Genomic DNA, 144,179 nt, shown 5'->3' with positions numbered 1-144,179 from the left:
CTTCTAGCTTGTTCCATCTTCTATGTAATAGGCTTAAATTCTTCGTTATTCAACTGTTTAAGTCTAGGCTTCAATGACTTCAACTTACTCCACACTTTTTGCATGCCCAAATAGTTAGTTCTATACTTCCACGTCTGCTGAATAATGTAGGCAAACTTCCTGTGCTCAGCCCAAGTATTAAAAAATCTAAATGGTACCTTCACTGTTGTTGTCCATTGTTAACTTGTAATACCATAGGTGAATGATCTGAAATATTTGGTAACTCATATTCCAAAGTCATATGTCCCCACTTCATCATCCACTCATTGTTACCCAATGCCCTATCAATCCAACTGATTACCCTATCTATCCCATATTATTTGTTATTCCAAGTGGAATAATCTCCTTTCCATGGCAACTCACTAAGTAATAGATCATGTATACAATCTGACAAGTCCTTAATATCTGCATATTGTACAGGATTTTTTGAAATTCTATCTTGTGGATATAACATTGGATTAAAATCTCCACTTAAGAGCCAAGGATTGTGTATTCCTTGAGATAAGGCTCTTAGTTTCTCCCACAAAGATCTTCTTGCTTTTATAGTATTATAGCCATATATAATAGTTAAATTGCACTCCATCTGGTTCCTTAGCCCTTTCACATAACAATGTATTAATTGTCCTTCTTCTTCAAGTTTTATAACATCATATATATCCTTATCCCATATAATTCATATTCTTCCATTTGCATCAATATGATAATTATGTAGATGCTCCTATCTAGGTGCTATGTTGTTTAAGACCTTCCCTGCATTATGTATTTTCACCCTTGTTTCAATCAGTCCAGCCAGCTTAACACTTTTATTATGGAGGTATTTCTTTACTTCTTTCTACTTATACCTCTTATTAATCCCTCTAATATTCCAAAATAACCAAGTTATAAGGATTGTGTGATTCTCCCTTTATCAGGTGGGAGATTACTTTTAGATTCACCTGTTTCTCTTAGGCTCACATACTTATTCCTGATGGGTACTAAACCAAGCAATGGAAAGTTATCAATATTGAAATCAGGACTACTAACCTGTGCCTTGCCTTTACTATTATGTTTCTTTGTGATAAGATCAGTATCATTTGCAATAATCACTTTTTAGAGCAGGAGTCTCTACCGGTACATTAGGAGGATCTTTCTCTTGCATTGTCTTGTCTAAAGCCTTACGAACCCATTGTTGTTTCACCTTCTTCTGACCTTCAAACTCTTCCCTTCTCCTGGCTTTCTGAGGAACAGGTTGAGGAGCATATTTATGCCCTATAATTTGGCATATTTCACAAAACATGGATCTCCATTCATACGTGATAGCTTGATCAAATATCCTACCACTGGAATTCATAACATTATCTCATCTGGCAGCTTTTTAGTGACATCCACCTCTATCAACATTCTAGCATAAGATACTCTGATTTATTTGGTGGTACACTCATCTGCATACATTGGAGTACCTATCGAACTAGCAATTCTACTCAGTGAATTATAACCCCAACAGTTCATAGGTAAATTTAAAAATTTCACCCAAATTGATATCTGTGTTAGGAACTTCTTACTAAAATCAAACTCAACAGTCCAAGGCTTAAGGATTAGAGGTCGATAGTTAAGAGTATAAGGGCCACGCATAAGTATTGCTTTCATATCCTCCAAAGTGTTAAATCTAACAATAAAACAACCCTCCCCATGCATGAATATGCTTGTCTTTACCTCATTCTAATTTTGAGTAATAAATCTAGTCATAGCATTATATCCCGGGCACTCCTCTATGGCATACACACTTAGAGATCTTCTCCATTTCTGGGCTTCACATTCCACTTCCTCCTTTTCTAACTGAATAATAACTTGCCCTTCTATTATCTGAGGAGGAATGTTATTTAGAGCCATACCATTCCCAGCAGTTCTATTTTGTTTGTATAAGTTCACTCATGATTTATTAGTAGCATCTTCCTTTTTGCCGCTGTTACTGTTCCATTGGGTTCTACAACTTCAGTGGCCGGTAGATATGACCTAGGGATCTTTTAAACCTCTATACCACCTCTTGGTGGTGTGCTCATTTGCAATTTCCGAATAGCCTCATGCGAATTTCCCGTAGTTCCTCCTACAACTGGATCTATCATTGGTGGGGTTTGTGCTACTTCAGGCACTTGGTTCTCTTCTACAGCTGATACCCATGCTCCTACTGAGCTTCTAAATGTAACAATCACTTCCTTCCTCGATCGTCCCCTGCCGCGAGCTTGTCCCCGTCCTTTACTTCTTCCCCTGACCATGGTAGTCACACCGGCGTTGGTTGTTATCTTACGCCGAGAGCATCAGAGAGAGCGCACTAAATATATATATTTTAGTGCTCCCTTTTGATGATTTGAACTCACAACTTTAAGGTTGGACGTAAGGGGTGTTTACCATCCCGAGCAATTTTTTTATTATTTAACATTCTAAAATCTCTCAAAGATTAAACTTTTTGCGTTATGCAAAATGCAAAATCCATATATTGTTGCCTGTTTTCAAAAAGATCAAATTTGCTTTTTAATGTCTTCTTTAAATTTCAAGCATTGCAACAAGTTATTATTATATTAAAGCAACACAATACTATTTCGATATCATTATATCAATTTATCAGATTTAGCGCAATTCTATTTAGATATGGCTATATCAATTTATTAAATTCTTAAGCCAGATTTTATTGTTCTAATTTTATATTATATTTTTTTCATTGAAAATTTGCATTGTTTATCTTTTTACTTCATAAATCTGTGTACACCCTACCTTCCGCAGAAATACTTGTAGGATATGTTCTTATCATTCAATTTATATATGTCACCTAGAAAAAATATTAGAGTTTCTTAATGAAGTTTGGCTTTAGGCCCCAATCTTGTTGAGACAACCCTGTATATGTGTGATAGATAGCGTGTATATGTATGTATATGTGCATCATGTTTGTATTGAATGAATGCATTGCATGCATGCATGTGTGATTATGTATGTATACCCACTAGTATATTTGTGTATATGTGATATGTTTTGAAAAATTAATAATATAGTCATAATTTGTTATTAGGAGTATAAATAGTATAAGGAGAGATTATACAAATCTCATAGTGTTAAGAGTTAATTACATTTTATCTTTACTCTTTTTTAAATAACAAAAATTCTTTAAATTTATTGAAATTTGGATACATCCCAAAAATGCCCCGATACATTGCATCTCGGTTTCGGATACATCCCTCAACGTCTCCATACATCACATCTTGATTTTGGATACATCACTCAATGTCCCGATACATCACATAAAATAATGTATCGTACGTCCCGATACATCACGTAAAGTAATGTATCCGATCGATACATTGCGTAAAGTGATGTATCCGATCGATACATTGCGTAAAGTTATGTGTCCGAGAATAAGAGAGAATGAAGATTTTTGTAATTTTTAAAAATGGTAGAAATTTTTTTAAAATATGGTAAAATAAGTTGTGTATTTAGGTAATTTTTCTATAGTACAACGCCCCAACACACACCACTTGTTTTTGAAAATTTTCAGATATGACAAACCTTTTAAGTATAATTACTCCATATGGTATAGTTTCTCTAATTACTTATAATGGCAAACATAAATTTTGTTATTATATAAATATTGTAGCGAATTATACAAAAGGTGTAGAGAATTATATAATCGATATACCCACAAATTATTTGTATTTCGAAATATACAAATACTGGTATATATATGTATTTGTATATATGGAAAGCAAGATTGAGATAGAAGAGGAGAGAGGCGAGCGAGAGGCGAATTGTATATGTATATTTGTCGAATTGTATATGTATATTTATCAAAAAATTATACATATATAACTAGTATACATATATATTTGTATATCTGGCAAGCGATATTAAGAGAGAGGAGGAGAGAGGCAAGATAGATCGAGAGAGGGAGGAGAGAGGCAAATTGTATATGTATATCTATCGAATTGTATATGTATATTTATCAGAAAAAATTGTATAATGATAACTGATATACATATATATTGTATATCTGGCAACGAGATTTTCCATACTGAGTAAATATATTTGTTGCGAGCCGTAATTATTTTAAATTATACTCATACTGCATAATATAGTAGAAAAGTTTGTCATACCGCATAATTTTCCCCTTTTTTTGAAGTAATACACGAAAATTGAGAAATCATTTTTCATTTGGGCTTCAAACAATGTCACATCGACTCTCTCTTCAAGACCCAATTCTTTAATTGGGTTTGGCAGCAGCCATACGCAAAACCCATTAGTGTTTTAACCGATCATAAAATTATAGAAAAATTACCTAAATACACATCTTATTTTATCATAATTTTAAAAAATTGCTATCATTTTTTTTAAAAAAATTACATGAAATGGCAGACATTACTAGTTTATTATTCCATATGGGTATAGTTCTATTTTATTACCATTCGTGGATATATTTTGCTGATATTTGCTATAATTCATTTGTATATTTCGCTATACAATTTGTGTACAACGTTTGTATAATTCGCTATACAATAGCGTTTGTATAATTCGCTATACAATTCACAATTTTTGTATAGCGTTTGTATAATTCGTTATACAATTCGCAATTTTTGTATAGCGTTTGTATATTTCGCTATACAATTCGTCTACAACATTTATATAATTTGCTATATAATTTGCAGTGTTTGTATATTTTGGTATACAAATAATTCGTGGTTGTAGCATTTGTATAATTCACTACAGCGTTTGTATAATGGCAAATTTATGTTTGTCATTATAAGTAATTAGGGAAACTATACCCATATGGAGTTATTATGCTTAAAAGGTTTGCCATATATGAAATTTTTCCGTTAAATTTTTTTTAAAAATTTCCTCTCGGATACATCACTCCCCTCTCTCTGATACATCCCTATCCCTCTCTCGGATAAATTCCTCCTATCTCTAATACATCCATCTCCTCTCAGATATATCCCTCCCTTATGTATTTGGGTGTCTTATCCCCTCTCGGATACATCCCTCCCTTTGTGTATCCGGATGTCTGCTGATGTATCCGAAAGTCCAGTGATGTATTCGAAATTCATAAATTTTAAGGAATTGTTGTAATTTGAAAAAGTGTATGAAAATAATATAATTAACTCTTAACACTATGTGATTTATGTAAATTACATTAAAATAATTTTAGTGTACTAACAACGTAAAAGCTATATATATATGATCTACAAATATACATGATATGCGCAGGTGATATACATTGTCGAGGTGATGTTTTCCAGATCAATTTTATGTCTGAATTTTGACTCCAAACTAGTCTAAATCTCCTCCAATTTTCCTTAAATCTTCTTTTAGCTTTTGAGAATTTTACATTTGTACACTATTTATGGATGAGGTGTGATTTCCCTATTTCATGTTTGTTTTTGCCATTAATGAATTGAGGGTGATTTCCTTATTACGTATTCTTTTCTCTTTTTGCTATTGATGAATATGGTGTGATTCGATGAATAAGAGTTGTGGTGGAGTGGTAAGTACTACTTCATTCTTAATCAAAAGTCTTGGGTTCGAACCCTTTGATATGTAGTCACCTTTGTTAGGAAGCGTTTATCTCTTAATGTGAAATTTTCCTACGTGAATCCAAATTTAATCAGATTTCAATATAGGTACCGAACAGCTGGTGAAAAACAAAAAAATATATGGTGTGATTCTCCTATTATGTGTTTTTTTTCTATTGATGGGAGGGGTATGATTCCCCTATTATATATCCTTTTTTTCGCTATTTATGGATGAGGTCACTATTTGAAAAACATGATTTAGCAATGAACAAATTTTATAGCTATTTATAGATGAGGTCACTATTCTAGATGAGCTCTAAAATTTAATAAAATTCTTATTTAAATGTTTTATAGAAAGTTGTCGTTCTTATGAATTAAGATGAACACATTATAATGATGAAGTACATCAAAGATGAATTACATAGAAGTACTAGTGATACAATTTAAAATAATTATTTAGTTTGTACGTTGAGAAGGAAGTATTTATAACTATAAGCAATGATGCTATTATCGACCATTTTCAAAATTTGAAAATGCATCGAGTTCAAATATGAGTGGATAATGTAAACTTGTTATATTTGTACCATTGCAAATTATGGTATTCGAAAATACTGAAGTTTGTACTTTGCTATCATAATCATTATGTTTTTTAAAAATTACGCGACGAATTTTGTTGGTAACCGAAATTGACATACTAAAGCTAGTGGTGCACGCCTTCATCGTGCTCAAATTTTGAGTCTGCCTCTGAGTATAATTATAAAATAAAGAAACTTTTTCAAATAGCTCCAAGTTCATGAATCTTAAACATACCTCGTGATTCCCCCCCAAAAAAATCCTTGCAGATTCATAGTAAACAAGAAAAAGAAATAATCCCCCCCAAAAATCTTAGTACTTCCCGTTTAATTTTTATTAATTTCCCTACCTATATATTCCACTTCATTACACAATATACAATTCCTCCACTCACTAAGTCCAATATTGTTCTATATTACAAACAAAATAAAATTCAAGAACAACATTATGAGTTCCATTTCTTCTCATGATTCACAAATTCACACTAATTGTTATCGTGTTTATGTCTCGTTCTGTGGTAAAAATTGTAGTATTCCTAATGTTAACATATCAAATTGGATATCGTGTTACTATTCTTCAACGAATTCATGGAATACTACATTATTTGTGTCATTACTTTTTTTCTCTGAATGCTTTGTATTGCTCCCCTTATTAATTGACATGTTTTTCCCTTTGTCGTATTTTTTAAAAAATAAATATTTTGATTTACTACACATGAACTGAGAATCTTTTAGAAACAATGTTTCTACCTTTTTGAGATAGAGATAAAATTGATATACACTCTATCATTATTAGATTTCACTTATAAAATTTTATTAAATATATTATTATTGATGTTCGTATTAAATCAAAATCACAAATATGTGTGAAATTGAACATGTGTTTTCGTATATTTTTGTAATTGGAGGACGAGACTAATAACGTTCACGAAATCGACATAGAAGTTCTTCCTTCGATGCCTAAGTACAATGTTGGTACTGATTCTTGGACTAAGTGTGCACCTTTAGGAACTCCAAGGTTTAATTTTGCATGTATGGCTTCTAAAGATGGCAAAATTTATGTAGCTGGTGGACAAACAACATTTGATGGTGATAAGGGTACCGCTTTGGCTGAGGTTTATGATCCTGTCCTAAATGAATGGAAACAACTCCTTAACATGAGTACCATGAGGTACGGACGTTGAAGTGTATGATTATCTCATCAAATAATTTAAGTTATTATGAAGAGTATATTTTTAGTTATCTATGTTATATTTTGCCTCAAAATGAATTCTTCACGTGTAGATCCCTGGTTTTTTTTTCATGGACCAAATACGTGAAATACTTTTGGAATTTCACTACACAACAATCCAACAAAGGCCACAACAAAGAATTATTATTATCATCATTTTATTTTATTTTACAGATTTTAGCATGTATAATCATTGCATAATCTATGTATGTGTATATATATTATACAATTACTTATATACTTGTTATACATTGAGTATACACCATGATGGTTACAAATGGTACTTATGGCGTCAGGAGAGTGAAAATCTTAGGTACAGGGCTAAAAAAATTAAGAACCCTAAGTTTTTGCTTTTTTTATGGTAATGACTAACGAGATTTGATTGAAAATCTCTTTCGGATACTGATATCATGTATGTTGAGTCATGTAATCATCTTAACTAAAGATTATTAGTAAGAAAATTACTTGATTATATTATGTCTCAACAGATACAAATGTGTTGGTGTGTCTTGGCCAGGAAAATTTTATGTGGTTGGGGGATTCGCCAGAAGAGAAAATATTGATTATAATCAAGGACCCTATACTATGGAAAGAAGTTCGGCTGAGGTGTACGATCCAGAACACGACACGTGGGATTACGTGGCGAGGATGTGGAACCCAGATGTTCCACCTAATCAAATAGTGAATATTAATGGGAAGCTTTTTAGCTCAGGTGATTGCTTAAATACATGGAAGGGACAAATTGAGTCCTATGATGGGAAACACAATATATGGTACATTGTGGATGGTTCAAGTTCACCAATTTCTACATTAGATGACACACAAAATAATTGGCCAAATTTGGAAAGAATGTTTTGCACTATGGCTCCTATAGGGACAAAGTTGTACTTTTTGGCTGGTTATAGGATTATGTTGGGTGATAATTATATATCAAGAACAAGAAGTGAAGTACATGTTTTTGAAACAACAACAAATGGGAATGGATGGAGAAGTTTAATTGAACCGCTAGAGGAACAAGGGAAAAAAGAGCTTTGTAGCCATTCTTGTGTTATGAAATTGAATACTTGATTATTCATCTTGGCTTGTTCGCATTATAAACGATATAAAAATAATGGCCTAAATTGTGAGCTCAATTGTCTATGGCCCTTATTAGAAATAAGATTGACTATCGATACATTGAAGACATAGGTTGCACCGACTTTTCTTTCAAAGCTACACAATTACTTATTAAAATTGTTTAATTATATTATGTCCTTCATTTACTAGAGAATCAACATACTGATTTTCCTCCCTCCCGTTATGTGTAATCATGACTTTTTTGATCGTTAGTAAATAGCTATTAATATATGTGAATGATGTTATACGTCTACTTCATAAGAGTCTTATCACTGAAACACTCAAACATATCATAGTGATACGAGTAGATTCAGAATAAATATGACTTTATTATAAATATATTTCTCTTTTTTTCTCTCCTCATGTGTGTGTGTATTTACATAAAAAAAATTCAATTCAATAGCAAATTCGAGTTGAATTAAACCAATTGTCTTCTAATTTGACGTCATTTTTAAATTTATATTTGAGTATTTTTTTTTATCTCACACTCAATGTGGCACATGATATTCATATTCCGCATCAATCGCCGCACAAAATTTATAAACAAAATATAAAATATATCATATCAAAATATTTTTCATACTTAAAACTTCAAAATTTTTAAGTTTATAATTAAGAATGAATGAATTTGATTCATTCTGCCATAATCTTCTATGATAATTCGGATATCAAGAGTGAGGGTTTTGGCTTATAGTAAATTGTCAAAGCATGAAAAGAAGAGAAAGCAAATCAGAGAAATTATAAATTTGGATCCGATCACGTGACCCGACTTGCACGGGTCTCTCGTCTTTTTCTTGGTGGTCCAGTACTGCATGTGACCACCTTTTCTTCAACCCACGCTCACTCTATTTTCCTTGTTTTTTTTTTTTGTCAGAATTCGATATTTATATTTTAATTTGATTAATTTAAATTTATGTATTATAAAATTTGTTTCTAAAAGTAAAACTCTTAATAAGGTTTTTTAAAATATTTAAAACTTGAACTCGAAACCTCTAGTTAATAATTAAGAGATTTCAACCATCCAACATGATCTATGTTTATTTCTTTGTTTTTTAAATTAATTTTGTCTACTTTTCCATTTTTCAAATGTTTAAAATAAATATTTTTTAAAATATGACGTCTTTGTTCACACTGTTCATTTCTTTCATTAAGTGAAGCAGAGAGACCCACGACTTTTATAAACTTATCATTTAAATAGTTTTAAAATCACCATTACCATAGGTTTAAAATAAAATATTTCTGAAGGATGTTTATCATAATAAACTTTTTTTTATGGGAGAGAGATAAAGAGTAAAGCAATAAAAAAGATTTTTTATTTATATATTTTTTAAAACGTATAAAATGAAAATATAACAATTAATATAGGAGAAAGAGTATTACTATTGAAGGGACTTGACTACTTTTTATATATAAACAAACAAGATTGTTTTATATTATTTGTATGATATTTTTTTCAAGGTACGCTATTTAATTGAGTCTTTTCCATTACATGTTGTTATGCCCAAATAACCAAAAGCATAGTTGAGAACAATTTCTGATTTGATATTCAAGTACTACCTGATACGAAAAATCAGATTGAATAACCTGTTTCATGCTTAGGTATTTTACAAATTTCAAATCAAGAATTTTTGTATTAGAATTGTAATCAAGCTATAACTATTTCAATTTTCTTAGAAGTAATTGTTTAGAGATATACAATAAAAAATTAAGTTTCAAATTAAAAATAATTCGGAGGAGCATAACAATTTGTGTAGGTTATCATAAAGGAGATTAATTATCAAGATGTGCATAATTTCACATATAAGATAATGTATTTCATAAATATCAATCACAAAAAAAACAAGTAATACCAATAAAATATTTAAAATGTGCGCAAATTAGCCCAACATTATTACAAAGAAAACACCACCAACCAACAAAAGGTCAGGATGGACTTTACAGCAGATTAAAAATGTTAATTCAATTATATCAGTTTTCACAGAAAATTGAATATAAAATAACATAAATATTGTTCAATAAATATACACATATTTTATAAAATTATTTCTGTTCTTTCCATATTACAATTGGTTACATAATACTCTCCATTCTAATTTATGTTACATTTTTGTTGTTTGTCCTAAAAAAATTATATTTTTATTTAATAATAACTTAATTTAACTTCTTATTTTCACTTTAATGAATACTTTATAACACATAAATATTTATAATTTATTTTATATCACTCATTATGAAAATCTTTTTGTCAAACAGACAAAATTAGTATAGACGGACCAATAATAACATGCCACGTGTCCACCAAATTAGCGTAACTTTAGCAGTTGTTTCAGTTATCCTATCTTTATCTAAGGGAACCAAATACTCCCTTGGAAGAATTAATCTTGCTATATGGAAGACCACCCATTTTTAATTAATTTTTTTCCTTTTAAATTATGCTTTTTGAAAAGGTGAACTATTCCCTCTATTTTTAATTTACATAAATTTATCAACTGGTTGGGGAGTTAAAAATAATAATTTAGAACTACAATTATTTTTATGAGTTCAATAGAATTGAATAGCTTTAGTTCAGATTTTGTACTTGTGCGCTTAACTCAGTAAGCTATTTTTTAAAAAAAATATAGAAAATAGTACTTCGTTCTATTTTGAAAACACTTAATTCAAATTTTGGACAATTATGAACGAGATAAATTTCTTAAAAAATACAATTTTTCTATTATAAGTTACAAACTTATATATTCCAAAACATTTTTTTTCTATTTTCATCATATATTTTTTAACACACCAATAACATGCAATACTATGATGTCAATTTATCTACAGAGATCACATCTAACAAGGATTGTGATTGACTAATAAGTATTTCTTTATTTTTAATCAAAATTTTGAAATTTGAATTACTTTCGATGTGAAATTTTTTATTAAAAAATATTTTATTCTCGAATATAAAATATTTTAATATAAATTTAAATTTAATTGAATTTAAACAAATATCGAATACGAAAAAAAAGGGAAAGTCCAAATGGGGAAATAATGTCAAAGGTGATGAATTTTTTTTTTTTTGAAATGTGTGTCATAAGAAGACAATTTTAGAGACGACAAAGAGATATGAGAGATGATGATAACAATAACAATAACAATAACAATAACAACAATAACAATAACAATAATAATAATAATAATAATAATAATAATAATAATAATAATAATAATAATAATAATAATAATAATAATAATGCATCTGTCACCATAACCTTAAACAGTTCTTGATTAGGATTCTCATTTGTTATTTAATTAACACATAGTTTTGTATTTGTCTCTTAATATATGCCAAATTCTATTTTATTTTTATTTTCTAGATATCTTTCACACCGTAGACCTAGGCATCCAGTGGAGCAAAAGTGATGTGTATTAAATATATTTTTGAAAAGATTTGGTGTGTAAAATGGTTTACCTGATCAAGGGATATGTAAAGGATATTTGAGTATAACTTCAAGGGGTAAAGTGGTAAAACTATGTATAAAATTTTATTATAGGTATGAATCTAAATACATATTTAAATATCAAAAGTTATATTAAGATATGAAGATTAAATAACTGAGAAACAATAACTAAATGCATAACATTTTATCGTTACTGATAATCAATAAATATAAAATTTAATGAAAAATATCAATTAATCTACATCTATATCAACAAGATATTAAAAAATAAATAAATTATATGATAGTCGATGATGTTAATGTCAAATATTGGTGATGGTTACTGGTGTTGATTATCAGTGGTAGTTCGTGATAGTACTGGTGATTATCGTGGATAGTGATAATGATGGTTGACAATAATGGTTAGAGGTGATGATAATTGTGATAGATGATAGTGATTGATAATGATTGTGAAGATTAATAGTGGTGGTTGATAGTAGTGATTGTTGATAGTTGTGATAGCGTTAGTTGGTGATGATAACTATAAATGATACATAGTTAATGTTAGTGACGACAACATGTGATGACTAGTGGCTGACAACGATAGTGATTGTGGTTATAAATAGTGGTTGGGGAATAAAAATGGATGGATTAGTTGTGAAATGTCTTTTTTTGCAAATTTTTTGAATAGATAATGTATTAATTATATTGCAATAATATTTTGTTAGAATTTTTACGAATTCAGATCAATTAAATGATTGTAAAATATAAAAATAAATGTACTTTATAATTGAAAAAATGAATGATTAAGAATCAAATTTAAAAACAAACACATTTAACAGTTAAGATTAAAATTCAAATCTTTATTAAGATTCGTAATTTGTGTACTCGTAGGATTCACAGTCTGTGGCTTGTGTTGTATTAGCCATTAGGTTACCTATTTCCTTTAGCAAATGGTTGTGGTGGACTTGGAGGATAAGATCATTGGTATAATATAGAGATAAATATTTTAATTTGATCTTAATTAAGAATTAAACAATCCAATTTTAAAGATGCATATCTAAACACTTGAACTTGTCTTTTATTATGCCAGTTAAATATTTCAACTTATAAAATGATCATTTAGACGACTTCAAAATTTATGTATCACTATCAACGAGAGACAATAAAAAAGAGTTAAAATGTTTAAATATATATTCTCGAAGAAAGATGTCTATATATGTATTATGTCCTTTTTTCAACTAACCATAGTTACAGTAAAACCTCTATAAATGCATATGTTTGGGATCAGAAAAAAATATCCATTTATCGAAATTATTAGTTTATCGATAAATGCATAAAATATTTATTTATCGATAAATAAATATTTATTATTTTAGAGAGTATTTTGCACTATGTATCATAAGAAAGAAAAAAATATGACTCGTAGAAAAAAATTTAGAGAGTATTTTGCAGGATGTGCCATAAGGATGAGATTAATTTTGATTTTGGTGGAAAGAAAAAACAATCAACTATAGAATCATATTTTAAAAAGAAATAGTTATTGATCTAATATTATTGACGGATTAAATATATATAAATTCTTGATGTGTTCTAGTAATAATTACTTTATATTTTTTATTGCATTTAATTCTTTATTTTTAATTATTATCTAATACATTTAGCGAGAATATTACTTTAATATAACTGGCTCAAGTTAAGAACAAAAAACAATATTCATTTAGCAAAATTATTAGTTTATCGAATATTACTTTATCGAGATTTTACTTTACCTTCTAATTAAATAGCATTATTCTTAAACAAACTATTTAGTATACCTTGATTATCTAATATCTACTATAGTCTTCCCCCTTAACCTCCTCCATTTGCCCATCCCAAAGCTCAAAGCTTTTTCTTCTCCCTCACTCTGTTTTTGTCCACTTCTACAAGAACCCAAGTTAATTAAACTAACCAATTTTTCTCCTTGAAAGTTACCCACCTTGAATACATCATCACTACCCCCACCCCAACTCTCTCCATTTTCATCAACCAAGTAAAGGGTACTAGGTCTTTCTCTGTTTCTTGAACTGTAGCTTCAGACCCTTTGTTCAGTTCCTTCAGGCAAAATATCAAACACATAGAGTGCAACAACTTTTCTCATTGAAAATTACCCACCTAAAATTCATCATCACCTAAACCCACCCCTACCCTCCTCTCCACTTTCATCAACCAAGTAAAGGGTAGAGTCTTGTTAGAGGAAAGAAAAACTGGGTCTTTCTCTATTTCTTGAATTATAGCTTCAATCCCTTTGTTGAGCTCTTTCAGGAAAAATATCAAACAGATAGAGTGCAACAATAAGCTGGTCAATTGGTGATGATACAGAAATGGGAAGACGACAAATTAATGGTGGTGGTGGTGATTTTTGGGGAATTGTGCCACCGCCGAGTATGTCTCCGGCAGAAGCAAATGGTGGTGGTGGTGGACTAGAAGGTGGAGATCATTGGAGAAGCTTTGATAACTCTGTAAATGCTGTATCGTTTGGTTTTGTTGCAACAGCAATTCTTATTTCTATGTTCTTAGTAATGGCGATTTTCGAAAGGTTTCTCCGGCGAACACCTTCGCCGTCCGGCGGTGGCCGGAATAGTACTGATCTTGTAGCTCAAATGAGAGTACAGAGGAAACTTGATTACCCATCTCCCGAGGTATACTCTTTTTTTTCTCATTATTATATACATGCATGTATAAAGTGTATGTGTGATTCATTTAGTTTTAAAACGTAAAATTCATCAAAATAAAATTAAAATTCACTATGGAAATTTTAGTAGCTTAATTAGTTAGTTAGCTAAATTTTTATTTTATTATTGAGTGTTCGATTATTCACCTGCTAATTCTCTTTCTCAATTCCCATCCCCTATTCCCAATTTGGATTTAAAGTTTGTCTTCTTATTATAAATAAATGTTAATTAAATATTTATTATATTAAATTATTTTTATCACAAAATATTATTTTTTTCGTTTCAATTTGTTTTATATTTTTTAAAAAAATAGTATTTTTAGATAGAATGATTTTTCCTTCTATTTAATAATTTTTTAATTTCAACTTTTTACTTGATAAAGAACAGAAGTTTAGAGGACGTTTTGGTATATTTTATATATCTTTTATTTTGACTATAAATTTAAAAGTTTCTTTACCCTTTTAAATTCAATATCAAGTCAAAATGGTCAAACATATTGAACGGCGGTATTTATTTATTTCCTAAGATAATCGAAATATTTATTAATCTCTTCATCTAATTTGACACATGTCCATTATGTAAATAGATGTTCGTATTTTATTTGTTCAATTTTAAAAATTAGGAGATAATATATCACTTAGTTCCTAATTTATCTTTATTATTAATTATAATTATTTTTCAAAATCTTGAATTTTTTATACTTCGAAGGATGATATAATAAACTTATCATTTTACTAATTACATTCTCTGTTTCAATTTATTTGCATCTTTTGACTTGATACAATGTTTAACGAGGTAAAAATAAACTTTTGAATATTGTGGTATTGTATTAAAAATATGTTAAATGTATTAAAATATCTTTCAATCTTACCGCCTAAAACATATCATGTGGAAGTTGAAATTAAGAAATTATTAATTTTTTTTTTTGAATGAACTAAAAAGTAAAATAGGACAAACAAATTGAAACGAAAAAAATAAAAACTTATTAAGGAGTGTTAAATCAAATATAAAAAAGTAAGAATAAGCGGAGAAAATATTAATTTATTTTGACTTTTTAGTATTAAATTTCGTGATCAATTAAAACAAGACACTTAAATTAAAACCAAAATACTTTGCTTTTAAGGACCACACTGAGTAGGCTAACTAACTTTTTTGTGACAGTTAATTACTTTTTTCCTTGATGACATTATTGCTGCTCACATAATTATGGCTATTAGTAGCTTATAGCTGGATTATTTGAATGGGATCTTGTTCATGATTATCATTTGGTAGACCGTAGTGAATATGAATCATTTTTTTATCATCATGTCTTTGGAAAATTTATGCTAGAATTTTTGATTCGATTAATCTAACTTTAGCCCTCAGACAAAAAGAAAAAGTTAATATAGTTGTACGATTTGACCTTCAAATGGATTGATTTTAATTTTTTATCTTTTTAATAAGTTAATTTTTTATTTTTATTCCTAGAAATCGAACATATGTCTAGTACAACATCAATTCTTTAAGGTGCGGAATATATTTTGTGGAATGTTATGATGCAAAAATATAAATTTATGTCCTAGGAAAAAGGGTATGTTTTCTGTGAAGATGTTTTTCGATTTTTCTCATGTTCGATTGGGTTAAAAAATTTAAAAAATATTTTCTTTAGGAAAATAACAACAACATACTCGGTGTAGTCCCATACAATCGGGTCTGGGAGGATATATTATATGCAGACTTTATCTTTACTTCAGAGATGAGGAAGAGAGGATGTTGTCAATAGACCCGCAACTTAAGGCAAAAAAATATAGGAAAAGACATAATGAAAGTACAATATACAATAGATAGTAACAAGACAACATATAGGAATTGAATAGTACTACAGCAAAATACTACTACAAACAAACTACACGAAATAATAAGTGCAACAAGACAAAACACTCTTACCTACTAGTATGGACACACTCCTACCTACTAACCTTCTACCATAATTCGTGTTCTCCATACCTTTCTATCTAAGGTCCTGTCTTCGGTAAGTTGCAATTGCACCATATTCTATCTAATCATCTCTCTCTAGTATTTCTTAGCCTCTACCTCTTCTGAATCCATCCATAATCAACCTCTCACACTTCCGCACTGAGGAATCCGTACATCTTCTTATCACATGTCCGAACCATTTCAACCTTGCTTTCCACATCTTGTCTTCCACCGAAGTCACCCCTAACTTGTCTCGTATATTCTCATTTTTAATTTTATCTGTCTTAGTATACCTACACATCTATCGCAATGCCCGATATAGTCATTTGCTTAAAGATGAAGAAAATAACTTTTCTTAGTAAAGGGAAGGAAAACAAGCTCCACAAGTGGTTCCACATTGATTCCTCCCCACCCTCCAACCCACCTTATCTCCATTTCATCCACTTCCCTACATCCCCGCCCGTCATAGTATTTATCTAAATTATATATAAATATTTTTTATATATATATCGAACACAAAAAAATAAATTAACAATTCTCTAATTTTTCTAAAAAAAAAATAAAAAAAATCTTTGTACCTAGCATACCCAAAATAGAGGCAAAAGTGCGAAGGTTAAAAGATAGTTTTTCATTCAATATTTTCTGTGCAAGTAATAGCAGGAGGTTTAAGTAATATCAGGAGTGGTTTAATCCCTAAACCCTTGGTAGGCCTATCTAAGCGGGAATTTGAATTAGTCGAGTCCACAAGCTTCAGATAGCAAATGCTTAGATTGAAAAAATGTGTCCCATAAAATGCTCTCTCAGTATTTGAAATACAGGGTATTGAGATTAACTAGACTTATAAGCTGGTCAAACTAATTTATAAGTACTTTTTAAACTTATATTTATGTGTTTGGTAAACTCTAATGGTGTTTGTAGAGTTATGATTTTAAAGCTTATAAGCATTTTTAATTTGACCGAGTCTTTTATAATTTTATTCGGTAATATCTTTTTTAATCTCCTAAATATTCTGCCTAATACGTATTTTTTAATTAAATCTCTATTTTATTTTCATTATTCGTCCGCTTCTTAATAATCTTTTTTGTAAATAGTTCTAAAAATATTGCAGTCATTTCAATAGAAAATGTGATTCACATCTTTTTACCAAACACACTGATAACCTATGTTGTTCGGATTTTTCAAAAATGTTGACAGATGCATGTCAAATTCTCCAAAAGTAGTGCAATCTTTTGAGGGTTTGATTTGGGTGCAACGACATTTTTGGAGAGCCCGGGCTACATAACCGACCATTTATTATCAGATTCATCACTTTTATCCAAACACATAACTGTTTATTTATAAATTCAACTCCAATATCTTGATATTTATCGGCTATTTTTAATCAGCTAACCCAAACATGCTCATAATTTCCAATGGACTTAATTTATTGGAAACATCTCATTCCTATGTATTCATGTGATTCTTTTGTCTAAAGCCAAAAATTTATTAGACAAGAGGTTGATATGATGCCCCCCCCCCCCTGTGTTTCTGCATGGTACACTACCAAGTATGAAAGACTTTATGGGAAAAGACTTTTCTGGTTGAAATCCATGTTGTGTGTGTCCCAGTTTTATGCATATTAGAAGACATTAAAGCCCCATGATATGCTATTTTATACAAAGAGCTATTCATAACAATGTTTTTTTAATTGTCAAATTTTCAATTTATTGGTATTCTTGTCCCAGCATCTTGCCAAAAGAGAAACTATAGCTTCCAATGACATCCCACCACATTTTGTCTTTGGAGACCATGATGACATATGAGTTAATGCTGGGATTCAACATTCTTTTTATAATCGTGGTGTTCGGTTTAACTTGTATGTATTTCTAATAATTCTACGAGGTACCTGCTATCTCCCCCTAGCAGCCAACATGTATCGAATAATTTTGTCTATTAAGATCTGGACGGATGAGGAGAAATCACCTAGCATTTTTGCATTTGTTGAATTTGAACTTGTGACATCACGGTTTTCAATCCACTTCATTGACCACTAGGGCACGTACGCGGGTCATGTACGTGGTGTCATGTAACACCCCACGGGCAATGGCCGAGCTAGGATTTTCACTATTTTCACTAAATAGGTTCAAAAGATGAAGAGTAGCACACGAAGAAATCAAAGGGGATTCAATATTTACTATATATACATAAAAAAATAATTTTAACCATGTATAAACAATCTAATTTTCACAAAGGATGTTCGGATGAACCCCCTCGACCTTACCTGGCTCTGCTTTTGCCTTCGGGGCAAGGTGTATCCACTGGGCCCACACCCTTGGGAGCTAATGCTGGGATTCAATATTGTCTTGGAATGTTACCTTTTTTGGAAATTAGGATTCAATGAATTAGGATTTAAAATTTCACTATTTTGAAAGATTTATGAGTGGGAGTATCAGAATTTTCTCTAGTGGGCTACATTATGACATCCTTGTTAACTGTTCCTCTTTTCAGTTAACACTTGTCTAGTATTTTTCCCAAAATTATTGCTAAAGCTAAGATTCTCTTGCTTTAAATGTTCTAATTGATTGCTAGAATCATGTTTATACCAATGCTTAATGGTGGAAAGAATTGCTTTATTAAAAACATGCTTCATTTATTAAAACAGAATCTTGTTTTTAGTGTCGCAATATGTTCTTACTTGAGCTGAGGGTCTATCGGAAATAACTTCTTTACCTTCACAAGATAGGGATAAGGCTGCGGACACTCCACCCTCCTCAAGCGACCCCACGTATGAGATTATAGTGAATATATTATTGTTGTTGTTGCCCTTTTCAGCATCGCAATTTTCACCATGAGAAATCTAAAACATAAGTATTGGCTGCTTAGAATAAGTGAGATTAGTAACCTACTACAAGTCTACAACAAGAAGTTAAATCACATAGCTAATGTAGAAATTTTCTTTACTGACAATGTATATGTAAGTTCAATTTTTTTTTATGATTCTTACCTATGTGGAGCTGCCTGTATAATGTTCTTCTGTTAATACTAACAGATGACTTTCTACGCGAACGGAGTGTCAGTATTGATGCCTGGGGAAGAAGTTCCTACCTTCATCGCACATCCTGTACCCGCGCCTTCTCCTCCAGAATGTACATCTCAAGTACCCCTTCATCATCAACACGGCTTGTCTCCTTCAAGTCCATCCTCAACTTCTACTAGCCATAGCTCCAGTTGAAAGCAATACAGACATGAAATTGAAATTTATGGTTGTCACTATCAGAAAGTCTCCATGTGAAAGTAGATATTTGTTAGGAAATGTCCACTCATCGATGAAAACTTAAGGGCTTTTTGTGACCTTGAGGAACTTGTCATTGTATTTACATATAGTGTAATGTGATTTGACTATTGCCTTTATTCACTACTCCAGGATATGTTCCAACTCCTGCCCCTTCTTTACAAGGAATCAAGATTTCACTGAGGAAGTCTAAATATAAAGAAGTAAACACACGAAAAAATTAAAAGGATAAACATCTATGTTTTATATATGTATAAAAAGTAATTTTGATCTTGTATACATATTCAGAGTCAATTTAATATAGCTCAGACTCAACTTAGTAAGTGTTTTTCAAGAAGAAATCGCCACTACCAATGAAAGTTGAAAGAGATTCAGATAAACCCAAATTTCCAAATGAAGAATCACACTAACTTTAACTATTGGATTATATGGGTTAATATCCCTTAAGTTAGCCTTTATTGTGGAAAAGTATTTTCAACAAGTACTGTGATTTGTTTCTCCTGAATAAAAAATTAATTTGTATTCAATCCAAAAATACTGTGATTTGTTGCAATGATTCTAGTAACCGATAGTAGAATTCTTGACTTCTTGTAGTCTTTTCAACTATAGTTCTTAATTTGCCTATCATTTAATTTGGTGCACTGTCAGTATATTATTTTCTTACACCATTATCAGATAATATTGACTTGCTATTACAAGTTACAAAAAAAAAAACATAATTTTTATTATTTATTTATTTATTTTGTAAAAAAGTTAAATACTAATATTTTTTTTTTCTTTTTCATCTTTCTGCTTCACCCTCTGTCTTTCTCAGAATTAAATATCAAAGATTTGTTCGTATTTTCTCATGAAATTTAAGTGTTTTTTGAAGTGTCAATTTCATTTTTTCAATGATATATTTTTCATAAAACACAATTTTTTTTTGAATAATTCCCTTCGGCTTCCATCTCCTTCAAATCATGTTCCTGATTACACATTATATTATAATCATTATAAATGTAAACCTCATGAATTGAGGTTTTTTGAAATAAAAAAATGAAAGAAGAAAGGAATAATTTAAGAAAAACAGAGGAAATAAAAAAGAGAAAAGAGAAGAATTGCAACATTGTGCTTCACACTGCTATGACAATAAAGAGAGAAAGCCCTGGACTAGAAAAGGAAAGTGTGTAAAAATTAGGAAGGAATTTGGATTACAGTATAATTAGGATTCAAATTACCTTTAATGTTTTTCTAAACTTATAATTATAATTTTTTTTAAAAGGTGCAAATATTAGTTGAAAAAATTATGGTAATTATCTTTTAAGTTACCTGATGGTGCAACAATATCTTGTACAAACCAAAGTTAAACTTCTATATTTAGTAAATTCACAATTCAAATATCTTATTTGACATGTTTAAAACCACAACATCCAAAAAAAAATCATTTTAATACATTACACACATCTTTATTATAGGATCACAACAATCAAAAATACTTTTATTCCTTAAACTTCACGTTTAGTCAAATTAAGACACTTTTTTAATCCTTCCGTAGGACCTCCCACCTTTTTACTCTTTCTTGTCAAACTAAGACACTGACATTGAGACCAAAGGGGTAATAAAAATCCTTCAAATTTTTTTTTACCTAAACACATAACTTATTTTACAATATTTTCTAAAATTCCCTACCATTTGAAAAAATTACAAAAATCTTTACTCTTTCCTATTCTCTGATACATCACTGTTAGGGGGGTACATGGACCGGATTGGTTCGGATTTTTTACAAACCAAATCAAACCATTTGTGTCGGGTTATTAAATCTATAAACCAAACCAAACCAATAAAAGTTGGGTTTTTCGATATCAATTTTTCTCGGGTTTCTCGAGTTTTTTGGATTTTTTGGATTTTTTTAGATTTTTCGAGTTTTTCATAGTATCTAATAAAAAGCACAGAGTAGTGCTTCTTAAAAAGAATTCTAGTACAAAATATCAACATATAAGATGGATGCAGAACACTGTTTGAAGTTTTAACTTTATAATATAACTTTATAAGATGGTTTTTTTTGTATATTATTTAGATGAGCTTCTCAAGTCCAAATCTAAATGTAAGAAAGAAAACAAAATTATGAAAAAATTTTAAAAAATATTTATAAATTATATTTTAATAAATATTTTTATGTATAACATAATTTAAAAGTAGTATATCTATAATCGGGTCGGTTTGGGTTTGGTTTGACTTTTTTTAGTTAAAACCAACCAACCCTATAATGGTCGGGTTTTTTTATTCAAACACCAAACCAAATCACTAGTCGGATTTTTTTCGATTTGGTTCGATTTGTCGGTTTGGTGCGGTCTATCGGTTTGCCCTGTACAATCCTAATCACTGTACGCGATGTATCAGTCGAATACATCACTTCAGGATATCAAATACATCATTTTATGCGATGTATCAATCGAATACGTAATGTATCAGGATTCCATCAAAAAGAAAAGATTTCGGGTAATTTATAAAAGAATAAGTATAAAGTATAATTGAAAAGAATCACCCTAAAATTTAGGTAAAAGTGACTTTAGTATTAGGTAGGTCTCACACTCCTCAACTAATAAAACTAATTGTTTTTCCAATGAACACCCGCAAATATCTTCTTACATTTTTTCTCCTACATAAATTCCAACAATTTCTTATGCGATAAAACAGGCAAAAAAAAAGACCAAATGAATGATAAGCAAAAAATACATAACAGAAAATTACAAAGAAATAAAAAAAATTAACTAGTGATGCTTAATTTAATTCAATAATAATTGTTGCATTGTGTGATCAATGCACATTTTCCACTCTCCCAATTAGTGCTACAGATTTTTATTTTTTTTGCATGTATTTGTATATTTCTGTTGCATTTTTTGGGTTTGCTTTTGGGAGCATAGAGTTTTTGATTATTGAAAAAAAAAATGGCTGGCCGTTATAATGAAAATCCTTTTGCAGAAGAAGCTAACGTGAATCCATTCGCGGTACATATATAGTTTTTTATCTTTGATTTTTTAATTTTTCCTCATAATTTGATCGATACATTGTTGTGTATTTGTTGTACATACTTATTGTTTGTTATATTTTGCTTGAGCCGATGGTGTATCAGAAACAATCTCTCTACCTTCACCAGATATGTGTAAGGTTGCGTACACACCATCCTCGCCAAACATTACTTGTGGGATTATATTGGGTTCGTTATTGATGTTGTTGTAGAATTTGATACATTGTTGTGGTTTTGATTTCTAGTTTAGAGAAAAAATGTGGTTTTATTTGGAGGGGGTGGCTAAATTATTTTTTTTTTGGTTGGTTGGTTTGCCTTTTGTCATGTTGAGAATATTGGGTTTGAATTTTTGTTTGAAAATCTCTAGGGTTTGAGCACAGACCATCGAAAACATCCAGGTAAGAAGAGCTTTTTAATGGGTCTTACACGGCGAGAATTGGGACTAGTCGGTCCCCAAAAGGGGGGGGGGGGGGGAACCAAGTCTTTTTAATTTTAATTTAAAATGTCTAGAGGAGGACAGTAGATAGGGATGACAACATTCCAAAACGTTACATTTTTCACCCAAAAAAAGGCAACACCAAACTGCGCTACATGACTGCATTCCTTTTATGTTTTAAGAAGAAACTAATCTAAAAAGAAGCCCTTCCATATGAATGTCAAATTTCTCACAGACAGCTAGTGCGACCTTCCGGTTGGTCTAGTGGGCCAATGTTTTATTTTTATTTTTGAGATTGCGAGCTCCTTTAGGTAAAGGGGAACCTTGGTTGTTTTGGTATGACTTATAAGTTACGAATTCGAGTGGTAGAATCAATCACTGATACTTGCATCAAGACAGCTCCCTAATGGCCCATGCTTGGGTCCTATGTGAAATCGGAGATACTTTGTGCATCAGACTTTCATTTATTAAGCGCTCCTTTAACTCATTGAATAGCTTCCTCATGATTGTCCCTGAGCTTAATTAATTTACTTTCCACATCTTTTTTACATATTAATTGTTCAACTGTCTATTTTAAACCAACTAATACTAATATAAATACCTTGCTTATGCATTATTTTACTTACTAAAATGTTCAGAATGGAAGTTCCGCTCGTGGTTCGACAGTCGATATTCCTCTTGATAGTGAAAAGGTGAGACACATTAATTGAGTGTTGCACAGACTCTTCAAAAATATTGTCGCATTTGTGTCAGATCCTCCAAAAATACACTACTTTTGGAAGATTCGACACGGACATTGTTGAAGAGTCGGAGCAACATAGAATTTGACAATTTAAACTTGGTATATTTTGCTTGCATTTAATGATCCTTTTTAACTTGCATAAAATTCAGGATTTGAAGAAGAAAGAGAAGGAACTACAAGCTAAAGAGGCTGATCTGAGAAGAAGAGAACAGGTAGGCTTGCATAACACTTTATGTGGCTGTGTTGCTCGGACTCTTTAATAATGATGACAGGTGCGTGTCGGATTCTTCAAAAGTTTTACATTTTTGGAGGATCAGCTTAACTAGCAGTCTCGGATCTTTGAATAGACAGAGAGATGCTCTTCCTGCGGCCCAAGAGCGTATTCGAGCATTTCGTCGAAATACATCCTGTCTTTTCACCTTAGTAGTCGTAGTACTAGCTTGAAACTGAAACTCCCAGGCAACAAGTCTTTGATTCGATTTATTTTCACTCTTTCGTCCAAAAACTATAACTAATCCATCAGCCAAGCCCTTCTGACTCTCCTATTCGTCCAGTTAAGAAAGGCAGCTTCGGGTGCCTTTGTTATCTTTTTTGCGTCTGGGCTGGTGCCCTATACTTTTCTTTACAAAACAAATAAACCGGAAAAGGATGGATTATTTTGTGAAAGAATTTTTGGTCAGTCTCAAATAGGATGCAAATTGAGGTGAACAGACTTGACCGAACCTCCCTACGTCAAGAGCTTTTGGCTCTTCACAAGAGAGCACCAGGTCGTAACACCGAAAGACTGCATCGTTATTAGTTATTATTAAAATGATAGAATTTATTTGTATGGTTAGTCACCAGTGGCAATATCCTTCAGTGCGAATGTCCCATCTGTCTGTCGAACTAATCACCGACAACTTTGAACTTATTTATCTTCATTCTTTATGTCGGGTATTCTTGAATTAAATCTGAGCCTCATCACTCTTTCCTGCATGGGTTCATAGCTTCTCATCTTGTTTGGCAAGCACTTGCATTTTGGTGTATTCTTCTTTCTTTCTGGTGTATTCTTCTTTCTTTCGTTGGTCTTTCGTTCCGTCATACTCCTAATAACTTATCCAATTACAACGTATCTGACACTGGTATGACAACATCTATCAAGCGTCCAAACAACATAGTGTATGATGATTTCATCACAAACATTTGTCACAAAGTTATTGTTTTATCACAAAACTATTTAAGACTAGCAAATTTCTGATGGCCAATATTGACACAAATCCGTCCTTAAGTTGAAGCTGTGACGCAATTGTAATGGACTCTTCTCTGTTTTCTTGGTTTCTTATAGGAAGTGAGAAGGAGAGAAGAAGCTTTAGCAGGAGGTATATTTTCTCCCTTGTACATTAACACGTTTTGCGCGCTCTTGAACTAATAATCAAAGTTTTATTCCGGGAAAAATTTAATTTCTTTTATTACTGATCTCCCCTTCTTCTTTTGGCAGCTAGTGTTGTTTTAGAGCAACGTAATTGGCCGCCATTCCTCCCAATCATTCATCATGATATTGCCAATGAAATTCCAATCCATCTTCAAAAGATGCAGTATGTTGCATTCACTACATTGTTGGGTACGTTGATTTAATCAGTGATATTCTCAATACACCCCTTCAAGTGTTGACTTGATTGAATCAAGCACGTGAAACTATTTTTGGATAAAAGGTGGTTGGTGAGACTCGAACTCAAGACCTCTGTCTGCTTTGATATCATGTTAAAAAGATATTTGAATCAAGAGTGTCTATAGTCTTAGGAAATTGTTTTGTTAGAATGATTTTCGTACGGGCTTTGGTGCTTCTTCGATTGTTGAATCAGACAATCATCTTTAACTTCGGACTTTGTGAATTGCAGGTTTGGCGGGTTGTACTGTATGGAACTGTATGGCAACCACCTGTGTTTGGATCAAAGGAGGAGGTTGCTACTAAACTAAATCTTACAATCTTTTCAATCCTTCAGAGTTGATTTCTCAAATAGTCACTCAACTAATAGTTATTATCTTAGAAAGTTGTTGTTATTCTCGATTCCAATTTTCTTCAATAAAGAAAGTAACTTTCTGAGATAATAACTATTAACTATTAGTTGAGTGACCATATGAGAAATCAACTCTAACCCATCGGTATAAATTAACTGTCTAACTTATCCTTTTTGTATCATTATAGATTTTGGCCCTTGGTTTTTCTCTCTTGCCTACTTGTTAGGCGTTCCATCAGCCTACTTTTTGTGGTATCGTCCTCTTTATCGCGCAATGAGGTACTATGTTGTTGTTTGCTTATAATTTGAAGTGTTCATTGACCTGTTAAAGACTATTTTCTGATATCCACTCTGTTTGCAGGACTGATAGCGCGCTGAATTTTGGATGGTTTTTCGTTTGTTATGCGGTAAACACACATTCTTCGTCTTTTTCATTTCTTTTTTTCCACTCGACAGTTGCTTATTGAAGACAACTCTGAGTTGAGGTGTCTAGAGTGTTTACTTGTCATTTGAAGCCAAGTTTGAATGTCTGTTTATGTATTATGCCTTTGTTTAATTCAATATGTATTGTAGATTCACGTTGTATTCTGCGTCTTAGCCGCGGTGGCACCTCCATTCGTCTTCAGGCAGAATTCCATGACGTAAGTTTTTCTTGCTTTTTTTTTTGGTTTTCAATGAGTTTCTTGGCTGTAAAACCGATGCTAGTTTGAGTGTTTTTCTCGTCTTTTTTTCTATAAACCATAGTGTCGGGGTCAGCTTGCCAACTTTTTTGTTTTTTTTTCAATTTCATATAATATGACTAACTCGTTTTTACATTTTTTGGTTCAACAGTGGTTTCTTGAATGCAATTACTCTTATAGGGTGGAATTCGATAGTTGGGGTAAGGTTATATCGGATTTTCTAAACTTTCATTAGGTGCTCTTAACCTTTGCGCGTTCAGATTAATGTCAAATCGCGGAAATTTAGTAACTCTAACCATGTTAGACTAAATTATACCTTGCTTTTACTTGCAGATATTATACTTCATTGGTGCTGGATTCTTTACTCTTGAATCAGTGATCAGCATATGTGTTATTCAGGTTTAGTTTATTTGCCCCTTTGTCATTTCTTCTAGTATCGCTCTTTACCAACAGGCCGATTCAGGATTTAAACTTTGATAGATTCATCACGTAAAGTTCTTAGTACTGAACACATTGTAGTTTTGAAATTATACGTCCAAAATTTAATGTTGGCTAAATGCGTACATAGGTAGACACTTAAATAGATATCAACGGTTAGAAAAAGCAAAAAGGTTATTTTTCCTATTCAAGTGGTTTTTCACATATAAGTACTATGTTCTATGTAGAAAATAGTGAAGTTAGTTGAACGCATAGCATGTAGGGTGAAAACCGCCTCTGCTCTTACCTAACGTCTTTCATGATCTACAATATGCAGCAAGTGTTCTCGTATTTCCGAGGTAGTGGTCAAGCCGCGGAGATGAAGAAACAGGCTGCAAGATCAGTGGTTACCGCAGCAATGTGAACAAACATTCAGAGAGCGAATTCGTTGAGTTTTGAACTTTTTGTCGATTGTATTCTTTCATTGTTTCTTCTCACACCTTTAGCCTTAGATAAGTTTTTTTCTTAATGTGACTTCTCAAGTACATACATAGTGGTGTCCTGGCCTTTGGCTATACTAGTGTTGTGTGTTTGGTATGTTATGCAACTCAGGTACAATTTGGTGTCAATCGACAAGATGGACGGAGCCAGTGAGGTTTGAATTCACACCTGTTGTGTTTAAAACTTACTAGTACCACCAGAATATAAGCATTGTTGTTGTGACTTCTCACAAGTACATACATTGCAAGGTCTTGGACTCTGGCTATACTAGTGTTGTGTTAATTCTTTAAAACCAAGAAATGTTTCCATAAAACTAATGGTTAATTGGTTACATTTCGCATCCTGAGAGTTTTCTACACGAGTAGAGTTGTACGAATATATAGAAAATCATCAAAACACATGATTTTTAGTCTCTACTATGTGTAAATTAAATAGTTATATGCAAGAAGTTGAAAGGAAACACACATTGTATCATAACGTGGAAGAGTTAAATTGTTACTGTATGATTACCACTTCATCGGTATGATTTTTTTGACACGTTTGGAATATTTATATACAAATATCCATAATTATAAGCATGATTCTAGCACTATGATTTGCACAATATCAAGGGTGTGACTCTGCATAGTTAAACCAGAATATTCTTCTGGATCTTTTAGAATCAAATCTAATAGTTTGGAATCATATCTAATATGGTCAACAATATGATTAGTTTAGTGTTTATAACTCAAAAGTTACAATATTCCTCAAGTGTGGAGTCTTGTCACTCTAATAAAAGCATAGGTAGCATTATATTAAGGGTTCGTCGTCCCCCATTGATAACAAATGAAAAGCAGAGAGTTGGGAGGCAGTATAAAACTTGAGGTCCGTGGGCAAAGTAAAGCATACCTTTCTCGGCCTTTTGGCTAAGATCAAGTGTAGTATCTGTTCTTATCAGTTCAATATTTGATATGTGGTTCATTGATCCACATGATATTAACTCAATTTTTTAGGGAGAAAGGTTCATCAAAGTAGCTTGCTACTTGGGCGTTTGCTTGTTGCCCTGGTCTTGCACTATTGCTTGGGCCTGGCGCATCCCACCAATTCAAGTTCAAATGTTTTCTGTTTTGGCCTATAATTCAAGGGTAGCTCACATAGTCAAAACTCTAAACATAAAAGTGCCTTTAGCTATGCACTTCTATCTGTTTTTCGCTTAGATGTGCTCGGCAGATGCTAAAGACAGTGTGTGACAAACGTTGAGTTACACATAGATAAGCTTTTGCTGCTGTAACTTCTCAAGTACACACATAACAAGGTCCTGGACTCTTGCTACACTAGTGTTGTTAATTCCTTAAAACCAGGAAATGTTTCCATAAAACTGATGGTTAATGTCAAAAATTAGAGAGCAAGACCAGAACTGTGGAAAGTTTCTTCGTATAATATTTTCTTGTTCTTGAACGTACAAAGAGTATCTAAATTTATACAATAAGGACTAAAAACTAAATTATTATAACTATGTAACAGAATTTGTACTCCTGTGTAATTATTATGTGTTCACTGGTACCTCTATACTATAAGCGTTGAGAGTATGCTAGGAGGTCAAAAAAATGATATTGAACTAGCTAAATCATGTTGAAGGCTATGTTGTACAATAAATTGTTTGTAGGCAGGGTGTTCATGGTTCGGTTTGGATCAATTATTGGTTAAAACCTAAACCAAATCAATTTAATCGGTTTTTAAATTTCTAAAACCAAACCAAATCAAAACGATAACCATCAGTTTGGTTCGATTCTTTTAATTTTTTCGGTTTGAAAATAATAAGTTTGTTGAGGGTATATGCATCTCGATAGACACAAACACCTAGTACTTGAATAATCCACAGAAAAGCTAATATGGATTCAATTAAGCAATATTAGAGATATTATTACACGAACAAAGTGATTTAATTAAGCAATACTAAGTCATTATACACCAAAGATCAAATGATCAATTTTCATAACAAAAAAATAACTCAAGCTCAAAAATTGAGGAACTATCCAGGAGGGATACAAAAAAACTATATACCAAAATTTAAGTGTTGGTTTGAGAAAATGGTAAAGTTAAAGACTTAAGTTAATTAAAATTTAACAAAATATTAATATTTTATTTATGAATAATATATAAATAATTATAAAATTTATATATATAATTTTTCGGTTCGATTTGGTTATTTTTGTGTTTTTTTAAGTAAAACCAAAGTCAAACCAAAATAGTATCAATTTTCAAAATTTAAAACCAAACCTAACCAAATCAAACCAAACATCAATTTTTTTAATTGATTTGATTTGAAGTGAATTGCGGTTCAGTTTGATTTTTTAACCATAACCATGAACAACCCTATTTGTGTTAGCCTTTCAGTTGGCAAATGCTATTAAAAATAACTTCTGTTCTATCAAATCTTTGTTTATACTTGCACTAGTTGGCCAAATAGTTTATTTTATGGCATGTTATATAAAACAGGGATTTCACTAAGCTTTATATTGTCATTAGTTCCTATTCTTATCTTTCGCATCTTTTTTCTCTCTTGTGTTTTTAAATTTTATAAAATATGAACATAAAACTCTCCAAACATGTAGATGTTTAGTTCTGAGAAGAATACGTAGCAGAAAGGGTTCGTCAGTCCCACATCGATGGAAAATGAGAAGTAGAACGTTGAGAAGCAGTATACAAGAGGAGGTCCGTGCATGATTAGAAGCATACCTTTCTCGGCCTTTTGGCTAAGATCAAGTGTAGTATCTGTTCTTATCAGGTTAATATCTGATATGTGGATCATTGATCCACACGATATTAACTCAATTTTTTAAGGGGGAAGGTCCATCAGAGTAGCTTGCTACTTGGGCCTTCATGCGTCGCCTAGGCTTTGCACTACAGCTCTGGCCTGGCGCATCCCACCTAATCAAGTCTGAACTGTTTTCTGTTTGTGCTTTGGCTACACAAGATTAGTATAATTATAGTTTAGAATGGAATTAAGAAATTCAAATCTTTTGTTGCTTTGACTTCTCACAAGAACATACATAGCAGGGTTCTAGTGACCTCTGCTACACTATAGTGTTGTATTAATTCTTTAAATCTAAGGAAATGTTTCCATAAAATCCTACAGAGTTGTGTATACTAAAAAAATCGAACAAATAATGAGAAAGAGAACCAGCAACATCATACATTCAGGATCAAGAAAGGGGAAAATGAGACGGTGTGAAATGAACTCATAATTATTGTGTGTAAAATTCACTGACACCATTAAGACTATAAGCATTGCGGTATCCCAGGAGGTCAAAAAAATGATATTGAACTAGCTAAAATAATAAACTGTTTGTAGGTAGCTTGATATGATATAATGTATATATTACTCAAAAGGTAAATATATTTGTCGTTGAGTAAAAACACAAAATAATGAAGAACAGGCAAATTTGTGACGAATGAGTTCTTTATAATTTTGTGATGGATTTATTAGAATTTGTGGCGGACATAATGATCTGTTTAAATACCGTTTGATCTCTTGTTTAGCTCATGATTATGATTGATTGAAGGAAACATTTAATTCTTATAATATAGACTCATATTTTCTTAACTCTCAAGTTCCAGATGAATTAGTAAGGGTGACAAAATAACATTTACTAATTTTTCACTAAAAAGAAACCAAACGAGTGTCAGAAAGATTGGAAATCATCGAAATTTTCATAGTTTGAGGCGTGCCTATGGATCAGACATCAAGGATATTTCATCCAGAACAAACTAAGAGTGGAAACAACAAAGAATCACGATATTAAAATTGGAAAACCTGCAGAGATTTGGAGAGAAAGATTAAGGTGTTTCAAATTTGATATATCTGTAATCATTTACAATTTATTAAATATAAATTTGTAGAATGGTTCAATTTATATTAAATTCAAGATATATTAGTCCAAATAAATATTTTGGATTAATAAAATTGGGTCGATTATTTAAGCCCAATAAATGTGGATTTAATTAAAAACCTAAATCCATTGATTTGGGCTATAAAGATGACTCCACTTTGTTAAGCCCAATATCATCTCATCCTAGAGGCCCAAAATCATGCCACATGTCAAAGTTAGGTGGCAATCCAAGTCAAATTAAATAAGCCACTAGAATTATGTCATGTGCCAAAGTTAGGTGGCAATCCAAGTCAAATTAAATAAGCCACTAAAATCATGCCACATGTCAAAGTTAGGTGGCAATCCAGGTCAAATTAAATAAGCCACTAAAATCATGCCACATGTCAGAGTTATGTGGCAATCTAAGTCAAATTAAATGAGCCACTAAAATAATGCCACGTGTCCATGTGACATGTTCTGACCAATCAAATTAAAACTCTTCAACAAAGAAATCTGGTTGGTCAGTTCAAACCAACCAATCAAATCACACCCTCATACCACTTCCTACAACTATAAATAGGGGTCCTCATTATTCTGAAAAGGGGTTTTTTGGAAGAACAAGAAGCAAGAAGGGAGCTCGTGGATCAAAGACCGCAAATTCTCTACAAAGCTACAAAGTTCAAGCAATCAAATTCAAGTTCAAGATTAAGAACGAAGAAGAAGATCAAGATCAAGTTACTTGTTCATCTTTACTGTTCGTCATAACCATACAAGTGTTCGTGACGAATATTTCAAATCCAAATTCGAAGACGAAGATTCAAGATCAAGCTATTCAAGCCCTTGACTCTAAATCAAAATCAAATTCAAGTTCAACGTGTTTCATATTATTTGAAGAATCAGAGGATTATTATAGAGATTGTAACCGCATCATATTTTGAAATCAAATATTACACTTTGTTACTCCAATTTTCCGGTCTTGATTATTTATTTTTCTCGGCTCGAAAATTTGTTGTTTACAAATTTTGGCACGCCCAGTGGGACCATCTCTACCTCTCATCTCTTCACATCGATCATCAAACTTCAAGAACACTTAAATGGCATCTAAGAAGTTTGACTCCAGGACTATTATTGCTAAGGCTACTGATTCCAAGTTTTCCTCTGAGGTGGAGAACATACTAGATGCTACTATGGGAAGTTTGGGACCCATCACTAAGAACAGAGCAAACTTGCTAGGACAACAAGCACTTCAAGTGTCGTCCGCATCAGTTCCTATTTTTGATCTTCCATCTTCAAAGGGGGCAAGATTCTTTCCGAATGAATTGGAAGAAGGAGAGAATATAGCTGATATTGTTGAAAAGACGTTGGCTCGACTTAGTCCTTTTAACACGAGGAATTGCACTATTCAAGATGAAGATGATGTCTTGATCACTAGATCTGCCTCAGTCACTCCACGTAACTTGTTTCAGACAGATTTCAGTTTGAGGGAAAATCCATGCTTTGCTCCATCATCCATAACAGTCATCCAAGCGATGATGACTAACACCTCAACTGTTGAAGAACAACTGGCGAGTTTGACGAAGGCAATTGCAGGTCTAACAAAATATGTGCAAGATCAGGATAATCGAATTGTCAAGTTGACGGACAGAGTTGAGAATGTCATGGAGGGAGACTCAAGTCATGCACCTGGAAAACGTCCGATGATACAAGAAAAGGGAGATTCAGTTACAAAGCAAATAAATTTGGGGGATGAGCTGCAAGTATCTCCTGAAGGAGGAATTCCCATTCATCAACTGAAGGACTTTATTATGGGAACTATCAAAGATAAGTATGACGTGTCTTCAAAGTCATCATTCACATATGCAAAGCCATACACTTCAAGAATCGATGTTTTGAAGATGCCTGCAGGTTATCAACCTCCAAAATTTCAACAATTTGATGGAAAGGGAAATCCAAAACAACACATTGCCCATTTTGTTGAAACCTGCAATAACGCTGGAACATATGGAGATTATCTGGTCAAGCAGTTTGTGCGCTCCTTACAAGAAAATGCTTTTGACTGGTATACGGATCTCGAGGCAGGCTCTATTGATAGTTGGGAACAACTTGAGCATGAATTTCTTAATCGCTTCTATAGCACAAGGCGTACTGTGAGCATGGTTAAACTCACAAATACACGTCAATGGGAAGATGAACCCGTCATTGAGTTCATCAACCGATGGAGAAATGCAAGCCTCAATTGTAAGGATAGGCTTAGTGAAACTTCCGGAATAGAAATGTGTATTCAAGGAATGCGTTGGGGACTTCGTTATATCCTACAAGGTATTAAACCCAAATGGTTTGAGGAACTAGCTACACGTGCTCATGATATGGAGTTGAGCATGTCTGCAAGTGGGATTGATGGACCAATTATTTATGGGCCTCGCAAGGAAAAAGACAAAATGGAGGTAAAGAAAGGGGGAAAATCAGCACCTAAGTTTGGAAACAAGGAGTCGATGAGTGTTAATGCCGTACCTTTGAAAGTGGCTACAAATCTAAGCAAGAATCAAAGGGTGAAGACCACAACTTTTCAGAATAACGCTGGTAGAAAGCTGACTTTGAAGGAAATGCAGGCAAAAGAGTATCCTTTCTTGGACTCAGATGTTCCAGCAATTTTCGAAGAGCTTCTGGCATTAAAACTCTTTGAGCTACCTGAAATGAAGCGTCCAGATGAGGCTGGGAGGACTAATGATCCAAATTACTGCAAATATCACCGTTTGATGGGCCATCCTATTGAAAAGTGTTTTATCTTTAAGGAAAAGATTATGGACTTGGCCCGTGAAGGAAAGATATTGCTTGAAGATGAGAAGGAGAGTTCAAATCAAGTCTCTGTCACTTTTGGTTCACTTGACCCCATAGTTCTTTACAACTTTGTCGAAATACATGATAGTGGTGATGACCTAGCCATATCACCATCAAAGATGATTAAATTTGGTGACTTCAAACCAATAAATGTTGACGTATCATCGCTTGTTCCTTTGATGAATAAAGTAATATGGGAAGATAAATCTCTAGAGAAAAACCAATCTTGCGGTGCTTATACTGATGATGAAGGATGGATTTTAGTGACACGACGAAGACGCCGTAAAATGAGCTTGCAAAGAGAACCAAATAAGCAAGTGACTAGAGCAAAGATAAGAACAAAGTGGTGCCATCCACCTACCCCTAAAACTCAAAGGGTAAAGAAGAATGTGAAGAAGTCAAGAGTCGAGGGAAATTACTATCAAAAGCAACGCCCTCCGGTGACATTAGAGGAATTCTTGCCAAGTTGGTTTCGTGAAAAGATTTCTCATCGTGACACCAAGGCCTCGTGTTGTAACATTGATAGAGAAGAGATGATGGTAGAAAGCTCATCACCATCATTACCTCCATCACATGAAGTCCCTATAAAGCCTCACTCTGAAGAAGTGGACACTTGTGATGCGAAGTTTACATTCACTAATGATGATCTTTTATTGGGTGAAGTGTTGCATAATCGTCCTTTATATATGGTAGGTTTTGTGCGTGGACATAAAGTGAATAGGATCATGGTGGATGATGGATCTGGGGTCAATATTCTCCCTATTCGTACTGTGAAAGAACTTGGAATACCGATAAATGAACTGTCTGAAAGTCGTCTGATGATTCAAGGTTTTAACCAAGGGGGGCAGAGAGCCATTGGTGCTGTCAAATTAGATATAACGATGGGGGATATGCGTTCGAGTGCATGGATGCATGTTATTGACTCAAAGACCTCGTATAACATCTTGTTAGGAAGACCATGGATACATGAGAACAAAGTAGTACCGTCCACCTACCATCAATGTTTCAAATACTTTGAAGATGGGGTTCAAAAGAAGGTAGTTGCTGATGATGAACCTTTCACCGAGATGGAAGCGCACTTCGCTGATGCAAAATTCTACTTAAAGAATTCAAAAGAAGTTACAGTTGATAACGTGATACCTGCTGATATCACAAAAAGGGTTGATGTAGCACCTGCTAATGCGAGGGTCATGATTAAAAAGGATAAAACGCTTTCAAATATGAGTAAAGTACCTAAGATAAGTGAGGCATCTTCAAGTAAGAAAATGATTCCTGTTTCTCACTATGTCCCAAAGACAAACAAAGTCAAGATCCCACCCTCTGAGTTGTAGAGTAGTAAGTTGACATTCCCTATCAACCAAATTGATGCGATCAAATCACCTTCAAAAATGATACAGGGATTTGTCAGACCATCGAATCATGATTCACATGAATCACTCCCTAAAAATCGTACAAATGAGGGTTTTGACTCGAATGCATATAAGTTATTGGTGAAAGCAGGATACAATCCCAATGAAGCTTCTAAAGTAGGGAAGCTTCCAAATGAAGTTATTGAAAGGGCAAATCATGGCCTAAATCCAACTCAAAGGATGATGATAGAGAAAGGGTATGATGTCAAGCAATCGCGCGAAGGCCTGGGTTACAAACAACCGTCACCAATCCGAATCTCTATAAAAAAGATGAGCATCAACTATATTACCCCTGTGGAAGAATCTGTGATGTTCAACAAAAAGCCTTCTGTGTTTGATCGACTTAGTGGCATGACTCCTAAGGTTTCTGCATCTGATCGACTAATAGAATCAACTCCAAAAATTTCAGTATTCGATCGATTGGGACCAATGAAGAAGAAATACAAGCGCCAAGGAGATTATAGAATAGTGGAAGAACGGGTATATGCCCGGGAGCATAATTCACCCAAGAATTGGCCCAGTTTGATCCCTTCTAGAATGAGGCGAGAAATAAAACTTGTAGTTTCATGTGGAGATGTCCTGAGAGCAAAAACTCATACCATAGTTCACACTAGGGAGCGAGATGAAGATGAAGAAAGTGTGGGATCATCAAATCACATCACAATTTGTGACGAAGAAAGTACTCCACTATATGCAAAAATTGATGATGGATTTGTTAATATTCATGCATGCCATCACATATCTTTTAATGATGGTGATCCTGAAGAAGATGAGGATGCTGAAGATGCGCCACCTGAACTCGAGGAAGGGATAAAGAATACTGTTGATGCATTGAAGGAAGTAAATCTTGGAGTTGATGATGATATAAGGCCTACATATGTAAGTGCTTCGCTGGATGACGATGAAGAGAAGAAATATATTGAGCTGCTTATGGAATTTAGGGATGTATTTGCTTGGAGTTACAAAGAGATGCCAGGGTTAGACCCTAAAGTTGCAGTTCATCGTCTTGCTGTAAAACGAGGTACTCGTCCTATTAAACAAGCACAACGTCGCTTTAGACCTGAATTGGTTCCTTTGATCGAAACTGAAGTTAACAAGCTCATTGAAGCAGGTTTTATTCGTGAAGTCAAATATCCTACATGGATTTCAAGCATTGTACCTGTAAGAAAGAAGAATGGCCAAATACGAATTTGTGTTGACTTTAGAGATCTTAATAATGCATGCCCCAAGGATGAATTTCCTCTTCCAATCCCTAAGCTTATGATTGATGCTACAACTGGATACGAGGCAATGTCCTTCATGGATGGTTCATTTGGATACAATCAAATTCGCATGGCACCAAAGGATGAAGAACTTACTGCATTTCGCTCTCCTAAAGGTATATATTGCTACAAAGTGATGCATTTTGGTTTAAAAAATGCTGGAGCCACTTATCAACGAGCCATGCAGAATATTTTTGATGACATGCTTCATAAAAATATTGAGTGTTATGTCGATGACTTAGTAGTAAAATCAAAGAAGAGTGATGACCACTTGAAAGATCTGAGAATGGTGTTTGAACGGCTTCGAAGATACCAACTCAAAATGAATCCTTTAAAATGTGCCTTTGGAGTTACTTCGGGAAAGTTTCTCGGTTTTATTGTTCGACATCGAGGAATCGAGATTGATCAAGATAAGGTAGATGCTATTTTGAAGATGCCTGAGCCAAAAAATATTCATGAGTTGAAAAGCTTACAAGGAAAATTAGCATATCTTAGGAGGTTTATCTCAAATCTGGCTGGGACATGTCAACCATTCAGTCGCCTTATGAAGAAAGATGTTCCTTTTGAATGGGACCAAGCTTGTACCAATGCTTTTGAGAACATAAAGTCTTATCTAATGAAACCTCCAGTACTTGTAGCTCCTATACCTGGAAAACCATTGATTTTATACATTGCAGCACAAGAAAGGTCAGTAGGAGCACTTCTCGCACAAGAAAATGATGAAGGGAAAGAAAATGCCCTATATTACTTGAGTAGGATGATGACACAAAACGAGATCAAGTATTCACCTATTGAGAAGTTATGTCTGGCACTCGTGTTCTCAATTCAGAAGATGAAGCATTACTTTCAGGCTCATATTATACAACTTGTCTCTAAAGCGAATCCTATCAAGTTTGTCATGTCCAAGCCTGTCTTAAGTGATAGGCTAGCAAGGTGGTACCTCCAGTTTCAACAATTTGAGATTGTGTATATATCTCAGAAGGCAGTGAAAGGACAAGTGCTAGCAGATTTCTTGGCCAATCATCCAATTCCGAATGATTGGGAGTTATCTGATGAATTACCTGATGAAGACGCAATGCTAGTAGAAATTCAGCCACCTTGGAAGATGTATTTTGATGGTGCTGCACATCGTGAAGGAGCCGGTGCTGGAGTGGTATTTGTCACTTCCCATGGAGAAGTTTTGCCATACTCCTTCACTCTAACATAAAACTGCTCCAATAATATTGCTGAATATCAAGCACTCTTACTTGGGCTTGAGATGACCATTGATATGAAACAATTGCAACTACAAGTTTTTGGGGATTCCAAGTTGGTGATCAATCAAGTCTTGGGTAATTATGAAGTAAAGAAGCCTGAGTTAATCCCATACTGCAATTACGCTCAAAAGATGATAGGATGGCTTGGAGAGGTGACTATTCAACATGTCCCAAGAAAGGAAAATAAAAAGGCTGATGCATTGGCAGCTTTAGCTTCTGCATTAGTATCTCCTGATGAAATACAAGTTGTGGTTTGCCAAAGATGGATAACTCCACCTCCAATTGAGCATGAAGAAGAATTTCAACAAGTTATCGCCACTTCGGAAGCTGAAATTGACGATTGGCGACAACCAATAATAGATTACTTGTGTTATGGAATATTGCCAGAAAACCTTCGAAGAAGAACAGAAATCCGACGACGAGCCCCTCGTTTTCTTTATTATAAAAATACACTTTACAGGCGATCGTTCGATGGAGTTCTCTTACGATGTTTGGGGGCAGATGAATCTACTCAAGCTATGCAAGAAGCGCATTCTGGAGTATGTGGAGCGCATCAGTCTGGACCAAAACTTCATTTTCACATAAAAAGGATGGGATATTACTGGCAAACCATGGTGAAAGATTGCTTGGATTACGTCCGAAGATGTAAAGCTTGCCAATTCCATGCGAATTTTATACATCAACCCCCAGAAGTATTGCACCCAACTATTGCCTCATGGCCATTTGAAGCTTGGGGTTTGGATGTTGTTGGACCATTGCCTAAGTCCTCTGGTGGACATCTGTACATCCTGGCTGCAACTGACTACTTCTCAAAATGGGCAGAAGTTGTTTCTCTTAGAGAAGTAAAGAAAGAGAATGTCGCCAACTTCATTCGAGTTAATATTATCTACCGTTTTGATATTCCTCGATACATATTGACAGATAATGGCAAGCCATTTGATAACAAGTTAATGACGAAGATATGTGATCTTTTTGGCTTCAAGCAACGCAATTCCTCTATGTATTATGCAGCTGCTAATGGTCTCGCTGAAGCATTTAACAAGACACTTTGCAACTTGTTGAAAAAAGTTGTTTCCAAGTCTAAGAGAGATTGGCATGAAAGAATGGAAGAGGCTCTTTGGGCATATAGGACTACGTATCGCACGCCAACACAAGCGACTCACTACTCTCTTGTTTATGGAGTTGAAGCAGTTCTTCCACTTGAACGTCAAATACCATCATTACGCCTCGCCATTCAAGAAGGGCTCACTGATGAAGAAAATGCTCGGTTGCGCCTTGAAGAATTGGAGGCTCTTGATGAAAAAAGACTAGAGGCCCAACAAAGTCTGCAATGCTATCAAGCTCGTCTAGCTCGATCTTTTAATAAGAAGGTTCGTCTTAGATGCTTCCAAGTGGGTGATCAAGTTCTTGTTGTAAGAAGGCCCATTATTACTTCTCGTCGGTCTGGAAGCAAGTTCTCCGCCAAATGAGATGGACCATATGTGGTACAAGAAGTATACTCAAGTGGTGCTTACAGACTGGTTGACTTAGAAGGATTGCGCATTGGCCCCATTAACGGAAAGTTCATAAAGAGATACTATCCTTGAAGAAAAGAAACCCACTCCTTAAGGTACGAGTATAAACTGCATGTTACTCCTGGCCCGCAAGAGTATAAACTGTGCACGACACCCCATAAAAACAAATGTCCGCTAGGTTGAAAATCTCGAAAGAGGCGGCCTAGGCAAAAGTTAGGACCAAAAAAAAAAAAAAAAAAAAAAAATCATTCTCTCAGAACTACGTTGTGACTTGATCCTCTTCACTGAGGTACGTAGGCGCTTAGAATTACATTCTAAGTTCAGTCGCATGAGTATCCAAAAAATTCATAGTCTCTCTTGACCCTTTCCACCATAGTCCATGAGTTACATCCTAATTTTAGTATCATAAGCTCAAAAGAAATGGTGCACACTATTATTTGAGCATCATAATATTCTTGTATATTTTCATATATGACGTGTGAATTAAAGAGGGCCAATCAAGACAGAATTTGAATTGACTTCAAAGAAATATTCGTACAAATCCATAAAGCTCTTAGCTGTGATTATTGTACATGTTGTAGTTTTTTGAATTCTCTACGCTAAGATATGAATATTTTCTTCATGCGAATGTGAATCTATCAGCTTTTCTGTATGTGAAATTCATTTTTGAAGTTTGCTTAGAATTATCCTGCCAGACTTAAACTATAAATTTTGGATATGATAAGAAGTTTGGTTTCTGATAAATTGAACCTCTCCTAGATTTGGTGCTCTCATACAATGATATATCTCTTGTACTATCGAAACACAAAAGGTATCGCAACTCTGAAGAAGAGAGAGTCAAATCTCTAGGGTAAACCATGATTCAATCTGTAAAAAGAAAAAAAGAAGTGTTAGCGCTTAAATTAGTAATTCAATAATCATGGTAATGAATCTCAATAATGAACTATTATATTCTTTGAGCAAAACCTATGTCTGACTCAGACGGTGTAAAGTTTTTGCCACAAATCATGTAAAGTCTTTGCCTTAGACGGTGTAAAGTCTTTAGCTTGGACTATGAAATGCCTCTGACTCAGACGGTGTAAAGTCTTTGCCACAAATCATGTAAAGTCTTTGCCTTAGACGGTGTAAAGTCTTTAGCTTGGACTATGGAATGCCTCTGACTCAGACGGTGTAAAGTCTTTGCCTTAGACGGTGTAAAGTCTTTAGCTCAGACTATGGAATGCCTTTTCTTTGCCACAAATCATGTAAAGTCTTTGCCTCAGATGGTGTAAAGTCTTTAGCTTGGACTATGGGATGCCTCTGACTCAGACGGTGTAAAGTCTTTGCCATAAATCATGTAAAGTCTTTGCCTTAGACGGTGTAAAGTCTTTAGCTCGGACTATGGAATGCCTCTGACTCAGACGATGTAAAGTCTTTGCCACAAATCATGTAAAGTCTTTGCCTTAGACGGTGTAAAGTCTTTAGCTCAGACTATGGAATGCCTTTTCTTTGCCACAAATCATGTAAAGTCTTTGCCTTAGACGGTGTAAAGTCTTTAGCTCGGACTATGGAATGCCTTTTCTTTGCCACAAATCATGTAAAGTCTTTGCCTTAGACGGTGTAAAGTCTTTAGCTTGGACTATGAAATGCCTCTGACTCAGACGGTGTAAAGTCTTTGCCATAAATCATGTAAAGTCTTTGCCTTAGACGGTGTAAAGTCTTTAGCTCGGACTATGGAATGCCTCTGACTCAGACGGTGTAAAGTCTTTGCCATAAATCATGTAAAGTCTTTGCCTTAGACGGTGTAAAGTCTTTAGCTCAGACTATGGAATGCCTCTGACTCAGACGTTGTAAAGTCTTTGCCACAAATCATGTAAAGTCTTTGCCTTAGACGGTGTAAAGTCTTTAGCTCAGACTATGAAATGTCTTTTCTTTGCCACAAATCATGTAAAGTCTTTGCCTCAGACGGTGTAAAGTCTTTAGCTTGGACTATGAAATGCCTCTGACTCAGACGGTGTAAAGTCTTTGCCATAAATCATGTAAAGTCTTTGCTTTAGACGGTGTAAAGTCTTTAGCTCGGACTATGGAATGCCTCTGACTCAGACGGTGTAAAGTCTTTGCCACAAATCATGTAAAGTCTTTGCCTTAGACGGTGTAAAGTCTTTAGCTCGGACTATGGAATGCTTTTTCTTTCCCACAAATCATGTAAAGTCTTTGCCTTAGACGGTGTAAAGTCTTTAGCTCGGACTATGGAATGCCTTTTCTTTCCCACAAATCATGTAAAGTCTTTGCCTTAGACGGTGTAAAGTCTTTAGCTCGGACTATGGAATGCCTTTTCTTTCTCACAAATCATGTAAAGTCTTTGTCTCAGACGGTGTAAAGTCTTTGACTTGGACCAATAGAATAAAAGTTTATTGCATATGAAGTAATATTTTCATTTGCAAAAAAAAAAAAAAAAAAAAGAAATAATAAAAATAATATATATATATATATATATATATATATATATATATAAATGTACCTCATATGTTGATGAACTCAAGAGGATATGCAAAAAGGAGTATCAAAACCATCAATACCAATGATGAAAATAAATAGAAGGAGAGAGTCTATTTATAGACAAGTAGTGATGGTGAGAGAGTCCTTTTTCTAAAGTAATTGTAATTACTTTTTGGGTAGAACTCTAGTAAAATGATACAAATTTATTCTCTTCAAATCCTAATTAGATGTGAAATTGTAAAAATTTGGGCTATCCATATTCTAAAAGGAGTGTGTCCTTTCAGAATTCTAATTGGATTTGGAAAACAGACTAAAGGGTAGGCATTTGCAAAAAAAAAAAAAAAAACGTGAAAAAAAAAACGTGAAAAAAATAAATAAATAAATTATCTAGAACGGTCATGAAAGTATTAAATTCTCAATTTTGGATATGTTGTAAATTGAGAAGTCTAGTTTCTAGAAAATCACACCGTTCATGATTCTTACGTATCTACGATAAGATATGAATTTTCTACAACAAACATGTCAAGATGAGGAAAAGGTTGTTGAAAATCAAAGAAAAGAAAGAAGAAAGTACCACGGCGCTGATCATCAAGCCACATTGCTGCAAAACAATGAAGATCAGACATCTATTTATAGAGGTTTATTAGCACCTATTATAATTAGATTCAAACTTGAATTAGGCTTCTACAAAATTGACTCCTAATCGGATTCCAATTAGTGGTGGAATCTTGCATGACAAGTAAACACCAAAAAAAAAAAAAAAAACGTGAAAAAAAAAGTGAAAAAAAAATCAATTTTTTTTTCTTCTCTTTCCTAATCCTCATTGGATATAACTATTTTTCTACATTCCTACTCCAACAATGATGAAGATGTGCATCAATATAGTATGAATTCACGGTACATCTCAAAATAAATGGCATGTCATTATCCTACAAGTAATACTTCAAGCCTAGTCTTCAAAAGATAAAATATCTCGACAAGACTTGAAGCAGGGGGCATTTGTAATCATTTACAATTTATTAAATATAAATTTATAGAATGGTTCAATTTATATTAAATTCAAGATATATTAGTCCAAATAAATATTTTGGATTAATAAAATTGGGTCGATTATTTAAGCCCAATAAATGTGGATTTAATTAAAAACCTAAATCCATTGATTTGGGCTATAAAGATGACTCCACTTTGTTAAGCCCAATATCATCTCATCCTAGAGGCCCAAAATCATGCCACATGTCAAAGTTAGGTGGCAATCCAAGTCAAATTAAATAAGCCACTAGAATTATGTCATGTGCCAAAGTTAGGTGGCAATCCAAGTCAAATTAAATAAGCCACTAAAATCATGCCACATGTCAAAGTTAGGTGGCAATCCAGGTCAAATTAAATAAGCCACTAAAATCATGCCACATGTCAGAGTTATGTGGCAATCTAAGTCAAATTAAATGAGCCACTAAAATAATGTCACGTGTCCATGTGACATGTTCTGACCAATCAAATTAAAACTCTTCAACAAAGAAATCTGATTGGTCAATTCAAACCAACCAATCAAATCACACCCTCATACCACTTCCTACAACTATAAATAGGGGTCCTCATTATTCTGAAAAGGGGTTTTTTGGAAGAACAAGAAGCAAGAAGGGAGCTCGTGGATCAAAGACCGCAAATTCTCTACAAAGCTACAAAGTTCAAGCAATCAAATTCAAGTTCAAGATTAAGAACGAAGAAGAAGATCAAGATCAAGTTACTTGTTCATCTTTACTGTTCGTCATAACCATACAAGTGTTCGTGACGAATATTTCAAATCCAAATTCGAAGACGAAGATTCAAGATCAAGCTATTCAAGCCCTTGACTCTAAATCAAAATCAAATTCAAGTTCAACGTGTTTCATATTATTTGAAGAATCAGAGGATTATTATAGAGATTGTAACCGCATCATATTTTGAAATCAAATATTATACTTTGTTACTCCAATTTTCCGGTCTTGATTATTTATTTTTCTCGGCTCGAAAATTTGTTGTTTACAATATCCATCTCAAAATTAAGAAAGAATGATCTTATATATATACTTATGAAAATTCAGCATGTTATAGGGTGTGTTCGTTATGAAAGAATATTTTTCAAAAAAATAAATGTGTTTCTTACTTATTTTTTTGTATTCAGTATATAATCAAAAAGTATTATCCTAAGCACTTGTCTATAATCTAGAGAAATATTATGAGAGGTGGAGGTGACAAGTAAGGAGCTATGGAGGTGGGGGTGAAGGGACACAATCAAGTGGACTGTTACTTATGGAACTTGTTTTTTCTATTTTCATCTAGAAAAATCATTATTAAAGAATTTGTTTTTCTTAAAAAAATATTTTCCAAAAATTTTGATAATGGTTATCAATGGAACAACGGATCGTAATGGCTGCAAAGAAATACTCATTAATATGGTATTATGTCATTGTAATTTTCTATAGGATAAATTTGGACACTTACACCATAGCAAATATCAAAAGAATAAATCTTACCTTTTGAGATATTACAATTTTCCCAAGAAGTAATTCTGTTTCACAATTGGAAAAAAGTATTAACTTATGGAGAAATTAATACGTGAAGAAATAACCTCTTTACTATTTATTAAGGTTCGTCATCCCACATTGATAGAAAATGGAAAACAGAGAGTTGAGAGGCAGTATAAAAGACGAGGTCCATAAACCATGAAAAGCATACCTTTCTCGGCCTTTTGGCTAAGATCAAGTGTAGTATCTGTTCTTATCAGTTTAATATCTGATATGTGGGTCATTGATCCACACGATATTAACTCAATTTTTTAAGGGGGAAGGTCCATCAGAGTAGCTTGCTACTTGGGCCTTTATGCGTCGCCTAGGCTCTGCACTACAGCCTTGGCCTGGCACAGCCCCACCAAATCAGAGTTTAAATATTTTATTACAGGAAAATCATCTGAGCACATTGATTTGAGTCTCTCTTACAGTCTAATTCATTTATGGAATACAGATAGGAGGTTGTTTTCAATTGTTGATGAAAAATATGCTACTCCTTTATTTGGATTTTGGCACCTACAATGTTGACAAACTCACGAAGAGGATGGAAAATTGTTAAATGGTAAAAGAGAGTGGGATCGTTTCTCTTGTTGATTGACAGTTGCAATAATTTAGTTTAGCCAGCGGCCTCAACTCAAAGGCGCAGGTTGCTCTCTCTGATTGAGGCTGCATTCATTTATTCATATTCAGGAAGGACTTACTCTACTAGTAGCTCGGCTGAGATTACTTAAGACTTGTTATGGTAACAGGTGCAAGAATTAAACTCACGGTTGGAGGTTGTTTAATCAAGGACAGGGAAGAGGAAAATGAAACAATGAGAATTGAACTCATAATTTAACCCGCCCCATGGCCATCCCTATATGTTATTGTGTAATGCACAAAAAGTATGAATCAAAACATATAATTCCTAAAGTCTCGGGTTCAAAATTCAGTGGAGACCAAAAAACACTAGATGATTCTTCCCATCTATTCTAGCCTTGGTGGACAAAGTTACTTGGTACTGTTGCTTAGTGGGAGGTGGCAGATATCTCATAAAATTAGTCGAGGTATGCGAAAGCTGACTCGGACACCACGGTCATAAAAAAAAAAAAATATCCTATCCTTTGGCTATAATGAAAAGTCCAAATTAGTTCACCTCTCAATGTGGAATCTCAACCAAGACAAAAATATCATCAGATAAGGAAGATAAAGTTATACCAATAATAAAAAGTACCATTTCTCTCATGTTTGCTTATTCTTTCCATGATTGAAGAGTAAAATGGTAGAGAAGGAAAAAAACACCAGATGGAGATATAACATTACAGTAGCCAAATAAATATGAAAAACAGGAAACTGGGGGTAGTAGAGTATCTTAACGGCAAGCAAACCCCTTTCCACTTAAAAAAAAAAAAAAAAAAAACTTGTATGCATTACAAAAGAGTATTAAGCTGAAAATTTATATGTAAGAAAGAAGAAAATATCAGAAAAAAGATTTTGGTGGAATAAACAAGTATAATGAAATCTTTCGCAAAGTGCACTTTCTTTCTTACGCTAATCGCTAGCTAGCTGCTGATATACAGGTAAACTGTCATGCTACAAAATAGAAAGCACAGGTAGCAAATTGCGTCCACACAGAACGTCTGGATAAACATCTGGTAATTACTTCAAATCTCTGACCTCATTTGCCGCCATGTAGCAAATTCCACTAGATGCACAAATGTTTTGCAATGCCATCAGAGGCCATGCAAAACAATTGTGTCAATAAATAAGTTCCAACAGGTACATATCTTATTTGACCATTTCACAAAGCCGAGCTCGTCCAGGATTAAGTAGTGATTCCGACATCACCCAACCCTGCAAGATGTAGAATGATTACTAACCTACGTAATTAAATAAAAGGAGCAGCCTCTTGCAAGTTTACCATAATCAAATAGGTAAGGCAAACAAACAACGAACTCACAATCGCCATTCCCGCTGTGTAAATTCCATCAATATTTTGCAATGTGAATATTAAAAAGTCTCAGCTCCTAAAAGATAGTTACAACTCAGTGGGGATAATTTATTTGAAACCAACAGACCTCATTAAAAGAGTGATTATGAGTTGGACAGCGGACAGTTTGTCCTATCATTCCTTCATGTAAGATAATTACCCCATATGACCTCTTTAGAAGTAATTCAGACAGCTGAAAAATACATGCAGCTCTGAAACCAACTGTATGTCTGTTCCAGTTAGCTAGATAACCATACATAACCCATCCACCCAACCCTCAAGAAACCAGTTAGGGGAAGTTGATCTAGGGTTCAGCCCTAACATTGTCAAGACACTAACAACTTTATACAAAGGAAAAACATTGTCATCTAGCTTTCTTAAGAGAAACATTCACTTGCCGCAATACCAAAGAAACAAATCCTAATTTCCACTTGTGATGAACATGATTTTAACACCCTGGAGACACAATCATGGGTGTGTTTGGTATGAAGGAAATTGGTTTCCCAGAAAAATAAGTGATTATCTTACTTATTTACTGGTGTTTAAAAATAAAAGATATTATCCCAAGAGAATTTAAATGTACTTTAGACAAAGACTATAAGGGTGGAGGTGAGGTGTGTGGAGTGGAGGATTTGGGGGATGGGTCTGAGGGATGTGGGAGCAAAGTTTGGAGTTGGGAGTGAGACAATCATCATGGAATGCCACTTATTGAACTAGTTTCCCCTACTTGCAGTAGTGAAGTCACTTTTCTGATTTTTTATTTTTAAGGGACTTGTTTTCCTAGAGAAAATGTTCTCCAAAACATTTTGACCAACCAAACATAGAAAATTGGAAAACATTTTCCTCCATGCAAAACACACCCTATATTCCAGCTCTTATTTCCCAACTCCGTTTTCCTTTCTTACTGGGGAGAGGTGGAGGAGCAGGAACAAAATGAATGAGATTGAAAACTCAGAAATCCTGGTTTATTAATCTTAGCCTTCCTGATACTTTTTTCTCAGTTTGTATGTGATTTTTAAGTGTAATCATATGTGGTTATAAGTAATAACAAACAGAAGGTTCAGCACTGCAGCTGCACTCAGAAGTAACATATCATCTCTATGTTTCAATTTGTTTAAAATTTAGAAAGAAAAAGGATATATCAGAAATAGTCTCATCAAGTGGCGAATTTCGCTTCACCTGTTCTTTAGCTTTGCTCTTGAAAGGCATATATAAAGCAGAGACCATTTTATAAGATTCTGCAACATGAGCTTGAAGATCAGCAGTTGATAGCAAGGATACTGAAAGCTCATCTTCCTGTTGTTTCCTGGAGGAAGATTGTTTGTTGGTGGATGAAAGAATGATGTGCAGAAGCACATGGCCCTGTATTTTAAAGTTAATTAGATATCGTAAATTAAGCGTTCCACATTCATCACATGGGCAAATCGGATGCCTTACATGAAATGCTGCTTTCAGTACATCATCAGACTTAGCTTGATCCTTGAGCAACACATATATATTTCCTTTGGAAGGATTGTATGTCACTATATAATGCTCCTTCTGTTAATCAAGATTGACATTCAATTAAAAAGCATGAATACAAGAAAATGGTTGAAGAAATATTTGGCCACAAAACAAGCAAGGGGATGCAAGTGTGCTATGTGCACGAGAGCTCCTCTTGACATTCATCCTTCCTAGAAAACATACCTCAAAGATGGGCTTGACAGCAAGATATGAGTTTGGATCTTGGAAAGCTTCTCTAAATCTGGGTCCTGTAAGCATTTAGTTTAAATATACAATGAATACGTCTGATGAATTTATGATTAGGTGAAAAAGGAAAGAGTATATTTTCCCTGTAATTACCAAGAACAATAGGCCTGTGCTTTTTCCATGGAAAATTAAATATGTTTTCCCTTGAATTTCCATCCTGCAGTGTTGGAACTCTCCCTGATAGCAAGTAGCACGATAAGACATCAACTCGGAGAAAAAAGATATATGACTATGAATTTATCTCCCCTTTCCTGCTTTGCTTCACTCATAATAAGTTCTTCACATTTTTGGACAACTCCAAATAAATCTATGGGAAATCAAAATGGAGAAGAAAAGGAAAATGAGGACAAAAACACATAATTTCGCTAGATTTGAGTTAATAAAATGTTGAAATGTCCTATTTTCACCACAAATTTGTAAGATGAAAAATCCAGTCATGATGACAGTCTGTAAACAGCAAACAAAATCATGGTATGAAAGAAGGTTCAATCATGATAGAAAAAGAGGAGTGGAGGAGGGAGAGGAAGACTGCTCCTAACCTGTCCTTAGGAAAGATTCTACTGCTACTGTGAATCTTGCACGGTTCAGGGTATGCAGCACAACAGATTTCACCTAAGACATAAGCAATAAGATGATTTAGTCAAATGGAAAAAATAAAAAGGAAAGAAATCGGACAAGTATGTTAAAAAGGTGCAGAACTATAAATTAATGTAAACTATTTAACCTCTCGGTAAGAGCTGAAGACATATCCAAATGAGAGGAAGGCAAATGTCTTGACCAAGGATGGATTCCTTTTGGAAATCAAGATGCTTAATCCTGTCCCGAGCTTCATAAGAAACAGTTCACATAAGTTATTCGAGCTCAAACACATTAGTAATAAGATGCATAATAGAAACAACTAAACACATAAATTTAAATTCCTATTCAAGTAGAAATTAAGCCCTTCAATTCGCCTGAAAGGAAAAAGGAAACATTTTACGGATCATCAAACTTGCCTTTGTTATTCTTTTGTTTCTTTAATAGTCTTCTGCTTTTCTCCTCATAATAATTCTTGTTTCACTCTTGTAGATTCTTTTACTTTCTTTTTTTTTTTTAAATCATAGAGAACTCTTGGAGCCATTTGGATTGGCTTTAAAAAAAGTAGCTTTTAAGTCAAAAATAAAAAAGTCATACTTAAATGACTTTTAAGTCAAAAAATAAGAAGTAGGGGAGACCTACTTTTGGTTTTTCACTTATTTTAAGTCATTTTAAACTTATTTTAAGTTATTTTTATATTTGCCAAACACTTCCAGAAGTCAAAAACTGACTTAAAAGTAGATTTGACCAACTTTTAAGCCAATCCAAATGGGCTCTTACTTATGCTTATTACCATAAACTGATATGTTTGGAGAGGAGTGCAACTTATGAACAATAGACCCTTTGAAATGAAAAGATTGTAAAATTGGTGTTTCAATGTGAATAATACTTTAGCTTCTGAAGTGTGAAAAATCAAGGCCCGGACGTTGAAATTTTATTGAACACATTGAGAAAGAAGTCTAATATTACAAAACAACACACAATATGCCATGTAGGATTGGTATGTTTAAAAGACATATAGGACGAGTTGAGGTGTCGATCTGGTCACTAGCTAAGTTTGAGTATCTTTAACTTATAAATCATGCCGAGTTTAAGGGGCTACCTTGGTATTTAGCCTATTTCCAATGAAAAGATTAATTTAAGGGATAAAAGGGGAAATACCTGTAATCTAATTAGAAAATCATAAGCCATCAAAATCAGCTTGAAAATACTTCTCTAATAGAAAAAAGTAGTTGATTTTATTATGGTAAATATTACCATATTATTGTACAAAGTTATACACATGTAAAATGTTTCACAATTTTGATTCATGTCCTTTGACCAAATACTTCAATTTCCAATGATAAGGTGGAATGGAAGTACAGTAGCCCAACAATTAGTTTCAAAAAGAGAAGTACAGTAGCCCAACAAATAGTAATTCACAGTAAAGATCTTCACCGTACTTAACATCTCCGATACTCCCTAGTTCAATGATTTCTTTATTTCCGCAATTCTTGCATTAAATATTGGTTTGATTCGAACCCAACCCATTTTTTTGCCGCATAAATATGGGTGGATTGGGTTATGACACCATTTTCTATTCAACCCCTTTTTAACCCGCTCAAATTTAACCCAACCCACCAGTTTGCCACCATTATGTGTAATAATGAGGCCGGATTTCACATTGCATCAAATCCAATGTTTCATGAGAGGACCAAACACATAAAAAATGATTGTCATTTTGTCAAAGAAAAGATACCCTCAAGAGACACTGTCACAAAGTTCATATGGTCAAATGATCAGCTTCCAGATATATTTACTAAGTCATTCATCGGTCCCAGAACAAGTTATATATGTAGCAAGCTGGATGCATATAAAATATATGCACCAGCTTAAGGGAAAGTGCTAGGATTTATATGAATTTTAAATATCATTGACATACTATATATCTTAATTTACCCTGTTGTAATTATATTGCATTTATGTATTGATTTTCTTTCCTTTCTAGGATTTGTAATAATTTAAACTTCAATAAGCAGTGTTTCTCTTCCTTCTCGTCTTTCTCACAAATGTTCACCAATAATCAAGTGAACAGTTTCAGTGAAATTCTTTGACACAATATGAAGATACAACATAACAGTGGATCACAGAGTCAATTGCAGCTACCCAACTGCATAAAACTGAACAGACCATCATAGAATAAGGCCTTCATTTTAGTTCGTTTTCCACCAAAGCCCTCGGACGGGAAAAATTGAGTGAAACGTTAGTGAGAAAATGAGTAGGTACACGACACCATCACTTTGAAAAAACGGCAACAATGTCCATAAAGAATAGTGATTACCTCTTCTGCCACTTTGCCCTTTCAAAAGAAGGAAACAATAGAACTGCTGCTACTTCTTGGCAATGACATTTGAACCATTAATGCAATCTATAGTATATTACACTACTGTGGCCGGACCTTGAGAAGTGGTCTCAAGAGGACATGCAATTGAAATCAGAATACTCATATTGCCTATTCAGTATACTCTCAGAATACTCATATTGCCAATTCAGTATACTCGTTAAACATTGATTTGATGCAATGTGAAGTTTGGGATGCTTTGTTTGCCCTTTTAATGTTAAGATCAAACCAATATCATCACCAGAAAAGAGAGAAAAGAAGGAAAGAATGATTAGAAAAGCTTACTAAATCAGCAAGATTGCCAACACATTCCCCCTTAGCTGTTACATCCCCAATATTTTCCCCTTTAGCGAAGGCCTTATATATAGGAGTACGAGTTGAAGTAGAAGTGACAGCACCTACATTCTGCAAGCAATTCAAAATAAACCTTGAGGGCTTAGCTAACTGTATGTGTATGCAACAGAAAAAATATAGAAAAAAGGACAGGGACAAACCTTTGCGACATTCGCAGCACAGGCTAAAGGAAGAAAAAACTGTGGCACAACAGCAGTTATCAGCTCAACACCAGCTCCCAACTCCATCAAAAGATCACCCGCGAACCTTAGCTGAAGGGCATCATAAGGAAACAAGAATTATAAGGAAAAATGAACTAGTTCAACAAAATTACAAATTGAAGCTCAACCCTTACCCATCCAATTGCTCAAACCAAGAAAACAAAATATAAACAACAGAAAAACACAAAACAAACCAAAACAAAGTTAGAGACGAAACAATGGAGAATACCTGTTTTAGATCATAATCAAATTTCTTTCCCTGCCGTGCATAAAGCATCTTGCCGACCCGACCAGCACCATCCTGAAAATTGCATATACCCTCCAGTTTGTATTCATGGAACATGAAAGGAGCTGTTTCTAAAATCCATTTTGAGCTCTCAGAATATCATAAAATACACATAACAGATCAAAAATGAGCGCATATCTGACTTGGGTTTATTCAAGGCTGAGAGAATCAGAAGCAACAGAACAGTCTCAAAATTAGATCTTGAACATTCTCGACTTCTTTAGATACATGAAGACCCCCACCCACCCTCAAGCCAGAAAGAATCAAAAGTAAGTTTTTCTCCTAGTCCATTGTCTTATCACAATTTCCAAGATGGATTTGGTTCAGGTTATGAAGCTTTCCTGGAAAATAATTCCACATGATTGAATGGGCGTTCCTGCTTTTCAGTCGGAAGAAAAAAAAGAAAGCATCTGCTTTTTGGGTGACAGGGATTCTAGGATAATGTTTCATCTCATATGGTGACCAAGGGCAGAGTGAACAACCTAATCTAGAGATATTGGAAAAACTTATGAAATTATAGGACCGTAAAAAGGATTAGTAAAATAGAGTGCTGACTGCTGGGAGAAACAAAAAGAAAACTGTTGAATTGTGTGAACCACTTCATCTAAAAGTAAAGTTTAAACCGCTAGAGAAGGGACACATTTATTCCTCTGAGTATGCAACACACTCCGGCACATGTAGGCCCATTGTTTTAGGCCAAGCATGTGAAAATATTTTTGGAGATGGATAACGATAAAGACTCGAACACAAAACCTTTGTCAGGTCATGCAACATTGTCAAATTGTGTGAACCACCACATCTAAAAGATCAAGCTCAAGAAGGAACACATTTGTTTATTTTAAGTCTGTAACAAAAATAATGCATGTTATTAGGATCTTTGGAAAACATTGAAATTTGTTAGCATATACCAGACTCAAATGCCAAACCAACAACCTAATCTCACAAAACCTGTTCTAATTTTTTGTATAATATTTTCCACATTCTTATATCAAGTCCCAACTCTAGGTAAAATGTTAAGAGAGAGCACGCAGACAATGTTGAAGACTCCATCTGTACCTTGAGAATCCAGTTAATGGCTACAGCACCAGGGGTAGTTCTATGTTTGGAGACTCCTACTGAATTTAAGAGTGTTTGTGTCGTGAAAACACCCATCGCACCACCAAAGAAGTGCTACAAGTGAAAATCAAGAGGTAGTTGGTTAATAACCACAGCAACATGTTATGAAACATTAGCCAAAAGAGCAATCAAGACAGAGCATTTATTTTGTAGGTGTATACCTTTAGTGCCCTCCATGTCATGTATGGTACATAAGAAGGCGTAACGCTGTCAGGAAAACCTTCTGGAACCACATAGGATCTTATGAACGCCATGAACTCCTGCACCACATGTACGATAGGAACATAGAAAATTACATTTTGAATAGAGAATTCCTTGTCTATTAAGATTCATGCACAATGTCTTACTCACACAACCAAAAATTTTAACCATAAAAATTTGTGCACAATGTGTTACTCAAACAGCCATCTTACAATATACTAACAGGCATTCCTCATAGACACGTACCTTAGTAGCTTATAGAAATTATAAAACAAGAGACAGGGTTCTGTTGATTCACATTATAAAAAACCATTTCCACTTCACAAAAAAGTATGCTTTGAATGTTGGAATTTCAGCATCCTACACTTAGAATATTAACAAAATGCTCATGAAACAATTTAGAGAATTTCTGCTGTAGCAATTTAATTTTTAGCTCACTCACTAGTTCTCCACTTGATTCCTTTAAGGTCAATTGAGAATTCTTTTCAACTTATCTCTCCGATTATTTGAATTGTTATAGATAAAGAGTATATTCTTCACCAGAAATTTGAAACAAATAGCAACCTATGCAGTAAACACCGACAAATACATATCACTGTAAAATAGTTCTTGGTCATTGATGTGAAAGCCAGATACTGTAATCTCCCTCATTTAAGAATGTTAAACAAAGTCTCGTTTTCCTTTTTACTTCTGAAAAAATTTCAGATGCCATGATGAGGCAGAGCTGTTTCTACCTTGGTGAATAGGTATACCAGAAACCTGCTATTGTGGATTGTCGTACAGAAGCAGGCTCTCTCATTTATTAGTCAAGGTGCCGCAAGCTAGCCCAGACACCACCATCATTTTTAAAAATAAAGTAATATTGTTTATGCAACTAATCCCTCTGTTTCAATTTGTTCATCCTACTCTCCAAAAAAATGTCTTTTTTCCTACTCTTTTCATGGCAACTCTTTAATTTCAACTTTCAATGAGGCATGTCCGTAAATTAAAATACATTTTGGTACATTTTACACATATTTAGCTTAAAACCACAAAATTCAAAACTGTTACTTTCTTAAACTCTATATCAAAGTCAAAATATTGTTTATGCAGCTAGTACTAGTAATTTCGAGAAACATACTTTAAAAAAACAATAAGAATTGCTAATTTAAACAGCTATAGAAAGCATAGAGTCTCTCCAATTTTACTACAGATATTAAAGAAATCGATCACATCATTATAGAAAAAAAAAATTAAAACTCGCCCATGAAATTTTAGTTTCACAAGCAAAATCAACAAACCTCGGCAGGAGCTTGTGGAGAATGCAAACTAATAGCACGGATTGCATTCTTCTTCTTCTTCTTCAACTTCAATTGCTCAGAACCAACAGTCTCATCATCAGCAAAATACTTCCATCTTCGACCATCGATCTCTTCACAACAAAGCAATCTCAAGCTAGAATCAACAAATTGCTTATCAATAACTCCAAAACTAACATTTTCCGGTACTGCAGCAACCGACGGCAGGGAAGGAGGAGCAGAAGCAAGATCGGCACTAATCCGAAGAGTTTCACGTACAAGCAATTGAGCATCGTGAGACGACGTCGTTGCTGTTAACGTCTGTGAAGAAGAGGTTGGAGGATGTTTAAGCTTCATTGCGATAATGGAGAATCACAAGGAGATCGATAGAGAAGATTTTATGGAGGAAATTTTGGAGCTTTGGTAATGTCGATATGAACAATGTAGGAAAAGGGAGGTTAAGAGGAAAAGTGGTAGGCCATGTGTAGGCTGGATGATAGTTTTTCTTTTAGAGGCCTACGTCGTTTGCACTATTTTGTAGTCTAGTTACGCTTTATTATAATGAAGTAAATTTTACTTAAATCGTGATAATTCTTCTCAATTAAACTTTATTTTTATTTTTCAAAAAAAATTATCCGAATTGTTTTTTTTTCATCACTTTCAAATATATCATGCACATTCTAATACATCACGTAAATTGATGTATTCGATCGATATATCACAAAAAAGTGATGTATCTGATATTCTGATACATCACGTAATCGATACATCGCATAAAGGAATGTATCCGATCGATACATACAGTGATGTGTTAGCGAATAGGAGAGAGTATGAATTTTTGTATTTTTTTTCAAATGGTTGAAAAATTTAGAATATATGGTAAAATTAGTTGTGTATTTATGTAATTTTTCCTATAATGAGACTAGATAAAGATTTCGGGTCACCCGGCTGTTCACGGCTTAGTTTGGGTTGGTTATTGGTCAAAATTAAAATCAAATTAATTTAATTGATTTGAAAATTATTTAAATCAAAATCAAATTAAATAAAGCATACATCTATCGATTTGGTTGTTATCATTTTGGATTTTGATGTAGTTATTCAATTATTAATCACACACAAAAATAATAGAAATGATTTATTCAAAATCGAAAAAAAGGCAATAATTCATTCAAAAACATTAAATTGTCTTTGTGCTATTTTGAATTTTATAATTCTTATATCAAGAGTTTTAATTATTTAACTTTCTACTTATATTATTAGTTAATCCAATGTATTTAACAATATAAACTTACTGAATAATATATAAGTTAATAATATGGTTGTACAAATAAAAGACGCATTATACCTTACTATTTTCAATTAGTGTGCTGCATTTTTCTCATTAAAAATGTTCATAAAAAATATGGGAAAAGGCCTAAAATGCCTTCGAACTATTGGAAATAGTACAAAATGTCCTTGGGAAACTTACATAAATATACAATATGAAGAAAATATTTATCATCTATAGCAATAAAAAAAAATCATTGAACACTTATAATACATTTATAATACAGTTTTAATACATATTGCAGAGAACTATTTATAAAACATATATAATACAAGTTTTATAGATGTATAATACATTTGTCACATATTTTAATAGACTTATAATACATTATGTCAGTTTCTTACTACACAAACATAATATATATTTTAAAATATTTATAATACATTTATATTGTATGCATAATTCACTTTTAATACAAGTGTAGATTTATCATAATATTGCTATGTATTGCTATAAACGGTAATAAATAAAAAATATCGCTAAAATCAGTAATTAATTTTTAAAAAGCAATCAATCAAGTAATTTTTTCAATGTCTTTTATCCATCTATTGGGCCTAAAATGTCCTTTGCATCCACCTTTAAGTCCAAAAATAATATTTTCTTTAATGAAAAGGGCATTTTAATTTCAATAGATTGATGAGGGACATTTTTGTACCATTTTCAATAGTTCGAGGGCTTCTTAGGCCCTTTTTCATAATTAAAATTCTGTTAAATAAATTTTGATTTATAATTAATTTTAAATAATTAAATTGTAACTAATAGATGACCGTCACGTGTTTTAAAAAAATTATTTAATTTATTTTTAAAAAAATTAAATAAATTTTGATTTATAATTAATTTTAAATAATTAAATTGTAACTAATAGATGACTGTCATGTGTTTAAAAAGATTATTTAATTAAAATTCTGTTAAATAAATTTTGATTTATAATTAATTTTAAATAATTAACTTTTACAAAATAGATTAATTAATTTTAAATAATTAAATTATAACCAATAGATGGCCGTCACACGTTTATAAAAATTATTTAAATTATTTAATTAAAATTCTGTTAAATAAATTTTAATTTATAATTAATTTTAAATAATTAAATTGTTATCCAATAGATGGCTGTCACATGTGTAAAATTATTCAAATTATTTAATTAAAATCCTGTTAAATAAATTTTAATTTATAATTAATCTTAAATAATTAAATTGTAACTAATATATGACCGTCACATGTTTAAAAAAATTATTTAAATTATGTAATTAAAATTCTGTTGAAAGGGCCTAAAATGCCTTGAACTATTGAAAATTGTACAAAAATATCCATCATCCTCTATTGAGCCTAAAATGTCTTTTTTCCGTTAAAGAAAATGTCATTTTTGGACTTAAAGGACGTTTTAGGCTCAATAGAGGATGATGGATATTTTTGTATAATTTTCAATAGTTCGAGGGCATTTTAGGCTTTTTTTGTAAAAAAAAAAACATATTTTGTATATATAATTATATATAAAAAATATGTATATAACTTCTCGGTTCGGTTCGATTAGGTTATTTTTTTGATTTATTTGAACAAAATTAAAATCAAATCAAATGTTATCAATTTTTTTAAAAAAAAGTAAAACTAAGCCAAATCAAACCAAATAAGAAATCGATTTATTTGATCGATTTGGTATGATTTTTGTATTTGGATCGAATTTTATCCAAATCATGAACATTCCTAGGTGTTAGTATGAGTTCAATATATGTTATTTTTTTATTTCAATTTATATAATACGTACAATATATAAAGTTAATTAATTTTTTATATTTCTTTTAAAAAATATTTTAAATTGTTATTAGAATATGACATATTCTTTAAAAATTACGTTATTTTTTAATATATAATAGAAAAAAATAGTAAGATAAATACGACGGAGAAATCTCCAATGTGAGCTGCCTCAAAACGAACAGTTATGTACACGTTGTAGGCACAGTCCAAAAATTAAAGGATGGGGGGTCCACAAGTAATAAAGAAAAATCAAACAAATGTAAAAAAAATCAAAGAGATTGAAATAAGAAAAAATAATGGCCCACAGAGATGACAATGAAACCGAACGGATATGAACAAGGCAAATACATCGCTAGCTGATACAAATTAAATACAAAATGCATAATAAATGCGCGACTAAAATTGTGTGAGACCGGGTTGAACTAATTTTTTTTTAAAATTGATGCGGAGAGAACGGGTTGCAAATTTATTACAGAATTAAACAAAACAAAAGCTAGAAAAAGCTTAACTTTAGTTATATATAGATGAATATTGGGTGTTCTTATTGTGGATCAGAGTTAAAATCAGCTCATTTGTGTTTATAACGTAGCTAAGGAGTTTTGAGGACTTTTAAAATTAAATTATCCAAACTGTATAATTTTGTATTATTTTTTTAATTCCCTTTTTTATTTAAATTGTAAAAATAAAGGAAAAACTGAATAATTAGACATACTTCACTGTCATATATACTATTATTATTTATATTTTCAAAATATTACGTATCTTATCACTAATTAAGAGTTTTCTACCATATATTGAGAAACATATATTTAAATACATATATTTTTGTTATTAGATACACTAAAACAGGGAGAGAGACGAGCGAGATGGGGAGGGAGGCGAGCGAGATTCGTTATGTAACCCAGATACATGCGAATCACACTAGATACATGTATTTGTATGTATCTAGTGTGATTCACATATATCTGGATACCAGATACGTAGGAGAGTGGCGAACGAGATGGGAAAGAGGCGAGGGAAGCGAGCGAGATTTGTTGTGTATTTCAGTCCTCAAATTCATGCAAATCCACTTGAATACAATGTATCTAGAATAAATTATACCTAATTCTAATCTCATGTATCCCGAGATACATGTATTTAGAGGTATCTGAATGTATCTAGACACACCAAAATTTGGTAAAATACATAATATTGCAAACTAGAGTGTATCTAAGTAATTAACTTCTAAATTCTTGGAATTTATATAAATTTCCTAAAAATAAAATATCAGATAAGAAATTGTGTTGATCAGAGGTGTTGGGGTGGGGATGGGGAAGGTATCTGTTATATCCCATATTTTTATTTTTATTTTTATTCACAATAGGACATTTTTGGGATAACATTAACAAGTCAAGGGCAACGCCATGTTTGATTTTGTTGGATACATAATTCTTATGACTAAATTGGGATGTGAAAATATTGGAAAAGTTTAAGGGTAAAATTGGAATTTCACATGTGGAAATACTATAAAAGGTTAAGGACAAAATTGGAATTTCACATGTGGAAATACTATAGAAGGTTAAGAGCAAAATTGGAATTTCAACTTGGAAATATTAGAAAAGGTGAGGGGCAAAATGGTAATTTCACATAGGGGTCTTTATATCTTCCAACTCCTAGAACTTTCAAGAGAATTGGAAGAAGTTAGAAGAGCAAAAATTCTGTCAATTTTAATACCAACACTAATCATGGGATTTTCTTGCTTCCAAGTCCATTTAATACAAGTTAATATCTTCATTATAACCTTATTGGTAAGTTAAGTCAGTCCACATTCATAACACTCAACAACAATTCCAATCCACATACAACTACTATATCTTCCAATTATCTTTAATGATTAATAGTGTTAACGTTTTATTGAAACAATCCTAAAACAGCCCAACCAACATATAATGTAACATATAACCTTAATTATCATTAATATTCCAATCTCAACAAGAACAATAACAACCTATCAAAATAGCCCTTAACTAACAACATAAAGATGCTCAAAAACCTCATGAACACATACCACAAGCCAAGCAAACCACCTATAATTTTTACACCTTTTTCATATTACTTTTCATCAAATTTTCGTGACCTATAACAGCAGCCACACTCAACCACAACATCATTCATTCATATGCAAAAACGTCATGTTAATATCACCACAAGTTCTTCCACAACCCACAACAACTTTAACCTCAACCTTAATGATTTAATCCCCTTATCTCCCTCACATAAACCATGATAACAACAATCAAATACTAAATAAATCAATTAATCAATTTCAACTAAGCAGCCCCCTAACATGGCTCAACAACACTTCAACATCAACACTCATAGTTTCATACATTCATCAACTTACAAAAATTTAAATTGCTTCCAAGATGAAGAAAGAGATGAAATCTTACCTTAGGCTAAAAGGACATAATTTGGTGAGGTCTTGATTCATCAAAGATTTTGCAGCCCTAAATACTCCAACCTTGCTGCCATCTACATGAGAAATGACCACACTTGACCCTTTAATTTATTCCTCAATTGATGCCTTGTCTGAGAGCCCTTCTCTCTACCCCTCTCGCTTCTCTCTCTAATTTATTTTGGTCAAGAAGATAATAAAATGTATTTTCAGCATTAGGCATTAAGGCATAGACTTTATATGCTCTATATGCTGCTTCCCACGTGCCCCTCTATGTATCATCTATCTATCTTATTGATTAACTAGTGTAGGTGGGGACCATACAAGTGATTAGATTAATTAATTTAATGAACCACTAATTTCTACTTAATCATCTAATTTTAATTAATGAATTTATTCCTAATCTCCAATGATATAAGTTAGTTACACTAATTAAAGTTGATGAACAATTTATGTTCTAATTAAAATTGGAAATTAAGGATTTTCACTCCGTGTCCGAAAATGATTCCGTCTTTAACTTGAGTCAATTCTCTTGCGTATGACTCAACGTATGAAAATACGGAATATAACAATTTTCATATTGTTTATGACATATTTTTGAGCCTACGTATAATGACAAAAGTGGTATCAGAGCGATTTGGTCCTCGGAATATCTACAGACCGTGTCTAGTAGAGTCTTATTTATCGGTGTGTTGTGCACCACATCTATAAATAGGAGGCTACAGGACATTTAGAATGTTTCATTTCTTTCATAACTAAGATTGTGCAATAGAGCCCAGCAATAGGACATGCAATTCTTTTTCTAACCTTTAATATCAGTTGAAAAATGACATCGATAAAAGAAAGTGACTGATGATATTGGAAGCTACACAATATACAGGTAAGTAATGATGCGAAGGAGGCATGTTGGATAAGGTAAGAATATTGTAATATGATTGATATGTAAAGTTAAAAATTGATAGGAAAAATAGACAAGAAAGTGTAACGGGTGCAGTTCGAGTTGGACATACGAGGTAAGTCCATCATTTTTATATTGTTGTTGATATTGGGCGCCCTGTGTGGCTGAGATATGATATGATATAAATATATATATGTTGGCCTTGTGAGGCATTGTTGGTATTTTATGCGTGCAGATTTTGGGATAGTATGAAATACAGAGGAAACTCTGCCCAATTTTTTCCAAAAATAAAAAAAATAAGAATTCAGTAGCAATAATGTGATTGCAATATTTTAGATACATCAAAGAAAAGTATAAGATGGTTTGAGGCACAACTAAAGAGATATAATTAGTATTGAGGGCAAAAGCCATAGTTGAGCCCTGATATCAACTGAAAGAGGTAAGAGAAAATATAAGGTCTGCATACAAACTAGTATGGCAACGTTAAGATAATTCTGGACTGATTTACGCACCTACACATATTCGTGTGAAGATTGCAATAGTATGCGTGACAAGAGAGCTAAGAGCACATTTTGAGAAAAAAGGGCAATAGAAACGTTTGAATCAAAAAAAAATGGAGAAATGAATCAAGATAATATGCCTAAAGTATTGCTAATTAAGAAAAAAAATTACGAAATGATTCAACCAAGACAATCAGAACAAGTGGGTTATTGGTTACTGGATGACGGTAAGGTCATAATATGAGAAAACCCTAGCTCTAATTGATAGACAACCCAAAGATCGAGATCGAGAAATAAAAGAAAATGATAGACAAAGACCTTCAAGAAAAAGTCAAAAAGTGACACATGATGCCGATGACTTCAAAATACAGACTGTCACAGCAGAGTAAAGCAAGAATATTGGAGTACAAAAATGTTACCCCATGTAAAATTTTGTTTTACTCGTAGAACCTGGAATGTGTTATAATGAACTAAAGCGAATAGACTAATGGAAGAGATATGTGAAGGGCATAATTAACTATGAGAACACTTGAGAAAAATATTTGGAACTCAAAATCAATTTAACATTCGAGGACGAATGTTCCAAAGGGGGGAAGGATGTTACACCCCGAAAAAAATATTGTTTTACTATTGCTATAGATGGCTTAACCGTGAGATGAGGTGGAGCCCACATAATGGTATTTTATAAAGGGATATACGATAAGTTATATGGATAATATATGTGAAGTTAAACACAATTCAAGAAGGAACCTTGAGCCAAATCCAAGTGTAAGCCATTCAAAAAAAAAGATGTTTTTACTCTACGTCTCCGGGTGATCTTATTTGGAGAGAGATTAACGCCATCATAATTTTGGAATTTCGAAAAACACATAAATTGAAAGTTGTAGATAATTGGATTATCTCTCCAATCATAGTTCGTGGAAATTTATTCAATATCGGAATCAAAAGATATGACTGTTTTACTGAACATCGGCGTTGGCCGCAAGTAGACTGTTTCAAAAGGGGGGAAGAATGTTATTTCCATATTTTTATTTTTATTTTTTTTTCACAATAGGACATTTTTGGGATAACGGTAACAAGTCAAGGGCAACGCCATGTTTGATTTTGTTGGATACATAATTCTTATGACTAAATTGGGATGTGAAAATATTGGAAAAGTTTAAGGGTAAAATTGGAATTTCACATGTGGAAATACTATAAAAGGTTAAGGACAAAATTGGAATTTCACATGTGGAAATACTATAGAAGGTTAAGGGCAAAATTGGAATTTCAACTTGAAAATATTAGAAAAGGTGAGGGGCAAAATGGTAATTTCACATAGGGGTCTTTATATCTTCCAACTCCTAGAACTTTCAAGAGAATTGGAAGAAGTTAGAAGAGCAAAAATTCTAAGGAAAGAAGAAGAGAGTTTCGGCCAAGGTAAGAAAAAAAATAACTACTTGAAATTTTATCCCTAAAATTATAATTTCTTGGTATTTCCACTAAATCAAGGGTCCTCTATAACATGGTAAATTTATTTTAGAAGATAGAAGGCTTGTTTGGTTGATTTGGAGCTTTGATTAAGTGAAGAAGTTAGAAGGAAAAGGTAAGAATTAATCCAATTTCTTTGTATTATGAAGTTTGTTGATGTTGTAGTATGTAGAGATGTGTAGAATTTATGGAAATATGGAAGTTTGCATGGTGGGTTTTACATATGTATAAATCCATGTATATGAAGATTGTGGGCGCAAGATGAATTAAATTTTTGTGTAGTATTTTAGTAGTAGTTATGGAGTAATAGTTATGGTAAAAATTTTATGTTGGAATTGGATAGTTTACTCAAAATATTTTTCACTTATGTTGGAATGAGTTGAAATTAATTATGAACATGAAATATTCATATTTATTTGGAAATGCAAAGTTGGGTTGAAAGTTGTTGTACTATTTGGAAAAGAAACCAATTTATGTTATGATGCGTTTTAAATTGATTGTTGATGGTATTGGTGTTGTTGTTGGCTTGGTTGTTGACATTGTGGCCGAGTTGAAATTTTGGGATTGTCATATATATAGGGGAGATGCTGCCGAAATTTTTGTAGACAAGTATTGGTAGAATTGAATTCTTAAAGTTTTATGAATAGTAATTGGTAAATGAGACCAACTGTAGATTTTGGAGGAAACGAGAATTGAATTTGGACAACCGTAAAAGGTCGATAGGGTATGTAAAGTTTTACCTTTTCTTCTCTTGGCATGTCTTAGGTGTAATAGGTTTGGATACGAACCTCGGGGATGACTCTACTCTTCGGAATCGACACCTAAATTTGACCATTTTCTATTCAGTAGAATTGAATTAAGTATTTATGAATATTTTTGAAAAATTATCTAAACTTCTAGAATTTGCACAAATAGGACCCAACTACCTTGAAACTCTTATAAATAACGTTATGATATTTAACGCGCATAATAGATACTCCACCTCATTTGATCGAGGTGGGCCCCACTATTCCAAATTTTTCTTTGTTATTCTGTTTGGCTCATGTTAGGTAGAATTTGAAAGAAACTCTTTGCTACTCTTCCAAATATCATATGATTAATTATTCCGTTAAGTTCTATAATATATTCTGAAATATGAAAACAATTTCAGAAAATTATTTTGACATAGACTATCGGGACATTGAAAAGACTTACACTATTATTATTATTCAAGTATTTTTATATATGATTTGTTATCAAAATTATGCTATCGAGTCTGTATAAATATTTTGTATTTTAAATTGCATTTAGTCTCTCACTACTCTACTCGTGCATACTGTAACCACTCTTTCACTGAGCCTGGGCCAGGATATGTTATCAATCGTACTTCTCTGTATTTTTTGCCGTGCCCCGACGTGAGAGGGCAGGTATGACATGTACATGGGTTGTGGTGTATGTTGTGTCACGGAGTTATGCTGTGCCATGTACATATATGCTTATGATGTGACGTGATATGATTTGATATGGCCATCTGACATGATATGATCTGATCTGATATGATATGATCTGTTACGGAGATATTCCCTACTCTGGTATTATGTTGTGCTGTGGCGTCAATGACGGGAGGGCGACCACGTTTTGTTTACCGAATCCCATGGCATGAGGCCGGATATGGCATATGTCTTTGCATATATGATTTGTGATTATGATAAGTATTTTGAAATTTTGAACATTTATTTCGTTTTCTGCACATACTATTCAGATTATGATTTTATTTATTACAGTGCATGCTTTACATATTCGGTACATTTTTCGTATTGACCCCCTTTCTTCGGGGGCTGCGTTACATGCCCGCAGGTACCGAAGTTCAATTTGCTGATCTACCTGTTTAGGATATTTGCTACGTCGTTGACAGTGCTCCCTTATTCGGAGCTTGTATTTTGGTACTGACTTTATCTCTGTATATTTGGATATGTTGGTCAGGGATACGACGGGGCCCTGTCCCATCATATGACTATGCTATCATCTATAGAGGTCTGTAGACAAAGTTATGTTGTGGGTTTCGTATATATGATTTGGGTTTTGTGTGTTTATGACGGCCTATCAGCCCTCGTGCCTATATCTACTTTTATGATTTGTTTAGCAATTTCTTATAATCACTACCTATATTTATTCGGTTAAAATGGCTAATTTGGGATAAGAGTACGTTTGGGTGCTCAATTAGGGCACCAGTCGCGGCCTACGGAGTTGGATCGTGACAGTATCAAATAGTGTAACCGCTAATATGACCTTTTAACTAATTAGTGTTTAATCAAATATCATAACCGAATGCATGATTGAATGTAGTATATATTATTATCAACTTAATATCTGATATGTGAGTTATTCGCTCACTCGATATTAACTTAATCTTTTAAGGGGAAGGTCTATGAGAGTTGCCTGCTATTTAGAGGTGCTTATCGGGCGGATTGGACGGATTATTATGCTTAACGGTTTGACTTAACGGTTATCGGCTTTTAAAAGTACTAATCCGCTAGCCAACCTATAAGATATCGGTTGGATTGGTATCGGAATAGCACTTATCGGACGGTTATCGGGCGGTGTATCGGTGGTGACCTTAATAGACTTACCTGCTGAGCACACTCAACTAAAGTTCCCTTCTTATTTTCACTAGCTGAAGTGATGAACACATTAAATTTGAGCACAAAAGCATATGTTCTTATAATAGTAATCATCCATCTAAAAAATTTATCCAAAAAGAATCATCCCTCTAAAATACATATATGCCATTTTGCTCAACAAACCTTAAGATAAACAGAGAACAAATTGTACCCAAAAAAAAAAAACTAAAATCACAGCATTATAACATATGCAAAGTGAATCAGCAAAGTAATTTCACCTTCCTTCCACACAACACCCCCCACCCCCAAACCGTCGGAAACAACCGCAAACTAATTTCTATTCACCAACCCATTTCAAGACTTTATTTTTATGACTACTAGATGCTGCCAAATCAAAGGTCAAACAACCCAAATATAGAACAATGCAAGAGATCAGGTCCAGAAAACATTATTTCACCCCAAGAAAGGAGTAAAGCTGCTAGTACCCACTTCATCAAATTTGCTCATTAACAAAAATATTTCTTAAGGAAACAATAATAAGAAAATAGCAGTCCACAAGCAGCATCTACCTTCAAAGTATCTGCATATGGTCATCAAAAATCAACTTCAGACATGCATGTAGAATCAACTCTGGGATGCTACTAGAATTTCTGAGGCAGATTTAGGCGGAAGAAGTTTAGGCGGAAGTTCCTAAACCTAAAGTAGGCGGAAGAAGTTTGTAGAAGAGTTGATGTAGTAACTAGTAACTAGTAAGTAGGGCTTCTACAGTTTAAGTTTAAATGGATTATGGGCCTGCCTATTTAATTAAATTGGTTAGGCCTGTTTAATTAAATGGGTTTGGCCCTTATTTTATTTTAGGTTTACATTTATTTTAAGTTTACAAATAAAAATTATCAATATTATACATATTTTATATGTTTAGGGATAAAATATAATAAATTCTTAACGGATTAACGGTTTACCCATTAACAAAATTGAGTAATCCGTCCCCCACACCGATAAGCCGTTAATTATAAAATTTAAATCCATTCTCCATCCGCTAATCCGATAACTCAATACCAATAAGCCAATAAGCCAATTTTGCGGTTGGGTTATCGGTAGCGGACAGTTTTGAACAGCCCTACTGCTATTTGGGCATTCATACGTCGCCTAGGCTTTGCACTACAGCCTAGGCATGGCGCACCTCAACAAATCAAGTTCAATGTTTTATGTTTGAGCTTCAATTAACAAAATGAAGCAAATTGATAGTTAGTGTATGGATTATATAAATGAGCATTTTTTACAAAAAAAGTGCCTGCACCTTCACAGATTAGGAACCAACCAAGGGGAAGACTTATCAATGTATATATTGACAGTTGAAATATGGGAATTGACCCTAAAATTTAGTAATAATACATGTATATAGAAATGCTAACAGATATGATCTTGTTGACTCGGTTATTGAGATTGATACAGTAATAAAATCAGAATTTTTCATCAAAGACGATTCATTATTTACTATATATACATTAAAAAAGATTATTCATATATATAATATTGTGTGTTTTTTAGTTAAAGATGGACAAACTGTAGACATGTGATTTTTAATATTTTACACCATTTTTAGTGCTTAAATATGTTTTTTATATCTAAATAGATATTTTGATTTTATCATATTTTAGTAATTTTATTTTGAAGTATTTGAAAACTACAAAAATAAATCACGTTTTAGGCTAAGCTTTGTTTTCAATTTCTTTAAAAAGAAAAGAAATCTACAAAAATATATGTTTTCTTTTAAGTTAGAGTTTTATAAATAAACTAGTGTTTCTAATTATATTTTCAGATCAGCTATTTAACTTTTCTTTTATTTATTAAGTTCAAAATAGTTTCCTAATATTTTTATCATTATATTTTATATTTATTTTTTCTTTCAAAACAAAAACCAGATAAAAAGTAATAATTTATCTTAATTCCTTCCACTAATATACTACAAAAAAATCATCTGCAAAAAGAAAAAGAAAACAATACAAACTCACACAAAAAAAGAGAGAATGGAGAAGAAAAAAGTGAGAAAAGGCAAAAGAAAGAAAAAATAGAGAAAAGAAAGAGACGAGAGAACAAGAGAAAAAAAAAGTTCTTTGAATGTTGGTGAATTGAGTTTGGTTCCCGTTTGAGTTTTCAGTGATGACGTTCGCGCTCCTCTTTTAGTTAATTTCATCGTACATATTTTTATTCGATTCTTATTTATTTGTTTCTTTATAATTTTGTTGTGAAATAAATTTTGAATGAAATTGTTCCATTGATTTCTTATATTATTTAGTGCACAAAGTTAATTATTTATGTGAAGTCTTTTCTTTATTACAATGAGTTTTCTTAAAACCTTATCAATTTATCTTTGTTAATTTATTTGTTAGCGTGAGCATGCTATTCGTAGAAAAATGAAAAATCATGTAATTTGATTCACAAGAAATTGTAGAAAATTTGTATATCATAAAGATCTCAATGTTAAGTGTTTGAGGCAACAATAAATTGTTTATGTTAATGTTCTATTTGAAAATTGAGAAACGATTAGAGAAGGTTTAGCATGAGTGTTTGGACGTGTTAGTATACAGTACATTAGTATAATAAATTAATATTAATATACGTTGTCTTTGTATATTGGTAGATACTTATTTGCACTTATATTTACCTTAGATCAGATAAAAAAATTAAAAAAATTAATCAAGTAAAGAACACATCACATAACCATGTGATAATTGTGTATATAAAATTCACTTGATTAGCATTTATTGGTTATGGTTAAACACTCTACTCATAATTAATTAAGTAGTCCACTCTTACGTAAAAGGTCGTTGCGGTTCTTGTGGTTGTGGAATCACCATAACAAATGCTCATATTTAAAGTGCATAAGTTTTAATCTAATTATGAGGTGTTTGTTTATTTTATTTATGTTTGATAAGTACATATGTCTTAATCCATTTAAGAAGATATAGTAAGATCTTATTTTAATTCATTTTGAGATACAAATAGGCAACATATTAAAAAATAAATGAAGTGGCTCGTGTCATGTTTTAAACCGTCATATTGTTTTTTGTATAATTTTATCATCGGATATTATTATGTTTTATTATTCACGTGATAGTATGTTTAAGTTTTGATAATTAGTTTTACACGTAACATATAAATAAATAAAAAATTTATGACAAGATTGGAAAGCGCTGCTTTCAACACATCACACACTAATAAAATAAAACAGTTTTAAAACAATTTTATAAATTAATGAAGACAGGTAAGTAACATTTTTATTCTTAGGTTAATAAGTGTATTATAATAAAATTAGTTTAAGCTATATATAAGTCAATAAAGCGACTGTGCTAAAATCACGGAACTCGAGGAGTGCCTCACACTTTCCCCTTGGTTAACATAATTCCTTATTCGGATTTCTAGTTCGCAGACCACAAAATGAAGAGTCAATTTTTCTTTTGATTAGAGATTTAATAAGGTGATTTGGAACACCAAAACACAATTTCAAGTGACGACTCTAAATAATAAATAATCTCTTTTTAAAATAGTCACTTTAATTGAAAAAAACCCATCGAAAAAGGGGTGTGACAGGATTCATCTGAACCCTCCTCTCCCCATCGAGCTGTCAGACCCTGAATTCAATATACGTATCAATGCCAACAATGACCTTCCTTCTTGTGTCGAATACCATCAACAACATATGTTAGGCTTTTCTCATTGACTATCTGTGCTTTTGTGTTTGATCTGACATAGCATATGTCGCCATATATATGAAGTGAGAGTTATTACAAAACAGAGAACACAATTCTCTGAGTTTTGTTTTAGAGCTGTATATGTTCAACCAAGTTGAAAATGATGGCGGAAAGAGGGGTTTAAAGTGACTTTGATTTAAGCCGTGTGATTGTCTTAAAAATACATTATATATGTACAAATTATCAATTAAGAACCCAATAATTTAAATAGATTTGAATTCAGAACACATAAACTTCAACTTTTGGATCCACCTTTGATTACCTCAAGGAAACATTTAGTTCATACTTTCAAGTTCCAGTTGAATCAGTAAGAGTTACAAAATAACCTTTACTAATTTTAAGGCTAGTGGTTCCCGAATCCAAACCCCTATTTCTGGGATAAGTTATTTACACTTGAAAGAAATCCAAGTAGTCTCTCTTTTACAACTTGGAAGAGTAATAGTAGTAGTATATTAAGGGTTCGTCGTCCCACATCCATAGAAAATAGAAAGCAGATAGTTGGGAGGCAGTATAAAATAGGAGGTCCGTGGGCAAAGTAAAGCATACCTTTCTCGGCCTTTTGGCTAAGATCAAGTGTAGTATCTGTTCTTATCAGTTTAATATCTGATATGTGGGTCATCGATCCACACGATATTAACTCAATTTTTTAAGGGGGAAGGTCCATCAGAGTAGCTTGCTACTTGGGCCTTTACGCGTCGTCTAGGCTCTGCACTACAGCCTTGGCCTGGCGCACCCCACCAAATCAAAGTTTTAATTTTTCTATACCAGATGGGCTTAACTAGATACATTCTTATATTCTTGGAAGTCTAGACTACAATTTGCTTTTCTATGTAAGATTAATGAGAATTCAATATCAAGGTTCATAGAGGACTAACCTAAGTAATAGTGATTACTTCTTCTTGTACATTGTTTGCAGTATATTGTTGCCATTTAAGAGGCCTAGCATAAGTAGCTTATAACTTTTAAGATTTTTTTTTATTTTCGGAAGTATTTGGAAAATACAAAATGTGTTTTTAAGCACCCCTTAAGTTTTGTTATTGTGTAAAGCACCAGATGGATAGGAACTAAGGCACGGTGAACGGATTAAACTGTATAAGGAAGTAGTAAGTGGTAGAGGTTAGGAGGGTTGATGACAGATCAAGTTATTAACTTAGTTGATGGAGGGTCTACTTTGAATAATATTATTAGTGCATACAGCACCGCAAGCGGTCTTGGACGAGGAGGTCAAGAAGTGTTTTTGGGAGGTTTTGGACGAGGTGGTGAGAGGTATACTCCACACTACGAAAATTTGGCTGAACCTTTAAATTATGAACAGACCAAACTAGAGCTTTGAAGTAAACTGCAAATTGTTATATTTTCTGTCTAAGAAAGTTTCCTACGGAAATCAAAGAAAAGCTTGATATTTTGGGAGTGTTTTGTACGTAAAATTTCACAAGTGGTCAAGTAGGTATAGGTTTTTTGCACCAAAGTCACACAAATATGTCCTCAAATCTTTCCAATAGTGAGAGATAACACAGTGAAGAATAGGACATGAATGCCATACACAAATAAAGCAAAGTAGTTCTTTCTTAAAACTTGGAAACGTAATAGGAGCAGTATATTAAGGATTGTTGCTCCCACATTGACGGAAAATGAAAAGTAGATATTTGAGAGGCAGTATAAAAGAGGAGGTCCGTGAGGTCAATGAAGTATACCTTTCTCGGCCTTTTGGCTAAGATCAAGTGTAGTATCTGTTCTTATCAGTTTAATATCTGATATGTGGGTCATCGATCCACACGATATTAACTCAATTTTTTAAGGGGGAAGGTCCATCATAGTAGCTTGCTACTTGGGCCTTCATGCGTCGCCTAGGCTTTGCACTACAGCTTTGGCCTGGCGCATCCCACCATTAAGTTTAAATGTCATTGGAAAATGCGAGTGCTTTGGCCTGGCGCATCCCACCAAATTAAGTTTAAATGTCATTGGAAAATGCGAGTAACTTTAAATTGGATGTAGATTGCCTTTTCTTTTCTTATTCTGATAGGAATCCCATTAACTAGATACACTCTTCCATACTATTCACAATCAAACCTGTCTCTTTGTCTCCTCTTTGTTCCAAGTGTAAGCCCTATACAGAGGATAGGCTTGTTCGAGAATCTTTTCTATGATCCGCGAATCATGCCCACAGATATTTTTTAGGGGTCGGAGTTCTTAGAGGGGTAGAATGCTTGTGTTCTATTTTGTGTTATGTTGACAACTAGCAGGCTTTGTTTGCAGTTTTTCAAAATAAGCAAAATATACATCAGAAGGATGAAAATAAGATTACGAAACTGAAATCTGGGGCAAGACAGCAAGTATACAGATGAACACTGTGTAATGCACATACAAGAAGAGTAATCCACATCATTGCTACCACACGCAGCAAAGGACTCTTAAGACTGGAGCTGAGAATAATCTCAAAGATTTCGTTAATGCTACTTCTATAATGTCACAGCTGAAAACATACCCCTGAATTTGGTCGCTCATATTTTTGAAAGACTTGTGTCACTTGTAACTCTTCCTTTCCTCAAAGACCGAGATAAGACACGTTTGGTCCTACATTTTGAGCTATGAAGTCTCTATATCCCCCTGTATGCATTTATAATGCTAGATACTCCAACTGGTTCTCGTACTGCAAGCTTACCCAGTCTAAGGATACATATTAACGAGGAATACAAGTTGCATCTTGAAACAAGGGCCACACTGACAGGAACATAATTGATAAATGTGCCAACATCTATGTATCGGGTGTTGTCATCTTGAGCAATTTGCAAGAATGTTGCTTTGTAGAGGTTTCCTGATATAGCCCTTTACTAAAAAGGCTAGAAGCTGTCAGTATTTGTTTAAATCCAGCTCTTCCCGGTTATCTTGTTCACTCTTTTTTCTTGCATATGCCGCCGAATCTCAAGAGCATCAGCCCATCGACCTACTGCTCTGTACACATTTGCTAGAAGAACATAACTCAAATGATAATCAGGATTTAGTTCCATCATTTTCTTTGCAATTCGCTCTGCAACAGTAGGATTTGTACTGCTAGTGCAAGCACCAAGTAGGGTAGCCCAAAGGGAGGCATCGTTTCTGAATTCCGCACCTAGAATCAAGCTTTCAGCTTCTTCTACCTCTCCAACCCGACCTAGAAGATCAACCATGCAACTATAATGCTCAATATGAGCTTTGATACCATACTCATTAATCATTGAGAGAAAATACTTTCGCCCTTCGTCAACCATACCGCTATGACTACAAGCAAAAAGAACCGCGATAAAGCTGATATAATCTGGCTTAACCCCTTCACTAATCATCTCCTCAAATACTGCAACAGCTTCTGCGCCTTTTCCATTCTGAGCAAATCCAGATATCATTGAGTTCCAGGTAACCGAGTTCCTAACCTTCATTTGGCGAAAAATCACATAGGCATAATTATCAAAGCCACATTTTGCATAGAGATCAACTAGAGCTGATTCAACGATAACATCGTTCCAGCCACCTCTCCTCAAATACTGACAGTGAACTTCCTTCCCTGACTTCAAAGCTGCCAACCCTGCACAGGCACGGAGAACAGTCCCAAAGCTGTAAAGATCAACCTCCCCCATCGTCCTAAAGAGCTCAATAACAATGTCAAACTCACCCTTTTGACAGTAGCCTCCCATTAACGCACACCACGAAACAGAATTCCTCTTATCCATTCGGTCAAAAACACACCGAGACTCATCAACCACCCCACATTTTGCATACATATCCACTAAACTACTATCCACAACCACGTTCCCACAAAGACCAGCAGTCACAATCTTAGCATGAACTTCTCTACCTTGCCTCGACCTACCGGAATTACCCAATGCAGTCAGCACACTTCCAAACGTAAACAAATCCGGGGCCAACCCATTCTTCCTATGCATTGTATAAAAGAACCTCAACGCCTCCTCGTGCAATTCGTTCCTCGTGAGAGCTGAGATAACCGAAGTCCAACAAACAGCATCTGGTTCAGGCAATTCATCAAACAGCTTAAGTGCATCTCCTGATGCATAATTCTTACCATACATATCAATTAACGCACTCACAATCACATTATTCTCTTCAAATCCACGGCTAATAACAATCCCATGAAATCCACACCCCAATTTCAACTTCCTAATCTCAGAACAAGCTTTAATCACAGCAGACAAAGTGAACTCATTTGGCTCAAAACCCAAATCAATCATTTCCCCATACAATTTCAAAGAAATCTCAGGATTCCCAATACGAACATACCCCGTTATCATCGAAGACCAAGCGACAACATCCTTGTACACCATACCATCAAAGAACCTTCTAGTTTCAAGAAAATTGAAACCCAATTTGAAGTAGAGAGCAAGTAAGCTGTTCCCAACGAAACGATCCGTTTCGAGTCCAGTTTTGATGACATGGGTATGAAATTGAACCCCATGATTGAATGAATGAGATTTAGTACATATCTGTATCAAAGTGGCATATAATATTGGTTTTGAGGAGATTTTTTCTGTGTTGTTAAGTAGCTTTATAGCTTGGGAGAGTAAACCTGACCGGCAAAGATGGATAATTTCTGATTCTTTAGGAGGAGTATTTGTGAAGAAAGTAACAGAACTGTAATGGCGATGGACAAATAATTTCCAGAACATTGACTCTATCTGAAGAAGAATATTTGAAATCTAGCGCTTCTCAGATGGGCTTTTATATGAGTCCGTTGCTTCTACTCGTCACATTTTATTTTGTCGGAAAAATCAACTCGACTAATTTCGAAACTAAACTAAATTACCTTAATATAAATATTTAAAACCTATATAAGAAATATTATAAGTTACATCTTTCTCATATTAATATAAATAAAAATATTTTTGAAATATTGATCAAAATTCATACAGTTTTATTCTTGAAAATCGAAACATGACAAATAAAAGTGAATAATGTCAAACATGAGATAAAGAGCTTTAGATATCTGATAATAATATGCATGAGATCTCCGCGATACTATTTCTTTTCTTCAAATTATAAAGGGCTGTGTTTACATATTTTCTCGTATCCCAATAGAAAGGGCAGAACGAGAATAGAAGCTAAAAATCACTTGACTGTAAGAAGAGGTTTTGACAATCATACTACTATGGTCAAAACGTGTGTTCCCTTCAAATAAGACGCACTATACCTGACCTTAAATCATTATTTTCGATGAAAAACAATCTTCTTATAGTTAAGTGACTTTTAGCCCTCTCGATTCTTTTTAGTCAGCTTACTCATTCTATCAGAGTTTAATGTTCCATAATCTATTTGTAGTTGAACTTTGAATGTAAAGCCAAGCTAACACACTTTAATCACTCATTTAGACAAATTAAGGGGATAATTCAGATTAAGGCATCTCTCCTCTCTTAAATAGAAAGAAAAATCAAAATTCTTTCATCGTTAATTCATTTATTAGAGCTTGCCGTCTAAATAAATGGACGTAGATAATAAATCGATACTACTTGCACAAAATCTTGCGTACTTCACTGTCTGCAGTCAAACAAATCGTATTATTTGTTTGTTCTCTAACTACACATTTATTATACATATTAATTTAAGCATTACAATATATATGTACAAAATGAGGGACGCCATTAACAAGACATAAGTAATTAATTACTTCTATAAGTATTGTCACAAAAACAAACGGTGATGACAATGAATAAATAAAAGAAATTCTTACAAAGAACAATCTGGCAAAAGATTTTTTTTTTAAAAATTAGACTAGTGCCACTTAAAATTAATGCAAAATAAACTTCAATTTTTAGAGCTTGCCGTCTAGGTAAGTGGACATAGATAATAAATCGATATTACTTGCACAAAATCTTGCGTACTTCACTGTCTGCAATCAAATAAATCGTATTATTTGTCTGTTCTCTAACTACACATTTATTATACATATTAATTTAAGCATTACAATATATATGTACAAAATGAGGGAAACCATTAACAAGACATAAGTAATTAATTACTTCTATAAGTATTGTCACAAAAACAAACGGTGATGACAATGAATAAATAAAAGAAATTCTTACAAAGAATATTTTGCCAAAAGTTTTTTTTTTTTTTTTAAATTAGACTAGTGCCACTTAAAAATAATGCAAAATAAACTTCAATTTTGATCATGAAGTAAAGCCTTAGATACGCTACAACTCCATATTCAAATTTACATACAAGTCGAGCTATATATAATAATAATCCAACAGTATACTTGCACAAAATTTTACGTACATCACTATTTGCAGTCAAAAAAATCGTGTTGTCTGATCTCTAAGTACACACTTATTATACATATTAACTCAAGAATTACAATATTTATGTACAAAATGAGGCAAGTCATTAATATGACACAAGTTTACTTCTACAAGTATTGTCTCAAAAAACAAAAGGTGAGATGACAATGAGTTAAACAAAAGAAATTTTACAATGAATATTTTCAAAAGGGTCTCTCTTTTGAATATTTTCTACAACCTACTAGTAATTAATGGTGACCAAAGTGGAAAAGTTAGGACAATAATAAGAAGAATGATGAGTAGAATGGCAACGCAAGTACATTTTCTTGAACTTTTTTGCAACTCCCTAGCTTCTGTGAGTTGATCTGTTCCTCTTCTAACAAATGAACTTGCATGTGCCACATGACTCTCTATATCATTCAATTGTTGTCCTTGGGCTTCCACAAGTGCAGCCATGTCTAGGAAAATTTGGTGTAGCTCAATCAAATTTTTCTCAATTTCCTTCACAGCATCATGTCTTTCTTGAATTTCTGAAATTGTGTCCATAATTTGTCCCCTTCCTTGTTCTTGAATCGCCTTTTGAAGGAAGGACTCACTCTCTCCACTTGATATTAAATTATCAATAAGTTCATCATCTGCATTCTCTCCTGTCACGGTGAAGTACCTGTTGAAGATGTAATTATAATTGAGAAATGATCATATGTTTTTTAATATTTATAATTTAGGAGTGATCGATCAGTATTACCTTCTTGCCACAGTATCCTTGTACTCTGAATTCATCTTCGCTCTCAATGCTTGAAAATCATCCATGAGCAGTTTTAATTTCTTCCCTAAACCGCTAACTACAGAAATCCTTGTTCGATCAGCAGAGGATCCTGGACCACAACCTGGATTCTTCCTATTTGCTACATTGGATCTTTCTAACCCTTCAAGTTTTCCTTTGATGATCTTAACACGTTTCAACACAAGCGTAACATCAGAGTCCATTCGAGCCCTAATCTCCTTCACGGTTTTTGCACTATGCACAGTTTTGCTCTCTTCATTCGATTCTTGCAATCTTTTATACAAATTCTCAACCTCCTTCATATCCTCTTTCACATTCTCTACATCTTCGAAAAACTTAGCAAGATCAATGCTTTCGTTTTGGGAAGGACCAGTTCCTCCTCCCGCCCCAACTTCCAAATCATCCATCTGGACCTGTTGTTTCAGGTCCTGATACTTTTTAAGCGAGGGAGAGAATAAGTCATTCATTTTATTCAATAATGATCTCCTTTTCCTCTATTTCTTCTCGTACCAGGTTGAATTACTCTTGCCTTTTTTCTCTTGTCTATGCCTTCCCTCTTCAATCGTCGGAGGAGGAGGAAGAGAAGGCAACAAGAGAAATGCCTTCATTAAGAGACAATAACAAACCAAATTCATTGCTTGGCGAAGATTTGAAAGTGATATTATTAGAGGTGAACCAGTCACTTGTTGGTATTTATTTAAATTCCACAAAAACAAACTTGAGGACAGTAGATAAAATAGGAAGATTTATTTTTTTATTATATTTCACCTATGTATATACATATATGCAAAAAGTTAATGGTCATTTTTTTTAAAAACTTGTTATTTATAGTATAGTTTTCTTAAATGAAATAGTCTCTTAACTCACTTAGTAATATTATTTTTAAAATAGTATGAGATAATTTAAATAAGTACGATGTTAGACATGCATTTACAATATATTATATTTTATATTACTCTGAACTAAAATAAAATCATAAAATTCACAGTCAAATATTTTTGAGGCCTAAATTAAGGCTTTACTAGCCTCCCCCTTAAGTCAGCTTTTCATCCTTGACATTCTTAATCAAATTTTATAGAGTCCCGCTTAAGATAAGACAATATAATAAAAACATTAAGGACAGTGAAAATTCTTTTCCAAAATTTTGCTCTTGTCAAACATATATTGACATAGAATGAGATTGAGGGCGTGCAATACATTAGAACAAAGACATACTACTTTATTTGACATCATTAATTCTCCGGAATATTAAAAAATAATAATTTGATGCATAAAACATTTTTTTTATCACACAAAATTTAAGAAAGACTGCACCTCAAAAGATGTGACGTAGATATACTATTTTATTTAACATCATTAACTCTCCAAATTTCGAAACACTTAAAAAATAACAGTATGATGCACAAAATATTTTTCGTTCATGCAAAATTCGAAAAAAGAACCGCACCTCAAACAAAATGATACAACAATTTAATAATTTTTTTTGTAGTGTAACTTCTTCTTCTTTTTTTGGTGTGGCGGGGAGGGGGCGCTTTATTCTTGTATAATACTTGCTCCTAATAAATTATTGGAAATTAGGATCATGCATTTGTTTATCTTACATGTTTTATTAATATGTCTGAGCTTAAAGTAAACAAAACCGACCTTAGTTCAGTTGGTAAAGTGGACTGTAGACGTGAATTTTTTTTCCAAAATTTAAACCCTCTCTAAATAAAATTTATCGGCAAGTTTGAGGGTCAATGATATATTTCATCAAAGAATTTTCACCTACAAAAATGTGGAAAACGCCGTTGCCGGGGATCGAACCCGGGTCACCCGCGTGACAGGCGGGAATACTTACCACTATACTACAACGACCTATTGATTCATTATTTAATATCTTTTTAAAAGAAAAACATATTGAGAATCCTTAATTATAATTGATTAATATTTATATATAACTATCTTAATTTATCAGTTTACAATATATATAAGTTTTAATACCAATAATTATGTGTATTAATTAATTATAAATAGATCAATTAAAAATGACATGTATCTAATCTTTTCGATCTTCACTTGTCTTCAAGAGAGTGTGCATACTCTCTATGCCACGTCAGCTTTTCGGATGTGTTTATTTCATTTTAAAATAGTGTAGGGGTAATAGGACCCTAATTAAGTTTAGATGTGTCGCTGAAATTTCGATCATAATTTAGGATGTTACTTATGCATTGTTCTTAAAAATTTCATAAATCTTCATTTTTGTTTTAGACTTTATGTCTAATCAAATGGCATCACATGAATTAGAATAGAGAGTACTAGTTATCACAGTGGCGGAGCCAGAATTTTCGTTGAAGCGTTCAAGAAAAAAATATGCTAAATAGTGCTAACAAATAAGCATGTCAAATCCACATATGAACGAGTCGGATCAAGTATTAGAGGCTACTCTTGATTTCGGTATTGAATCGTAAAGTAAAAAGTTAGTTAGAACTTTACAGAGGCTCTTCATACTTAATTTAATTAAGTAATTAATATATAAGCTTAATGAATAAGTAAAAATAAAACATGATTAGCACCGAGACAATTATAACAAAGAAGAAGCCTTTTTATTCATTTAGGAAAAATAAGAAACGCTGAAAATAAAAAATTGAAAAGTGTTGCTAGCCAGACTCAAATCCGCGCGCTTGCTAAGTTCTGAATATGGAGTTCAATATTAATTATATAGATAAACAATACAGATTTGATCCTATATATGCAGTGTAATTATTCGATTCATCCCCTGAAGTCCACGTAGATCCACCCAAGGAAATGTTTGGTACACATTATAAGATGGGATATCCTATGATCAAGTTTGAGATTAAAACTAAAACAAAAATAAAAGAGTACAAGTTAACACAATACACTTTTAGAGTCGTTTGGTACGTTGGATGAGGTGATATATTTTGAGATTTTAAAAATTACTACATTTTGTTGAAATCAGGATAATTAGTTCGCTTTTAGGGTTTAGTTTATGTACTTTCCTCTTAAATAATTGTGTTAAATATTTCCTTGTCATCGCACCATAAAACACACATTTGCGCCTTCTTGCATTTTACCAAGAATTCTTCCAGAATCAATGGCTGATTCCTACTTTCCTCCCGAACTTTTGAGAGAAATCCTATTGAAGCTTCCTGCTAAATCTTTAATTCGATTCACAGTTGTCTGCAAATCATGGCATTCCCTCATCACTAGCTTTCCTTTCATCTCTACTCACCTCGCCCAAACCCCACATACAAACACCCTTCTTGTGAGGCGTTACGTCAGTACTCACAATAACGAGAACTATTCCTTGTTTCAAGACTCTAAGAATCGACCCTTTTCATTGAATTTCACATCGGAACTGCATTTCCCTTTCAATTGCCAACTTGGGTATTTCAGAATTGTTGGAAGCTGCAATGGCATCGTATGTTTGTCTGACGATTTGTTTGGTGAGTTGCAGAGTCTTGTTCTGTGGAACCCTTCTATTCAGAAGTATATAACATTACCCTTGCCTTCGATTAAGCCTCAGTTGCCTCATATGTCTGTTCTTGGATTTGGTGCTGATTTGCCTGAGACTGATGACTATAAGTTGGTTAGACTTGTGTATAGTAAGAATGATGATGTTGTGTATAATGGTCCTCCTGAGATTGAAATTTATTCGATTAATAGTGGGGTTTGGAGGAGAGTGGTAGGGGTTGAGATTAAGCATTGTATGGTAGAATTTATGTGGTCTCAGGCTTTTGTAAATGGATCTGTACATTGGATTGCGTATGATGTGGTTCCAAATGGTGGTGGAATTCGTAGTTTAGTTATGTCTTTTAGTGTAGCTGATGAGGTGTTTGGGGAGATTATGTTGCCGGATGCTTTAGTTGGTGTAATTGCAACGAATTTATCGATTATGTTGTTTGAGGAATCACTTGCTGTTGTTAAGTATGAGGGGGAGATAGATGGTGCTTCATGTGAAGTATGGGTGATGAAGCAGTATGGAGTTTTGGAATCTTGGAGTAGATTGTATCGTATAAATTTTGTTGCAGGTATGGAGAAAGTAGTTGGGTTTAGGAACAATGGTGAAGTTTTGTTTTCAACTAGGGGCAATAATCTGGTTTCTTATAATCCAAATAGTGGACGAAATAGGGGTCTTGGTATTCAAGGGAGCTCTCGGTCATTTTATGTTCAGAATTACAGGGAATCGCTTATTTTGCTCAAAGGGAACAGTGTCATTTCGGGGAGGATCTTGGAAAGAATGGGAGGTTTATGGATTTAATGAGTAGCTGGACTACAGAATTTCTTGATGCAATAAAGAAGAATGTGATCAGAAGGTAAGGCATTTTACCAAAGTTCATGGCTGTTTCAAGGTAGTGGAAGTGAAGATGTTCTATCAAATTTGGTATACGTAGTTTAGAGCTATCTGATGACTTTAATGTACTGAATGTTGAACTTTGCGATACATTAGTTGTTAGTATACTCTTGTTGCTTTTTGATGTCTTTCCAGTTTATTGTGAAGCCTTATCCTAATCAAGCAATGGACCTTGTCTTTATCAGTTGACTATCATATTATTTTGTTGTAGCTACTGTGATATTACTATCTGCTTGTTTTCATTGTTTTTTTTGGGAGCTAAATATGGTTAGCCCTTTTAAGGTTACCAAATCCGGCACCCCCTTTCACCTAAAGTTGGCAGGCAATAAGTTGCAGTGGCCTGACTATTTGCTATACGCACATTATTACCTTCTCATTGCATCTAGTGTGATTTGATTAGGCAGAATTTTCATACTTGGTGGGAGGTGGCAGGTATTTCGTGGAATTAGTCAAGGTGGGCAAAAGCTGGTCCGGACACCACAGTCGTCATAAGAAAAGATTAAAAAAAATAAAATTCCACACTTATCCCTGATGTCGAAATTGGCGTGTGATGTGGGAAATGCATAATGCTCAGTTTAGCTCAACCCGAACTAGTTGACATTACAAAAGTGTACATATTCTTCACTTTGAAACACTAAGCTAGTGCTGGACATTACAAAAAAGTAATGGATCTTGTACAATAACAAAAGAGAGAGCCCTTTACAAAATCAGTGTTGCAAAAAGTTAATTAATTCCGTCTTTTGAATCTTTGTTCAGTGTTCTTGCCTTCCTTCGTGAGTTGCTGATTTGGTGGTGACTTCAAATCTGATTGATTGTGATTGATCTCCTTTCCTTTTTGAGTGTTCTTTCTTGTATTATAAATCCTTGATTGATTATGGCTGATCTTCTTTCCTTCTTGCCCTTGGGTAAATATTGACATAACTGCTTCTTGCTTTCTTTTCCTACGAAGATACTTTTGGTTAATTGTCATTATTAAAACTAATTTAGAAGTATTTAGGGTCTTAACACTTATTACAAATAAAACAATTAATAACAAAGAATTAAAGGTAGAAAATATTAGATGTTCATCAATCATTTGAGGAGACAAAGTTTTCCAATCATTTGCCATAATTGAAAATTAAACTTGTAATAGAATAATGATGGAGAGCTCTGGTTCATAAATCATAAATGTCATATATTAATCCTCATCCAACCTTAATATACCACATAATTACTCTATAAATTCACCCTTATTTGAAAATAGACTTGAAGTGATCCCCATGAATAGCTAAACCATGGATTCTGACTTAACATAACACAATGACAAAAGAAACATAATTACTGATTCTTTAGGAATAAGTGGTAGGATTAAGCTAATAAAATCCAACTAAAAGTTTAATCCGGTAAGTACATGATTGCTGGATTTTCTTGCCTAAAGGTCCTAAACAGAAGATAAGTGAAAGAAATAGCTTAGCGATTTTAGCATTGGGTTTATCCCAAACCCGCAACCCGCCCTGCACCGTATGATTTTTATTAAAAAATATCTAAACCTGTCTTGCCCCGCCTCGTCCCGCCTCGTCCCGCCCCGCCCCTCAAAAGCTATATCCGCTCCGGCCCTTTGCCATCCCTATATTTAAAGCAAATTTTACCAAAGTTGTCTTCCACAACTAGGGTTTTTTGTCTCTCTCTCTTTCCCTCAAAATTGATCCATGGCTGATTCTGACTCCGCCTACTTTGCTTCCGAACTTTTGAGAATAAATCCTACTAAAACTTCCTGTTAAATCCTTAATTCGATTCACAGTTGTCTGCAAATCATGGCATTCACTAATCACCAGTTTTCCTTTCATCTCCGCTCACCTCGCCCAAACCCCACAGTCCAACACCCTTCTTGTTAGGCGTTACGTAAGAACTCGCAAAAGAGATCACCATTCGTTGTTTCAAGACTCTAAGAATCGACCCTTTTCCTTGGATGTTACATTGGAATTGAATTTCCCTTTCAAATGCCAACAAGGGCATTTCAGAATTGTTGGCAGCTGCAATGTCTGACAATTTGTTTGGTGAGTTGCGGAGTCTTGTTTTGTGGAACCCTTCTAATCATAAGTTTATAACTTTACCTTTTCCTTTGATTAAACCTCAATCGCCTCACATGTTTGTTCTTGGATTTGGTGCTGATTTGCCTGAGACTGATGACTATAAGTTGGTTAGACTTATGTATCGTAAGAATGATGTGTTAGGGTATAATTATCCTCCTGAGATTGAAATTTATTCGATTAATAGTGGGGTTTGGAGGAGAGTGGTAGGAGTTGAGATTAAGCATTCTATGGTGGAGTTTATGTGGTCTCAGGCTTTTGTAAATGGAGCTGTACATTGGATTGCGTATGATGTGGTTCCAAATGGTGGTGGAATTCGGAGTTTAGTTATGTCTTTAAGTATAGCTGATGAGGTGTTTGGGGAGATTATGCTGCCGGAAGCTTTAGTTGGTGTCACTCCAACAAATTTATCAATTATGTTGTTTGAGGAATCACTTGGTGTTGTTAAGTATGGGAGGGAGATAGATGGTGCTTCATGTGAAGTATGGGTGATGAAGCAGTATGGAGTTTTGGACTCTTGGAGTAGGTTGTATCATATAAATTTTGTTGCAGGTATGGAGAAAGTAGTTGGATTTAGGAACAATGGTGAAGTTTTGTTTTCAACGAGGAGGAATGATCTGGTTTCTTATGATCCAAATAGTGGACAAAATACTGATCTTGGTATTCAAAGGAGCTCTCACTCGTTTTATGTTCAGAATTACATGGAATCACTTATTTTGCTCAAAGGGAACAGTGTCATTTCGGGTGGGTTCTTGGGAGGATGGGAGGTTTATGAGCTTAATGAGTAGCTGGACTACAGAATTTATCGATACAATAAAGAAGAATGTGATCAGAAGGTAGGGTATCTCACCAAAGTTCATGGCTGTTTCAAGGTAGTGGAAGTGAAAGATGTTCTTATCAAATTTATTATCTGATAATTATAATGTTCTGAATGTTGAACGTTTGTTTTCCATTTACTTGTGTTACATTAGTTGTTACTTTACTCTTATTATTTTTTGATGTATTTCCAGTTTATTTGTTGTGATTCCTTATCCTTGTCAAGCAATGGACCTTGTCTTTATCAGTTGATTATGATATTAAGTTACTGTGATGTTACTATCTGATCGATTTCATTGTTTTTGTTTTTGTTTTTTGAGCTAAATATGGTCGGTCCTTTTAAGGTTGCCAAATCCTGCAATAAAGTGTTCTGTGTCTCATCAATTGCACTGGTCTGACTATGCAGTTATGCACATTATTACCATCTCATTGCTTCTGGTGATTTGATAGTCATAGTTTCCATACTTCTCCCTGATGTCGAAAATGGTGTGATGAAGGGAATGCTTAATGCCTAATTTAGCTCAACCCAGACTAGTCGGTTTTGTAGCAAGCCAAGTGCATATTCTTCACTTTGTAAACCAAAAGTCTTAAGGATCTACACTTAGTATGAATTGTTGTGACCTTGTTTTCGAAACGTTTATTTCTCTCGTTCCAGATTGTCTAAACAACATAAGCAGGGATAGTTCTCCTTATCTTCTTGATACATTCGAGTACAGTGTCACCCTTTTTTGATCAAACAAAAGAAAAGGTGCAGTTCCTTAGTTGAGTACGGTGTCACCCATTGAGTGAAAAAAATAGGTCCCATATGGAACTTGGCTGACCTCAAGAGGATTGCTTTTGATTTTGTTGTGTTCCATCTCTGTATTCTATCATTCAATGTCCGATTTGAGTTCCATCACATGATTTCAGATGCTGCATTGGTCCATGTAGCAGCTCGTTTACTGTCATGGATCATAGATCGTCTTCTTGTTGTTTTCGGAGAAATGATCATCACCCATCTTAGACAGACACTTTTCAACCCCATCAGACCTAATTCTTTCAGCTTTTTGATTGTTGGAATGGTCTCATGGGAGTCCTTTAAGTGCTTCAATTTTTTCTCTTCCTCAGCTTTTATGGCATCCTTATTATACAACAAAAATCGATGTTGGCGGAGCTCTGTATAGTTGTATGAATGTTAAAAGTCCAATTAACATAATGTTGCTATTCTTTGGATATCGATCAGATGTTTTCAGAACTTCCAAACTAGAGAGCCTATATTCCTTCTCTACCACCGATACCTCACATCTAGGGCTCAATGAAATGCGAATATATATATCAATGGACGTGTATACTTGATCAAGGAATCAATATAAATTCTTGATTAAACGAAATATCCTTGGGTTTTCTTAGTAGAGCTAGAAATAGCTTTACCAAAGCCTGCTATAAAAGTAAGTATTAAGTGAGATAGGTACGCACTATCGTTGTTTCAAGACTCCAAAAATGGACCTTTTTTCTTGAATTTCACATCGTAATTGAATTTTCCTTTAAATTTTCAACGAGGGTATTTTCAGTATTGTGTCAATTTACTTTTCTTGATGTCTTCTTACTTGTTGATTTTCTATTATATATATCATGCCTCCACATAAAAAAATATAAATAATTAGAGAAATAGTATTAACTTCGTAATACGATTGGCTACAACTTCAATACGATATTACCGAATACCATATAAAATCGAAGTTACCAATTATCGAATTATCGAATCAAAATTTAAAAATTCGGTATTTGATATTTATTTTTAACTACCAATTATTGAGTAAAATTTCCAAACGAATACCGAATGCTCACCCTTAGAAATGCCCTTGAATTGTCCTATTAGAGCTAGAAGCAGCTTCACCAAAGACTACTATAAAAATCAACATTACCAAATGAGATAGTCATGCACTTCACTTGAATCTGTATACTGTCTCTCTTTCATCTTTTATAAAGATTTGTACTCTCTTTAATTTACAATTATAAAATAAAAAAGAATAAAAAGATAACTGTAGGTTATACAAGTAGAGAAGAAAAGACAAGTGTAGGTTATACAAGTAGAGACGAACAAGTTCCTCAAAAAACTCTAAAGGAAATTTTTGTAACCCAAAAAAACTTGACTATATAGACACCACATTGGTGATTCAAATCGGTATAAAAATCTCTCTCTTGCTTTTAGCTATTCATATTTATTTATCACCTGTTAAGCTATTTTGAAGGAAAGTCAACTCCCACCCTTTAATAGGAATTTTCAATTCACCCTTCCAATTCCCCCTCTCTCCTCTTTGACTTTCAAGAAAATGTTTGAATCTCAAATACAACAATCTATATATATAAAGCTGGATATGAAAACGGTGGCGTGGCATTCTTTAAGGGCTAGAATCCTATTTATTTTTTTTTGTGATTTTTTTGACTTTTTTCTAATTTAAAAAAAATAATTTCACTTAAAAATATTTACAGAACATTAAAGCTAGCCAATTGGCCATATTTAATTCATTTCATAATCAGCGCTATTAATCTTTTTTCCTATTAAAGTATGATATAGTATATATGGCTGTTTGAAATATGTACCGACCCACTTAAAGGAGAAAAAATAGATCACCCATTTAATGATTATTTAAAGTATTCATAGCTAATTAGAATATGTACTAAGCTTCATATGTAGAGGAGGAAAAATAAATTTTCCATTTGCAGGTTATTTAAGGTTAGTCATTACAAGGAATTTAAGAGTGCTTTTAATTTGTAATTTTAATGACGGAAATCAAAAGGAATTGGGTAATCAATTGATTGTAAAATTTCCTTATTTAATTAATATTTTTTCAGGCTGCTATTGCATCCATCCAATTCAAGCTAATTGTTGCTCTTAAATATCTATAAATGGGTACTTTAAAGTTTCACTTTTTTTTAATCTTTGATATCCTATTGTTATTACCTATTTTAAAGACCTTTATTATCCATTATTGCCAATTTGCCATAATTACATACTTATAGTAAATATATATAGCACCAAAATGTTGTCTTCCACTATTTTTTATCCTTCATGTGATAAGTAACATATGTTTATGCTGCTTCCCTATCAATCGTATTTGTCATTTCTTTTGATGCAAGGTGATTAGTTTTTTTAAAAATGTTTTATTTTTTAATTGTATGATCATATATTTTGATACATAAATTGTGACTTTTTACAAATTGTATATAGGTGAATAATGGAGTTATATGTGGATGTACTTTTATATTATTTGGTAGGATGTTGATATGTTATTTTTCATAGATTGATATCATTTTTATTTACGTTCCTTTCTTCTTCTTCTTCTTCTTTATTGTTGTTGTTATGTATGAAATTTCTTAAATCAAAAACATGCATTTCTTTTTCAATTACTAGAGTTTTTGGTGTCAATTATTTTATATTTCTTTTTAAATAATTTATCTTCTTATTTCTTTATCATGTATTTTTTAAGAGATAGTACAATCATTGTTATGTCGGAAAAAGATGATTTAAAATTAATTTAAAATTTTAGAGAAAAAAATAATTTTAGAAAAGAGAGTCGCCACTTAATTTTTAAGGAAAATCAAGAAACCTTAATTTTAAAAATCCTAACAGATTTAAGTCTTAATATTAGAGAAAATGGGTAAGAGGTCCTTATTTCCACTTTGAGAATGTGCTAGCATTCAAAGTGGCCGCTAACGCGCGGTTATCCGACGATTTGAAAAATTATTTGACTAACTTTTGAAAATATTAATTTAAAAGGAAATGAAGACTTTAAAATTATTTTTTTAAAAATGATCAAACTTAAACATTGAAAATAATATACATGTATAAAAAATAAAAAGTAAAAGTTTATGAAATGACTAAATAAGGGTAGAAAATCATTTAAAAAGTAAATTAACATGAATTAGTTTATCTTCAGGGGAATTTAATTAAGTTAAAATAAATTAAAATTAATATCTAAGCAAACATAAATAACATAAGTAAATAAATTATTACGACTCGAATCAATATAAATAAACAATAAATAACAAATAAAAATATGATCCGACACTTAGTTTTTATATGCCTGGATTAAGCTGTTGGGCTATCTACGTTTTGGGTCTTAAGCCCAATTTTACTATATATCACAACTGTATATACATTGTATATCAGACTGTATATACATTGTATACAATATATACAAAATTATTTCTGTATATCAAACTGTATACACACTGTATACCATCTATTTGTTCATTGTATCTGCTATGTATCAGACTTTATATACACTGATATACGATGTGTATAACATTGTTTTCTTGCATATAGCACTGTATATATATATATATATTATATCAGTGTATACAACATTATTTTTCACCTGTATTTCGTGTATACAGCCCAATATCAATATTCAAACCATGAATATTAGCTTTCTTTCCATGTATCAACTTTTCAGAAATTCGAGCAAGATGATGGGAGACTCAAAACTCAACAATATGCAAGAATGGAGTCCAAAGATGGACTCGAATTGATATCACATGCACCAAAATAAAATTACATAAGCATCTACTCATTTTAACTTAAATCAAGGAATATATCATGATATTTTAAAGTATCAAATTGATGGGCATCCTAGAGATGACTAACAACATGTATTTATGTAGACAAACAAAAGAAAAGAAGAAACATATTCAAATAACTAAAGGACATGAAATTAAAATATACGCTATATTAACATAAATTTTAAAGAAAGAATTAAATCAATTAAGCCATAAACGTTCTAACTAGATAATAACTTAAGCATATTTTTGTTATCTAAATTTTGTTAAAAGAAGAAATTAAAAATATGAAAATCTATATTGTCAAAGAAAACTATTTGACAAAATAATGAACAAAATAATGAGCTTTCATGAAATAATCTTAACAAATGCTAACTATAAGAAATTTCTATCATTAATCTAATTATTCTTAATACATGCTAACTAAAAAAAATAAGATCACGAATTAACTAAATATAAAATATGAAATAAAGTTGAGAAAAGATTTTACCTCTTTTCGGGCTACGAGACTGAAGATGACGAGCGGAAGACGACTTCACCACCACCCAAGAGCTTGAGGAACTCCAATCCACAAAAAGAAAAATTAAAAATTTAGACTCGAACCTTCATGGGTTCGACGTTATAAGAACTCTATTCTTAGCCTAAATTTCGACTTCAATCTCCTATTTTTCTCGAAGAAAAATATGTTTGGAAGCTATAAATTTTCACAACTTTTAGGTGGGGCAAGAGTCGTAATTTTTTTTTATAACTTTGGGTGGCTAAAAAACCTTTCACTTCTTCCCCTCTTCTTAATGAGAATATGAGCCTTTATATAGATTCCAAAAACCCCAAATCCCTCAAGAATTTTCGATGTGGGAGAATGAGTTTTTTTTTCAAGTTATAAACTAAAAAATTCAAAAATACAAACTATAATTAAACTAACTTAATTAACATTGTATTTAGTTAAAAATAAAATCTTTTTGAAATGATTTTCGAATAACCACATAAATAGTAATCAAAGATCTAGTTATATAGAAATATGTATATTATACTAAAATTATATAAAAAGATAAAAATAGTTAAGAATAACATGAAAATATCTTTATTTTTATAAAAGCTAATTATTTTAAAATGTTCAAAAGTTAAAGAAACTCGATAGCTAATTTACGTTGTGGAGAGCCAAAATTGGGTGTCAACAATCATGTTTTTTGTTCCTTAGTTGTTAGCTTCTAAAGTTGAAAAATGTATCAACAAAAATAAAAAGGTGTTATTTAAAGTAAGTTTTACCAAATAATTTGCATATTCTTGATGATGAATTAGTAAATGATAAATTTCTCAATTGTCCAAAGTAGGATTCTCAATTAATAATATTGAAGCTTGGAAATTTTGTTGCATGTTGAATACACCGATGGAGGAAAGAGTTATAGTCAGTCCTTCACACCTACGCCTTCCAACTGAATGTCTAGGTAAATTCCAGATTACACCTTCTACTTCATTGATGATGACCACAATTAATATTTTCTTTCTCTCTTGGTTTAGTAATTAAACTACCACAAATCCCCCTCTAACGGGCACACACTCACATGTCAAAACTGCGGATCCACTACCTGCGGAGAAAGCAAGACCAATTGAGAGCCAACATTAATATCAGAATGCTGCAAGATCCATCATTCAATGATTAATGATTATGGAACTAACGTGTTATGTAGTAGTAGATTGTTATGTATTAGTACATTTACAACTACCCACCCGCCTGCCCCCTTTAACGCACTTTACATTCACATCGTTTTTACATTGTGTCTTCATTTCAAATAAATCAATGCCCATTTTATTTGTATTATGGTATAGATTGAGTTTTAATGTTATATACTTCTCTATATTTAGTGTCCCTTCATTTACATGCTTTTAACACCGTATGCTGGATCGATGGTTATTAGTCATTTCGTATACAATCAAACCTTCTACATATGAATAATAAAGAGTATTTTTCACTTGGTGGTTCTCATGAAAATTGTCGTATTACCTTCAAATTATAAAAGAAAAATATGAAAGACAATGAAAAAAGATTAAGAAAACCACAAAAAAGTTAAATAGGTGTAACGACCTATCCCCATCGTTAGGAATAGGCCAATGGGAAAGGATTTTGGGCCAAAAAACTTTGGGTAGTAACCTCGAAAAAAGTTATCCTAGGCCAGACTTGGACGAATTCTGAGTCAGGTGAAGTCTAGGATGATCATGTGAATGATGGAATGTCAAATCTCTAATTTAATTAGATAGGCTGATTGCCAAGACGATACAGAGCATTTATGGCTTCGTGAAATCACATTCGGACAATAAAACTTTGAAATTGAATTTAGCGTGAAGGGTATATTTTAGTATGTCTTGGAAAGAGGGTATATTTTGAAATGGGGGATTGGAGCTAAAACTCTGAGCTCTTTATTTTCGTGCAACCCGTCAGTGCGGGATTTCTCCCGCCAGAGCGGGATAGGTCACGCCAGAGCAAGGCAAATGTGACTTAAGTCGGGGTTTTTCTCTAGAACGGTCTTTTTATGCAAAAACTGTTCCAAAAACTTTAGGAGGCGACCTAGGGCAATTTCTATCAATTTTCCACGGATTTCCACGCTTAAGGTAAGGATTTTACTCCCTAAATTCATCCTTTGATTCCTAGAACCTAGAACTATGGTTGGTAATCATTGGGGAAGGGTTTGAACTAAAAACTAATGGTGGAAAATAACCTTAGGGTGGGGTGAGGATCATGGGTTTGGCATAGGGTGTAAATTGTGTCATATTTCATCATAGTTAGGCCATTTTGTTGATCCTTTATATGTATTTACTGTTTTCCAGACTAAGAACGAGAAGAACGAATCCGAAAAGAGAAGACTCTTGCATTGTAAAGTTGTTGAATCTTGAATTTGAGGTAGGTGATAGTCTAGTTTTTCGTATGCGTTTCATATACTTGTTAAATTGCTTCATCATATGCATGTGTATATGAATATGAAAACATGCTAGATTATGTGTGTAATGATCACTTGCTGGCATGTTTTTGTGATGAACCTGCTCTTGGTGATATAAATATTGTAAATACTGAATGAATTTGTGATTGTGGTATGCTTGGATTGGGTGTCATGTTCGGACACATATTTGGATTCAGTGTCATATTCCGACATATATTTGAATCGGGTGTCACATTCCGACACAAAATTGATTATTTGTAGGTCCCTTGAGAGGACCCTTGTGTGAAATTATAGCATGTGGAAGATATTGAGTTGTGATATTGCTGAATATAGTTGAACTTGAGATTAGTTGACTTATTTTGTATATGTATATGCCTATTGTATGGAATTTACCGTTTACTGGCTAACTGCGTGATACTACCAGTACATCGTTGTTTTGTGTACTAATACTATTCTTGCTCTTCCTTTTATTGACTACATGGCATATTCAGCCGGCTGCAGAGAGACCTCAGTTAGAAGAGTGAGTTTGTCCGAGTTCAAGGGTGAACTATTTGTTTCAAGCTGTATGGACTTTTCTATGTTCTAGTCTTTTTTCTAGGACTAAGATTCCAGACACTGTTTTAGTACTGACTTAGTTTTTGGAGTGTTTCCCTTCTTATATTGACTATTAGTTAGAGTTTTGGTACGGACGACTTTCAGTTCCTAGGATGTTTTCGCATTTCGCTGTTATTAAAATTGTTGACTGAGTTTATGGAAATTCAGTTACTTCTGCCAGTCTTTAATTGTTATCTCTTAAATTTGATAAGGTAGGCTATAAAAATGGTTCTCCCACTGGAGGGTTGTTGTAGGTGCCAGTCACAGCGGGCCGGGGTCGTGACAATAGGTTTCTTCTAAGTAATTCATCCTCATTTGAAAAGATGGCTCCCCAGAATTTTTCAATTATAAAAAATATTATATAAATTCAATAAAATCATAATTACCGCGCGAAGTACGAACTTATTCTCTAGTTATATCTATAACTTCAAATCGATGGTTTCTCCAATCCTAAATTGTGATTATATATGACCTTTCGAGGTCGTTTTATTAAAAAAAACCTAACAAAATCAACTTTCGAAGGTCAATTTTTTTTAAAAATACAAATCGGCCTCCTGAGGTCGGGTTTCTATTTTTAAAAATTACAAATTCAACCTCCCGAGGACCTTTTTTCAATAAAAAATTATAAAATTAAATTAAATTATATACACATGATTATTTTGCTAGAATTTGTTTTTATTGTTCGTAATAGTGACGTAAGAAGTCCATACATAATTCTGCTAAGGGTTAAACAATAATTGCATTTTTAATCTATATATAATATAAAGGAGAAATTAAACAAGATGATGTTCCACCTCTCTATGGCCTCCATTTGCATTTATCTTTTTTCTTCTTTATTTGGTCTTCTTTCTTATTTAAATTAATTATTTTATTGTAAAAGTAAATTAATTTATTATAAAAAAATATTTTATTAATGGAGGAACATTTACAACAAAGACTCTTCACATGCTCATTAATTATCCATAACTCATGCCTCTCTAATTTCTAGTTTTAATAAATTTATATATATTTATTCTCTCTTTTTTTACCTTCTTTTAAATATAACATGACAATGTATTTTTAATATTTTAATTTTTTATTATTTAATTTATTTACAAGGAGTAATTAATCATGACTTACACCTCTTTAATTTTTACTTTTAATAATATTCATAACTCTCATAATTTTTCATGTTCATAACCTCCAAATTTTAAGTTGTAAGTTTATGATATATTATGGTATTCCTCTATTTTGCCTATACAAATTCATATTTAGTTTAATGAAAATTCACACTCAAGGATATTCTTTCTCTTCTTCATTAGTGGTGTGTGAATGTATTCCTCTATTTTATCTATATAAATTTATGTTTAGTTTCATAAAGATTCACATTCAAGATTATTCTTTTTTTTCTTCATCAAATGATTTGTGAATTAACTAACATGTAACATAAAAGAAGTATATGAAGGTAAGAAATATTTTAATTTTCAAGTCTTTTGTTTGATTTTTATGTACTTAGACGTACTTTTTAAAGACTTTGTTTATGTGTGTATTTGTCACGACCCCAAATGAGTAATGAGTGGAACCCACGCATAATCTCCTAGGTGGGAGAACCAATGATATAAATTCCAACTTATAAAATATGACCATAACGCGGAAACTCAATTTATGAGAGTAAGAAGTAATTAAACCACTAAAGTCTATTAGATACGTTTTCTCAAAACCTGAAAGTCATTACTTCAAGGACATCTAATTCTAAAATACTAAATTTGAAAATATCAAACACCAGAATAAATAAATAACTTAATGTGTTCGAAAACTAAGGACATCATGCCATGCCCGAGAGAATCCAACACGAGCTAGAAAGAATAGCTCACCCAAGAACCTGATGTGCTGGACACTGGCTAGAGCTGAGGTCAAGTCGAAGTCGATGAAACACTCGTTGCACTCCATAAAATAAAACAAAGAAAAATGCAAGTAGGGGTCAGTACAGAACAACATGTACTGAATAGGTATCATCGGCCGACTCAAAATAGAAATTAATATGCATAAAGTAATAGCGGGAAATCAACCATAGCACTTAACAGGTGGCAATCAACAAGATCAAGATCAAGTGACAATACAATGAACAATTACATAACCAGTCAACAATATCAAAATCACACATGAGGACTCAGGCCTCCACATCACGCTCTTTTGGGAAATGAGTTATTGGAGATTGGATAGCATTAAGTCATTTTAATTTATTTTTCTTTAATATTACCATGCCGGAATGTGACACCCGATCCAAATATACCGTATTGGAACGTGACACCCGATCTAAATATATCGTGTCGAAACGTGATACCCGATCCAAATAGTTTATCATTCTTTATTATTACATTCCACTTCATTAACAATATTTTATCAAGCCTTCTTTATTCAAGACACCATTTTTGATAGGGCAAGTTCAAGATTATGAATTTCACGGTCTTGAGATTTCAGACCAATCACAACAACATACCAACCATCCAAACCACAATAATTAAATGCATAGTAAACTTCACACATTACTCAATGACTATCAATCGCTATTAAGAGTCTATCTATGATATAGAATAAATCATAACCTACCTCAACAGAAGAACCGAAGTCAAGCAAGCTAATTCACCAACGCTTTTCCTTTTTTCAATGTCTCACATTTCCAATCTATCAAGTATACAATATTCGTAAGAAAACGAATCCATAGACACTCATAATATATATATATATATATATATATATATATATATATATATATGTTTAACCTAGACCCAACAACTCACTCGGCTCTATAACAATTCTCTAAGAACTCAAGCTTAGGGTTAAGCCTCAATTCCTCCTATATCATAACTCTAATAGTATTCATATATTACAATACACCTATTATCTAATTACCTATCTTAATTTATCAAAACTTAAATTATAATGTGATCATTATACAAAGGATCTGAAAAGAAAGAAGTAATAAAGCTAAATACGAATTAATACCTTGTCGCTAAAAACTACAATTTGCAGAAAATAATTAAATCACCCTATACTCCTCTAATCATTTTAACCCTTTACTACCCAATCATTGGCCATCATTAATGAATGATGGCCAGCTGCAGCAGAACCATATAATTCCAACTTGCCCACATTCATTTGTTTTCTTTCCAATTCAATTAATATAGTTAAAAAAAAGGATTTTCCATCTATCCACTTGTTTATATACAAGAAGTTAAAACTTTAGATACTAATTAGTCCTTTACCTGATATGAAGTTCGATGTTCGTCCGTAGCACAGATGAGAACCGCTCTTCTTTTCTTTTCTTTCCTCAATTAATTATGTACTAACAAAATCTATCAACTTATTTTAATAAATATGAAACAAGTGGTATAATATATTAACTAAATTATCACTTTAGTCCACCAATTAAATTAGTTATCTAAAGTTATCCATCAACTAAATAATCGTAGTTATTGAATAGTCCAAAATACCCATTTAAAATTTACGGGATGAGTCTTTTATGAAATAACAAGCTCTAGTACTCAAAACGACCTAATGGGTCATTACAGTATTAGCATCCTTCAATCCTCCAAATAAGTATGATAAAAAATATCTTTGTAAAAATGAACAATGTGTCATTACCATGTGATTATTGTCTTTTAAAGTCAGTTTACGGTTGACACTAGTTTTATAACCATATAATATAGTTTGATTGCAATATTTGTTAGATTTCAAGAGATGATTATTTGTTGTTAGTATAATTTAAAAAATAATTTGCTGATATATTGTATAATTATTTTTTTGATAGAATTTTTTTTTATTAATATGATATTTTAGCATATGATGAGAAGTTTGACATGGAAAGCAAAATATGGTGACAAATCTACTTGCAAAGAAAGATACGGTGAAATGGAGAGCAGAATATGTTAGCATTTTTTTTGAAGCATAAATAACTAAATAAGGATTGCTTTCGCTAGAATTTCTTTTTACTTTGAATTTATTATTAACTTAGCTATTTTTGCTAGAATTGTTTTAACTTTGATTTGTTTTAATAACTCAACTACATGTATTGACAATGCTACTAATTTGGTCCTCTACTTTTCTACTCTTTTTTTTGTTATGAAAAACAATTAATATAATTATCCATCTCAACCAAAACATTATGATGAAGATTAAAGCTAGATAAAAGAAAAATGAGGTGGCACCTCTCTTTGGGCAATGATTCTATTTTCTTTTACAATTTTTTCTATTTTTCAAATTATTCTACAAAGATGAATGTGCTTTGTTACTTTTGATTTTGTTGTCTTGTTTCAACTTAGAAGAAGACAGGAGTTTTTGTCTTTTTGATTAGCAGATCCACTGTGTGTCTTCGGTGGTAGCGGAATTGCTCGGGTGTTGGAAGTTGGAACAGTAAGTTGGTTTTCTCTTTTCATTGTTTCACTAATCTCTCCTGTGATTTTCTTCAGCTGGTTCGTTGCTCGGCTGCTTCTGCTGCGTATTGCCCAAAGTCTGCACTGTGGACAGTGCCTTGAAGGTATTTGATGAAATTCCTCAATGAAATATTACTTTATTAAACAGTATTTTTCGGCAACAACCAGGTTTATTTCAACTGGAGTTGGTACCTCCGGTTTTCATATCTTTCCATATCTACTCTTTGCTCATACAATTGTAGTTACATTTTGTTGACTTTAAACCTTTGAATATTTTATTAGTTCATACGCATTTTCGTGGCTTTGGATAGTGATGGTAGACTAGGGTCATGTTCTCGCTCAGGGACAGGGATGGAGACGAGGGTAAGGAGGGGTAAGTGGGTTAAAGGAGCGTCTAGACTGAGAGTAGGTTCTTGGAACATTGGGACATTGACGGGAAAATCCATAGAGCTAGTTAAAATTCTAAAGAAGAGGAAGATTAATATAGCTTGTGTACAAGAGACCAAATGGGTAGGTTCTAAGATAAGGAGGTAGATGGGTATAAGCTTTGATTCTCTGATAGATCGAAGTATGGGAATGGGGTAGGCATTTTAGTAGATAGTAATTTAAGGGATCAGGTGGTGAAGGTTAGGAGAGCGATAGAGGTGGTCGTTGAAAGGATCATGTTGAACATTATTAGTGCTTATGCGCCGCAAATGGGCTTAGGCGAGGAGGATAAGAGGCGCTTTTAGGAGGATTGGATGAGTTAGTGGAAGGCATACCGCCTACTGAGAAGCTTTTCGTGGGAGGGGATTTCAATAGGCACATCAGGTCTATTTCGGGAGGGTATGATGATGTGCATGGAGGCTTTGTCTTCGGAGACAAAAATAGAGGAGGAGTTTCACTTTTGAATTTCGCAAGAGCTTTTGGGTTGGTGATAGCCAATTTGAGTTTCCCAAAGAAGGAGAACCACTTGGTAATCTTTCGGAGTGTGGTGTCTAAGACTCAGATAGATTTTTTACTCCTTAGTAAGGATGATTAAGGTCTGTGCAAAGACTGTAAGGTTATTCCGATCGACAACCTTACGACCCGACATAAGCTCTAGGTGATGGATTTAGGGATCAAGATGACGTGGAAGAAGAGGGTTGGGGATGACCGACCTAGGATCAGATGGGGAGTTTGACCATGGCTAGCGCCCTGGAGATGGGAGAGAAATAGAAGGATATGGGGGCCCAGGATAGTAGTGAGGATGCGAACACTATGTGGGATAGGACAGCTAGTTGTATTAGAGTTGTAGCAAGGGAAGTGTTGGGAGTCTCGACAGGTAGCCCTGGCCGGTACCGAGGGGACTGATGGTGGAATAGAGAAGTGCAAGGGAAGGTAGAAGCAAAGAAGATAGCATATGCGAAGCTGATAAAAAATAAGGATGAGGTGGAGAAGTGGAAGAATAAGGAAATTTATAAAATAGCGAGGAAGGAGGCGAAGTCGGCGGTTTCGACAACAAAAACGGAAGCTTTTGAACGCCTTTATGCTGAATTAGAAGAGAAAGGCAGGAATAGGAAATTGTTCAAGCTAGCTAGGGCGCGGGAGAGAAGGGCACGCGATGTGGATCAAGTGAAGTACATTAAGGACGAGCATGAAAAAGTATTGGTAGAGAAGACCCTCATTAAACAGAGATGGCAGTCGTACTTCCATAAACTCTTAATGAAGAAGGGGACAGAGAAATTGTGTTGGGAGATTTAAAACATACAAAGAGGCTTCACGATTTTGGTATTGCAGAAGTAGTACGGTCGAAGAGGTTAAGGGTGTTGTGCGTAGGATGCACTGGGGGAGAGCGACCAGACCTGACGAGATTTCTGGGGAATTTTGGAAGAGCGCGAGCTCGGTAGGTTTGGAGTGGCTGACTAGGTTATTTAATGTCATTTTTAAGATGGAAATGATGTCCGAAGAATGGAGGTCGAGCGTAATGATCCCTCTATACAAAAATAAGAGGGATATCCAGAGTTGCAATAATTATAGAGGTATCAAGCTTCTAAGCCATACTATGAAAGTGTGGGAAAGAGTGGTGGAGATGAGGGTTAGGAGAGGCGTGTCTATTTCAGAGACCAGTTCAGATTTATGCCGAGACGCTCAACTACAGAAGTCATCCATCTTATGAGGATCCTGGTGGAGCAATATAGGGAGAGGAAGAGAGACTTGCATATGGTATTCATCGATTTAGAAAAAGGCTTATGATAAAGTTCCACGAGAGATACTATGGAGATGTTTGGAGGCTAAAGGTGTACCTGTGACGTACATTAGGGTGATCAAGGACATGTATGAGGGTGCCAAAACCAGGGTAAGGAGAGTAAGAGGGGACTCAGAGCACTACCCAGTTGTGATGGGATTGTATTAAGGATCAGCCCTTAGACAATTTTTATTTGCCTTGATGATGAATGAATTGATGCGACATATTCAAGGTGAGGTGCCATGGTGTATGCTTTTCGCGGATGACATAATCCCGATCGATGAGACTCGTAGCGGAGTTAACGCTAAGATAGAGAATTGGAGATATACCTTGGAGTTTAAAGGGTTTAAGCTGAGTAAGACCAAGACAGAGTACTTAGAGTTCAAGTTCAGTGAGACACCTCAGGAGGTTGGCGCGGAAGTTAGGCTTGGTGACCAGGTCATCCAAAAGAAAAGTAGTTTCAAGTACTTTGGGTCTATCATGCAAGGCAGCGGGGAGATTGACAAGTATGTTACACATCATATTGGGGAAGGGTGGATGAAATTGAGGCTTGCTTCCGGTGTGCTATGTGACAAGAAGATGCCACCACAACTTAAGGGCAAGTTCTACAAAGTGGTGGTTAGACCGGCTATGTTATATGGGGCGGAGTGTTGGCCAGTTAAGATCTCTCACGTTCAAAAGATGAAAGTAGATGAGATGAGAATGTTGAGATGGATGTGTGGGCATACCAGGAGTGAAAGGATTAGAAATAAGGATATTCGAGACAAGGTAGGAGTGGCCTCGGTGGAAGATAAGATGCGGAAAATGCGACTGAGATGGTTTGGGCATGTGAAGAGGAGAGACACAGATGCCCCAGTACGGAGGTGAGAGAGGTTGGCCATGGATGGTTTTAGAAGAGGTAGGGATAGGCCAAAAAAATATTAGGGAGAGGTGATTAGATAGGACATGATGCAGTTACAGCTTAACGAGGACATAACCTTAGATATGAGGGTGTGGATAACCCATATTAGGGTAGAAGGCTAGTACATAGTCTCGTTATTCTTACGTATTAGTAGACGCATTATCATACTATAATTTCTTGTTTTCTGACTTCTGTTATTATCTTTCTATTACTTTTTGTACTTTGATTACTTTATTTTATCTGTGTCGCTTTCGTTATTTGCGTTATTCGTTATTTGCTTTCTCGTATCGCTTTGAACTTCCTAGCCTTATCTGACCTCTTTTTATGCTTCTTTTGAACGAGAGTCTCTCGGAAACAGCCGACCTACCTTGGTAGGAGTAAGGTCTGCGTACATTTTACCCTCTCCAAATCCCACGTTGTGAGATTTTACTGGGCTGTTGTTGTTGTATTTCTTCATCTTACTTCTACAATAATGGTATGGATTTGATTGATGATCGGAGATTACAAAAGTATATCGACTGTTCATGATAATCAATGCTACTATTAATTACCATAGATGTTCAACCACGTTCGGTGCTCCACCAATGAACATTCAACTAAACACTCTATAACTTTCACTCTTGAATATTTTATTCATAATTTTTGTGTGTTTTATCATCATAATTAAAAAAGGGCAGCCCGGTGCACTTAGGCTCCCGCTATGCGCAGGGTCCGGGGAAGGGCCCGACCACAAGGGTTTATCATCATAATTCCAAAAAATATTTACTTAATGTTTAAGAAATCACAATAAACAAATGTAATAACAAAGATACAATAATAAAGTTCAATTTTTTTTTTGAAGAAATCAAAATGTGTATAGCAAGCACTCCGGCAAAAGATAGAGAAAATTCAAATACAAAATAACATTTTCAACATAATACAATAAATTGTTACTGCATAATATGACTTCTTATTATATTTACTTCACCACTATAAATATTTTGTTTTGCTATATACATATGGATAGTTTGTATTATTAAGGATACACAAATTTCCTATTTAATATAGTGAAAAAGAGATGGGAAAACATCAATATTTCTTATCTAAATATAAATATTATATATTATGTTATTAAATAAAAAATCATGACTTTATAGAATTACAACTTTTTTATATAAAAAAATAAAAATATAGTATAAATTTTATTAATTTTTCTCATAGCCGCCAAGACAATTTCAGTAGTAGTCAAACAGAAAATGAGTATAAATTAGTAAAAGTTACCAAAAATCTCTCATATTGCCTCAAAATTGATCAATGGCTGATTGCTACCTTCCTCCTGAAATTGTGAGAGAAATCCTTCTAAAACTTCACGCTAAATCTTTACTTCGATTCACAGTCGTCTGCAAATCATGGCGTTCCCTCATCACCAGTTCTCCTTTCATCTCCACTCACCTCGCCCAAACCCCACATTCCTCCAACACCCTTCTTGTTAGGCGTTACATTACAACTCGCCATAAAGAGCATTATTCGTTGTTTCAAGACTCCAAGAATCGACCCTTTTCATTGAATTTCACATCGGAATTGCATTTCCCTTTCAATTTCCAACGAGGGTATTTCAGCATTGTTGGCAGCTGCAATGGCATCCTGTGTTTGTCAGATGATTTGGTTGGTACGTTGCGGAATTTTGTTCTGTGGAACCCTTCTATTCAGAAATTTATAACTTTACCTTTGCCTTTGATTAAGCCTCGGTGGCGTTATATGTCTGTTCTTGGATTTGGTGCTGATTTGCCTGAGACTGGTGACTATAAGTTGGTTAGACTTGTATATAGTAAGAATGATGGTGTTGTGTATAATCTTCCTCCTGAGATTGAAATTTATTCGACTAATAGTGGAGTTTGGAGGAGAGTGATGGGGGTTGAGATTAAGCATTATATAGTGGAGTTTTTCTTGTCTCAGGCTTTTGTAAATGGAGCTGTACATTGGATTGCGTATGATGTGGTTCCAAATGGTGGTGGAGTTCGGAGTTTAGTTATGTCTTTTAGTATAGCAGATGAGGTGTTTGAGGACGTTATGTTGCCGGATGCTTTAGTTGGTGTGATTCCAACGGATTTATCGATTATGTTGTTTGAGGAATCACTTGCTGTTGTTAAGTATGAGAGGGAGATAGATGATTCTTTATGTGAAGTATGGGTGATGAAGCAGTATGGAGTTTTGGAATCTTGGAGTAGATTGTATCGTATAAATTTGGTTGCAGGTATGGAGGAAATAGTTGGATTCAGGAACAATGGTGAAGTTTTGTTTTCAAATAAGAGCAATAATCTGGTTTCTTATGATCCAAATAGTGGACGAAATAGGGGTCTTGGTATTCAAGGTTTCTCTTGCTCCTTTCATGTTCAGAATTACAGGGAATCACTTGTTTTGCTCGAAGGGAACAGTGTCATTTCTGGTAGGGTCTTGGAAAGAGTTGGAGATTATTGGCTTTATGCTTTATCGAAGCAATAACGAAGAATGTGATTAGAAGGTAAGGCATTTTCAAGGTAGTGGAAGTGGAATCTGTTCTATCAAATTTGGTAGACTTAGTTTAGAGCTATCTGATAACTATAATGTACTGAATTTTGAACTTTTTGCATTACATGAGTTGTTAGTATGCTCTTGTTACTTTTTGATGTTTATTTCCTGTTTATTGTGAAGCCTTATCCTAATCAAGTGATGGACCTTGTCTTTATCAGTTGACTATCATATTATTTTGTCTGATGTTACTACCTGCTCGTTTTCATTGTTTTTGTTTTCTGAGCTAAATTTGGTTAGCCCTTTTAAGGTTTTACCAAATCCGCCATCCCCTTTCACCTAAAATTAGCAGGCAATAAGGCGTTCTGTGTCTCATCAATTGCACTTGTCTGACTATTTGGCTGCATATGCATATTCTTAACATATCATTGCTTCTAGTGTTAGTATGCTCTTGTTACTTTTTGATGTATTTCCAGTTTATTGTGAAGCCTTATCCTAATCAAGTGATGGACCTTGTCTTTATCTGTTGACTATCATATTATTTTGTCTGTGATGTTACTACCTGCTCGTTTTCATTGTTTTTGTTTTCTGAGCTAAATTTGGTTAGCCCTTTTAAGGTTTACCAAATCCGCCATCCCCTTTCACCTAAAATTAGCAGGCAATAAGGCGTTCTGTGTCTCATCAATTGCACTTGTCTGACTATTTGGCTGCATATGCATATTCTTAACATATCATTGCTTCTAGTGTTAGTATGCTCTTGTTACTTTTTGATGTATTTCCAGTTTATTGTGAAGCCTTATCCTAATCAAGCGATGGACCTTTTCTTTATCTGTTGACTATCATATTATTTTGTCTGTGATGTTACTACCTGCTCGTTTTCATTGTTTTTGTTTTCTGAGCTAAATTTGGTTAGCCCTTTTAAGGTTTACCAAATCTGCCATCCCCTTTCACCTAAAGTTAGCAGGCAATAAGGCGTTCTGTGTCTCAGCAATTGCACTGGTCAGACTATTTGGCTGCATATGCATATTATTAACATCTCATTGCTTCTAGTGTGATTTCATATTCAGAATTTCCATATTTCTGCCTGATGTCGAACATGATGTGATGAAGGAAACGCATAATGCCAAATTTAGCTCAGCATATTCTTCAATTTGTAAGCCAAGTACAAAGGTAGTGCTGGACATTACAATAACGAAAGAGAGAGAGAGAGAGAGAGAGAGAGAGAGAGAGCCCTGTACAATATCAGTGCTGCAAAGGGCCAAAAGTCCTAAAGATCGATACTTCAAAGTATGCATTGATGTAACCTTGTCTTCAAATCATCTTCTACTTCTCTCCTTCCAGATTGTTCAAACAACGCAGACTGGGATAGTTCTCCATATATTTTTGATACATTTTGCCCCCTTGCAACCTCACCAGCAGCTAAACAGGTCCTTTATTATGGCATCACCCATTCAGTTACTAATATATTCAAAAGTAGATTGTCAGTATTACCCTCCTCCTTTCCACTCATATAGCGCCTGCTACATAAAATCCAGCAAAAGCAACTAACTCCATATGGTGCTTCAGTTCTCCATATTTGCAGCCATGGCCACATGATGCATTTTGAAACCTGGATTTAAGCAAATTATATGAAGACTTAACTCTATAGATACCATCCCCCCAGTCCTTTCCAGATTATATAGTCAGCATCTTCCGATAATAACGAAGCATTATCCAAGTGTTGTAACATAAGAGTAACTCTTTCTATTTCTCAGTGATACAATCCTAACTAGTTGGAATTTGGTGAATCCTCTATGTCGATTCTTCTCTTGTTGGAGGAAATGGAGTTTAGTTATTTTCTCTTTTCAATTATATGCAAAAAATTAGTAATCTCACTTGGTTTACTATCAACAGTCTTGACTGTCTGAGAATTTAGTTGAGCATCTATATTAGTTGAGAACATCTCCTCTAGTCCGATATCTGTCTATTAAAGCTGAAGCATGCAACTGAAACAACCCGGTGTAAGTTAAATTCTCAGGGCAAAGAAATACTATCTATAGCAAATACAACTCGAGTTGCTTGAGTTCAAATTACATGAAACTTTAGGATGGATGTCTCTGTTTCAATGAATATTTCTTTCAGACAAATGGAAACGAATACATCCTTTGGTAATAATGTAGAGACATAATCCTTTTTCTGTATAGTAAGAAAACTAGCAGCTGACTTTGTAATTGGTTGAATCCTTGCAGCATGATTGTTACTGGTTTGAAATCTTCTCTATCATAATCCTGTATTACCAGCTCCTTTTACACTTACAAAAGAAGATGGAATTGCACAAACACTAAATAGAGCGTAACTAGCCAACTGAAAGAGTTTGACTTGTTTCTAAGCTGCAACTCTCACTTTATGTTTCTTTCATACTCTAAAGATGCCTTCAGTACAATATTGACGTCTCACGGAGATGAAATTTCAGTACTGTAGTTGTATCCTTTCCTTCTTGGTCCTCGATTCTGCCTTGTACAGAGTGCTTGCTTTGTTTAGTGTTCTTGCCTTCCTTCATGAGTTGCTGATTTGGCGTTGACTTCAAATCTTATTCCTTCCTCACGTTCTGGATCTTTGATTGATCTCCTTTCCTTTTTGGATATTCGTCCTTGTATTATAAATCCTTGGAAGGGGAGCTTTGGAGTAACTGGTAAAGTTGCTGCCATGTGACCAGGAGGTCACGGGTTCAAGCCTGGAAACAGCCTCTGGCAGAAATGCAAGGTAAGGCTGCGTACAATAGACCCTTGTGGTCGGGTCCTTCCCCGGACCCTGCGCATAGCTGGAGCTTTAGTGCACCGGACTGCCCTTTTTTTTAATTATAAATCCTTGATTGATTATGACTGATCTTCTTTCCTTCTGGTCCTTGGATGAATATTCACTTATGTGCTTCTTGCTTTCTTTTCCTCCCAAGATACTTTAGGTTAATTGTCATTATTAAAACAAATTTAGAAATATTTAGGGGCTAACACTTATTACAAAAGAACAATTAATATCAAAGAATTAAAGTTAGAAAATATTGGATGTTCAACGATCATTTGGGGAGGAGACAAAGTTTTCCAATCAGTTGCCATAATTGAAAATTGAACTTGTAATAAAATAATGATGGAGAGCTCTAGTTCATAAATCATAAATGTCATATATTAATCCTTAATCAACCTTAAGTTACCACATAATTACTCTATAAATTCATGCATGTTTGAAAATCCACTTAAAGTGATCCCCAATAATAGCTAAATAAGTTCACTTAACACAAGGCAATGACAAAAGAAAAATAATTACTGATTCTTTAAGAATAAGTTGAAGGATTAAGCTAATAAAACTCAAATAAAAGGTTAATCTGGTAAGTATATGATTGTTGGATTTTCTTGCCTAAAGGTCCTAAACAGAAGATAAGTGAAAGAAATAACTTAGTGATTTTAGCATTGAGTCCCAAATCCGCAACCCGCCCTGCACATGATATTTGTTCCAAAAATATTTAAACCTGCCCCGCAACGCCACGCCTCGCCTTGCCCCGCCCCGCAAAATTTATAACCCGTCCCGGCCCATTGTCATCCCTATTATTAAAGCAAATTTTACCCAAAATCTCTACTACAACTAGTGCTCTTCTTGTCCCTCTCATTCTCTCAAAATTGATCAATGACTGATTTCGACTCCTCCTGCTTTCCTCCGGAACTTTTGAGAGAAATCCTACTGAAACTTCCTACTAAATCCTTAATTCGATTCACAGTTGTCTCCAAATCATGGCATTCCCTCATCACCAGTTTTCCTTTCATTTCTGCTCACCTTACCCAAACCCCATATACCAACACCCTTCTTGTTAGGCATTACGTCAAGACTCGCAATAAAGAGCACTTTTTGTTGTTTCAAGACGGTAAGAATCAACCCTTTTCCTTGGATTTCACATCGGAACTGAATATCCCTTTCAATTGCCAATTTGGGTATTTCAGATTTGTTAGCAGCTGCAATGGTATCGTCTGTTTGTCTGATGATTTGTTTGGTGAGTTGCGGAGTCTTGTTCTGTGGAATCCTTCTATTCAGAAGTTTATAAATTTACCTTTGCCTTCGATTAGGTCTCAGTCGCGTCATATGTTTGTTCTTGGATTTGGTGCTGATTTGCCTGAGACTAATGACTATAAGTTGGTTAGACTTGTTTATCGTAAGAGTGTTGTTTTTGTGTTTGATGGTCCTCCTGAGATTGAAATTTATTCGATTAATAGTGAGGTTTGGAGGAGAGTGGTAGGATTTGAGATTTTGTATGGTAGAGTTTATGTGGTCTCAGGCTTTTGTAAATGGATCTATACATTGGATTGCGTATGATGTGGTTCCATATGGTAGTGGAATTCGGAATTTAGTTATGACTTTTAGTATAGCTGATGAGGTGTTTGGGGAGATTATGTTGCCGGATGCTTTAGTTGGTGTAATTCCATCGGATTTATCGATTATGTTGTTTGAGGAATCACTCGCTGTTGTTAAGTATGCTTTAGATGGTGTTTCATGTGAAGTATGGGTAATGAAGCAGTATGGAGTTTTGGAATCTTGGAGTTGGTCGTATTGTATAAATTTGGTTGCAGTGATGGAGAAAGTAGTTGGATTCAAGAACAATGGTGAAGTTTTGTTTTCAACTAAGAGGAATGATCTGGTTTCTTATGTTCCAAATAGTGGACGAAATAGGGCTCTTGGTATTCAAGGGATCCCTAGCTCGTTTTATGTTCAGAATTACAGGGAATCACTTATTTGGTTCGAAGGGAACAGTGTCATTTCGGGTGGGTTCTTGGGAGGAATGTGAGGTTTATGGACTTAATGAGTAGCTTGGACTACAGAATTTATCGATACAGTAAAGAAGAATGTGATCAGAAGGTAGGGTATTTCACCAAAGTTCATGGCTGTTTCAAGGTAATGGAAGTGAAAGATGTTTTATCAAATTTGTTGGATCTAGTTTAGAGCTATCTGATAATTATAATGTACTGAATGTTGAACTTTTGTTTTCCATTTATTTGCGTTACATTAGTTGTTACTGTACTCTTATTGCTATTTGATGTATTTCCAGTTTAATTGTTGTGATTTCTTATCCTAATCAAGCAATGTGCCTTGTCTTTATCTATAATTAACTTAAGTTTGATTCGTTTCCTGAAGTATTCACGCATCCACGCCAAGTCCTATTCCATTTGCAATCCCTTCTAGTTCTATACATGTTGCTTTGATATTTCATTGTTTTTGTTTTTTTAAGCTTAATATGGTTAGCTCTTTAAGGTTACTAAATCCAACACCCCCTTCCATTCAAAGTTGGCTGGCAATAAGGTGTTGTCTTATCAAGTGCAGTGCCCTGACTATTTGGCTAAACTATGTGCACATTATTACCATCTCATTGCATGTAGTGTGATTTGATATGCAGAATTTTCCATACTTCTCCCTGATGTTGAAATTGGTGTGTGATGAGGGAAATGCATAATGCTCAATTTTGCTTAACCCGAACTAGTTGACATTACAAAATAGTACATATTCTTCGCGTTGTAACACTAAGCTAGTGTTCTGGACATTACACTAAGTGATGGATCCTGTACAATAGCAAAAGAGAGAGACAGCCCCTCTACAAAATCAGTGCTGCAAAAAGTTAAAGGATCTACACTTCAAAGTATGCACTGATGCAACCTTGTCTTCAAAACATCTTCTATTTCTCTCATTCCAGATTTTCAAACACCGCGAGTTAGGATAGTTCACCATATCTTCTAGTCCTTAATTGAGTACGGCGTCATCCATTGAGTCCTGAATGTATTTTGAAAGAATAGGTCCCATATTTGTCTTGAAACTGAACACTGAATAAATAGATTGCCAGTACACTCCTCTTTTCCACATATACAGCGCTTGCTACATAAAATCATTCCTCTTCTCTGTTATCTTGATTTAGACAAGCATCATGGGTCGAAATTCAGCAAAAACATCTAACTTCATACGGTGCTTCAGTTCTCCATATTTGCAGCCATGGCCACATGGATCCATTTCGAAAGCTGGACTTAGCATATTGTACGAGGACTTAACTGTATAGATACCATCCCCCTCTCCTTTAGTCTGATATCCGTCCATTAAAGCATGCAAAAGAAACACCCTGTGTAAGTTCTAGCGTCAGGGTAAAGAACACTATCCAAAGCAAACACAGCTCGAGTTGATCGAGTTCAAATTACATGGAACCTTACGATAGATGTCTCTGTTTCAATGAAAATTTCTTTCGGATAAATGGAAACGAGTACATCTTTTGGTATTCATGAAGAGACTGAATCCTTTTTGTGTATAAAAAGAAAACTATTGAATCTAAAGTCATTCTTGATGTACTACCCAGCTGCTACCTGGGGCTGTTTTCATGCCCCTCTTGAGCATCTCTCTTCTGAGTCTTTCCGCTTCCTCAAATCGCCCATTACTAGCATAAATTCTTGCCAGTATCACAAAATTAGCAGCATTCTCAGGCTCTACTTCAAATAAAGCTCTTCCAGCTATTTCTGCCAGCTCAACTTCTCCATAAGTTCGACAAGAAGCAAGTAGTGCTCCCCAGGCTTTCGCAGTCACCTTCACTGGCATTTTCCTAATAACGTCATATGCCTGATGCAATCTCCCCGCCCTACTCAATACATCTATCAAACAAGCGTAGTGATCGCTGTTTGCTTCAACACCATATCTATCTCTCATCCGAGAAAAGTACATTTGTGCGTCATCAGCTAGTCCAGCATGACTACAGGCTTTCAAAACCCCTAGAAAAGTGATTTCATCAGGCCTGACATTAGCCTTCTCCATTTGCTCAAAAACTTCAAGTGCGGTGCTTGCCTGACCGTGAAACGCATAAGCTGAAATCAAACTACTCCAAGCAACCACATCCCTGTTCTTCATACTGAGAAACACAAGATGGGCTTTGTCAAGACACCCACAACGCCCATAAGCCTCGATTAATCCACTCCTCAACTGCGGATCTGGATCAATATCATTCCTTATCGAATACCCATGAATCTGTTTGATCAAATTCACATCCGCCATACCAAGATAAGCACGTAACAATGCAAGAACCGTAATCAAATTCGGCCTCAAACCCATCCTCCCCATCTCTCTGTAACACAAAACGGCCTTACTAAACCCATCCTCCATCTCCGCCAACCCCGCAATCATCGCGTTAAAAGTGGCAGAATTAGGCTCCACATCCATCACTCGAAACAACTCCAATGCCTTCCCAATATCATTACAATGCGCGTAAACCGAGATCATCGAGTTCCAAACGACTACATTTCTCTCAGGAGATTCATCAAACAGTCGGCGTGCGTACTCAACGGAGACGCATTTCCCGTACATGTCTACTAAAGCACAAGCGACAAAAGGGTTTGAAACAAAGGAAGCTTTGTATGTGTGAGCATGAATGGTTGCGCCGAGCTGAGAGAATCTCAGCGCGGCGCACGATTTGAGAGCTAGAGGAAACACAAAGGGGTCGAGTGAATGGGAAAGAGCTGAATGAATTTGGTGGAAAAGAGAAAGAGCTTGTTCATGTTGGCCTTGATTGACATGAGATGTTAAGAGTTTTGTGTAAGAGAGCAACCGTTGGAAGTTTGAAGAAAAAGAACTCATTGCTTTGTATTTTTTGCCGCCCTGTTTTGATTAGATAGTTTTCTTAAGTTTGGATAACAATAAAACAAAGTTGTAATAAAAGAATAATATGAGCGTAGGGAGGGTTAGAGTTGTCTGGTATGGGACCAGTCGTGCTCTTGTAATTATTATTTATTGTATTTTGATTATCATATTATTTTGATATTGTGTATAGATTTTATATTGCTTTTCTTATTAACTATTATGCTTTTTTTCATTGTTTTTTTTTTTTTGGGGGGGGGGGGGGGGAATTGATGCATTTAAGCCGAGGGTCTTTCGGAAACAGTCTCTCCACCTCGACGAAATAGTAGTAAGGTCTGCGTACATTCTATAATCTCCGGATTCTATTTTGTGAAATTTTACTGGGTATGTTGTTGTTGTTATACTACGTTGGCAGAATGTGGTGAGATGAATGAGATTTTCAAACATTTAGTAGGCGTTTGATTATCGTTTTATTGTGAAATTTGAAGGGGAAAATAGTTTTGTTTTCAATGTGAAAAATGATATTTGAAAAATTAGAGTTGTGTAGCCATAAATATAAAATGGAGTTATTTTTGACTTTTTATGAGTATTTTGGAGTGAAAATACTTTGTTTTTATTTTTTATAATTCTTGTACTTGAATTCCAAAATTTTATGGTCAAATATGTTTTCTGGAGTTTAACTTCAAAAAAAAAAGTAAAAACATTTTATGACCAAACGCCTAATTAGAGATCTTGAGTCTAAATTTTGGATTGGAAGCATTTTTCTTCTGATTGATCATACGTGTTGTCTATTCAAATTAATTCATTTAAAGGGTTTTAAATATGAAAGAATTAATTTTTTAAAAAAAATATTGACTCGGAATTTTTGAAGATATTTGAATTGGGTGCATTTTTCCTTTAATAGACTTTGTGTGACGTGGATTCAAATTAGTTCATTTAAAATACTAGAAGGTTAAACAAAAAAATGAAGTTTCGAATTTTGTAACGAAGAAACATTAGGAAGGAAATATTTCCCCCCAGTGCAAATTCAAATAAACTGATTAAATGAATTTTAAAGAAATTTCGAGAGGTTGTATTTCTCTTTTAATGGACTTTATGTAATGCGAATTTGAATTAATTGGATAGCCAATTTTAAATACCATATGATTAAGCATTTCTTATTCATTCAATCGATGAAACTCCAAAACCGATTATTTTGGACTGACGAAAGTATCATACATCTTCCACGGGATCAAACTAAATAAGTAATTTAACGTAATAAACTTAAATGGCATAATATACCTTTCAAGTTTGAGGATTATTCATTCAGTTGACTTAAAAATAGAAGTGTTTATATATGGTTATTGTAAATAATTTTAAATCATAAGATGAAATTTCAAATTCTCCAAAAAACTTATTTTGAAAGTTTCAGATTATGATTTTACATTTTTCAAATACAAAAATTAATACACTAGTTTATGTTTCATAAAAAAAATTATTTTATATCTACCAACCATTTTTTTGATATGTAAACAAATTTTATAATTGATATTATTACTCGTACCAACCTTTAAACCATTTATATCAGATATAATTATTATACTCACCAACCAAATATATTATTACTTCAAATCAACGCCTATTATGTGGGAGGATTATAGTAAGAAATAATACACCATAATGCACAATTTTACTTTTTATTGAACTAAAGCTGAATCAATAAATATATATTTTTATAGAATTATTTGTGATAACGTATTATCCTTTTGTTAGGAAGAATTATGATAATTTTAATAATCTTCACAATTTATCACATATAGTATTCCACATTGCTTTCAATCCACTCCCACCCCATCCCTAGCATTATAGCTTTCGTCCCAACCACCTCACCCCCGAATTGCACTTTCAATTCTGATAATATTTATCTAAGTTATATACATTACATTTTACATTATATTTTCTACATATATATCGAACACAACAACAACAACAACAACAACAACCCAGTGAAATCCCACAACATGGGTCTGGGGAGGGTAGAATGTACGCAGACCTTACTCCTACCAAGGTAGGACGGCTGTTTCCTAGAGACCCTCGGCTCAGTAAAAGCATAAATGCATAAATGCATTAGAATAGGAAATTAAAAGCTTTATGAGAAAAACAACAAACAAATAACGAATAGATAACAAATAAATACAAATAAATAAATACAAATAACAAATAACGATTAAATAAATAATGATAGCGTCACAGGTTTAATAGAGTAATCAAAGCATAGAAAGTAATAAATAATAACAGAAATAACAGAAATCAGAATTCACAGCGCAAGAGATCGTAATGCACTACTACGCCTATGAATAGAGAAGAAAAACAAGACTATGAACTAGCATTCTACCCTAATGTGGGTCCTCCACACCCTCCTATCTAAGGTCATGTCCTCCGTAAGCTGTAACTGTGCCATGTCCTGTCTAATCACCTCTCCCCAATACTTTTTCGGCCTACCCCTACCTCTTCTGTAACCATCCATGGCCAGCCTCTCACACCTCCGCACTGGGGCATCTGTGTCTCTCCTCTTCACATGTCCATACCATCTCAGTCGCATTTCCCGCATCTTGTCTTCCACCGAGGCCACTCCTACCTTGTCCCGAATAGCCTCATTTCTAATCCTGTCGCTCCTGGTGTGCCCACACATCCATCTCAGCATTCTCATCTCAGCAACTTTCATCTTTTGAATGTGAGAAGTCTTAACTGACCAACACTCCGCCCCATACAGCATAGCCGGTCTAACCACCACTTTATAGAACTTGCCCTTAAGTTTTGGTGGCACATTCTTGTCACACAACACTCCGGAAGCGAGCCTCCATTTCATCCACCCTACCCCAATACGATGTGTGACATCATCGTCAATCTCCCCGCTGCCTTTCATGATAGACCCAAAATACTTGCAACTACTTCTCTTTTGGATGGCTTGAGCACCAAGCCTAAAAAAGACCTTGATATATATCGAACACAATAAATAAATAAAAAATAAATAATTAAAAAAAAAGACCCTTTGATCAACTTAATTACAAAAAAATGGCCAGTTTCTTCGTAGACCACCGTCGTAGTCCTTGCTTTTGTTGTTGTCTTCTGCATCGCCCTTGTTCTTCGTTCTCCTCCTCTTCCTCGTCCTCCTTATTAAAAAATTGATGTACCATAAATGTTAATCATTTTGATTAAATTATATATCAAAAATTTAAAATATCGAGAGAATTTTATATCTAAAATTTGGGACTGTTTAGAGGTGATTTTGAGTTGGTCAGAATTAAATACTCAGTATATACTTTATATATAGTTTAATTATATTCAACTTTTTTGTGTGTCTCATAATATTTAATCAATGTATAGCACATATATAAATAAGTTATATTATATAATCAATGTATATATTTTTAAAATAATTTTTAACTATTTTTTATGTAAATAAAAATACACTATATTTGTTGCCAATTAGCATTACTGGATGAATTTTGCAGAACCCCCAAAACCCCCACTCTTCCTAGTGAGCAATTTTCTGGTAATGGCGGCACTCTAAAACACCAAAACAATGTCGATTATCCTCTCTGCTTTCTCATCTTCAACCCCATTTCTCAAGGACCATATAAAATCCTCAAATTTTCCTTTAAACGCTTGCCCTCGTAATCAGATTCTTGATTTTCCCTTATCTGTAGCCAGAATTAAGACTCTCAAACTCGAATTGACACACAAATATTCCGGGCTTTTCGGCGGTAATTTTGCGTTTCCATTAAGTAGGAAAAATGGCTTTATTGCAAAAGCTGAGAGTAGTGAAGTAGATAACGGGAACAGTGTTGACAAAGCTGAAAATGAGGTCCGTGGAGAGAGCACAATGCCTGATAGATTCAGGTACTTGACGAAAGAAGCTCCTGATAAGCCTGTTAGATGGCCTTGGTTCATAGGTATGTCAAAAAAGCTCTATTGTGTATATGCTTTGTTATAATTTGTTTGTCTCGTTTTGGATAGGTATGTCAAAAAAGCTCTATTGTATATATGCTTTGTTACTATGCCTAGCATCCACTGATAACCTAGGATTAGAGGTGATAAGGCTGATGTGGTATCTCAGAAATTAGGATATATAAAATGTACCAAAATATCATTTAATGTTGTGATCTTAAACATGTCATGTGGAAAGTCACAAGTAAAAAGTTGTCCAAAAAGGAAAGAAACATTCTTTTAGAAATAGGCAAAAAGAAAACTAAGACTAATTAATTAAAACAGACGGAGTATTCTTTTTGTTGGAAACTTTTTTGCCTCAAATAAAGCAGAATGGATATAAATGCTTCGTAAAGTCGACCCCAAGTAAGCGTAGTTGATATGCTTGTTCGATGGGCTTGATTTATAGGTCAAAAGCTCTATTGTGTGTTCTTTTTTTGGACAAAATTTTCCCCAAATAAAGCAGAACAATGGATATAGATGAATCATATAGTCGACCCCAAGTAAGCATAGTTGATTGATTGATATGCCTGTTAGATTGGTTTATAGGTACGTCACAAGCTCTATTGTGCATTCCTTTTTGGGACAACATTTTCCCCAAATAAAGAAGAATGGATATAAATGATTCATGTAGTTGATCCTGAGTAGGCAAGTTGATTGATTGATATGCCTGTGAAACTAATCTTTCGGTAGTCTGATTGTACTCTAGCTTTGGTATTGTTGTATCAGAATTAGATTGCCCTTAGGTCTCAAGTTCAAATCCCAAACTAGGTTGAATTCTTCTCATCTGTCCAACCCTTGGTGGATAGTGTTATCAAGTACGTGTGCTGGTGGTGGGAGGTAGCAAATACCCCGTGGAATTATCGAGGTGTGCAAGCTGGCACGGATACCACGGTATTAAAAAAATTGGATTCCCTTACCAAAAGAAAAGAAGTCAGCTTTTGTTTTTTCTTTTTTGCTCAGTTCGATGTTTCAAATGCTGTTGTTTCCTAATTGAATGATATGAGAATTCAGAAAGGGAACAGATAAAAAAATTGAGATGAGGATAGAGATCATTCTGTGAAATGGACAAAGTCTGAACAAGTGCTGCTCTTATTTGAACTAAGCAAATAATGTGATCTTTGTAATATAAATGCAACCCACCTTGTTTGGGACTGAGATGTAGTTGTTTATTATTTCCTAGTAGCAGCTCAATGGCTTATGATAATGTAGCTTAATAATGGTAAAATAGAACTGTCTATCCTATTGTATGGTTGTAGTTAACTCTCATCTAAGATGGAATTATTGTCTAAACAAGAAATCTATGCACATTAGGATAAGTTAATCCAAGCATAACCGTAAGTATGACACTTTGATGAGAAAGCATAAGGAATGTCTTCAAAAGATTCATCTTCTATAGTACACATAACACATGCTACACAATGCTGCTATAGAGATATTGTTCAACATACTGCAATTACGTAATAGATATGTGAATTATTTAAAGCATACAAATCACATGGTTAAATTCGGCAGATAAAGACAATGAGAAAAGCTGATATAAGGGAGCTTGAAGGTCAAACTGAAGTTTGGTCTTTTAAAATTGACAGACAATGGTCAAAAAGAAACTTCTAAGTAGGCAAAGTAGGAAAAATGAATTGTGCAGTTCTCTAAAACTTTTCTTTAACACTGTTGTGTGTATCTCTATTTTCAATTAACCTTATTTCTTGATAGGTGAATGTGATTGACATTCATGACAGTTAGTTTCTTGATAGGTGAATGTGATTGACATTCTTTAAAAAAGAAAGAATGTAGCATAATATTCTCTTTTCAACCTGCCCCGCCGCGCCCAAACTCGCCCCACATAATATATTATTGTTTTCTTTTTTAAAGAAAAAGCCTTTTTTGAATGACTTTGATAGCTTATTATATCAAAGAAAAAATCACTGACGCAATAGCTGTAAAACATTGCATCAAAAGACAAGTGTTTGATTGTTTAGAAAATCTATTTGAATATATACAAAAAGAGTGATGATATAATAGAAGATTTAGAAGAGAACTGATTATAAAATAACAATTAATAACAAAGAATTAAAGTTAGAAAACACTAGGATTTTCAATCAGTCGCCTTAATTGAAAATTGAACTTGTAATAAAGTAATGATAGAAAGCTATAGTTCATAAATCATAAATATATATTAATCCTCAACTAACCTTAACCTATCACATAATCATTCTATAAATTCATGCATGTTTGAAAATCCACTTAAAGTGATCCCCAATAATAGCTAAACATTGGATTCTCACTTAACATAACGCAATGACAAAAGAAAAATAATTACTGATTCTTTAAGAATAAGAAGGATTAAGCTAATAAAATGCAAATAAAAGGTTAATCCGGTAAGTATATGATTACTGGATTTTTTTGCCTAAAGGTCCTAAACAGAAGATAAGTGAAAGAAATAGCTTAGCGATTTTAGCATTGGGTTTATTCCAAACCGGCAACCCGCCCTGCACCGCATGATTTTTATCAAAAAAATATTTAAACCTGCCCGCCTCACCCCACCCCGCCCCGCCCCACAAAAGCTATAACCTGCCCTGCCTCATTGCCATCCTTATTTTTAAAAGCACAGGTTGTCAAAAAATTCTTCTACAACTAGGGTTCTTCTTGTCTCTCTCATCCTCTCAAAATTGATCAAGGACTGATTCTTACTCTTCCTACTTTCCTCCTGAACTTTTGAGGGAAATCCTACTGAAACTTCTTGCTAAATCCTTAATTTGATTCACAATTGTCTCCAAATCATGGCATTCCCTCATCACCATTTCTTTTATCTCCACTTTCCTCTCCCAAACCCCATATACCAACACCCTTCTCATCAGGCATTACGTCAGTACTCACAATAAAGAGCACTATTCATTGTTTCAAGACTGTAAGAATCGACCCTGTTCCTTGGATTTCACATCAGAGCTGAATTTACAGTTCAATTGCCAACTTGGATTTTTCAGAATTGTTGGCAGCTGCAATGGCATCTTGTGTTTGTCTGGTGATTTGTTTGGTGAGTTGCAGAGTCTTGTTCTGTGGAACCCTTCTATTCAGAAGTTTATTACTTTACCTTTGCCTTTGATTAAGCCTCAGTTGCCTCATATGTGTGTTCTTGGATTTGGTGTTGATTTGATTGAGAATGATAACTATAAGTTGGTTAGACTTGTGTATCGTACGAATGATGTTGTTGTGGATAAGAAATGTCCTCCTGAGATTGAAATTTATTCGATTAATAGTGGGGTTTGGAGGAGAGTGATGGGTGTTGAGATTAAGCATTGTATGGTGGAGTTTATGTGGTCTCAGGTCTTTGTAAATGGAGCTGTACATTGTGGTTGCGAATGGTGGTGGAATTCGGAGTTTAGTTATGTCTTTTAGTATAGCTGATGAGGTGTTTGGGGAGATTATGTTGCCGGATGCTTTAGTTGGTGTAATTGCAATGGATTTATCGATTATGTTGTTTGAGGAATCACTTCCTGTTGTTAAGTATGAGAGGGAGATAGGTGGTGCTTCATGTGAAGTATGGGTGATGAAGTAGTACAGAGTTTTGGAATCTTGCAGTATATTGTATCGTATAAATTTAGTTGCAGATATGGAGAAAGTAGTTGGATTTAGGAACAATGGTGAAGTTTTGTTTTCAACTAGGCGTAATGATCTGGTTTCTTATGATCCAAATAGTGGACGAAATAGGGTTCATGGTATTCAAGGGAGCTCTTGCTCGTTTAATGTTCAGAATTACGTGGAATCACTTATTTTGCTTAAAGGGACAGTGTTGCTTCGGATGAATTGTTGGAAGGAGTGGGAAGTTTATAGACTTGTCGAGTAGCTGGATTACAGAATTTATCGATACAATAACGAAGAATGTGATCAGAAGGAAAGGTATTTTACCAAAGTTCATGGCTGTTTCAAGGTGGAAGTGAAAGATGTTTTATCAAATTTGGTGGACCTAGTTTAGTGCTATTTGATAATTATAATGTACTGAATGTTGAACTTTTTGCGTTATTAGTTGTTAGTGTACTCTTCTTGCTTTTTGATATATTTCCAGTTTAATTATTGTGATTCCTTATCCTAATCAAGCGATGGACCTTGTCTTTATCAGTCGATTATCATATTAATGTGTTGTAGTTACTGTGATGTTAGTATCTTCTCATTTTCATTCTTTTTGTTTTTTGAGCTAAATATGGTCAACTCTTTTAAGGTTACCAAATCCGGCATCTCCTTTCACCTAAAGTTGGCAGGGAATAAGGTGCTCTGTCTTATCAAGTGCAGTGGCCTGACTATTTGGCTAAACTATACACACATTCTTACCATCTCATTGCATCTAGTGTGATTTGATAGGCAGAATTTCCATACTTCTCCCTGATGTCTAATTGGTGTGTGATGAGGGAAATGCATAATGCTCAACCTAACTAGTTAACATTTCAAAGAGTACATATTTTTCACTTTGTAACACTAAGCTAGTGCTGGACATTTCAAAAAGTAATGGATCCTGTACAACAGCAAGAGAGATAGAGCCTTCTACAAAATCAGTGCTGCAAAAAGTTAAAGGATCTACACTTCAAAATATGCACTGATGCGACCTTCTCTTGAAAACATCTTCTATTTCTCTCATTCCAGATTTTTCAAACAATGTGAGCTAGGATAGTTCTCCATATCTTCTTGATACATTTTGCTCCCTTGCTACCTCACCACCAACTAATCAGGTCCTTAATTATGTACGGCGTCACCCATTGATTTCCTAATATATTTTGAAAAAAATAGGTCCCATAATTGTCTTGAAACTGAACAATTTATAAATAGATTGCCAGTATTGTCCTCCTCTTTTCCGCCCATGCAGTGCCGGCCACATAAAATCATCCCTCTTATCTGTAATTTTGATTTAGACAAGCATGATGGGTCGAAATACAGCAAAACCATCTAACTTCGGTGATTCAGTTCTCCATATTTGCAGCTGATAATAATGTAGCGTTCACTATCAAAGTCTTGCAACAGAAGAGTAACTCTTTCTGCTTCTCAGTGATCAATCCTAACTAGTTGAAATTGGATGAATCCTCTATGTTGATTAGTCTGTTGGAACTGGAGTTCGGTTCTTTTTTCTTTTCAATTATATGCAAGATCTCTCCTCTAGTCCGATATCCGTATATTAAAGCTGAAGCATGCAACAGAAACAACTCAGTGTAAGTTTTATCGTCAGGGAAAAAACACTATCCAAAGCAAATACAGCTCTAGTTGATTGAGTTCAACTTACATGGAACTTTACGATAGACGTCTTTGTTTCAATGAACATTTCTTTCGGAAAAAATGGAAACGAATACATCCTTTGCTATTCATGAAAAGACGGAATCTTTTTCATGTATAACAAGAAAACTATTGAATGTTTGCAGCGTTATTGTTATTGGAGTCGAAATCTTCTCTATCATAACCCTGCATTACCAGCTCCTTTGACGTGTTTCTAAGCTGCAACTCTCACTTTCTGTTTCTTCATATTCTAAAGACACCTTCAGTACAATACGGACATCTCACAAAGATGAAATTTCAGTGAATTGTCACCTGAACCAACCAAAAAAAACCTAGATAAAGTCAATCTTGATGTACTACCTAGCTGCTACCGGGGGCTGTTTTCATGTCCCTCTTGATCTCTCTTCTAAGTCCTTCCGCTTCCTCAAATCGCCCATTACTAGCATAATTCTTGCCAGTATCACAAAATAAGCAGGATTCTCAGGCTCTACTTCAAACAAAGCTCTTCTAGCAATTTCTGCGAGCTCGACTTCTCCATAAGTCCAACAAGAGCTCCCAAGCTTTCGCAGTCACCTTCACTGGCATTTTCCTAATAACGTCATACACCTGATGCAATCTTCCCGTCCTACTCAATACATCTATCAAACAAGCATCATGATTGCTGCTTGCTTCAACACCATATCGATCTCTCATACGAGAAAAGTACTTCTGTGCTTCATCAGTTAGTCCAGCATGACTACAAGCTTTCAAAACCCCAGGAAAAGTGATTCAATCGGGCCTGAAATTAGCCTTCTCCATTTGCTCAAAAACTTCAAGTGTTGTTCTTGGCTGCCCGTGAAACGAGTAAGCTGAGATCAAACTCCTCCAAGCAACCACATCCCTATTCTTCAGCTTTTGTTTTTCTGTTTTACTTTCTTTTGATAACAGTGGTGTTTGAGCTAGCTTGCTGGCAACTCGACTAATTCCATGGATATCTGCTACCTCCGCCAGCAAAGTGGATATGAATGATTCATATAGTTGCCCCCAAGCAGGCTTAGTTGATTGATTGATATGTCTGTGAATCTAATCTTTTTGTAGTCGGATTGTACTCTAGGTTTTTCTGTTTTACTTAGTTTGATGTTTCAAGTGCTGCTGTTTGCTAGTGTAATGTTATGAGAATCCATTATGGGAACAATTAAAATAAATTGAGACGAGGATAGAGATCATTCTGTGCAATGGACGAAGTCTGAACAAGTGCTTCTCTTATTTGAATGAAGTGGGAAAAACAGAAGTGATCTTTATAAAATGAATACGGTTATTTCCTACGAACAGTTCCATGGCTTATGATAATAACTTAATAATGGTAAATAGAACTACCTATCCTCCTGTTTGGTTCTGGTTAACTCTCATCTAAAATGGAAATTATAGACATTTCCAGGCGCAAGTCTTAATAGCCTAAATCGTGGATTGTCTATTAGCTTCTCTTCTCTTTCTATTTAGTAAAGCAGATTTTAGAAGAAAAACACCAGAAGGAGGAAATAAACTATATATAATTCCAGAAAACCATCCACTAGTTAAAAGTGGTCTCGGCAATCGACCCTAATTAAGTCATGCACATGATACGCCTCAACAGTCGACCCTAATTAAGTCATGCGCATGATACAATGTCATTCATGTCTTCTTTGACAGAATTGTTTCCTTGAGGATCTTTTTTCACTATTTACACTCTGTTCCAGGTGCCTCAGTTACCTTTACTTTTTGCACTAGTTTTTTCTGTTCTAGTCTTCTAAGGTTCTCCTCTTGTAATAGACAGTCTACTCTCTTCAACAGCACTGAATGCACGGAAAATGTATTTATTCATGCAATCAGCACACATAGATAGATTCTGCAGTACAAATGTATTCTTAAGTTTGAGAACCAGTTTAAATCTTGAGCCATGGGACAGGTGAATAATACACCTATAATATCATCTCACTGAGTACCTATTATTGAGTGGTATAGCTCCATAGAATCACAATCCCCCCCTTTCTCATTGTTATGTTTAAAACACACATTTTTTTTATATATAAGCTAATTTGTCAATTTTCTATTTGTGGGCACTGTTTTAGCTGAATGCGCAGTCCTGGCAGAGAGTTATGTAGTTGAGTTTAGCTGCTGCTGAGTTGGTGGGTGATATTAGTGGTAGTGCAACTACATTTTTGAGCCTTCAGTAAGGAGGTCACTGTTCTCCTAATCCAATGAATGCCACAATATTTTGAAGAATTCTTCAAACTTGATGTGGGTTTACTGTTATGTCTTTGTTTGGACTACATGATCGATACATAAGCTTAAAAGTATTAGCTTATGTCTCTGTTCTCTTAGTCCGATGAATGCCACAAAATGTTGAAGGATTCTTCAAAATCTAATGTGGTTTTACTGTTATATCTTTGTTTGGACTACGTGATTGGTATATAAGTTGCTTGATAATTGTTAGAATAGGAATAGGAATAGGAATATACAATCCTACTTAGAATAGGACTAGAAATAGGAATAGTATATAGTATCCTATGTGGTAAAGAATTATATTGTAGCTTTTATAAATAGGGTCTCTATGTACTAATGTAGATACACAATTCAATAATATGTTTCTCCTATATTTTTCACATGGTATCAGAGCCTCTACGATCTTGGTAGAGAATTAAAGAGCTTTTGCTGCCGGCGGGCGGTTATTATCCATATATGCGGTCTGTTGTCCAATGATTATGTTAGCAAAAGTTGAGTCACCGTTTCTCATATCTAATTTGTGTAGCATCGTGCCATTTTTTCGGTGACCACTTTCTCATATTCGATTTGCATAGCACCGTGCCATCTTTTCAGTAACTACTTTCTATGTTTCTCATATGCAATTTCCATAGAATCGTGCATCTTTCTGGTAACTACTTTCTTATATTTGATTTGCGTAGCACCGTGCATCTCTTCAAACTACTTCTCATATTTAATTTGTGTAGTACTGTGGATTTTTCCGAAATACTTTCTCATATTTGAGTTGCATAGCACAGTATGTGTTTTTGGTGATTCCTCATATTTGATTTTTATGTAGTTCTATGCATCTTTCCGGTGACTCCTCAAATCTGATTTGCGTAGCATGGTGCCATCATTTCAACCTTATCCATATAATTTCTCTTCTTCAGTAAGGTCTTGCCGTCAATTCGTCTCTACCCATATAATTTTTATTTTTCAGTAGGTTCGTGCCATTATTCCAACCTTACCCATATAATTCTTTCTCAGTAGGGTCATGCCATCATTCGACCCTACCCTATATAATATTATTTCTCAGATTGTGGCCACTTTCAGCCATCAAATCTAATACTTCAACGCATGATCATGTTCTGACTAGTTTTTGGGGGACTTTCTTGTTTAATGTCGATTCATCTATTGATTCCAAGATGTTCACATATTTTATACCAAATTTTGAGCACTTTTCGGCGACCTGCACTGTGAAGAAGTCTACATAGAGCAACCACCTAGTTTTGTTGCTCAAGGGGAGTTTAGTAGCCTTGTATGTCGATTATGAAGGTCACTCTATGGACTGAAACTATCTTTTCGAGCTTGGTTTGGAAAGTACAACACAGTAATTCAGGAGTTTGGCATGACTCATATTGAAGCTGATCATTATGTGTTTTATCACATTCTGCATCAAATTCAGTATTTCATAGAAAGACTAAGCACATTGAGATTGACTGTCAATTTTGTGAAGTCGAGTGATCAACTTGTAAATATCTTCACCAAGCCCCTCATCGGTCCTCGTGTTAATTATATCTGTAACAAGTTAGGTATATAGGACTTATATGCACCAGCTTGAGGGGGAGTGTTAAATAGGAATAGGAATATATAATCCTACTTAGAATAGGACTAGGAAAAAGAATAGTACATAGTATTCTACTTGATCGCGGATTAGGTAGAAGGCTAGTATGGATAGAATGGTATCTTGTTTTGTGTCGGTTTAGAATTGGTCGTAGGTCTAGGTGTGCCATTATAGTTGTGTTGTTATTGCCTTTAATTATCACATTACTTTGCTATCGTTATTGTTCTTGTCTTGTAAAATTTGCATTGCTTTTTTTTTTTTGCCATTATGCTATATATATTGTTTTTCTCTCTTATTTGGGGCTGTGACTTTTGAGCCGAGGGTCTTTCGGAAACAACCTCTCTATCTCCATGAGGTAGTGGCAAGGTCTGCGTAATCCTACCCTCCCCAGATCCCACTTGTGGGATTTCACTGGGTATGTTTTGTTGTTGTTGTATAGGATTGTATTGTAGTGTCTATAAATAGGGTCTTTGTGTAATAATGTAGATACACAATTCAATAATATTTTTCTCTTATATTTCTCACAATAATATTTTTTTAATACAAGTAGAAAGAAAGCCCAAGATACCATGAAGCTTTGGTGGGAAACTTGCTGGGAACATGTATCTGTTGTTAAGAGTATCATGTACTTGTTGATCATTTGATTTCCTTACGATTCTCATTTAGGTAGTAGATCACATTCGTGTTCTGTACTTTTCATGTGTAGCTCACTTATTTATGAATAAGTGTTCAAGCAATAAACATAGAGTACTTCACTAACTCGGTAATTGTTGTCAATGTGCAGCATTGGCCTTTCTTTTATATGCCTGGAGGACCGTCTTGTGGGAACTGGGTAATTGGAAAAAGGCTGTGGGTGCTGTCTTCCGATTTCTCGGTTACATCTCGAAACTTGCATTGGCCGTTGTATACTACTTCATAGGCGATCAGATCACAGCTGTAATTAGATTTATTGAATCAACAATTTACTCCATTCGAGCTTTCTACTCCGGTGTAGTTGCATATGCACCAGTACAAGAGCTGACAACAATCATCGTTTTGGCATCTTGTGTTCTTGCTATTGGTGACGCAGCAGTTCCAGATTCTGTGAACAGCCAACCATACCTTCTTACAGCAGCTGGAATAATGGGATTTGCTGCTGTCAGAGGCTATATTTCTGAGCTGTTCTTTTGGTTTATACTCTTGGGCTTGTTTGTCTTTGCTCGATTTATCAAAAAAAGAGATTATGTGTCTTCCGCAATGCCTGCTGCTGCTGCATTGGCTGCTGTGGGAGAGCCTTGGGTTAGACTGGTAGTAATGGTTTCATATGCTGCTTTGGCCGTTCTGCAACATTCTAAGACACCTTTGAACAAAAGTGAAGGTGAAACTACCAGTGCAGTTAGGAAGGTCCCGATTCCCCTGATATGTGCTGCATTGGCCATTGGTGTCCGACTTGCTGCAAAATGGGCTGGTTATCGGCATTTGACATGGATGATCGTTTGATAGAGCATTCTTAGTTGTTAGTTTCTACAGTGGCATGTTCCCTCATTTGGCAAAATTGCTTCTTGTACTTTGTACAACTTAGAGCTTATTTTTCTTTCAAATTTTGTTCTGAATGCACTAAAGTTGTCTTTGTTGCCTCTACACTAAATGAAGTTGCTCAGTTTTGACTTATGTTACACTTTTGGTCCATTGATACCTTTGCCATTAGCTAGTTATTATCTCGTAATTAAACTTGTTGTTAGCGGGAACTTCAACGTGAAACAGATGTACTCCACGTGTCCAAACTATTTGAGAATAAAGGTCAAAACTCTCAACGTTTGACTACAATGAAAATCATTCTTCGGTAGTAGCTTTGTTATGGATCAAGAGCAAAAACAGAACTTTTCCTAATGAATTAGATAAATATTAAACTTCATTACTAAAATAAGGTAAAATTACTCAATTTCAAATAATAAAGGATCAAATTTGACCAGTTTTTGCAACAACAATTTGGGAGAGGAAAGACAACAGGGGTCGTTTGGTACGTGGGATGAGATAAGCAAGTATATTCATGAGTTAGGATATTCCATGAAATTATTTTATCCACTTTCTATATAAGATATTTGTCACAATCCGAGACTACCCTTTAGTCAGGACACTATTTTTAGCCAGAAGTGACCCCAAGCTAACCTCATGGTTTGATATGATGCTAAGATTTAACATGAACAAGCAACATCTGAAGATAACTTAATACTAATGCAAAGGTTGCAATAGTCTATTAAAATCAATAGACAAATATTTGAATATACAAAAGCTAAAGCTAAATTGATACTGTGAAAAACTCTACTACGCCGATTGAAATTCGTACTAACCGCAACGTGAGTGTGAGCGTCTGAGCCTATATTATTAAACAATATAGGCAAAAAGTATGTGGTCAATACTTTGAATGTATTGATTATGTAAGATAAGCATGATAAATATGATAACTGAACATGCTAAATTGAACTAACATGACTGATGCAATGACCAAGTAAAATAACACGAGATCTGATAAATGCAATACTTAAATAACCGATGCTTGGTTATGCAATAATCTGAAATGTTGAACTGTGGGAGATACTAAAACCGACATATATACATGGAGTTTTATGTATAATCCCCATCAAAATGGCTCAATATACTTTGTCAAGGTATAAAGGCCGATATGAACTAATGTGGATTCACTAAGCTAATGTCAATAAAGACTAAAGAGCCGACCTCAACTGGTGGGAGACCTCTTAAATCATACGGTGGCATGTAGTTCTGGGACCTAGAGATTGCTACTAAAGGTCTCAGTGACCGTGAGCCTTCATCCCTAACTCCACTCATTGCTAAGTAAAACTTCTAACGAATATATGCAAATAACTTAAGATAGTAATAATTTGATAATAATGACTCATACTAGTAACTGATGATAATAACTGAGTAGCTTATGAATTATGATAAAATTGATAATAATTGAAAGACACTTTATTTGAAAGTATCTTAAATCATGAAACCTGATAATTTGAAACATGCATTTGAAAGAACATAATTCTGAATCATAAAAATACTTATATATTGAGGATTTATGAAAATACCATTTCAAAGCATGAAATCATAATTAAAATCATACAATTAAAGGTTATCTACGAAGAAGAACTAAGTAACAATAAAAACCCTGGATTTTGTAGAAATCATGAACTTGAAAAGCTAAGGTTTCTTTGAGACTCAATGAGTGAGAGAATATCCATTGATGAAATTCCATATACCTAAAATGAAGGACCTTAGCTTGAATTTCTTGAATGGGGATTTGAAGCTTTGAAATCCTAGTTCTTACTTGAGAGGAACCTCGAAAGTACTTTATCTTAGATTCTGAGTGTTATACGTGAGAGGGAGGGTTTAGGTCGATAATAATCTCCCTTAATCTCACTTAGAATAGGTTAAAATGACATTGTATATGAATTAAAAAAGTGAGAAAAAACCAAAACGATCTTGACTGAAAATTGTCGGAGGTCATCTATGAGGGCCATCTACAGTCCATGGTTCTATCTATAGACTGTAGATCTCTGTCCGTAAAAATCAAAGAGATATACCGAGTTTCTGAAGATTGATTCTATGATATCCATCTACGATCTGTAGATCAATCTACGAGTCGTAAAATGTGACATAAGAATCAAAGAATTCCTGAGTTTCTGAGATTTAGTTTAGGAGTCCTAACTATGACACGTAAAATCATCTACAACCCGTGGTCCTTGTTCGTCTTGTTCGGACAAAAATCCAAAATTCTGAAGTTAATCTACGATTCAAGTCTACGACTGCTAAAACTAATTACGATTCATAAACTTGACTCATAAATCTCAGCACAAATTTTATGTTTTTAAGTCTTATCTACGAATTCCATCTGCGATCCGTGATTCCATTTACGATCTGTAGATGGTGTCGGTAAATTCTAAATTTCTATAGACTTAAAATTTTCTAAGCTTCTGTTGATCTGATCTGGGTTAGAAATTTTTGAGCTATTACAATAGTAACCCCTCCATTTTAATACAAATGATGGGACAAAACAATTCCGAAATTAGCTAATATCTCAAATCAAAGATGAGATAAAGTCAATCACAAATTTTATCTCGAGATTATTATCCTTATCCACGTACCAAGCGACCACATTATAGTAGTGGGCCTATTGGCTATTTTATAGGGTATTTTACTTAAATCTCATAGTGAAAAAGCTCAATTACAATTTATCCTGATTTTTTTTATAATTACCCGAATTTCCTTTTTTTTTCCAGATTTCTGATACATACGAATGACGCTGATACATCGCGATTTGATACATAAGTCCTTTTCATGATACATCGCTAGTTGATACAAACAAAATATTGTAATATCAATAAAACTTATGAATCAACTTATAATACCTAATATATCATGAACACAACAAAAATAGCAGTAAAACTTATGTTTTACTAATATATTTTGTGTTTGATTTGTATCAACTAGTGATGTATCATGAAAATGACTTATGTATCAAATCGCGATGTATCAACATCATTTCTATATATCAGAAGAGGGATTTTTAAAATTTTTACAAATGATAGGGAATAATTAAAAATATAGGAATATAAGGTGTGTAATTTGGTAATTTTTTCTATTTTATACTATATCATTTCCTCTATAAAATTATGCTATATACGTTTAAAAATTCCACACCCTATTTCATTTTTAATTGTGCAAACAAATGTTTGAACTCTGATTGCTGTTAATAAAATCATTTGATACGAGAAAAATATTTTTATTTCAAAAAATGATACTTCATTATTCAATGTTCCTAATTTCTCAACAATGGCCATACATAACATTTCTCCTCTTCTTCTCCGTCTTCCCTCCCTCCTCCTACTCATACTCCTACTCCTTCTCCTCCTCCTTCTTTGTTGCTTCCACTTTTTCTTTAAAATTTAATGTATCACAAATAATAATCATTTCAAGCAAATTATATATCAAAAGATTTAAAGTATTTAGAGAATTTCATATCTAAAATTTGAGATTGTTTAGAGAAAATTTTGAGTTGATTGGAATTAAATAGTCAATATATACTTCATGTATAGTTAGTACATATTTTATATATATTTAGATTATATTCAATCTTTTGAATATATCATAATATATAGTCATTGTATAATTCATGTATAGTTAAACTATATTCAGTTTTTTGAGCGTATCATAATGTATATTCAATGTATACTTTCTATAATTTTTAGCTATTTTTTATGTAAATAAAAATATGACTATATTACTTTATTATATAAATATTTGAAACTATCTCTAAATTAATTTGGGCTAGATATCAATTCAAACTTTGACAGATTGACATAAGTCAAAATTTGAATAAATTAGATGGAATATAATTTCATGGGCTAGTTTATCGTCGTCGACCGGGCTCTCGTGTGGAAAGAAAGAGTGAGCTTCTTCCCTCCATTTGTTGGTCCAAGATGAGTTTTTGGCCAAAATCATCCTTAGAATAACCTTAAATTCAAACTACATTCTTAAAATATCATTTCTAGCAAGAAACACCCTCCAATATTTAAAAGTTGACAACTTTCATTCTTCTATTAAAATTTATCATGAAACTAACCGATCCTACAAAAAATAAGTCACCCGTTCATATTTAGTATTGTGAGATACGCCAAAAAAATTATCGTGAACTTTTTCGGCAATTGAGTTTAGCATTACGCAAAATCTTTTAATTAAGAGTTTTTTACATTTATTTTTCTATTATTTAATATTAAAAAACTTGTTAGTTGAAATATGTTTTTTCTCAATTGAATCTACTAGAAACGGTGTTTGTTGGAGATTTTCACTTCTAATAATGGAGAATGAAACTGAATGCAAAATATAATCAGAATTTTGATAATCTTAATAGCAGATTGCCCCAAAATATTATTGATCTAACTATAATTTGGTTTTGAAAAAGGTGAAAATAATTAAGCTCCAGCTTCTTTCAATTGGAAAATGATAAGAAGAGCAGATCATGTATCCTTACACCTTCCTAACTATTTTGTTTCAGCAATTACTAGTATCCAAATTTTTTAATATTCTTTTCTTCTAAAATTTTTTATAGCAGGTAATGAAATTATGCAGAAAAACTTTTGTCGATAGTCACATGAACTGCACATATTTTTGTAGAATCCCTTAATTTTTTAATAATATTTAATAAAAGGATGAAAATTATTAACTTTCAAATACGTGGAGAATATTTTGTGTCAGAAAATATATTTTAAGAATGTAGTTTGAATTTGAAGTATAGTTTAAGAATGTTTTTGGCCAAAAATTTGTCCAAGATCTATCAAAGGCGTTTATGCTATTAGCCCGGATCCACATAACATCACAATTAGGGTTTCACCGCCCCCTTTCTTCCTCTATATAAAGCTAACAACTCACCTTCATCAATATCACTTCTTAATCTAGCCTCCTCTACATAAACCCTAGCTTTTCTCCCTTGATCTCCAATGGCGTCTCAATAGTTTTTCAGTTTTTTCGCTTTTTTTTTTCTTCAATTTAAGCAAAATGTAGATCTCTGCACGTAGCCTCCCGGGCTCATCTGATTTATTTATTTGTACATGAAGTTTAGGAGCCCCAAAGCTCGTGCTATACGTTTTGCCATTAAGTGTTGCAGTATAGCCTTTTTGTACCTTTTTATCTATGGCTTATCTGTGTCAAATCAATGGCTAAATCAAAATCCCATTTTTACTACGTTTTTTTTTTGTTAATTTTGGTGTTTGCCTCATATCACCTTAAGCTTTTCTTCTGATTCAATGAAAAATATAGCTAGTCAACGAGGCATATAGAAATTGCAGTGTAACGTGGGGTTTATGCAGTATTTTCCAATTGTTTTACTCCTAAGTCCACTGCTATATTACTTAAATTAAGTTGCATAGACTCCAATTTCGATATCAGATGATAAATTTTGTTTCTTTTAGATTTTGGCTATGATTAGAAGATTTATCCGCGCTTCTGAGAGTAATCTATGAAGTATATGATAAAAAATGGTTGAATTTCTTAATATGAGCCTAATTTTTTCATTTTGCCTAGTAAAGTTGTGTTTTTTTGGGCTAAATAACTATTTTATTTTGTTTGAAATTTGGCAGTGATGATATAAATTCAGCTTTAATGCCAGTTCTGCTTCTGATATTCCGTGATCGATAGAGCTGTTCATATCTCTGAGCCTAGAAATTTATGTTTTTTACAATTAGTTTTTGTTTCACATAACATATTGACTCTTAATTAATTGACTTTATCTTTCTTGTTGTTTAAAATGTTTCTTAATTAGAGGCCTGTGATGTATGGTAATTGTCCGTACCATATGAGGAGCTTTAAGCTCCATTGATGTTATATTACCTTTAGCTTCTGAGGCTTTTTTAGTTTTAACTCTTGTGAATTTGGATTAGTCGGGCTCTTAGTCACTTGTTAGGAAACTCAAAAAAGATGAACCCCTATTACAAATTATTGGATAAGTAATCTTGAGACTAACTAATATCTCTTATCCTTGTATTTACTTGCTTAATCATGTTTAAGTTATAATTAGAAGGCTTCTTTATCTGGTGGTCAAAAAAATTCCATTTTTGATCAACTCGTTCCCTAGAAGCAATAGTATTTGTGTTGCTCTATAGTATTTTTCTCCTTTCATAACCCCTTTTTGTCAATTGTGTTTGGAGTATACTGTGGAGTAGCTACATTTTTAAAAAATTCAAAAAATATTTTCCATAAGAATTTTGTAACTTTAAAGAAGTTTTTTGGATTTTTGTTTGTCTAAATTTGCTTATGATGATATAATCCATGTAATATGAGTTGTAGTGGATCCAAGACCCTGCTTTGCAGGGGGAACCTCTTGGTGAAACTACATTACATATGATCATATTTGGATTCTTCTGAGGCTTTTATTTGACCATTTCAATTGAGAATTTTCATGTATGAATTGTTGATGAAATAATTGAGTTCACTATACCCTTACTCCTTTAAATTTGGGTTTAGGGTCTGATAAACTCATATAGAGTTTTCAGTGCTGTCATCAGCTTCTTCTTTTGTATCAACCATGTTTGGAGTTAAATAACAGCACTACATCTTTTTGTCTTTTGAATATATTGACAAGAATACTGTGTAGGTTCTTGATGTTCAAAAAAAATGTTGTTACACCTGGGTCTGTTGGATACACAGGTATATATTTGTTGGTGTTATTGAAGGTTGCTCAAAGGTGATAGAGAATATCTTATATTGTTCCATATCAAAGTCATTGCTTGATTATTAAGAAGAGAATCTGATCATCAAATTTGACTATTTGATCAAGTGGTCAAATTTGACTATTTGAATTGTTCTGGTTCAATGCTCTGCAGAATTGAATGTTTGGAATACCTAGAAAACAAAATTGGAGATAATTGGGATTCTTGGTCCATTTGTTGATTGGAGTTCTTAATTGGCCCTTAAACTATGACTAGTTTTTTGAGAAATTTTCAGATGAACAATTTTAATGAAATCTTTCAATTTCTTATTTTATTATGTTCAAATCTATTGTCTAAAATTATATTTAGCGAGAAAATCGTCTAAAGTATATTTACTTTTCCAAATGTTATAAAACAGGGAGTCTTGTAAAGGTTTTAGAAAAAAAAATACCCAATAATTATATTATCAAAAAAATATATGGACTTACACATGAAAAATTGAATAAATTGTCCAATTTTTGTAGAGTTGAATGCAAAATGGTGTGGATCATAGTGATGCTATGTATTGTTTCATGTAACCACGGATGGTCTTCTTAAAGTTTTGAATAATCGAACCAAATTGATAATTATATACTTAAAAATTATAATTATTTATATGTATAATATTAGTTTTTTGTAATTAATTAAAGATATTTTATATGTTTTAATTATTAATTTAATATTAATATACTCATTTTTAAGGCCTAACAATTCAAATCCAACTCTTAAGTCCAATTATAAATTCTAATAAACACTAAATAGTGGTCCAAGTCCAACAATCCAAGCCCATTAGCCCAACTTTCAAGCCCAATTCTAAATCTTAAATTTTTAATAACCACTAAGCACTTGAGCAGCATGCAGCAATATAAAGTAAAAGTTAAAATTTTAAAATACTAGTATCTGTTTTCCTTTTACATTTTTGTCCTTTCACGTTGGTTTTTCACAAAGTCACAGACTCACAGTCATAGATTAACACTGAAAGCTCAAGAACAACTTCAACCCAAGCATAAGATTGTCAAATTTTGATTGATAAGATTTGTAAGGAGTTTTTCAAATTTTAAATTGATTTTAAGTTGTTTTTTCTTTTTTTTTTTTGAATGTTTAAGTTGTTTTATTTTCTGTTTTGAACCTTTGTGGGTCGGGAGGAAAAAAGAATTTCATAAGAATTTGAAGAATGTAGAGAGAGAATATTTGAATTATCTCGGCTAGTTATAAATCGAATAATCGAATCAAACCGAACTAAACCGACAATAACCAAACCCGTGGTTATTATTTTACTTGATTTGGTTATGGTTTTAGACATTTAATAATCGATTAAATTGGTTTGGTTATGGTTTTAATTAATAACCGACTCAAACCGAACCATGAATACCCTAATGGGAGGTTATGGAGTGTTTTGTAAAAGTTTTGGAAAAAAGTGTTAGAAAATTATATTATTAAAAAAATTATTGATTTAATATATTCTAAAAACAGAAAAATTGTCTATTTTTTGTTGAATTTCCTCTAAATACTAATAGAAATGGCTTGGATCTTCAGAGTGAGTACTTACTAATCTCTAGATTGTTATTGAGGGTTTTGTAAAGGTTTCTGAAAAATAGTGTTTGAAATCATATCATTAAATAATTCATTAAGTAATATATTTAGGTGTGTGTTAGTCAGTTCGTTTTGATTTTATATATTATTGGTTCAATTTATTAATTTTTAATATGCTAATTGATAATTAAATTAATAAAATATTTGTTATTGATTGTTGATTTATTGATTTTTGGTCTTTAGCGGTTGGATTTAGAAAAAGAAAAATGAATTTCTTAAGAAAAATATATAAATATTTGTTAAATTTAATCCTAATTGGATGAAATATCTCATAATTATTTACAAACAAAGCTGTCACGTTATCAAAAATAGAATCATAACATTAATACAATCGTTTCAACACTAAAATTGGAGACAAATTAATTTTGAAGTCAAAATTAATATGTGGGCCCGTTTTAGGAATTTTAGAATTGGCTTTGTGAAAAGGTCCAATTTGCCTCCACAAACTTGTGTTTCAAAATGGAACATAAGTCGGGGCTCGAAAAAATCAAAAATGAGACATGCAAGAATTTTTCAATTTAAGCTAAATAATTCAACAATAGCAATAGTTATTTGACTGAAATTACATCTACCGAAGCCTCCCTGACACTTTCAACTGATCACCCACGTAGCCATGAAGTTTACGGATGTCTCGGACTTTGAACCGCTCAAATCATGACTTTGGTTCAAATCAGAGCTCTCTATCGAGTTATCACTCTTAGAAGTTGGACAAGAGAGCTAAGTTCGTGTCTGGTTTTTAATAAAAAGACCAGACCCAAAAAACCTCCATGAATGTGGAGTGGGGGAATCTAGACATTCGCGAACACGGAAGGGTCTTTGTGAAAGAGGAAGGCAAATGCCTTGGCCGCAGTGAATGCAACAGACCTCCCGCACACGTGGAAGGCAAACCACTAATCCTCCGCGAACACAGTTGGGGTCCAGTGATTGGAAGGGCAAAACACCCTTGCACCAGCAACTGCTTCAACTTGCAAATTTGGGATTATCCAAGTCTCTAACGGCGAGATTCATTTAGAATTTGGTGCGCACAAACGAGATATGCTACCCCATCAAATTTGGCGTTTCGGACTCAATAGCACAGTCAAAATTTTCATACGTGGTCATTTTGATTAAAAAAATTGATCTCACACACAAGTGTCGTTTTTAGCCAAGTTTCATAACAGGCCTTGGGATTAGACTGGAAGCCTCAGAAAGCGCACGAAGGATTGTTATAGACCAAAGTGACATTCTAGAACCAGCTGTGCTGATGGAATTTCAGTATGAGTGAGTTTTCCAAGAATGTTGACTAAAGTCAAACTTAGGGTAAATTTCAAAGGCTAAAACAAATGGTCCAAACTCTCACAAAAAGCTTTGAAATTCGTGTTGACCATGCCACTAGCTTGATTTGACCATTTTGGAGGTGATGGAACAGTTAGAATTTTCAAGTTTCAAAAGCTTCAAAATAGGGAGACATGCATTACCCAAACGAACGACAACTGAACAGTTAGTGTCAGCAAGTCATAAATGACTTGGATCGCTACAGAAACGCTTTAAATGACGAAATGAATGCATTAACTCAAAACTAACCTGGGGGATCATTACAACTTCCGTGGTCATTATGGAGGAATCTGTAAAGATTTTGCAAAATAAATAAAAAATTTATGAGCTAACACACATGAAAAATTGATAAAATCATTTTTCTTGTTGAATGACCTCTAAATGTTAAAAATGACATGGATCATAGAGAGGCTACACGTACTGTCACCCAAGGTCTTATAAAGTTTTTGTAAAAAAAATGCCCGACAGTAAGTTTACTAAAACATTATGGGCTAACGCACTCGAAAAATTGAGAAAATCACTGAATTCCTGTTTAGTGACCCCTAAATGCTAAAAAATAGTGTGGATCATAGCGAGACTATTACAACAGGTTATTATGGAGGGTTTTATAAGGTTATGGACAAAAAAATATCTGAAAGTCAGTTCACCAAAAAATTTATGTGCTAACAGACACGAAAAACAAAGAAAATTGTGTAATTTCTATTGAGTGGCCTCTAAATGCTAAAAAAATATCATGGATAATGTAGAGACTACACATATTGTTACTAGGTTATTACGGAATGTATTATAAAGGTTTTGAAAAAATGGTCCGAAGCAAGTTCACCAAAAAATGCATGGGTTAACACAAATAAAAAACTGAGAAAATCGTCTAATTTCTGTTAAGTGACCCTTAAATGCTAAAAAAAATGGTGTGGATCATGGCTAGGCTACACGTACTGTTACCTAGGTAATTACAATGGGTTGTGTAAAATTTTCGCAAAAAAATATCAAATCTAGTTCACCAAATAATTCATAAACTAACACACACGAAAAGCTTAGAAATCATCTAATTCCTGTTGAATTATCCATAAATGCTAAATTAATGGTGTGAATGATGGATAGACTATGTGTATTGTTACCCCAAGTCATCACAGAGGGTACGGTAAAGGTTTTGCATTTTTTTTTTGTTGAAGGTCAGTTCACCAAAAAAAATATGGCTAACATATAATAAAAACTGATAAAATCATCTAATTTCTATTGAGTGATCACTAAATGCTAAAAAAATAGTGTGGATCATGGGGAGACTACGTGTATTGTTATCCATATCATTACGGAGTGTCCTTTCAAGTTTTTGGACAAATAATGTTCAAAAATTAGTTCACCAAAAAAATCATGGGCTAACACACGAAAAATTGAAAAAATCACTTAATTTCTATTGAGTGACCCTAGATGATAAATTAATGGTTTGGATCATAGAGAGGCTACACGTACTATTATCCAGGGTCATCTCAGAGGGTCCTTTAAAGTTTTTACAAAAAAAGAGAGCCCAAAACCCAATTTACAAAAACAATTGTGGGCTAAAACATAAAAAACTGAGGAAGTCACTTCATTCTTGTTAGGTAACAACTAAATGTCAAAACATGGTATGAATTATGGCGAGTCTATACGTACTATTATCCAATGTCATTACGGAGGGTCATGTAAAATTTTTGAAAAAAAAATGCCTGAAAATAACACAAACTAAAAACTAAGAAAATCGGCTAATTTCTGTTAAGTGACCTCTAAATCTAAAAATAAGGTGTGGAGCATAGTAAGGCTACACATACTATTACACCGGGCTATTATGGATGTTCTTGCAAAGTTTTTGCAAAAAAAATGTCTAAAAATCAGTTCACCAAAAAATTTATAGGCTAACATATACGCAAAATGAGAAAATTATCTAATATTTTTTGTGCGACCGCTAAATGCTATAATTATACCATGGATTATGCCGATGATACACGTACTGTTCCCCCCGAGTACTTACTGAGGGTTCCATAAAGGTTTCGAAAAAAATGACCAAAAGTCATATCACCAAAATTTTCATGTGCTAACATACATGAAAAATGAGAAAATCGTCTAATTCTGCTTGTGCGACCCCTAAATGATATTAATATGTCGTTGATCATTCTGAGATTATACGCATTGTTCCCTTGGGTACTTACGGAAGCTCCATAAAGGTTTCAGAAAAAAAATTGACCGAAAGTCATATCACCAAAATATTCATGGGCTAACACACACCAAAAAATGAGAAAATTATCTAATTCCTCTTATTCAGCCCCTAAATGCTATGAATACGCTATGGATCATGCCAAAGCTACACGTAATTCTCCCCTGAATACTTACAGAGGGCCCCATAAAGGTTTCAAAAAAAATTGATCGAAAGACATATCACTATTAATATTCAGGAGCTAATATACCAAAAAATGAGAAAATCATCTAATACTTCTTATGCGGCCCCTAAATGCTATGAACATGCCGTGGATAGTGCCGAAGCTACACAGACTTCTTACCCTGATACTTACGGAGGGTCCTATAATAATTTTAAGAAAAAATTCATCGAAAGCCATATCAATAAAATATTATGAGCTAATAGATACGAAAACTGAAAAAATCGCCTAGTTACGCTTGTACGGCCCCTAAATGCTATAGGTATTTCCTATATCATGCCGAAGCTACACTTACGTCTCCCCCGGGTACTTACAAAGAGTCTCATAAAGGTTTCAAAAAAGAATTGACAGAAAGTCATATCACAAAAATATTCGTGAACTAACATTTTTGAGCTGGAGGTCTTTCGAAAATAGTCTCTCTACCTCTATGAGGTAATGATAAGGTATGCGTACATCCTACCCTCCCCATATCCCACTTGTGGAATGTCAATGGATATGTTGTTGTTGTTATTCATGGACTAACACACATGAAAAATAAGAAAATCGCCTAATTCTGATTGTGTGGCTCCTAGATGCTATTAATATGTAGTAGATTGTATCGAGGCTACCCGTACTTCTCACTCAAGTATTTACGAAGGTCCCATAAAGGTTTCGAAAAAACATTGACCGAAAGTCATATCATCAAAATATTAATGTGCTAACACACACGAAAAATAAGAAAATCGCCTAATTACGCTTGTGCAGCCTCTAAAAGCTATGAATATGCCGTAGATCATGCCGATGCTACACGTACTGCTCTCTCGGGTACTTACAGAGGGTCCAATAAAGGTTTCGAAAAAAGATTAACCGAAATTCTTAGCACCAAAATTTTAATGAGCTAACACAAAAAATGGAGAAGATCGCTTAATTACGCTTTTGTGGTCCCTAAATGATATGAATATGATGTAGATCATTCCGAATCTACACGTACTTCTCCTTCGGGTACTTACAAAGGGTCCTATAAAGATTTTAATTTTTTTTTGACATGAAGCAATATCACAAAAATATTCATGGCTAATACATACAAAAAATGAGAAAATTGCCTAATTTCGTTTATGAAGCCCTAAATGCTATGAATACATTGTGGATCGTACCAAGGCTATACGTACTGTTGCCTCGTATACTTAAGGAGGGTCCATAAAAGTTTCAAAAAAAATTGACCGAAAGCCATATCAGCAAAATATTAATGGGCTAACACAGACGCAAAATGATAAAATCACCTAATTTCAATTGTGCGGCCCCTTAAGCTATGAATACTTTATGGATTGTGCTGATGCTACACGTACTGCTCCCCTGGGTACTTACAGAGGGTCCCATAAAAATTTTGAATTATTTTGATAGAAAACCATATTACCACAATATTCATAGGCTAACACATATAAAAAATGAGAAAATCGTCTAATTCCGCTTGTGCGGCTCCTAAATGCTATGAATATTTTATGGATTATGTCAATGCTACACGTACTTCTCCCTTGGATACTTACAGAGGGTCCCATAAAGATTTTAATTTTTTTGATAGAAAGTTATATCATCACAATATTAATAGGCTAACACACTCGAAAAAAATAAAATCATCTAATTCCGCTTGTGCAACCCCAATATGAATATGCTTTGCATCATATCGAGACTACACGTACTGTTCACCCGGGTACTTCAAAAAGATTTTGGAAAAAAATTGATTGAAACTCATATGATCGAAATATTTTTTGGCTAACACACATGAAAAATAAGAAAATCGTCTTATTCCGCTTGTGTTCCCCCTAAATGGTATGAAAACATTGTGAATCTTGCCGAGGCTACACATAATTCTCCATCAGATACTTATAGAGGGCTCCATAAAGGTTTCAAAAAAATTAACATAAAGCATCATCACCAAAATATTCATGGAGCTAACACACACGAAAAATAAGAAAATTATCTAATTCCATTTGTGTGGTCCTTAAATGCTATAAATACCATGTATCATATCAAGGATACACGTACTTCTCCTTTGGGTATTTACAGAGGATCCATAAATGTTTCAAATAATTTTTGGATAGAATGCCATATCATCAAAATATCATGTGCTAACATACACAAAAAATGAGAAAGTCATTTAATTCTGCTAGTGCGGCCCCTAAATGCTTTAAATATGATGAGGATTGTGACGAAGCTACACGTACTTCTCATTTGGATACTTACGGGGGGGGGGGGGGGGGGGTCCATAAAGGTATCAAAAAAATTGACCGAAAGGATTTAACCAAAATATTTATTTGCCAACATACATGAAAAATGAGAAAATCATTTAATTCCGCTTGTGCAACCCTTAAATGATATGAATACATCGTGTATCGTTCCCACGCTACACTTAATTCTCCCTCGGGTACTTATGGAATTTCCCATAATGGTTTCAACCGAGAGGCATATCACCAAAATATTCATAGGCTAACTTTCATAAAAAATGAGAAAATCATCTAATTTCGCTTGTGTAGCCTAAATGCTATGAATATGCCGTGGATCTTGCCAAGGCTACAAGAAATTCTCCCCCGAATACTTACGATGGGCCCCATAAAGGTCTCCAAAAAAAATTGACAGAAAGTCATATCACCAAAATATTCAAGACCTAACACATATAGAAAATGAGAAAATCATATAACTCCGCTTGTGCGGCCTTAATGCTATAAGTACACCATGGATCATGTTGAGGCTACACGTCCTACTCAACCGGATACTTACAGAGGGTCCCATAAAAGTTTTGGAAAAAGATTGATCGAAATTCATATCACCAAAATATACATGGACTAACACTGACCAAAAAAGAAGAAAATCGTCTAATTCTTCTTATTCGACTTCTAAATGCTATGAACACACTGTGGATCGTGCCGAGGCTACACGTACTTCTCTCCCGGATACTTTGAATCCCCTAAAGGTTTCATAAAAAACTTAACGAAAGCTATATCACCAAAATATTCATGGGCTAACATACACGAAAAATGAGAAAATTATCTAATTCCGCTCGTCCATTCCCTAAATGCTATGAATATGTCATGGATCATGTCAATACTACACGTACTTATCCTCTGGATAATTACATAGGGTCTCATAAATATTTCGAAAAAACTGACTGAAATTCATATCATCAAAATATTCATGGGCCAACACACACAAAAAATGAGAAAATCACATCATTCCGCATGTGCGATCCCTAAATGCTATGAATACGCCGTGGATTATGCCGAGCCTACATGTACTACTCCCCCGGATACTTACTGAGAGTCCCCTAAATGTTTCAGAAAAAAATAACAGAAAGTCATATCACTAATATATTCACGGGCTAACACATATGAAAATGAGAAAATCGCCTAATTATGCTTGTCCGCGCTCTATATGTTAGGAATATGCAATGGATCATTTCGAGACTAAACGTACTTCTTCCTTAGAAAATTGCGGAGGGTCCCATAAATGTTTCGGAAAAAAATTGACCAAAAATTATATCACTAAAATATTCATGGGCTAACACACACGAAAAATGAGAAAATTACCTAATTCCGCTCGTGTGACACTTAAATGTTATGAATACGCTGTGGATCTTGCCGAGCTACATGTAATTCTCCCTTGGCTACTTACGGAGGACCGGGCCCATAAAGGTTTTGAAAAAATTGATCGAAAACCATACCTGCTTCCATAAAATAATATCGTGGCAATGTAGACCTAAGTGATCATATAAGATCATTGGGAACCATCGTTACAAAAATATTAATGGGCTAACACACACAAAAAATGAGAAAAACACCTAATTTTGATTGTGTGGCCCATAAATGCTATCAATACACTATGGATTGTGTTGAGGTTACATGTACTGCTCCCCCAGGTTCTTACATAAGGTCCCATAAAAGTTTTTGAAATTTTTATTTTTTGATATAAAGCTATATCACCAAAATATTCATGGGCTAACACATACAAAATATTAGCAAATCATCTAATTCTGCTTGTGCTGCCCCTAAATGCTATGAATACGCCGTGGATCATGCTGAGGCTACATGAAATGATCCCCTTGGTACTTACGGAGGGTCCTATAAATATTTCAAAAAATTTTTGATCGAAAGACATATCATCAAAATATTCATGAGCTAACACACATGAAAAAAGAGAAAATCATTTAATTCCGCTTGTGCAACCCCTAAATGCTACGAATATGTCGTGGATCCTATAGAGGCTATACATACTGATCCTCCGATTACTTATAGAGGATCCCATAAATGTTTCAGAAAAAAATTGACTGAAAGTTATATCATCAAAATATTAATGAGCTAAGACACAAGAAAAATGAGAAAATCGCTTAATTTCTCTTATGCGACCCCTAAATGCTATGAATATATTGTACATCGGGCCGAGGCTACACGTAATGCTCCTTCGACTACTTACGGAGGGTCCCATAAAGGTTTCGAAAAAAAATTAACCGAAAGTTATATTACCAAAATATTAATGGGGTAACACACACGAAAAATCAGAAAGTTGCCTAATTTCATTTGTGTGGCCCTGAAATGATATGACTATGTCGTGGATCATGCCGAGGCTACACGTACTTCTCTCCGAATACTTATGGAGGGTCCCATACAAGTTTTTGAAAAAATTATTGACTGAAATTCATATCACCAAAATATTCATGGCTAACACACAAAAAATGAGAAAATCGCCTAATTTCAATTGTGCGTCCCCTAAATGCTATTAATATGTCGTGGATCATGCCGAGAATACACGTACATCTCTCTCAGGTACTTACGGGGGGTTCCATAAAGGTTATGGAAAAAAATTAACCAAAAGTTATATCACCAAAATATTTATTGGCTAACACTTACGAAAAATAAAAAAATCACTCAATTTCGCTTGTACGGCCCTAAATGCTCGAATATGCCATGAATCATGCCAAGTTACACATACTACTCCACTAGGTACTTATGGAAGGCTCCATAAAGATTTCAAAAAATAATTGACCGAAATTCATATCACTAAAATATTCGTGGGTTAACACAAACAAAAAATTAGAAAATTACATAATTCTTCATGTGCGGTCCCTAAATGTTATGAATACGGCATAGATCTTGCCGAAGCTATACGTAATGCTCCCCCGAGTACTTACAGAGGATTCCATAAAGGTTTCAAAAAAAATACAAAAATCCATATCACCATAGTATTATGGGCTAACACACATGAAAAATTAGAAAATTATCTAATTCCACTCGTGCAGAGGCTACACGAAAAGATCACCCAATTATTACAGATGGTCCCATAAAGTTTTCCAAGAAAAAAATTAACCGAAAGACATATCACCAAAATATTCATGAGCTAACACACATGAAAAATAAGAAAATTGCCTAATTTCGCTTGTGTGGCTCCTAAATGCTATGAATATGCTGTGGATCCTGCCGAAGCTATATGTACTGATTCCCAAGTTACTTACGGAGGATCCCATAAAGGTTTCGCAAAAAAATTGACTAAAAGCTATATCACCAAAATATAAATGGGCTAAGATACAAGAAAAATGAGAAAATCGCCTAATTCCGCTTGTGTGGCCCCTAAATGCTATGAATATGTTGTAGATCGTGTCGAGGCTACATATATTGTTCCCCCAGCTACTTACGGAGGGTTCCATGAAGGTTTCAGAAAAAGATTGAACGAAAGTCATATCATCAAAATATTCATGGACTAACATACGCGAAAAATTAGAAAATTGCCTAATTCCATTTGTGCGGCCCTGAAATGATATGAATATGCTGTGGATCATGAAGAGGCTACACGTAATTCTCCCCCGATTACTTACAAAGGGTCTCATAAAGGTTTCTGAAAAATTTTAATTTAAAGTCATATGATCAAAATATTCATGGGCTAATACACACAAAAAATGAGAAAATTGCCTAATTTGGCTTGTGCGGCCCCTAAATGTTGTGAATATGCAGTGGATCATGCGAGTCTTCACGTGATGCTCCTCCGGCTAATTATGTCAGGTCTTATAAAGGTTTTGGAAAAGAACTGATCGAAGGTCATATTACCAATATATTAATGGGCTAACACACACAAAAAAATGAGAAAAATCACCTCATTCTACTTGTATGGATTCTAAATGCTATGAATACATCATGGATCATACCGAGTCTACATGTACTTCTCCCCAGGGTACTTATAGAGGTTCCCATAAAGGTTTTGGAAAAAAATTGACCGAAAGTCATATCACCAAAATATTCATGGCCAAACACATATGAAAAATGAGAAAATCATCTATTTCTGCTTGTGTGGCCCTTAAAAGTTATGAATACACAGTGGATCATGCTGAGGATACACGTTTTGCTCTCCCGGATACTTACGGAGGGTCCCATAAAGGTTTCGAAAGTCATATCACCAAAGTATTAATGGGTTAACACTTTTGAAAAATGAGCAAATCGTTTAATTCCGCTTGTGTGGTCATAAATGTTATGAATATGTCTTGGATCGCGCCAAGGCTATACGTACTACTTCCCTGGATACTTACGGAGGATCTCATAAAAGTTTCGAAAAAAAATTGATCGAAAGTTATATTACCAAAATATTCATGAGCTAATGCACACAAAAAATGAGAAAATCGCCTAATTCTTCTTGTGCCACCCCTAAATGCTATTAATACGCCGTGGATCTTATCGAGGCTACACGTACTTCTCCCTAGGGTACTTATGAGGGTACCATAAAGGTTTTGAAAAAAAATTGACTGAAAGTCATATCGCCAAAATATTAATGGGTTAACACACATGAAAAATTAGAAAATTACCTAATCTCTAAATGCTATAAATGCACCGTGAATCATGACGAGACTACAAGTACTTTTCCCCCAGGTACTTACAGAGTGTCCCATAAAAGTTTCAAAAAAATAACCGAAAGTCATATCACCAATATATTCATGGGCTAACATATGAAAAATGAAAAAATCGCCTAATTCCGCTTGTGCGGCTCTATACTTACTATTTCCTAGGTAATTATAGGGAGTCTTGTAAATGTTTGACAAAAAAGTGCCTGAAAATTATATCATCATAAAATTTATTGACTAACTAACACACACTAAAAATTGAGAAAATCGCCTAAAACCTATTGTGTGGCCCTTAAATGCAAAACAAATAGCGTGGATAATGATGAGGCTATCCGTACTATTCACCTAGGTCATTACGGAGGATCCTGTAAAATCTAAAAAAAAGAACAAGAACAAAATAATGCGATAGTTGAAACGCATTAAACAACAAATGATGATAGGTATCCTAAGCAAGAATAATATGGTCAATACAACATCAAACACCACAAGCCTAAATACTCAAAAAGCAAAAACAATCATCCACTACCTACTAACCTTTTACCCTAGTACGCGACCTCCATACCCGCCTATCTAAGGTCATGTCCTAAGTAAGATGAAAATGCGTCATGTCTTGCATAACCACCTCTCCCAATACTTCTTTGGCGTGCCTCAACCTCTCATTGACCCCACTATATCTAATTTCTCGCACCTCTTAACTGGGGCATTCAAACATCTCCTCTTCAAATTTTCAAACTATCTCAGACTTCTTTCACTCATGTTGTCCACCACGGAGGCCACTACCATTTTTTTTCCTGATATCCTCATTTTGAATCGTATCGCTCCTAGTATGCCCACACATCCATCTCAACATTCTCACGTTTTCCACTCGCATCTTTTGAACATAGGAGTTCTTGACTGGCCAATATTTTGCCCCATACAACAAAGTCATTCAAACCACCGCTTTGTAAAACTTACCTTTAAGTTTTTGTGGTATCTTCTTGTCATTCAAGATGCCAGATGCAAGCATTTACTTCATTCATGCTGCACCAATACGATGTGTGACATCATCCTCGATCTTTCCATTTCCTTGGATCTGAGATTCTAGTTAAATCTTTCACTCTTGGGGATAACTCGAGTATCAA

General features: G+C 33.8%; 10 protein-coding genes, 1 long non-coding RNA gene, 12 other non-coding genes and 2 pseudogenes across 23 annotated transcripts; 20 read left to right on the top strand and 5 right to left on the bottom strand.

Moving 5' to 3' along the window:
* The first annotated feature begins 7,176 nt into the window (after positions 1-7,176).
* On the top strand, positions 7,177-8,441 carry LOC129875839 (uncharacterized). Its single transcript, XM_055951064.1, has 2 exons — positions 7,177-7,313; positions 7,862-8,441. The coding sequence occupies exons 1-2, from the start codon at positions 7,177-7,179 to the stop codon at positions 8,439-8,441; spliced, it is 717 nt and encodes a 238-aa protein (XP_055807039.1).
* Positions 8,442-13,723: 5,282 nt separating this feature from the next.
* Positions 13,724-19,968, top strand: LOC129877673 (uncharacterized). Its single transcript, XM_055953198.1, has 2 exons — positions 13,724-14,589; positions 19,607-19,968. The coding sequence occupies exons 1-2, from the start codon at positions 14,272-14,274 to the stop codon at positions 19,787-19,789; spliced, it is 501 nt and encodes a 166-aa protein (XP_055809173.1). The 5' UTR covers positions 13,724-14,271; the 3' UTR covers positions 19,790-19,968.
* A 2,808-nt stretch (positions 19,969-22,776) lies between these two features.
* On the top strand, positions 22,777-27,552 carry LOC129877008 (secretory carrier-associated membrane protein 2-like). Its single transcript, XM_055952484.1, has 12 exons — positions 22,777-22,836; positions 23,931-23,984; positions 24,184-24,246; positions 25,359-25,392; positions 25,512-25,634; positions 25,912-25,974; positions 26,220-26,310; positions 26,393-26,438; positions 26,605-26,672; positions 26,863-26,911; positions 27,045-27,110; positions 27,466-27,552. Exons 1-12 carry the CDS (start codon positions 22,777-22,779, stop codon positions 27,550-27,552), a joined length of 804 nt encoding a protein of 267 aa, XP_055808459.1.
* Positions 27,553-28,513: 961 nt separating this feature from the next.
* LOC129877969 (U2 spliceosomal RNA) lies at positions 28,514-28,709 on the top strand. Its single transcript, XR_008763679.1, has one exon. It is a non-coding gene; the product is annotated as a U2 spliceosomal RNA (small nuclear RNA).
* Positions 28,710-30,343: 1,634 nt separating this feature from the next.
* Positions 30,344-30,539, top strand: LOC129877967 (U2 spliceosomal RNA). The gene has a single exon (XR_008763677.1). It is a non-coding gene; the product is annotated as a U2 spliceosomal RNA (small nuclear RNA).
* Positions 30,540-44,948: 14,409 nt separating this feature from the next.
* LOC129877968 (U2 spliceosomal RNA) lies at positions 44,949-45,144 on the top strand. Its single transcript, XR_008763678.1, has one exon. It is a non-coding gene; the product is annotated as a U2 spliceosomal RNA (small nuclear RNA).
* A 926-nt stretch (positions 45,145-46,070) lies between these two features.
* Positions 46,071-55,401, bottom strand: LOC129876099 (protein root UVB sensitive 6). Its single transcript, XM_055951420.1, has 13 exons — positions 54,895-55,401; positions 53,575-53,673; positions 53,354-53,467; positions 52,241-52,312; positions 51,952-52,062; positions 51,743-51,862; positions 49,226-49,327; positions 49,041-49,113; positions 48,595-48,678; positions 48,439-48,503; positions 48,190-48,291; positions 47,932-48,114; positions 46,071-46,616 (listed from the first exon to the last, which is right to left on the bottom strand). The coding sequence occupies exons 1-13, from the start codon at positions 55,246-55,248 to the stop codon at positions 46,551-46,553; spliced, it is 1,545 nt and encodes a 514-aa protein (XP_055807395.1). The 5' UTR covers positions 55,249-55,401; the 3' UTR covers positions 46,071-46,550.
* Positions 55,402-63,183: 7,782 nt separating this feature from the next.
* On the top strand, positions 63,184-64,236 carry LOC129877268 (uncharacterized). Its single transcript, XR_008763504.1, has 3 exons — positions 63,184-63,224; positions 63,331-63,390; positions 63,949-64,236. It is a non-coding gene; the product is annotated as an uncharacterized LOC129877268 (long non-coding RNA).
* A 5,936-nt stretch (positions 64,237-70,172) lies between these two features.
* LOC129877966 (U2 spliceosomal RNA) lies at positions 70,173-70,368 on the top strand. The gene has a single exon (XR_008763676.1). It is a non-coding gene; the product is annotated as a U2 spliceosomal RNA (small nuclear RNA).
* A 952-nt stretch (positions 70,369-71,320) lies between these two features.
* LOC129877965 (U2 spliceosomal RNA) lies at positions 71,321-71,516 on the top strand. Its single transcript, XR_008763675.1, has one exon. It is a non-coding gene; the product is annotated as a U2 spliceosomal RNA (small nuclear RNA).
* Positions 71,517-71,907: 391 nt separating this feature from the next.
* Positions 71,908-74,300, bottom strand: LOC129876455 (pentatricopeptide repeat-containing protein At1g03540). The gene has a single exon (XM_055951903.1). The coding sequence runs from the start codon at positions 74,283-74,285 to the stop codon at positions 72,492-72,494; it is 1,794 nt and encodes a 597-aa protein (XP_055807878.1). The 5' UTR covers positions 74,286-74,300; the 3' UTR covers positions 71,908-72,491.
* A 1,824-nt stretch (positions 74,301-76,124) lies between these two features.
* Positions 76,125-77,144, bottom strand: LOC129876457 (syntaxin-124-like). The gene is made up of 2 exons (XM_055951905.1): positions 76,639-77,144; positions 76,125-76,557 (listed from the first exon to the last, which is right to left on the bottom strand). Exons 1-2 carry the CDS (start codon positions 77,142-77,144, stop codon positions 76,125-76,127), a joined length of 939 nt encoding a protein of 312 aa, XP_055807880.1.
* Positions 77,145-78,462: 1,318 nt separating this feature from the next.
* TRNAD-GUC (transfer RNA aspartic acid (anticodon GUC)) lies at positions 78,463-78,534 on the bottom strand. The gene has a single exon. It is a non-coding gene; the product is annotated as a tRNA-Asp (tRNA).
* A 1,103-nt stretch (positions 78,535-79,637) lies between these two features.
* LOC129876456 (F-box protein At3g07870-like) lies at positions 79,638-81,212 on the top strand. The gene has a single exon (XM_055951904.1). It carries the CDS (start codon positions 79,772-79,774, stop codon positions 80,936-80,938), a length of 1,167 nt encoding a protein of 388 aa, XP_055807879.1. The 5' UTR covers positions 79,638-79,771; the 3' UTR covers positions 80,939-81,212.
* Positions 81,213-82,706: 1,494 nt separating this feature from the next.
* Positions 82,707-83,935, top strand: LOC129877393 (F-box protein CPR1-like; annotated as a pseudogene).
* Positions 83,936-100,736: 16,801 nt separating this feature from the next.
* Positions 100,737-102,242, top strand: LOC129877830 (F-box protein At3g07870-like). Its single transcript, XM_055953370.1, has one exon. It carries the CDS (start codon positions 100,798-100,800, stop codon positions 101,983-101,985), a length of 1,188 nt encoding a protein of 395 aa, XP_055809345.1. The 5' UTR covers positions 100,737-100,797; the 3' UTR covers positions 101,986-102,242.
* Positions 102,243-105,299: 3,057 nt separating this feature from the next.
* LOC129876679 (F-box protein At3g07870-like) lies at positions 105,300-107,120 on the top strand (annotated as a pseudogene).
* A 1,067-nt stretch (positions 107,121-108,187) lies between these two features.
* LOC129876619 (putative pentatricopeptide repeat-containing protein At1g03510) lies at positions 108,188-109,620 on the bottom strand. Its single transcript, XM_055952101.1, has one exon. The coding sequence runs from the start codon at positions 109,609-109,611 to the stop codon at positions 108,325-108,327; it is 1,287 nt and encodes a 428-aa protein (XP_055808076.1). The 5' UTR covers positions 109,612-109,620; the 3' UTR covers positions 108,188-108,324.
* A 3,458-nt stretch (positions 109,621-113,078) lies between these two features.
* On the top strand, positions 113,079-124,317 carry LOC129876851 (uncharacterized). The gene is made up of 2 exons (XM_055952332.1): positions 113,079-113,546; positions 123,444-124,317. The coding sequence occupies exons 1-2, from the start codon at positions 113,177-113,179 to the stop codon at positions 124,136-124,138; spliced, it is 1,065 nt and encodes a 354-aa protein (XP_055808307.1). The 5' UTR covers positions 113,079-113,176; the 3' UTR covers positions 124,139-124,317.
* Positions 124,318-129,212: 4,895 nt separating this feature from the next.
* Positions 129,213-129,371, top strand: LOC129878010 (small nucleolar RNA snoR134). The gene has a single exon (XR_008763712.1). It is a non-coding gene; the product is annotated as a small nucleolar RNA snoR134 (small nucleolar RNA).
* Positions 129,372-129,619: 248 nt separating this feature from the next.
* On the top strand, positions 129,620-129,707 carry LOC129878007 (small nucleolar RNA U36a). Its single transcript, XR_008763709.1, has one exon. It is a non-coding gene; the product is annotated as a small nucleolar RNA U36a (small nucleolar RNA).
* A 67-nt stretch (positions 129,708-129,774) lies between these two features.
* Positions 129,775-129,866, top strand: LOC129877989 (small nucleolar RNA Z223). Its single transcript, XR_008763694.1, has one exon. It is a non-coding gene; the product is annotated as a small nucleolar RNA Z223 (small nucleolar RNA).
* Positions 129,867-129,966: 100 nt separating this feature from the next.
* Positions 129,967-130,051, top strand: LOC129878009 (small nucleolar RNA snoR117). Its single transcript, XR_008763711.1, has one exon. It is a non-coding gene; the product is annotated as a small nucleolar RNA snoR117 (small nucleolar RNA).
* A 401-nt stretch (positions 130,052-130,452) lies between these two features.
* LOC129877990 (small nucleolar RNA Z278) lies at positions 130,453-130,570 on the top strand. The gene has a single exon (XR_008763695.1). It is a non-coding gene; the product is annotated as a small nucleolar RNA Z278 (small nucleolar RNA).
* A 78-nt stretch (positions 130,571-130,648) lies between these two features.
* On the top strand, positions 130,649-130,758 carry LOC129878002 (small nucleolar RNA snoR97). The gene has a single exon (XR_008763705.1). It is a non-coding gene; the product is annotated as a small nucleolar RNA snoR97 (small nucleolar RNA).
* Positions 130,759-144,179: the final 13,421 nt, after the last annotated feature.

The sequence above is a fragment of the Solanum dulcamara genome, chromosome 12, assembly GCF_947179165.1.
Source record: "Solanum dulcamara chromosome 12, daSolDulc1.2, whole genome shotgun sequence".
Lineage (NCBI taxonomy): Eukaryota > Viridiplantae > Streptophyta > Magnoliopsida > Solanales > Solanaceae > Solanum > Solanum dulcamara.
This window is presented reverse-complemented; position numbering and strand designations above follow the sequence as displayed.

Bases quoted from the DNA above. Each gene is read 5' to 3' on its own strand.
- LOC129875839 (XM_055951064.1), top strand. From the start codon at position 7,177: ATGGCTTCTAAAGATGGCAAAATTTATGTAGCTGGTGGACAAACAACA. The intron at 7,314-7,861 runs GTACGGACGTTG...ATGTCTCAACAG, and splicing joins CTTAACATGAGTACCATGAG to ATACAAATGTGTTGGTGTGT.
- LOC129877673 (XM_055953198.1), top strand. From the start codon at position 14,272: ATGGGAAGACGACAAATTAATGGTGGTGGTGGTGATTTTTGGGGAATT. The intron at 14,590-19,606 runs GTATACTCTTTT...TAATACTAACAG, and splicing joins TTGATTACCCATCTCCCGAG to ATGACTTTCTACGCGAACGG.
- LOC129877008 (XM_055952484.1), top strand. From the start codon at position 22,777: ATGGCTGGCCGTTATAATGAAAATCCTTTTGCAGAAGAAGCTAACGTG. The intron at 25,635-25,911 runs GTACGTTGATTT...TGTGAATTGCAG, and splicing joins TGCATTCACTACATTGTTGG to GTTTGGCGGGTTGTACTGTA. The intron at 26,673-26,862 runs GTAAGTTTTTCT...TTGGTTCAACAG, and splicing joins TTCAGGCAGAATTCCATGAC to TGGTTTCTTGAATGCAATTA.
- LOC129876099 (XM_055951420.1), bottom strand. From the start codon at position 55,248: ATGAAGCTTAAACATCCTCCAACCTCTTCTTCACAGACGTTAACAGCA. The intron at 51,863-51,951 runs GTTTGTCCCTGT...AATTGCTTGCAG, and splicing joins GTGCTGCGAATGTCGCAAAG to AATGTAGGTGCTGTCACTTC. The intron at 49,328-51,742 runs GTAAGCTTTTCT...TTTCTTATGAAG, and splicing joins TTGGCAATCTTGCTGATTTA to CTCGGGACAGGATTAAGCAT.
- LOC129876455 (XM_055951903.1), bottom strand. From the start codon at position 74,285: ATGTTCTGGAAATTATTTGTCCATCGCCATTACAGTTCTGTTACTTTC.
- LOC129876457 (XM_055951905.1), bottom strand. From the start codon at position 77,144: ATGAATGACTTATTCTCTCCCTCGCTTAAAAAGTATCAGGACCTGAAA. The intron at 76,558-76,638 runs GTAATACTGATC...CATCTTCAACAG, and splicing joins AAGGATACTGTGGCAAGAAG to GTACTTCACCGTGACAGGAG.
- LOC129876456 (XM_055951904.1), top strand. From the start codon at position 79,772: ATGGCTGATTCCTACTTTCCTCCCGAACTTTTGAGAGAAATCCTATTG.
- LOC129877830 (XM_055953370.1), top strand. From the start codon at position 100,798: ATGGCTGATTGCTACCTTCCTCCTGAAATTGTGAGAGAAATCCTTCTA.
- LOC129876619 (XM_055952101.1), bottom strand. From the start codon at position 109,611: ATGAGTTCTTTTTCTTCAAACTTCCAACGGTTGCTCTCTTACACAAAA.
- LOC129876851 (XM_055952332.1), top strand. From the start codon at position 113,177: ATGTCGATTATCCTCTCTGCTTTCTCATCTTCAACCCCATTTCTCAAG. The intron at 113,547-123,443 runs GTATGTCAAAAA...GTCAATGTGCAG, and splicing joins TAGATGGCCTTGGTTCATAG to CATTGGCCTTTCTTTTATAT.